Source organism: Salminus brasiliensis, chromosome 9, assembly GCF_030463535.1.
Source record: "Salminus brasiliensis chromosome 9, fSalBra1.hap2, whole genome shotgun sequence".
NCBI lineage: Eukaryota > Metazoa > Chordata > Actinopteri > Characiformes > Bryconidae > Salminus > Salminus brasiliensis.
In genome coordinates this window covers 4,955,561-5,099,739 of record NC_132886.1, presented here as the reverse complement: position 1 = coordinate 5,099,739, position 144,179 = coordinate 4,955,561, and the positions used below count along the sequence as shown (strand labels likewise).

General features: G+C 41.2%; 8 protein-coding genes and 1 pseudogene across 11 annotated transcripts; 7 read left to right on the top strand and 2 right to left on the bottom strand.

Moving 5' to 3' along the window:
- Positions 1-3,422: 3,422 nt before the first annotated feature.
- Positions 3,423-17,560, top strand: LOC140561949 (uncharacterized; annotated as a pseudogene).
- A 1,152-nt stretch (positions 17,561-18,712) lies between these two features.
- On the top strand, positions 18,713-20,313 carry LOC140562209 (THAP domain-containing protein 1-like). Its single transcript, XM_072687663.1, has 2 exons — positions 18,713-19,019; positions 20,131-20,313. The coding sequence occupies exons 1-2, from the start codon at positions 18,729-18,731 to the stop codon at positions 20,311-20,313; spliced, it is 474 nt and encodes a 157-aa protein (XP_072543764.1). The 5' UTR covers positions 18,713-18,728.
- Positions 20,314-24,751: 4,438 nt separating this feature from the next.
- LOC140562205 (SUN domain-containing ossification factor-like) lies at positions 24,752-53,573 on the top strand. Its single transcript, XM_072687656.1, has 25 exons — positions 24,752-25,719; positions 29,194-29,280; positions 32,675-32,798; positions 33,086-33,202; positions 33,748-33,971; positions 34,275-34,376; positions 35,842-35,941; positions 37,695-37,809; positions 37,939-38,060; positions 39,063-39,130; positions 39,659-39,766; positions 41,059-41,164; positions 41,390-41,410; positions 43,243-43,298; positions 45,664-45,746; positions 45,876-45,941; positions 46,699-46,776; positions 46,933-47,014; positions 47,199-48,560; positions 49,951-50,038; positions 50,190-50,294; positions 50,627-50,787; positions 50,922-51,010; positions 51,206-51,261; positions 52,636-53,573. The coding sequence occupies exons 1-25, from the start codon at positions 24,752-24,754 to the stop codon at positions 53,095-53,097; spliced, it is 4,950 nt and encodes a 1,649-aa protein (XP_072543757.1). The 3' UTR covers positions 53,098-53,573.
- Positions 53,574-62,963: 9,390 nt separating this feature from the next.
- Positions 62,964-66,899, top strand: LOC140562836 (uncharacterized). Its single transcript, XM_072688697.1, has 3 exons — positions 62,964-63,188; positions 64,429-64,487; positions 64,733-66,899. The coding sequence occupies exons 2-3, from the start codon at positions 64,477-64,479 to the stop codon at positions 66,420-66,422; spliced, it is 1,701 nt and encodes a 566-aa protein (XP_072544798.1). The 5' UTR covers positions 62,964-63,188; positions 64,429-64,476; the 3' UTR covers positions 66,423-66,899.
- A 3,775-nt stretch (positions 66,900-70,674) lies between these two features.
- LOC140562204 (uncharacterized) lies at positions 70,675-79,466 on the top strand. The gene is made up of 7 exons (XM_072687655.1): positions 70,675-70,743; positions 72,556-73,008; positions 74,119-74,268; positions 75,321-75,396; positions 75,664-75,706; positions 75,793-76,138; positions 77,685-79,466. The coding sequence occupies exons 1-7, from the start codon at positions 70,675-70,677 to the stop codon at positions 78,828-78,830; spliced, it is 2,283 nt and encodes a 760-aa protein (XP_072543756.1). The 3' UTR covers positions 78,831-79,466.
- Positions 79,467-80,643: 1,177 nt separating this feature from the next.
- On the top strand, positions 80,644-88,258 carry LOC140561944 (uncharacterized). Its single transcript, XM_072687224.1, has 6 exons — positions 80,644-81,088; positions 83,481-83,621; positions 83,795-83,870; positions 84,997-85,039; positions 85,962-86,283; positions 87,160-88,258. Exons 1-6 carry the CDS (start codon positions 80,783-80,785, stop codon positions 88,255-88,257), a joined length of 1,986 nt encoding a protein of 661 aa, XP_072543325.1. The 5' UTR covers positions 80,644-80,782; the 3' UTR covers position 88,258.
- Positions 88,259-88,352: 94 nt separating this feature from the next.
- On the top strand, positions 88,353-101,450 carry LOC140561943 (uncharacterized). 3 transcript variants are annotated; one of them, XR_011980111.1, is made up of 6 exons: positions 91,202-91,553; positions 93,438-93,513; positions 94,313-94,355; positions 94,513-94,822; positions 96,607-98,415; positions 101,334-101,450. XR_011980111.1 is itself a non-coding variant. In XM_072687223.1 (5 exons), the coding sequence occupies exons 3-5, from the start codon at positions 94,330-94,332 to the stop codon at positions 98,287-98,289; spliced, it is 2,019 nt and encodes a 672-aa protein (XP_072543324.1). In that variant the 5' UTR covers positions 88,353-88,436; positions 93,438-93,513; positions 94,313-94,329; the 3' UTR covers positions 98,290-100,950. The 3 variants fall into 3 exon arrangements, 2 of the variants coding, with proteins under 2 accessions (XP_072543324.1, XP_072543323.1); XM_072687223.1 differs by lacking the exons at positions 91,202-91,553; positions 101,334-101,450 and adding an exon at positions 88,353-88,436 and having other exon boundaries at positions 96,607-100,950; XM_072687222.1 differs by lacking the exon at positions 101,334-101,450 and having other exon boundaries at positions 96,607-100,950.
- A 1,613-nt stretch (positions 101,451-103,063) lies between these two features.
- Positions 103,064-113,966, bottom strand: LOC140561942 (uncharacterized). Its single transcript, XM_072687221.1, has 5 exons — positions 113,560-113,966; positions 108,009-108,078; positions 107,555-107,597; positions 106,171-106,492; positions 103,064-104,117 (listed from the first exon to the last, which is right to left on the bottom strand). Exons 1-5 carry the CDS (start codon positions 113,842-113,844, stop codon positions 103,716-103,718), a joined length of 1,122 nt encoding a protein of 373 aa, XP_072543322.1. The 5' UTR covers positions 113,845-113,966; the 3' UTR covers positions 103,064-103,715.
- A 3,514-nt stretch (positions 113,967-117,480) lies between these two features.
- Positions 117,481-119,144, bottom strand: LOC140561939 (macrophage mannose receptor 1-like). 2 transcript variants are annotated; one of them, XM_072687217.1, is made up of 4 exons: positions 119,109-119,144; positions 118,809-119,023; positions 118,133-118,289; positions 117,481-117,956 (listed from the first exon to the last, which is right to left on the bottom strand). In XM_072687217.1, the coding sequence occupies exons 2-4, from the start codon at positions 118,890-118,892 to the stop codon at positions 117,589-117,591; spliced, it is 609 nt and encodes a 202-aa protein (XP_072543318.1). In that variant the 5' UTR covers positions 118,893-119,023; positions 119,109-119,144; the 3' UTR covers positions 117,481-117,588. The 2 variants fall into 2 exon arrangements, with proteins under 2 accessions (XP_072543318.1, XP_072543317.1); XM_072687216.1 differs by lacking the exon at positions 119,109-119,144 and having other exon boundaries at positions 118,809-119,078.
- Between the last annotated feature and the right edge of the window lie 25,035 nt (positions 119,145-144,179).

The window sequence follows — 144,179 nt, the reverse complement described above, 5'->3', positions numbered from 1 at the left end:
AAAATCTGCTTAATGTTTGTAAATGTTTTCTCAGATGGAACAATTTGCTCAGCTTCATCAATTTACCCTGAGTCACAAGTCTATAGTTATAGGCACACTGCTAACATTTCAATGGTCACACCTCCTCAATGTTTGTTTTATGCATTAGGTTTATTAGGTTTAGGTGGACTTTAGTAAAAGTCCGGCTCATCCTCCACCCCACTCTCCTAATCCAGACGAAAGTGAATCTGAATGAATCTGGATGAAAGTGGATTTGGGCAACAATAAATCAGTACTTCAAACAAGCTCATACTAAAGTTAGGAGAGTCGTGTTTCTGACAGACAGGATTTTTTATGGTTTGGTCTCTGAACATTAAGAATAACAAGAGACATATACAAAGAATAACCAAGAATATGGAACTGATCCTTTTCATCATTATAAAATTATTAAATTGAGCAGATCGCCGGATGTAAGGAAGGAAAAAGAAATGCTTGGAAGAAAGTGGAGAATATTTAGATAAAGATGTTTTTTTACATCTCTGAAACAGCAGAACAGAAAACGTAGAGATGACTGAAAGATCTGAGAGCAAACACAAAGAACTGACCCAGATTCAGGGAGCTCTCAAAGAATACTAGGAAAAAATTCACAGCAATGAACACTTTTTACAGTCACCAGGAGACACAGAAAAATTGAAAAGCTTTATAGTGGGATAAAAGGCCATCTGTTGGTGTGTGTTTTGTACCTCATTGTGTGAAGTCAGGACGGATGGGTTCTGCACTGTGTCTACAGTAAAATGCCTCTACAGAGAGTGGAGAGGTTAAAATGTTGTATGATGACCTGATCAAACAAAACAAGAGCAATGACGAGTCTGAAACAGGAATCAGTCTAGACACAAGCAGATTGAGAGACAGAGATTAACCAGCTTAACATTTCTTGAGTGAATGATTTAAAAGTGTGCACGGTGTACACCCTGCAGGCAAACTGGACTTTGTATTAGATTGTTTTTCATTTTTAAAATAATGCAGGTAGAGACTGTATGGAGGCCACATAAGCATAAAACTCTCTGTGCTACTTGCACAGTTTACGCTACTTCTCACCCATGGTATACGTTACTACGGTGGTAGCTTGGATGGTATGAAAAAAGGATATTGGATATTGTTTAGAATTGAGATATTAAGCCATGAAAGTTTGAAAATGCATATGACTGCAGTATGATAATAAGAACAGTATGTCCAATGACAACATGATACAGTACTTAATACTACAATACAGGAAAGACCAAAGAACTGGTGGTGGATTTCCGCAGGTGCAGACACCTCCCTCCATCAGTGAACATCCAGGGTATGAACATCGAGAGTGTGGACTCTTATAAATACCTGGGTGTTCATCTGAACAACAAACTGGACTGGTCAGTCAACACTGCTGCACTCTTCAAGAAAGGCCAGAGCAGACTCTAGGAGTCTGAGGAGATTGAGGTCCTTTGGGGTGCAGGGAGCACTCCTGAGGACTTTCTTCGACACAGTGGTGGCATCTGCCATCTTTTATGGAGTGGTCTGCTGGGGCAGTAGCATCTCAACGGCAGATAAGAAGAGACTGGACAAACTCATAAAGAGGGCCGGCTCTGTCCTGGGGCACTTAGACCCAGTGCAGGTGGTAGAAGACAGGATGGCATCCATGCATGAGACCCCAAAGCATGAAGGAAGGACCTGCTATATCGCTCCTTCACACACTTGGGGTGAAGCAGCCTATCACTAAGGGAGGTGCCCAGAGCTGCCAGCACTGGGCAGGACCTGCGATATCGCTCCTTCACACACTTGGGGTGAAGCAGCCTATCACTAAGGGAGGTGCCCAGAGCTGCCAGCACTGGGCAGGACCTGCGATATCGCTCCTTCACACACTTGGGGTGAAGCAGCCTATCACTAAAGGAGGACTGGGAGTGGGAGTATTTAAGGAGCTCCACTACGGCCATTCGAGGCCATGAATTGAATCTCCAGGAATCTCCTTGACGCTCCGTGATTCCTCACGTGTTTGTGTCGTGTTCAGGTTGGCAAGAGTTCTGTTTGTAGTATTCTCAGTGTTATTCTAGAGGCAAGCTAGGTACGTTCGCTTCCTACTCATGTTCCTAGGCGACCCCAATTCTAGGCAGTCTCTGCTAGACCAGGTTAGGTTGGCCTCGTTTTCTAGTCAGGCAGCTGGCTCCCCAGCTACCTCCATTGGTACACAGAGCTTGGCTCTGCCCTGAGTTTATATCTGCCCTTTATGCCCAAACTCGGCTTGAGGCTTTATGTTTAGTCCCCCTTTTAGTTCACCCCCTCGTTATTCACCCGTTCAGCTCCGAAGCTTTTTCCAGTCCCAGGTTTGTTGTGTTCGCCCTTTTGGTTGCCATGTTTGTTTTGTGTTCACTATTTTGCCACCCCTGGCTGCATTTAGCTTTTCGGTTCCTGTTGTTTTTTGGCTTTGTAAATGTTCTTGCTTCGATTCCATCTCTGCAAGTGTTCATCGATTCTTGTCTGGCTGTACACACCATGACATCTAGGACATCACACCAAATTAATAACCCTATAGCCCTTTAGCCTCAGTCATTCACTTTGAGATTATAAGGCCTGATTACTTGCCAAAATGGACACTGCTTCTTCAACAAAACTAAAAGTAATTTTATCTTTCAGTTTTGTGGATTGAAGTAAATATGCTTAGATTTATAATAAAACTGCCTGTGCCTTAGTTAAACTGTCTGCCCATACAAAAACATGACATATAGCCATGCACATATATTTTGTAAGATTTGCTGTTAAGGATTTGCTAGATTTGATTCTACATGAAAAAGCCCACAGTGACAATGTGAAAGCAGGCTTTTAGACATTTGTGATAACTGACTTAAAATGTAAATTTATATCTGCACTGTAACACTTAACAATACGGTTTCTTAATTAATCCTTATGTGCCTCTAAGTAAAAGAGTGTTACCATCATAGTTCTTCATTAATTACTCCTCACTACAATAACCTTCTATGTTGACTATGTCTTCAGTTATTGTAGTAACAATACATTTAGAGCTTATTTAACTAATAGCTTACTAACTTAATAGTATTTAATCAAGCATTAACATGTCAGTTATTCAATAATTCAATTAATTACACCATATAATGATAATTATAAGTAACTAATTGTGGATCATCATACAAAGTTGAAGTTATGATATCCATACAACTTTTGCATATTTAACAGTATATTACTGTCCACAAAATTACTGCAACAGCCTGTAATTTCTGTACAGAATAAAGGTAACACTTGATGTTGCGACTTTTTGATGTCTGGAAAAGCGAGTAATTTAATCATGCATTTCTCCTGACCATGGAATAAATTTATTAAGTGTTATTATTATGGCAGAATAAAAAAAAAGAAGAAAAATACACTACATTATATTTCCATTCCATTTATATACCTTTCCATTACTGTTGGTTGATAAGTTGTTGAGTGATTGAGGCAGTAAAGAAGAGGCTGTGCATGTGTCAACGTTTAGGTGGGGGTGTCCTGACTTTGTGGGTGTGGGCATGTATCTAAAAAATTCTTCTAGGATTAATAAAGCTTTCTTCGAGGAAAAACATCAAGGACAGACTGACATTTTGCAAGACGTACAGGAACTGGACTGCAGTAGTAAAGTTATTTTCCTCAAACTGTTTGGGACATCTGGAAAAATAAAAAAGTGAGTGCTACCATGAAAATATAAAGCATAAGAAATATAATATCAACTTTAACTTTTAACTTTTACAACTGCTTTTGTACCCAAGAGTAAATAAATATAATATGCATAATAATACTTTTTACATTAAACAGATTCTAAGGGCGTGAGACTGACAGGAGCTCTAATAAATGTGGTAATTACATATTTTGTTAAGAGTTGTGGGGTCATATAATATATTTTATTATTAAAGCTGGACTGTAATGCATGGGAGCGCTATGTGCATGCTTTATATTGCACATTTATAGTGCACATTTTATATTTTTCACTAAAATGTCAATAAAACATTAAATATCAAATCTATGATCAACCATATTCCTCTGTGTACAGGACAGTGAGTTCTGATAAACCATGTGATGTTTTTCTAACAAGACTAAAGGAAGTGGTTTATTAGGCTTTTGCTTTTTCAACGTCTTGCAGTTGGTGCCATCAGGGCCACAATAAAGTGTGCTGCCCATACTGCAACAATCTGCTTACTATTTTAGTGACATAGTAAATACCCTAACTGACCTTTCAGGTCCACCTCCTGCAGGTTTCACTTTCATTCTGAATCACCTCAGCTAATGAAGTACTTCTGATGACAGTAATTAAAGGATCAGGTGGAGTTGATTAAGGGTATATTTAAAGTATGCAGAACGGTAACGATTGGTGTTGGTAACCACTGCTCTAAATCCATGTGATGTTTTTGTGTGTCCACTATCTATAATCTAATGAAAGCAGAAATTCATGCACAAAACATTTTGCATAACCTTATATGGGTTCATTCTTAGCTCCAGGTTATACAGCAGATTTCATTGGCTGGATCACCACTTCCCTTTAATGCTCATGCTGCTATCGCATGTGTTATTCTCAAGCTTCCTTTCAGTGAACAAAGATGTCCCTCTGAGTAGGAATATTTGACAACACAGGTATGTTAAATTCATTTATATGCTCAATGATAATCTAGCTGAGTTTGATTAATGAACATATTACTGCAGATCTAATAACATTTGATTATTATTATTATTATTAGTAGTAGTTGTAGCAATTGTAGTAGTACTAGTAGTAGTAGCAGTAGTGTTATTACGTAATAATAAAGTATTATAGTGAATAAAGTTAAACTTAATTATTAGAAAAATTAGAATATAGGAGAAATATTTTATGGAATAAAAATAAAATTGTTAATTTCTCTCAAACACAAACCTAGAAATACTAAAACCAGAGAAACTGATCTCCCAAGTTTGTTGTGTTTGCCACTTGATTTGTCACCTTCTGTTTACATTCAAGTTTTGACCAGTAGATTGCTGCATCCTGTTTTGTACACCCTTAACCCAAATAAACACCTTGCTTAGTTCCATCTCTGCAAGTGTTCATTCCATCTTGTCTGGCCGTACACGCCATGACACGCAGTGGCAGCATGTATAATGTGAATAAAATGGCAAGTAAGTAAATGAGAAAGAGGATAAACTAATATATTCAGGTCAGAACAGGAAGCTTGCCATACTCTAGATGTGAATTGTTGACCCCAATCTGATGCAGTATTTTCTGGAAAACAATAGAACTCTTACTAATCTTACTATCACCTTACTGAACAATGCTTCTGCAGTTTACAAAGCTGTAGGTGACTTACTGTAGGTGCAACCTGGGGTGCTGGGTAATGGAAAAATCCACCACCAGGTTTCACATTGTCTGCAGTATGTATTTACATCCCTCTGTACTGAAGACCAGTATGCAAAGTCCAGTATAAGAACTGCTTGTCAAGATCTGGTTGGGTTAGGAAGTTATTGCTTGCTTAAGATCCTCAATTGTCCTCTGGCAATCTTCATTCCACACCCTGCTTTTTTAATGAATTAAAAACTACAGCAAACCATGGTATTAACATATGATATCAGCCTGCCACACCCAGAAACTTCTGGACTTCCTTGACTGAAGTTGGTCTGGGGACATTCTGAATGATTTACACTTTGCTGGGCTCTGTTTAATAACTTCAGTAGATACTATATGGCCTATGAAAGTAAGAGTGATGTAGAAGATATAAAGTTAAACAAGAATCATGCAGGCATCTAAACAATTCTAGGTGACTGAAATGCTGATTTACAGATGGGGAAAAAAACAACAATGTCATCAATGAAGATAAAACAACAGCAACCAATCAGTTGGGTGAGAACTGCTTCCTAAATGTTGGAAGAGTACAGCAGTGTTTTTAGACCAAATGGCATCACTGTAAACTCGAACAGCCCACAGCAGGTAACAAATGCTGTTTTCTCAATGCTGTCTGGCTCTATCCCAGTTGCCTATAGCCACTCATCAAGTCCAGTGTGCTGAAAACACAAGCTCCATTCAGGGACTCAAGGATGTCTTGGTTTGTGGCACTGGATGCCCATTCAGATGTGTGTTCGCATTGAGCTTTCTATAGTCAATACATAATCAGGTGCCACTGCCCTTTTTGGCAGAAGGACCACTGATAAAGCCCACAGAGAGACTGAGGGATGGACAATACCTTGTGCTAACATGTGGTCAACTTCCTTCTTTATGATTTGTTGTTTTCCAGAGAAGGGCACTGTCTTACAGGCACATCATTAATAGTGGAAATTTGATGTGCTAACACAGTGGTGTGATCAAGTCAAGTGGTGCAGACTTGAGGAATGATCTGCAGTCCTTGATTTTTTGGACAGAGTGCAGGATTTCAAACTTGAATAAAAAATGAATATGGTCGGGTTGCATGTTGGACTGTTGCGCTTCGACTTTCATGGCCTCTTAAGAAGAATCTGCTTCCTGCACTTGAACTACACATGTGGACAAAATTTTTGGTACCCCTCGGTTAATGAAAGAAAAACCCACATGTTCACAGAAATAACTTGAATCTGACAAAAGTAAAGATAAACAGAAACTCTATGAAAATATACAAATGAAAGTCAGACATTGCTTTTTAACCATGCTTCAACAGAATTATTAAAATAAAATAAACTTATAAAACAGGCCTAGACAAAAATGATGGTACCCTTAACTTTATATTTTGTTGCACAATCTTTTGAGGCAATTACTGCAATCAAATGATTCCTGTAACTGTCAAAGAGACTTCTGCACCTCTCAGTCGGTATTTTGGCTCACTTCTCATGAGCAAACTGCTCCAGTTGTCTCAGGTTTGAAGGGTGCCTTTTTCAGACGGCATGTTTCAGCTCCTTCCAAATATGCACATTAGGATTTAGGTCAGGGCTCATAGAAGGCCACTTCAGAATAGTCCAATGTTTTACTCTTAGCCATTCGTGGGTGTTTTTAGCTGTGTTCTAACACTGGGCAGCACATTTCTCTCTAGAATTCCTTGATAGTCTTGAGATTTCATTGTACCCTGCACAGCTTCACCCTGTGCCAGATGCAGCAAAGCAGCCCCAGAACATAACAGAGCCTCCTCCATGTTTCACAGTAGGGACAGTGCTTTTCTTGATATGCTTCATGCTCTTTATTTACCATTCATATTAACTGTCTCTTTATCACCAATTTTCCTCCTGCAGCCACATCAAGGGAGGTTGGCTACAGTCTCATGGATCTTAAATTTCTGAATAATATGTGCAACTGTAGTCACAGGAACATCAAACTGCTTGGGGACGGTTTTATAACCTTTACCTTTAACATGCTTGTCTATAATTTTCTTTCTAATCTCTTGAGACAACTCTTTCCTTCACTTCCTCTGGTTCATGTTGAGTGTGGTACACACCATGTCACTAAACAGCACAGTGACTACCTGTAGCCCTATATATAGCCCTATATATAGGCCCACTGACTGATTACTAGATTGTAGACACCTGTGATGCTAATTACTGAACACACTTTGATTTAACATATCCCTTTGGTCACATTATTTTCAGGGGTACCATCATTTTTGTCTGGGCCTGTTTAATGAGTTTACTTTTAAAAATTGTGGGTTTTTCTTTCATTTACAGAGGGGTACCAACAATTTTGTCCACGTGTGTATATCTGACCACTCTATGGGCAAAGGTGGTGGTGTAGCTTAAAACACCATCCTAAAGGTCTAAAAGGGCTTGCAAGAAAGTATCAGAGTCTATGTTACTTTTTCCTTTTCAGAAGCAAACAGTGAAGTCACAACCTTCTTTACTGACATACTGATAACTGATTATGATTCTTGTATTTCTCTGTGTAAGTCAGTGGTATCTTTATATTCTTTATGTTTTAGAACAACATAATAATTGTAGGATCAACAGTCACTCCTGTCAGAGGGGGCATTCCTGGAACACAGGTATTTGTTGGTATAAACTTATTTCAAGAGTAAGTCCTGCTTGAGGTGTCTGAAAAAAGATACGTTTTTCCGAACTTGTAGCAAATAATTACATCTACTTAAGTGATTTTTTTTAAATCTCAGACGAATCAAAAGCAAAACAAACATTTCCTCCTTACTAGCAAAAGCATTATAAGAGTTATAAGAATTCATCTAATACTCTTATGTAAAAATTTAAAATTCCCCTGGAGCTAATGAGAATCTTAATGTATAATAACAAAAAATAAGAAGAAGAATAGTTCTATGTAGAATTCTGTTCTGTTTATAATTATTATTATGTAGCAGCTCTTTCACTGCTACTTAGGGCTAAGAATATTGCCAGTTGTACTACAGTGGGAAAAAAAAGTATTTAGTCAGTCACCAAAAGTTCTCCCACTTAAAAAGATGAGAGAGGACTGTAATTGACATCATAGGTAGACTCCAACTATGAGAGACAAAATGAGAAAAAAAATTCAGAAAATCACATTGTCTGATTTTTAAAGAATTTATTTGCAAATAATGGTGGAAAATAAGTATTTGGTCACCTACAAACAAGCAAGATTTCTGGCTGTCACAGACCTGTAACTTCTTCTTTAAGAGGCTTCTCTGTCCTCCCCTCATTACCTGTATTAATGGCACCTGTTTGAACAGTTAACAGTATAAAAGACACCTGCCCACAACCTCAAACAGTCACACTCCAAACTCCACTATGGTAAAGACCAAAGAGCTGTCGAAGGACACCAGAAACAAAATTGTAGACCTGCACCAGGCTGGGAAGACTGAATCTGCAATAGGCAAGCAGCTTGGTGTGAAGAAATCTACTGTGGGAGCAATAATCAGAAAATGGGAGACCTACAAGACCACTGCTAATCTCCCTCGATCAGGGGCTCCACGCAAGATCTCAGCCCGTGGGGTCAAAATGATCACAAGAACGGTGAGCAAAAATCCCAGAACCACATGGGGGGACCTAGTGAATGACCTGCAGAAAGCTGGGACCAACGTTACAAAGGCTACCGTCAGTAACACACTACGCCGCCAGGGACTCAGATCTTGCAGTGCCAGACATGTTCCCCTGCTTAAGCCAGTACATATCCGGGTGCGTCTGAAGTTTGCATGAGAGCATTTGGATGTTCCAGAAGAGTATTAGGAGAATGTCTTATGGTCAGGTGAAACCAAAGTAGAACTGTTTGGTACAAACAGCGTTGTGTTTGGAGGAGAGTGAATGCTGAGCTGCATCCAAAGAACACCATACCAACTGTGAAGCATGGGGGTGGCAACATCATGCTTTGGGGCTGTTTCTCTACTACCTAGGGACTAGGACGACTGGTCCGTGTACATGAAAGAATGAATGGGGCCATGTATTGTGAGATTTTGAGTGCAAACCTCCTTCCATCAGCAAGGGCATTGAAGATGAAATGTGGCTGGGTCTTTCAGCATGACAATGATCCCAAGCACACTGCCAGGGCAACAAAGGAGTGGCTTCGTAAGAAGCATTTCAAGGTCCTGGAGTGGCCTAGCCAGTCTCCAGATCTCAACCCCATAGAAAACCTTTGAAGGGTGTTGAAAGTCCGTGTTGCCGCCGACAGCCCTAAAACATCACTGTTCTAGAGGAGATCTGCATGGAGGAATGGGCCAACATACCAGCAACTGTGTGTGCCAACCTTGTGAAGACTTACAGAAAACGTTTGTCATTGCCAACAAAGGATATATAACAAAGTAATGAGATGAACTTTTGTTTTTGACCAAATACTTATTTTCCACCATTATTTGCAAATAAATTCTTTAAAAATCAGACAATGTGATTTTCTGAATTTTTTTTTTCTCATTTTGTCTCTTTTGTCTACCTATGATGTCAATTACAGGCCTCTCTCATCTTTTAAGTGGGAGAACTTGCACAATTGGTGACTGACTAAATACTTTTTTCCCCCACTGTATGTACTGTAGGTGATGTGGGCAGGAGAACACTTTTGAGAACGGTATAATGCTGTGTAACCCAAATCATATCAGTGGTAAAATCCTATAGCATTACACCACCACTTCAGTCCCCATGCTTCTTTTCCTTCTAGTATGATGCTGCTTTAATATGTCTGAGCCTATTGGATAATATACAATTTTTTCACAGGACACTGACCATCGAGACATTTGTGTCAACTTTTAACACATCAACATTATGGATCAGAGGTGAGTATACAAAGAAAAAAGATATTTAAAATGTGTGCTCTAGCAGTTAAACAAAGTGATTTTTCAGTGCATTTCAGCTCACCTTTCCTATTAAGAACTGTCTTATTTGGGGCACATTAGATTTTTGCACTTCTAAATAAAACAAGACAGCAGTTGTAGCTCAGGACAGATAGAGGATAAATATTCTAGTGAATGCTTAAAAGTTCACTCTAAAATACCATTTTTGAAACAATGTAAGCACAGTTTTAATTCACATTGATTGTATTGTATTGAATTTGGCAGATCACAAGAGAAGTCTTGGACAGTAGATGATTTAACACGGAAGAGTGAGTTAATCAGTGAAGGCAAACCAGCTCTGTATAGTCTGCTCACCACCAAAAGTAATCTAGATGAAAGTGGCAAGATCAGGAAATGGACATTTGGTCAGCGAGAAATCAGTTCTCAAAACAAGATCATACTGATGGTGGGAGAAACTGGAACAGGCAAGACCACTCTGATCAACGCCATCGTGAACTACATACTGGGAGTGAAGTTTGAGGATCATGTGTGGTTTAAGATCACAGCTCAACCTCAAACAGAAAATCAGTCACAATCTCAAACAACTGAAATCACAGTCTATGAGGTCTTTGTCCAGGACAATTCGATCTCTGTTACCATCATCGACACTCCAGGATATGGAGACACCAGGGGATTAGAGCATGACAAGGAGATCGCTGAAAACCTGTGGAAGCTGTTTAAGAGTGAGACTGGAGTGAAAGAAATAGATGCAGTGTGTTTGGTAGTGAAGGCATCTGAGAATCGTCTCTCGGACAGACAGCTGTACATTTTTGATGCAGTTCTGTCTCTGTTTGGTAAAGACATAGAGGAGAACATTGTGATTTGTGCAACACACTCAGATGGAGGACCCCCCACTGACGCCATTAATGCCATCAAGAAAGCCAACATTCCCTGTAGGAAAGAAAATGGAGCTGATCCAGTTCATTTCTTATTCAATAATCGTCAGACTGAGCAGAGGACCACAAAATATGAAACAGTGTTTCGAAACGCCTGGGAGCTCACAGAGGATAGTCTGAAGGAGTTCTTTATATCTCTGGAAAATCAGAACAGAAAAAGCTTAGAGACGACTGAAAGAGTTCTGACAGAACAAATTCAGCTCAGATCCTGTGTTTCTAATCTGTGTGAACGTATTGAGTTAAAGGAGAGTAAACATGAGGAACTGGTTCAGATTCAGAAAGTCCTCAAAGAAAACCAGAAAAAAAATTCAAAGGAATGAAAACTTCTCTTTTAAAGTCACCAGAAAACACAAGGAAAAAGTTCCCATTGAAAACTCTTCATGGAGAAACAGAATGGCAAGCTGCTGCTCTGTCTGTGAAGAGAACTGTCATGAGTACAACTGCTGGTGTGCCATCAATTCTGGGTGGTGTGAGGTCATGAAAGATGGGTTCTGCACTGTGTGTTCAGGGAAGTGTCACCACAGTAAACATGTCAGAGAAAACAAGAAATACATTATCAGGAGTGAAGAATTTAAAATGAAGTTCACTGATCTGATAAAACAGTACGGGAGCACAGATGAGTCTGCAGCAGGAATCAGTCTAGACTCAGACAAGTTTGAGAACGTCAGAAAGGAGCTTGAAAACGACATGAAGCAGACAGAGGAGAAGATCAGCATTGAGTCCAGACTGACAGCAGAGCTGAAGAAGATTGAAGAAGAAAAGGCCAGACTGGTGGAGGAGACCTACACCACCATCATGAAACTGTCTGAGATCGCCTTAAAACCAGACTCTGCCTTCATTATTGAGTCTCTGGACTTCCTGATCCCTCGAGCTGAGGAAGCTGGACATCCTGACTGGGTTCAGAAACTGAAAGAGCTGAGAGAAATCGAACCTGAAGTACAGGAACGAGCTTATTCTGTACAGAGATACTTCAGAGCTGGATGTAACAAAGTGACCAGTTTTTTTTCCAGTAAGTAATAATAGTAAGCATCAAGCAATGATACAAATTTTTCACCCATCCAAAACAGCTGAATAACAATTAGTACAATGCTTTACTGTTCTTACTGTATATTGATATAAAACATATTAATCATATTAACTTTTGAATTAGAGTTTAATTAAATGTAAATGAGTTAATTAATGAATTAAGTGAAATGTCTAGTGAACAACAATGAATACATATTGAGTTTTCTGCATTAACAAGATTACGGAGTTATTTGTGGCTTGAATTTAGAGGACTGTCAGTTACTGTGCTTTAGCTTATGATGATTTCTTTTGAAATAAAAATACAACTGAAAAACTATTACTGGGAAGAGCCATTCAAGCCCTTTAATGAGTCTATATATGAACTATGCAAGGGTACAGATGGCTGAGTACAGTATAAAAACAGATGTATGATGTCTATATTTTATACTTTAAGTCTCTGGAGAGCTCTTCTGCCTGTAAAATAAACTAATCACAAACTAATAACACATTATGTTGTAATTTCTTTGATGTCTATTATATCTATAATGTATTTACAGTTTGGATGTTGACATCGTTTTCAAAGTGCACACTTGTAACACAAGTATTTAAAGCATGCTGCTTTCAGAATCTTTTCAACAGTGATGTAAAGGTTTAAGTAGGTAAATGAAGTAGGTAAATGATGCATACAAAAATTTTATTTGTTATTATTATGTCTTGGTAAATAATCAAATGCCTGTAAACAACAATAATTGGTTTTCATGTGTTCTTAGGTTGTTGATTTCTTGTCTTCTTACTAATTACTGATTGTGTAAAGCTGCTTTGTGACAACACCAGTTGTAAAGCGTGCTATACTGTCATGATCCACTCGGTCTGACAATGACGGGAGAACACTCGCAGGGGATGGACCGAAGCGAGGAGTTTATTGATAACAATAAACCGAAAACAAAACAGAAATGCAGCAATGATTACAAGGGATAAGAAGTAACAAAACCGTGACAAACAATACTGGGCAAAACAAAAGAACACACCTGGGGTGTGAACACAGACTTGAGAGCGTCAGGAGTCAGACACCAAACCTAGACAACTGATCCAGTCCGACAATGAGGAGAGCTAACTGCTGAAACAAGCTGAGCTCCAACTCCTGGAGCTCCTGGACCCCAGCTTGCTGAACCTAAGAAGCCTGGCGAGAGATCGCCGCAGACCTGCAGTAGCTCCCTAATGGACCCTGAGACGAGAGCAGCCTAGCTAGTTAGCTTTCCCTGCTAAGCTAGCTAGGTTCAAAGAGTCCTCTGTACAAGGATGGACTCTACAGACCAGACCGGTGAATACTGAGTCTATACCATTAACTGAACAACCTGGGTGCATGTGGTGCACTAAGGGTAATCCTCGGCAACCAGCAGCTGGCCCTAGCCCTACTTAAATACACCAGCCCACAGGTGTAACACATTAACCAAACAAAGAATAGTCACATGACAAACATAATCAGAAACCAAAATGGCGACGAGGGGTGTCAACCCAAAAGTCCCTATCAACTTAAAAGTCCTTCATTTGACTAAATATGAAGTGATGGCACGGCGGCGCGGGCGTGACAGTACAACCCCCCCTCCCCCGAGGCGGCCAGATGGGTCTCCCGACGGGGACGCCCTAGGCGCCGAACCAAAACCAGTGTCCCTGAACTTCCCGCGGAGGGTCTTATCTGGTCCGACGAGGCTGTCGGACCCCTCTCCGGACGCGAGGATCTCCCACGAATGGGGGTTTGTGACTTCCTGGGATGTCCGCGAGGCCTGGGAGCCGGCTTACTCGGGAACCTTTTGTGGAATTCCCGGACCAAAGTAGGGTCCAGGACATGATCGGCCGATTCCCAGGAGCGTTCCTCTGGACCGAACCCCTCCCAGTCGAGCAGGTATTGCAATCGAGATCACGCCTTCGAGAATCCAGCACTCATCGAACCATGTAGGTGGGGGTCCCCTCGATCTATACTGGTTCCAGAGGCATGTCCTACGGGGTGGCCTCATCCAGGGGTCCAGGTACCACAGGCTTGAGCTGAGACACATGGAAAACTGGGTGAATATGTGACTGTGGGGGCAGTCTGATTCGATATGCAACTTCGTTGATTCTTTTTTCTATTACATAAGGACCAGAGTACTTAACTTTTAGTTTGTGTGAAGGCAGACTCGTTCGGAGGTCCTTCGTGGCCAACCAGACCCGGTCACCTGGTTGGTATGTCGGAATCTCCCCTCTCTTCCGGTCCGCTTGGGCCTTGTAGCGTCGCAGGAGGCTCACCTGGATGACCCGATGCCGGAGAAGCATGAGCCCAACTGATGAGCTTCTCCCGGAAAGCCCCCGGGAGAGAGAACCGCCCCCACTCCGGCGTTGGAGGCATCCACTTCGACCACAAATGGCTTACGGGATCGGGGTGGCACAACAGCGGGGCCAACATGAATGCGCATTTGAGCGCCTGGAAGGAGTCCTCTGTGGCCGAGCTACCAAATGCAGAACATACAGTAGACACATACTACTGGGTACATACCACAGACTGTGTGTACAGTGTATTGCTTTAGTAAGCTATACGTGGTTGGTGTGGCGCAACAGATAACACCACTACCTGCCAGTGAGCTACCACACCATGTGGGAGACTGGGGTTCAATTCCCAGTCTGGGTGACTATGCTGCGCTACACCAATAAGAGTCCGTGGTCAAGACTCTCAACACTACATTGGCCCACCTGTGTAATACGAGTAACTTTGTAAGTCGCTCTGGATAAGAGCGTCAGTTAAATGCCATAAAAATGTAATTCATAACTTTCTACTTGAGGCCACTGAGGCAGCAAAGTCGCTGCAAATTAATAAAAAATGTCAAATACTGTGATGTTTTAGTACATTTTTAACTGACCGAACAAAACACACCGAAAAAGTGACTAAACATTAGCGCCAGCTCAATAACACAAATAATCTGACTCAAAAGACTAACTTTAAAGTCACAAATGTTGATAAACTGCTTCATAAGAACATGGCTAGTTTGCAAATACCCAGCGGATTACTTTTTCCCAAGTTCATGGGTAACAAGACCTATACTAGATGTGTACCTTTTACTTTTTGCATTTATAATTAACTAGCTAGCTACCTTTCTACAGACCGTCTGGATCAGGGCTGCTCAATCCTGGTCCTGGAGATCTACCACCTTGAAGAGTTCAGACCCAACACAGTCAAATCAAGTCAAGTCAGATTTATTTGTATAGCTTTTTATAACTGTTGTCACAAAGCAGCTTTACATAATTAGTAATTAATAAAAGACAGAGACAAAAAGAAGAAATAACGTAAAAAGACATGAAGGATTTAAGACCCCCAGTGAGCAGCCAACGTGAATGTGTATGTAAATGTAAATGCATATTAAGATTATTCAGATCTGGGTAGTTACTGAAAGCATGGCTGTTTATGAGCCTTACTTGTCCTCCTCATGCTCTTAGAGAGCTTTTGCTGTTTTGGGCTTGGACTAGTACTAGTACTAGTATACACTGGCAAGTCAGCCATAAATTAAACAGAACTAGTTGTGCACTGAAAGTTTGTGATTACCAGTCAACAACTCTGATCTCTTCTTGTACTTCTGCTTCTTCCCTTTTCTTGAATTTCTCAACTCGCCTCGCCTGACCGGTGTTTGTAGGCTACATGTTCCTGCAAGCAGGAGCGATTTATTCCTAAAGTTAAGCAGCTAATATTTTAATGAGCACTGATTGATATTCCTGATTTACAGCCGGATAACACCACTAAAGCAAGCCATGCCCGATACATGGCTATACACACTACACAACTACAATAAGGAGCACTAGCAGAGGTTTGTGATTGTCCAGCCCTGCTTGTACAGTCAAGTCAAGTCAAGCCAGATTTATTAGTATAGCGCTTTTTACAACTGTTGTCGTCACAAAGCAGCTTTAAATAATTAGTAATTAATAAAAGACAGAGACAAAAAGAAGAAATAACGTAAAAAGACACAGGATTTAAGACCCCCAGTGAGCAGCCAATGGCGACAGTGGCAAGGAGAACCTCCCTCAGAGCTGGAGGAAGAAACCTTGAGAGGAACCAAGACTCACAAGAGGGACCCGACCCGTCCTCCTCTGATCAGAACTATTTATTAATTATTGATAAAAATTACCAAACCAGATGCAGCAGATAGTTAATAGTGGTGATATTAATAGTGGCAGCAGCAGTGACAGCTGACTGTAATGTTCAGTTGAAGGCCTTCATCACCTGGATCAGGTGTTAGTGTTAGATTCAGGGTGGAGCTAAACTCTGCAGAGTGATAGATCTCCAGGAGCAGGATTGAGCAGCCCTGATCTAAATAGATAATAATTACTTAATGAACACAGATGTAATCTTACACTGAAATGGTAACAATACAGGTAGCAGTATCCTGTCACATTAGGGAAAAGTGGGGTGATTTGTGCTGGCCCCTGTTTGTAAGTAACCACAGAAAAACACATTTTTGAAGAGTCAGACAATTTACTAGTCCTGCAAAGAAGAGAGCCTCACTGCACGAGAGGTAAGCACATTTAATAAGATAAGATCAGATAAGATAATCCTTTATTAGTCCTATCTTATCTTATCTAATTAAATGTGCTTACCTCTCGTGCAGTGAGGCTCTCTTCTTTGCAGGACGAGTAAATTGTCTGACTCTTCAAAAATGTGTGGTCACATGACCATTTTTTCTCTTAATGTCAAAAAACATTACATTTATGTCTTTTAAAGTAACATTTCTATGATCAAGGGTTTTAATTGTTATGTCCGAACAGTTTCACACATGGTATAACGGTGCATGTATTTGTCACTGTACAGCAAAATGTGTCCTCTGCCTTTGACCCATCTGTGGTAGTGAACACACACACACACACACACACACACACACACACACTAGTGAACTAGGGGCAGTGAGTACACACACACACCCAGAGCGGTGGACAGAGAGGGTAAAGGGCCTTGGTCAAGGGCCCAACAGTGGCAGCTGGCCGAGCCCGGGAATCGAACCCAACACCCTGTTATCAATAGCCCGGTACTCCAAGCGCTGAGCCACCACTGCCCCCAGTGCTTTGGTAAACTACAATGAGTCTGTACAGCTAGCATGATGTTAGTGCAAAACTGCTGGATGATGCATTGTTTCCTAAATGGTGAGGTTGGGGTGATTTGTGCCACAGGGCCTGGGTTAAGTTGTGCCACTTATGATATTATTTTTTTGCAATTGTACAAACTGTGTCATTCTTAATTTTAGACCAAAAGAAATAGACCATCATGCCACAGAGTTAGAAGAGACATGGACAGAGCAGTGGAAGAGGTGGAGAAGGGGACGTCGATCAACGTTCAGGTGGCGAGGCAGATGAACGTATGCAGCATGTAGTAGGATCTGTGAAGAGTATTGTGGTCAATCTGGTCTTTATTTGAATTTTTCATTTTGTTCTGAACATGTGTTCATGTGGAGCTAGGCCTTGTTTAAGAAAATCGACCTTCAATGTGCTCATGTGGCACAATGTACTTTTGGCCTTTAAAATTGGCCTTTGATGTTGTCAAATAATGTTAAATAAATACATTGCACCACATCCTAAAGTATAGTCAAGTCAAGTGGGTTTTATTGTCATTTCAGCTACATACAGAGTTCACAGTGAAACGAAACAACGTTCCTCCAGGACCATGGTGCAACACAGACACAGTGCATACAGAACACAAGTGCAACACTATACAAGTGCAGACAGACAACACAAGACAGTACATACAAAGAGTAATAATAAACAAAGAATAATAAATATATGTACATATTTTAGTTGGAAGCATTACTGTCATTGCCTCACTTTAAGTAAAATCTGGCAAAACTAACCCCACTCTGTATATATATATATAGTGCAGTAATTACATTAATATAATGTAGTGATGTATATATATATATATTACTCTACAGTGTATATATGTATCAATATCAATTATGATTAATTAATGTATTTGTAATGTAGTTTTGTAAAAATTTTTTACAGTTAATATAGTTGTATATATATTGTACATATATTATTTTAGGGTGATTAGTGTAATAAATCCATGTAGCTACCTAATAATGTTACACTTCAGTGTATATATATATATATATATATATATATATATATATATATATATATATATATATATCAATTATGATCAATTAATGTATTTGTAATGTAGTTTTTTTTTTTACAGTTAATATAGATGTAAAGCTAAGCAGAATGTCTCAGTCACTTTTTACAGTTAAATGATCTTTTCACTTTTTAAATTTTAAATAAAATTAATAAATAAAATTAATTAATGTGGATGTATTGTCACACTAAGATACACTGAGGTAAAAAACAATTATTATAAAAACGTATTAAACTTGTCCATACACACACACACACACACACACACACAGCAATATATACACAATCGTATTTTTTATATATTAAAAATATATTACAATTATAAATGTATATATAAATTAAAATTTATATATTTTTAAGAAATCATCGTTGTGACTATCCTCACACACACACACACACACACACACACACACTGTGTGCAGGTGGTGGAGGTCAAAGCCCTGCAAACCCCCCGCTTCTCACCCTGTTTCTGAAGATGGTGAACCAGTGCTGCGTCCCCAGATGCGAGAGCAAAGCGAAGCGCAGCACCAAGCGCTTCCACAGGTTCCCTCGAGACGTGGAGATGTGCAGGCTGTGGCTGCTGCTCATGAACCATCGACTCTCCTCCACAGCAGCCGTGACCAGAGACAGCGTGAAGCACCTGCGAGTGTGCAGTGACCACTTCTCTCCGGAGGATTACAGAAGACTGTCCCTCAACAACGCCCTCAAGTCTTCTGCAGTGCCCTCAGTCTTCCCGTGGAGTCCACCCAGCAGCAGCCGAGCACAGGTGAACAAGCCTGAGTGTCAGGGGTCATCTTCTCCTGGTAAACATCTGCCACGTGTCCTGCTGCTGCTCCTGCTGCTGCTGCTGCTGGTGTCAGATGGTCTAAGCTGGTCTTGATGGTCAAGGTGGTTGACAAGATGTTGGCATGCCTGTGATCAGCATAGGATGGTGGTCAAGCTGGCTGGGTAGTCAGGCTGGTCAACCAGCATGGTCATGATAGTCAGGCTGAGACTAACATTGGGTCAGTGTCATTGGGAATTGACCACTAGAAATTCTCCTTTGGAGGTGCCCTTGGCTTTCTTCTCGAGCTCATCATGCTCAGGCTTTGGCAGGGGTGGGCCGTTCTGGTCCAGGTGGGACAGATTTCTGACTGATTTGTGCTTTTGCAGACCAACTGACCTGTTAATGGCTAGGTTTAAATGGTCAGTTAGAGCAGAGAAATCATTGATCATCATCAAACCGTGCCAGACTCTGGCCCCCGTTGACCACCCTTGGGCTTGGGAACACACCTCTAAGTGAATATTGCATTATTAGTATGGTATTTACCTCTTTGTCCAGAGACCTGGGAACAGATTCCCATTAATTCCCATTATTACCTGTTAATTCCCATAAAAAAATTTCCCAACTTCCCAGAATATCACAACCCTAATAGGGAATTAATGGGAATAAAATGAGAATATTCAAAGCTAAAGATGAGAAACTTGCATATAATTGGTAAAATATACCCATAATTATAATGTATTCCCATGGTACTCTGCTGTTGACAAAAGAAAAGGTATATTGATGATAGTGTATGATATAGTAACTTTAAATTGTCCAATATTTCCTATTAATTCCAATAAATTCCCACAATTTCCATGAAAACTTTACATTTTGGAATATTTCCCGAGCTAAAGTTCCCATGGAAAGATACTGATGTGATTGGAATAAATAGATAAGCTATGAAATATCACAGTCCCTCAGTTCATCAGTTCATCAGTTCCTGTAGAGCTTCTCAAAAACTGTGAAGATTCGATGTACACACAGCTAACCTCACTTAGACAGAATCTCCTTAGGCTATCGTAACTAACCAGGCTTCTTCTGCTTCACAGTGTTCTTCTATTTTCTCTCACAGGACCAGAACCTCAGCCTGAAAGATGAGCCAAGTCCAGCTCTTGGAGGATCTCAGCCAGATCACAAATTCTCAATCGATCTGCAGCGCTCAGCGCCGTCTTGCCCCGCCTTGGCTCGGAGGATGATGAGGAGTGAAGGAAGACGGCAGAAGGTGGTTACAGTTTTGATGATGATGATGATTTAGGAGGCTGGCAAAATAAGTTTAAGTGTAAAAACGTTCAGATTAAATTTTGAGTTTATCAATATCCAAACAACTGAAAACACCGACGCAGCAGTTCTATAGAAATTAAGCCAAAACTGTCCGCCATGGTGTCAAATTTGCACCCAGAGACTGCAAGAGGCGGAGCCAGACTCGCCTACTTATTTCGTAGACCTGCCCCTTTTCTCCTGTTTATTCGTAGTTAGTGTTTTACTGTAGCGTTCCCAGCTAACAAAGGGAAGGCCTGATCCTGGGGGGACAGTGGACGCAGTGGGCAGTGGATATTCACCATTGTAAAATTGGGCTGGGCGATATGCCCAAAGTATTGTAGTACAAAATTGAGGCAGATTGTCGGTTATCATGAGAATGAGGTCCTAATCATACCTGAATTCACCATACACAATGTTTTGAAGACTCAATAAAGAAAAATATTAATATTAATAAAAAATATATTAATATATTATATTAATATTTAGAGAGAGTCATACACCTTCTAATACAGCTAGTGGCTATATTATACATCTATATTGTAGACCTTAATCTGCCACTACCACTACTGCCACTACTACTGCCACTACCACTACTACTGCCACTACCACTACCACTACTGCCACTACTACTGCCACTACCACTACTGCCACTACTACTACTACTACTGCCACTACCACTACTACTGCCACTACTACTGCTACCACTACTACTGCTACCACCACCACTACTACTGCCACTACTACTATCACTACTACTGCTACTACTACTACTACTGCCACTACCACTACTGCTACCACCACCACTACCACTACTGCTACCACCACCACTACTATTGCTACTACTACTGTAGTATATTCATTGGCTTTGCAGATGTAGAAAAGAAAGGGGGCCCCGTTTCTTGACCAAATCTACACAAATTGAACAGACATAAGATGCTGTTTAGATTTGGACATCCCGTTGGGCAGACGTGTCAGTGATTTAAACGCTGTCCAGATGTGGCCATGGACCACTTAGGTAATGGGGGAGCTAATGGCTGTTCCCTATGGATGAAATGTAAACATTCCATATATGGCAACATTCCAACAGAATGTGGCGTGAAATAAGGTATAAAAACTCAAGGTATTCCTAAGTCGGGGAGAGAGAGACCGAAGGGCACCCAGAATTGGCAGACTCTCTCCACACTGTTCTTTCGATTGCAATAAAATATATTATTGTTACAACTAAAGACGGTGGCTACAGACTCTCCTTTTTGAATAACAAGTCCATCTCCAGAGGAAGACGAACCGAGACGACAAATTTTGGCGCCCGAACAAGGACCCAGCTGTGACTTCCGGCGGCACCAGACGGTACCACGTGGAAAACTTTTGCTCGTGAGCCAACAATACACGGTGAGCACTTTTCTCACTATTCGAGCTTGGGTTTCAGCGTTGTGCTGGGATGTGTGCTGTGAGGCTGCACTGGCGTGTTAATTGTAAAATTTGAGGTTGTGACATTATTTGGGAGGAGACTCTGTTCTAAATTTGGGTCGTTTGTGGGTTGTGCCACCACAATACGGGGGTGTAAGGAATGAGAAAATACGTAGGAACAAGAGTAATGACAAGGTATAAGGAAAATGAGGAACACAAAAGGGGTGTTGTTGAAAAAGCAGTGAGTAACATTGATAAGGCCATGTTAATTTGCGCCACGCAGGCTTTGAGAGCTAGGGCCCTTGTCTCTCTTAGGATTGTAAGACGTGAGCAGGTTCAGGTTGCAGTGTGAAAGTTAGCTTAACAGGGTGATATAAGAGAAATAGGGGGGTTTTTAAGAGAAGAAACATGGGGTGTTATAGAAGAAGACAAGTACTATGGGATGTTACGGAAAAACGAAGAGAAATATGGGGTGTTATAGAAGAAAAAGAGAAATATGGGAAGTTTAAGAGAAGAAAAGAAGGGGTGTTACAAGAGAAAAGAAGGGGTTTTTAGAGTAAAAAGGGTAATACAAGAGAAAAAAGAAAAGAGGGGTGAGTACTTATCTAAGTGTCAGAAGTAAAGAGAAAAGGGTATAGTGCACAGAAGAGAAGACTTAAGGGTTAGCTTAAAACAGTCGACTTGGGGTATGTATGTGTGTGTGTGTGTGTGTGTGCGTGCCCAGGGATTTATGTGTGTGTGTCAGTCTGTGTGTGGAGGCTGAGGGGCTGGTACCCTCCTCCCTTTCTTTGTCATGTTTTGTCTGGGTTAAAAAGGGGTATGTTTGGTAAGAGGAGAGTAATTCACAAACTCTCCATAATGTTGGCTTTTATTGAAAAAAAAAAAAAAAAAAAAAAAAAAAAAACATGCATATGGTCAAATACCCGATCTCGTTGGCTTTCTGAGATCCTATGCCTTGCAGGAGGTCTCTTCTGACAAAAGTATGGGGCCTGAGAGTCACTCCTTACGGGGAGGAGGAGCTGTATTTGAGTCTGTGCACCAGAAGCAATAAAAGCCAGATTAATTGAGGTTATGAAAAGATTTAAAGGGGACATGCAATTTAAATTAATTCTGATATTGTTTCAGACCATGTGTACCTTTGTGGGAGGTTGTAAATTTAAAGGAAAATATGGGGGCCCATAGAGAGAGGAAAAAAAAAAAAAAAAAAGGAGTGAATGGTATGTGTTGTATGTCTAGTTTGTTATGTGTTGTATGTCTAGTTTGTGTTATTGTTTAATGGCAAATAATAGATAAAGGGATCCCATAAACATAGTTAAGTGATAATGATTATAGAACAGTAGTGTTAAATAAATAGGTTTCTCAGATGTGTGGGTTGGAATGAGGTATAGGAAAATTAATGAGCCCTGTCTGGATAACAGAGAGGGAGATAGGTAGGGGTAAAATTTCATAAACCACCAAAACAGCCCATATTGGCACCAGGTCATGTACAGTACAAGAATACTGTTAATAAGTCCTGTGATTGTCGTGTGGATCCTGGAATGTGGGTTTTTTTTTTTTTTTAAAGTGTAATTTCAACCTACCATCTGAGAGACAAATTTAAATCAATTCAAAGTTACTTATATATATATATGTGTATATATGTGCATGTAGAAGAGGTGATATTAGTAGTATGTCTAATTTGAAGGAAAGTTTATATATGGTTGAGATGAGTAGTATGGGTCAGCAATGTAGGAGAATAGTCTCTGGTATGTTACTGTTGAGAAGGAATAAATGAAATTAATACTGATTGTAGAATGTTGATATAATATGATAGCCATAATGTAAGATAAGTAGAGGAGTGTATTAAATATACACTTTGTGTTTGCATATAACTATATAAAGGCGAGTGGTTACTAAAGGAATTTAGTAATAGGTTTGTGATTCTGTGTTTTGCAATGGCTAAGGCGTGGCTGAGCGCCAGATGTGTAATGCAGTGTTAATGACAAGATATGCAGGAGCACAGGGGCCTGGCAGAGTGAGATTTTTCCTATGAGGAGAAATGATGGTTCATGGTTAAGAGTTTGGTTGTGGTGTCATATGAGATAATATATTACAATAATAATATTAGTCTTGTTAAATATGTGTTCATAAGAAGTATGACTAGAGAATAGTAATGGCAGAATGGTTGGTTTGTATGGGGGAAAAGATGTCTAAGGTTGTTGTTTTTCCTGTGTTGAAATGGGTCCAGTGATGTTCTTGGTATGGCGTGTGTTGAAGAATAGACTATTATAGTGCTTCTAGCCAACTGTCGTTGGGATTATTATAATGGAGGTGGTGATTTTCTTGATGTTCTGTGGCAGTGAGTACAGTGAGTGTGTGGCTTGGAGTGCTGGTTATGCTTTGAGAATGCATTAAACCTAAGTGATTATTAGACCCAGTATGAACTGTTATGCAAATTGTTCAGGGTGCAGACCATTATGATGATAATGTTGTTTTACTAGTATCACTCATGTTGGTAGTTACCTTACACAGGGTTACTTTATGAGAGGAACTAGTGAGCCTCGAAGGGTTAAATTAGTTTTTCTGTTTTGCTGGTATTTCTCTCCCTTTCTGCACAGCGGGAGAAAGGGGACTATCCACCATACATACTAGTGTGAAGATAGGCTTTGCACACATATGTTTCTGGTTGACCTATGACCCCTGGCTAAGGGAGAGTCAGGCATGTCAACATACATATACACTTGGGCTTAAGAAGGTGAAGAGTGTTAAATTGGTTTAAGCGGAATAGTCTATTTTATGATGATAGTTGAGAAACTATGTTGGCAGTAGACCAAGAGTCCCTTGGGGATATGAAGAATGGTTCAAGATGGTATTTTAGTATGTAGGAACAGAAGGAAGATGTATTGAAAGTGGATGGAAATAGGATGGAAAATGTATGTTTACAGTGAATTGTTATGGACCTTGAGAGTTTATGACAATATTAACTCTGGCGTGATTCTCCTTTTCTCTGATATGGGATGTGAGAGGAGGCAGAAAAAGAAAAGCAGATGGCAGAAATTAGTGCACCATTTTCACATGTCAACCCAGTAAAAAATCCCCCACCATATGAGAAGGAGGTGACGTCTAAGGAGATCTATCCCCAGCTTCCAGTGATCACTCAAGAGGGAGACTATCGTATCAGAGATGAGGACGACCGAATAGTGGAAGCAGGCAAAGCAGAAACAATTATAAAGATGTATCCAACTTCCAAAAGTAAGAAGAAAACAACATGTTTGCAAATCGAAGGTGCAGTGAAGACCAGGAGGACAAAAGTTGGAGATGATGTGGATCAGAGTGCTTGGGAAGAAGCCAGAGGAGGATATGATCCAGCAGTCAGACGGATCCTGGTGAGGGCAGAAAGGAGAGGAGGCAAGACTAGACGGTATGAGGACTCCACTGATGAGAGTTCTGATGAAAGTGAAAATGAAGACGACGACCAAGACAAGGGACCCACAAGTCTTTGTACTTCAAGAGGATTCTTCCCGACCACAGCCAGTTCAAGAATGGAAGAAGACATCGACAGGGCTATGAGAAGTGTAGAGAGGCGTATAGACCAATGCCTTTCTCATGTGGACACTGCTATGAGTTTAGAGAAGCAGAACAGACTGGAAAAACAACTGAAGGAGCTACAGATGCAGAAGAAGGAATTGAGGACGGAAGGCTCTCAGAAAGTGGACAAGGGATATGCATTGCGCCCAAGAAAAGGAACATCATGTGACAAGATGTGTCCAGTGATCATCCGAGGACAGACATTGGAATACAAGCCTTGGCAGAATACAGACATGTCTGATGTTTTGGAAAAATTGCCAACTCTACAAGACGGAGCACATCCTTGGATTGCAAAGTTGGAAGAGATCATGGTGGGAACACAACCTGCTGTAGGAGATATTAAAAGACTTCTTGCTAATCTCCTGGGAGTGCCGGGCATGGAAAAAATTCTGCAAAAAGCTGGATTCAATCGTTATGTGGGAACATTGTTGGCTCAGTTGTTTGGTGCTGCGCTTTTGTCGCTATGTGTAATGTTCTGTTGTTGCACACTGATATTGACTTTTGCTAAGGCAATGATTTTAAGATGGGTTGGAATTGTAATGCCGGGGGAACAAATGCAACTGCCATTATTACCTAGGACAGATTCAGAAGAAGATGAGGGATTAGTATTAGAAGGTGATTTGGTGGATAAATATCCATTCTGAGTATCTACTTGGATTATGACTTTAATTTAGTGAATCAAGTCTTTTATCATAAGTTATAACACCTATGTTATATTACCACAGCTTATGAAAAAGGGGATTTAAGTATATGATAGTATGGCTGAAAAGGGTGGCTGGAAAGATGATCTACTGAGTAGTGTAATACTGTTGTTGTGAAATCTGCATTTGATGTTTTGAAGAAAAGATATTGGCTGTTGTTTCTATCTTTCCCTTCAGACTAGCGTGGGGAGTACCACTGTGGGGGACTGGTATTCAGAGATCCCAAGAGGCAGAAAAGGGGTCAGATGTTGATGGACATTACTAATCGAGAGATCTGAAGATCTTTTGAACAAGGACATTGTAAATTCATCTATCCCGACTCACCATCAAGGAACACTCACCATCAAGGAACACCGTTGTTGATGAACTCCAATGTGCCACATTTAAACTTGTCAATTATTACTGTCTGTACTCTAAATACACTACATGTATAAATAGTAGTTTTGATATGTATAATCTATTGATATTATTTTGTAAATGAGTTGTAAGATGATGTATTTTATTGTGAGTAAGCACAGCGTGACCCCAGGGGTTTTGATTTTTTCTCGATACTAGGGTCAGTAATGGTAGGCAGGGACAGGTGTATTGGAAGGTCCGATGGGTCGACCAGCCTGAAAGTACACATTATTTTTGGTTTAATGGGGTTCCAAATGTATTTACTCACACTAGCAGATGTCCATATTCAATATATATATCAATGAGACATTCCTTCTTTGTACATTGGCCTGGAGTACAGCATGTGGTCGCCTGGGGCAGAGGGACCGTGAGAGAGTTTTTTTCCTGTCTTGGATGATTGAGGGATATTAAAAGTGAGATAGCTGCCTGGCAGGTTTTCGCTCTCACATTCTGTGAAATAAGTGTTAAAAAAGGCAAACATAGAAGGAATAGGTCTTTAGAAGCACATGTAACCATGTGTGTGATGCTCTTTTATTTTATTGAGCCTCTGATTAGGCTCAAAGGGGGCAAATGTAGTATATTCATTGGCTTTGCAGATGTAGAAAAGAAAGGGGGCCCCGTTTCTTGACCAAATCTACACAAATTGAACAGACATAAGATGCTGTTTAGATTTGGACATCCCGTTGGGCAGACGTGTCAGTGATTTAAACGCTGTCCAGATGTGGCCATGGACCACTTAGGTAATGGGGGAGCTAATGGCTGTTCCCTATGGATGAAATGTAAACATTCCATATATGGCAACATTCCAACAGAATGTGGCGTGAAATAAGGTATAAAAACTCAAGGTATTCCTAAGTCGGGGAGAGAGAGACCGAAGGGCACCCAGAATTGGCAGACTCTCTCCACACTGTTCTTTCGATTGCAATAAAATATATTATTGTTACAACTAAAGACGGTGGCTACAGACTCTCCTTTTTGAATAACAAGTCCATCTCCAGAGGAAGACGAACCGAGACGACACTACTACTACTACTTCCACCACTGCTGCTACCACCACCGCTACTACTTCCACTACCACTACTGCTACCACCACTACCACTACCACTACCACTACTACTGCTACCATTCTACTACCACCACCACTACTACTACCGCTACTATCCTTCTGTAGTATAAATTGGCCCATGAGAGGAGGATCAAGCCCATGGAAAAACTTAAAAATGAGACCAGCATCCTTGAAACATTTAAAAGTGCACCTCCACGCTACACCAGTAAGGGTCCTCGGGCAAGGTTCCCAACTCTGCCTTCTCCTACGTGTATAATATATATATATATATATATATATATATATATATATATATATATATATATATATATAATGTAATGTAATGTGCATAATATCTGGAAAAGAGAATGAGGGTTTCGACAGAAAGTTTTAATAAGTTTTATTGATTGATTGATTTACCAGAGACAGTTCACATTAGTCAGCATTTTAGTTTCCATATCAGTGTGAATGTGCCAGGTTTTTCATCTGTAGTCCCTGGACAGTTTATATATAGAATAATGGCCTAATGTCATCAGCTCAGTAAGCAGCACTAAATAAATAAATAAATCCCTCATATGAAAGCAGTACCACAGAGGAAAATAGTGTAATTACACATGATTGCAGGTTTGGTTTGTCTTAGGTTTATATTTAAAGGGTTGGTAATTGGTGCTCTGTCTCAGTTTGGCTGGTGGACTGCTGCAGTAGTGGGTGGCTCTGACTGAGAAAAGAGCATCAGATAAAAAGCTGTTATTTCTTCTTCACATTCTTGGTCTAAAGGCAGCTGATAAAACTTACCGGGTTTTAATACCATGATATTAAAAAGGTCTGTTAGGTTCTGGGTTGTGTATAAATAAATACGCTGTCTAGAACCGTGAAGGAGAGGACAAGAACCTGCTTTTCTTGTCTTTCCCCCACTTGCACTGAGGAGTAGTGTTCATAACTAATCTATCCATCCATCCATCCATCTATCCATCTACCCATCCATCCATCTATCCATCTACCCATCCATCCATCCATCCATCTACCCATCCATCATCCATCCATCCATCTACCCATCCATCATCCATCCATCTATCCATCTATCGATCTATCCATCATCCATCCATCCATCTACCCATCCATCCATCCATCTACCCATCCATCATCCATCCATCCATCTATCATCTATCTATCTATCCATCATCCATCCATCTACCATCCATCCATCCATCTACCCATCCATCATCCATCCATCCATCTATCATCTATCTATCTATCCATCATCCATCCATCTATCCATCCATCCATCCATCCATCCATCCATCTACCCATCTATCATCCATCTACCCATCTATCATCCATCCATCCATCCATCTATCATCCATCCATCCATCTATCATCCATCCATCTATCATCCATCTACCCATCCATCCGTCCGTCCATCCATGACGCGGTAGTTTCAGAGATGCCACACTTGTTTGTGAGCAGCTTGTTAGACAAGTAGCTTCAGGAAGGTGATTTTATTGGTCCATTCATTCAGACTGATTTACACAGCGTACAGAAGCAGCTACAGGGTTCAGACCATGGCTAAAAAGAAAAGAAAATACGGGCAAAACTGGAGATATGTGGTTTTGGTTGGACAGCAGTGATTATATACAGTAGCCTCTGTTGTTAAGTAGTTGGTTTTGATTGGACGGGTGTGTTCTGTTTTATTCAGCTGCACCAAAGCGAACCTTTCGCAGTGCTGCGTATTCTTACCTGTGGTTTTCATGTGTTTCAGTCTGAAGCACCCAGCGAACACCGCTCTAACAGCCTGGTACTGTGAATACATACCAGTGTGTTGCCCAGGCCAGCACTGCATAGACAGGTTAGCTTGACTTCTGATCTTCTGTCAGTCCGATCCAGAAATCCATCATTAGTATTGAGCAATACTGAGCAAGTAAACACTTACTACCCAGAAAAGCAGCTTTTTTATTTATATTTATTTATTTGTTTTTGGACAGTACTGTATTTGTATACTCACCCAGAGCTGCTGTATAGCCAACACACTTAATTACTGTCCACTTACATTTACTACAAGTGCGTGTGTGTGTATATATACTCCTATCTTTTTAATGTGTGTATGCTCCAGATTAAAAACTGCCTGAAAGCCTTACACAGATATGAGCTTCTGATGTGTAACTGATGAGGTGGAGAGTGGCCGTCACACCCACGCAAAGTGCAGCCGAGGCTGAACCCTAATCTAATCTGTGCTTACTCATGCCCTGCTGGTCAGAAACGCCACAACTGCCAACTACAGTTACGCTGCCCAGTATAGTCGTTTCTCCCTCGGCTGTTTCCCATGTCCCGAGGTGTCTTACCCTACATACTGACTTCCTAAATTTAGTAGCTTCCTACATTCTGCAGAGTGAATTCCAGCGATGTGTTGGACTGCTGAAGCCGCTGCTCATACATAGCGACCGCTGGGTTTCAGATAACTGTCTTGTCTATTATTGGACATAACCTGCGAGGCTAATGGGCTGTAGTGGTTGTCGCTGTAGTTTACTGGACATTGCCTTTGCCATTGACAGAATTTTGGATATCTGACTTTATCTGCAGCTTTAGTTTAGAATGCGGGATGCTAGGCTAGCATTGCTAACAAACGCTGGACTTCAGTTGTCTCCAGTCTTATCCTTGTAAATATGGGACCAAAATCTTAAATATCTTTAATAATTAAAAAAAAATTGTTTGAAAAGCTCTATAACCTACAGGAGTGTAAGATTTCACTGGTGGACCTTATTGAACAATGTAATGTAATGTTTAATGTCTAAGTGTTTTGAGTCTTTGTTTTTTGGCATATACAGGTGCTGGTCTTAAAATGAGAATATCATGAAAAGGTTTATTTATTTTAGTAAAAAGTGTATATATATTATATTCATTCATTACACACAGACTGATGTATTTCAAGTGTTTTATTTCTTTTAATTGTGATGGTTATAACTGACAGCTAATGAAAACCTCAAATTCAGTATCTCAGAAAATTAGAATATTGTGAAAAGGTTCAATATTGAAGACACCTGGTACCACACTCTAATCAGCTAATTAACTCCTGCAACACCTGCAAATGCCTTTAAATGGTCTCTCAGTCTAGTTCTGTTGGCTACACAATCATGGGGAAGACTGCTGACTTGACAGTTGTCCAAAAGACAACCATTGACACCTTGCACAAGGAGGGCAAGACACAAAAGGTCATTGCTAAAGAGGCTGGAGCTCTGTGTCCAAGCACATTAATAGAGTGGCGAAGGGAAGGAAAAGATGTGGTAGAAAAAAGTGTACAAGCAATAGGGATAACTGCACCCTGTGAGAACAGAGAGCATCAGTGATGATCAGTTCTGGAGCCAAATGAATTGGATGGACTTCCATCCCTCTAGAAAACACTGTTCCAATGCTCTACAGCCGTCCACTACTGGCTTAACTCCCCTCTAGCCCACACTTGACATTGGGCTTGTGAGCTTAGGCTGTTGTGTAGCGGCTCCAGAGTTTCCCACTGTGCATAATCTTCTTAGAAACTCACTGTTTACAAACCGTGTGATTAAGCTGCTGAATTCAGTGTCTGAATACTTTTGTCAAGTCCAGACATTGAGTTTTGTTGGCCTGACGTGGATCAGGGTGTAGGCCTATGTGACAAAGGTTAACTAATAGCACACGTGTGTTGGTGACGCCATGGTGGTGTTGCATTGTGTTCAGAAGGTGGACTTTACCCGATATTGAGTCATAGCATCGAGACGATCCTTCGCTGAAAGGCAGCTGATGTTTGGGTGGAGGCGGAGGAGCTTAGAGGATCACGGTGTGCAGTTAGCCTCTGTGAAGCAGCCTGAGTTTAGCTCAGACAGCTCAGGCTGTTGATGGGAGGAGTGATAAGGCAGAAGAAGAAGCAGTAAATAAGCCTGAGCTGCTGTGAGTGTGACTGAAATACCTCGAATGAGTCTGCACTGCATCACTGAAGGTCTCCGTCCTTCAAGTCAGGGACGTTTTTTTTGAATTTTCAATGAAAGTCAATGCAAAAAATACATATTTTAAAGTAATTTTGGAGCATTTCTATTGGCCCATGATAAAATTCTGATGGAATTTAAAAACCAACCCAGGTTAAAATAGTCAGAAAGTGAGAAACACCAAAAATTTAGATGATGTCACAAAAATGAACCCTGTTACATATCTGATCATTAAGCTTAAAGCAATACTGCCCCGCCCATTCATGCTCAAGCTTTGTGAAAGTGTGTTGCAGGTCAGCAAATCAGGACAGAGGATATTTACATATACTGGTCTTAAAGGCACCAAACCAAACAGCCTGTTTACTTGTGAAGAGAGTAAAGTTGGATGATGATGTTTCTTTTTTATTTATTATTATTTATTTATTTATTTATATATTTTTTTTACTTATCACAGTATTTAAAGATGTTTTTACGATATGCAATATTTATCGCAATATTTTGTCATGTAGACAAAATGCACCAACAGCGTAATAACAAAAAAAATGCTGTCCAAATACTCTCCTATACAAAGTACCGTGGTTTTTACTCAAAATATGCTGCACTCCATTCAATTAAATAAGACTGATTACACTCTTTAAGCACTGATGATATCCACGATACACTGGCGATCGATATCACAATACGATAAAATATTGTCATATTGCCAAGTTCATAAAGAGATAAACAAATGATCATTTTTGCTACATGAACACACACACACACACACACATTATAGGTAGACTCTGATGGTCCTTTTAATGAGTAACATTTGTTTTTATCTTCAAAATTGAGCTACAATATGCAGAATGACTGCATAGATAAGAATAGTATAACCAGTTATCACCCATATACATATAGCATGGTCTTGGTGGATCCCCTGCCTCCACCCCCATGCCACAAATGATGATGATGATGATAATTTGATATTTATAAATAATTGCACAGAAGATAATAAAAGTGGTAGTAATGTTTTGTTAATATGCTGAATTCTCTCTCGCCCAACCTCACTTTACAGAAACACTATGTATAATAGCTACCTAACTTAGAGCTGCTGCCTAATAACCTACCAGCAAATGCGTTCGACACAATCAGCTTTGGCAGAAGTCAGAAGACAGAGAATGGGGGTGGAGAAACAGTTATTATAAGGATCCTAAACTCCTACATAATAAATAAATAAATCTACATAGCTGTCATGGATCGGACTTGGTTGTGCTGCTGATGAACACTGTAAAATACTGTCTTCTCTTTCAGGAATCCTCTTCAGCATGGTCATTGCTCAGAAAACACCAAGCCTGACCCCCAGAGTCAGCCCCAGACCGCACAGGACATCGCAGAGCAGCCGGACGAGCCTGTAGAGGACAAGAGAAATGAGGAGGTACTTGTGCGTATCAGATTTCTGAACACAAGGTCCCCTTTTAGATCCATGCTTTCACCATATGCACAAAATGTTTAGTGCATACTAACATTAGCCATAATCCATAATTCATGTCTGGAAAACAAGCCTTGGTTTGCTGAACAGGCACTGAAGTGCTGTTCTTAGCACTATATACATTAGTGTGGAGCAGCAGACGAGCAGGTTTGAGGTATAATAAGCTTTTAAATATGATTAAATGTGCAGCAGTGGCTGCTTTGTGTTAACACACCTTTGTGAATGACGAACAGGTGGTCTCTGTGGATGCACCGGCCCGTCACACTCCAGAACACAGAACCCAGACAGATGAAGCTCTAGTAGATGAGCTGCAGACACCGGAAAATGGGCAGAAGGAGAAAAAAGAACAGGTAGTGGCATACTGGGTAATCCCTTTTAACCCTTTTCTCCTAATTCTCAGATTTCCCAGAACCATGAGTGCATTTAACTACTTTAAGTTGCACATATTGCTCATGCATATGTGCAAATGCACACACACACAGCTTGTCTACTCCCTGTAAGACTCTCTGGAGCAGACAAACACAAACATAATAATTGGCACCATGCTGCCTAATGTCAGGCGTGGGCTAGAGGGGTAGAAAGCCCCCCAGCATTGAGCTGTGAAGCAGCGAAAGAACTGTGCTCTCTGGAATGATGGAAGTTGCACCATCCAATGCTTTTGGGAACATCCTGACCTCACTAACGCTCTTGTTGCTGAATGCAATCAAATCCACACAGCAATTCTCATCGTCTTCTTCCCCGGACAGTAAAGACAAATACTTCAACAAAAGCAGGATAAATGTTCCTTTTTAATAGAAATATTTTATTTCAAAAGAAACAATGAATGAGCAGGTGTCCCAATACTTTTGTCAATGTAATGTCTATCCTCTAATGTTGATGAATCTGCTGCTTCCAGGGTTTGCAGGTGGATGGGACCACAACCGAGTCTGGGTTGACTTCAGAGGCTTCACCTGAACCTGAGCATGATTCAGACCACACTGGACCACAATCTTCCACAATTCCTCAAAGGCAGGTCATAGACTTCTCCCCCCTCCCTGCTTCAACTTCTAGTCAGCCACCAGCTGTCTCTGAGGGCCTTACCTCCAGCACCACGGCCTTACCTGGACCAGCTTCATGCAGGTGAGGGTCTACTGATGGCACTTTTTTGGTTTAGTATATTTTAGAAAAGACAGAGTGTTGAGCAGATCTGTCAGTTTGGACCAAGGGTTGAGTTTCCTTATATACATTATTTATATATATATATATATATATATATATATATATATATATATATATATATATATATATATAACCATAGATCTTATATAATATGTGTGTGTATGGAATGTATATTTATATATTATATTTATATGTATATTTAAAGAAGATGTCCTGTGGGTTTTGTTTATTCAGTTGTTTTTCTTGGGATTTCTTTCTCCTCAGTCTTGCCGATGGTTCCTGCTCCTCTGCTTCCATGACTGCTATCTCCGCCACAGCGGCCTGTGAGGCAGGAGATGGCCTTCCTTATGACGTGGACCTTACAAGGTGTGACCTCTAGTTAATTCTAGTTAATCGTATTCTTCTACTTATCACCCAGTTAAGTTCTTCAGAAGATAAATGAGACATTGGAAGGGTCTGCTCTAGTAGACCTGGTATTTAACCAGTGTTTGGTCATGTCTTCTCCCTGTCCCTTGAAGGTTGTGGTAGGTTGTTTGAGTGGATTGTGGCTACATTTTAGTGTTTAATCCAGTAAAAAAAATGCAAAACATGGCAAACCAGTAGCCAAAGTATGACACCTTAATATTAGGAAGGATCCCTTCCAAGCCATGATATGTATACAAGTCCAAATATCTGATTTTTTTATTATATATATTTTTTACATTTAAACAAACACATTTTTTGGGGACAAAAAGAGCTGATCTACTCATTAGAGACTTTGACACAATGAATTTTGAGTACATACGATCATTAAAGCAAAAGGGGACAAAACACCAAATACTGAGAGATGTTTACATTTATTAAAAATTCTGAAGATTTTACTTTTTCCCTCAAATGATGTTTTATGATTTCATTTGGGAATAAAAAACTCATTAATAACTAATTCATTACATTAAAATGGGATGCAAAACTAGAGATGGGCCACATGTTTAATCATTGTTGTTTGTTCTTGCCATCAGAAATACACTTTTCTGAGCATATCGTCAGTATGTAAAGATCACTGATCAAGAATGCAGAATGGATTAGAACAATTATTCCTGTTTAATTTGACAAAGTTTTGCGAATTCTAAATAAAAATCAAGTTTTAAATGTGGCACTAGCTGTGCATTGTGTGTGCATGTATATTTATTAATATACTGTATAAATGTGAATATAATATAACCTCGTAAATAGTATAATATGTGCTCATCCCTAATGCAAATGTCTTTGTATTTTCAGACCCAAACTCAAACTAGACAATAGACAATGCAACACACCTGAGGAGAGTTTCACAAAGCAGGATTTTATGCCAGATATCTCAAACTCAAAGTCAAGCCAGTCCAATAGGAAATGCCCAATAGAGGGTAATGGCTAAAGCCAGGCGTGGACTATAGGAGTGTATTTGAGCTGTGGAGCAGTGGAACTATGTTCTCTGGAATGATTGTGCTCCATCCAGTACTTACAGAGGTTGGCTGGTGATCCTCCCACCATCCTACCCTCACTAATGCTCTTGTCGCTAAGTGCAATCAGATCCTCACAGCAATGCCCCTCCAAAATCTAGTAGACAGCCTTCTTCCCTGGAAAGTAGAGACTCCACTCCAGCAAAAGCAGGATCAACTCTTTTTAATAGTCTTGATTTCAGAAAAAAACGATGAACGACAAGGTTATTAGCGTTTATTAAGATGTCACTGTATTTTGTTTAATACTCATGGCTGGTGTTACCTTTGGCTCATTTGAGAGATGCTGCTGCTTGAACTCATTCATTTAACCAGGTTCCTTTTTTTCCCCCTCTGCTTTTCATGTACTGCGGTAGTCTTCCTGTGGTATTGGAGAACGGCAGCACCCCTGGAACAGGGAAGGCTAGTTTAGACCCGGCGACTAAAGGAACGAACGCCTCCAGCATGCCGAAAGAGGTGAGCTATCAGGGGCCTGAAGGGACCTAATATTGTCCAGAAATTCTAACATGACTAATATTTAATAGAAGGCACCATGAAAGTCACACCAGCATTGTAAAGTCATGCTAATACAGTTACACTGTCAGGAATAAGGTACGTTTTGGTCCTCTTGGTCCTCTTGTTCTCTCAAAGGTACCTCGTGGTCATTAGGTACACTGCACCACAGTCTCTGCAGACAGGAGGGTGTTTACAGCTTTTCATGATGTAACTGTTAAATACTATAAAGGCCTGGAGTCAGACAGAGCCTGAGGAGATAATGCAGCTAAAAAAAAACAACTACAGAGGATTATGGTATGGAGATGCTTCCTAACTAAAGGTACGGAAGTACCAAAGTGACCTTTTTTTAAAATTTATAATATCAAATTTTCATGATATTTAATATTAAATATTAAAAGCAATGCACAGGTAAAAAGCTTTTATTAGGATTAAATTAAGGGTTTCTGACTGCATGTGCAACAAGTATATACTATTTATTATACATAGAATACTTCTTTATTTTGTTTTGTTTTTTTTTATTGATTTTACTATATAATTAAAGGGAAATCTGGCTAGCATCTATACATTTGCCCTAAGCCTTATTTATTGTTACATAAAGTGCAAAATGTAAATAATGGAAAATGAATTAACATGGTCATGTTTTTACACTGCAAGGCACTGTACACCTTCTCTCCCTATCGTATGCAATGCTGCCGACACTGGGAGGGTGAAGGCCGACACCTGCACAGCCAGCCAGGGTCTATATATATATATATATATATATATATATATTTTTTTTTTTTTTTTTTTTTTTTTTTTTTTTCGGAACGGCCACTGATTCAATATCACAGGCAACCAACGCACTGTGTACCCGGCTCTGATGCATCCTCCAGCAGACACCAGTGCCGGCCGCATTGCACTGGAGTGATCCAGGGAGAAAGTGCCATCTACCCACCCTGGAGAAAGAAGGGCCAGTTGTGCTTTTTTGCGGGCCCCGGCTGCCGATGGCTAGCAGCATAAGCGGGATTCGGACTAGCGATGTTCTTTCTGGTCATAGTGACAGTGTCTTATTGTGCTGGACCACTATAGGCTGGAAAAACAGTCTATACACATACACACAGTGTTTGTTTTTTTTTGTTGTTGTTGTTGTTTTTTTTGTTTTTTGTTTTTATTTACAAAACTTATATAAAAGGTTTAATGCAAATGTTCTGGCACCCTTGTTGATTTTCTAGGTGGATGTGAGTCACATCTTTTGTAGAGAGACACTTCTGTATGTTGTAAAGCATCATTTAATATGCTGGGTTTTTTTTGTTTTCATTTTTTAAATGTTAAATTCATTAAAAAAAAAAAAAATTAAAAAGATTTTTTTTTTTAAATAGTTAAATTATATAATTATTATAAATTATTGTATGTGTGTGTATATATATGTATGTATATATATATATATATATAATTTTAACACGTTTGTTTCCTCACTTATTTACACTTATTGACACTCCCAGGGCTTTTGCAAGTGTCTCTGTGGCCTCCCAGGTTCAGACCCTCCCCTGGGAAGCTGCTCTAATAGCAGTAATTGGATCCATTCTGTCGATATAGACCTTAACAATGTTCCTTACAGTCTGTAGCTGTTAACACAAGCAAGTCTCCAGTGTTGTTAGTGATGTTAGTCTAATTAGCATATTGTTGTCCTTGTGCTCGCTGTGAGTTGCCTGAACCTCTCCGCTTTAACATTCAGCAGGGCCTTCACATCACCACAGAAACGGATCCATCAGTATCCGGCAAAGACCCCGAAGACATTCCTACTTTTGATGAGTGGAAGAAGAAAATGATGGAGGAGGAAAATGAAAAAAGTACGATTTAACAGCGACTGCAGTGCTTTTTATTATCCTCTTAAACTTGACCAGTGTGGATTCAGTGGTGTGAACATCAGCCATGTTCCTTTTGAGTGTAATGCATTTCTCCCCTCTCAACCCCGTCAGGTCAGACCACACACACGTCCTGTAACGGGGGCTCCAGCACTGTTAAGAAAGTGCAGAAAACCACAAACTACGCCTCGGTGGAGTGCGGGGCTAAGATTCTGTCCTCTAATCCAGAGGCAAAGGTACGCAAACCAGCTGGCCATACTGCTAAAGTGCTGCAGGTATTCCCATACTGAAGGACTCCCATAAAGCCTTAGAGTGACCGTACTGCATCCATATAGGACTGTAGGAACCTTTGATCATTTCAGAGACCTGTAGGTATCTGTATTATAATGTTGATATGATACAACATATATAGATTTAAATTAGCTAAGACTTGACTGTGGAAGTTATTATTGGGTTGTTCTGATCAGTTAACGAGATGCTAACTGTGATGTCTGTGTTTGTTTATCTGGAGCTCCTCAGCCGTAAGTGTTAAAGCGTTGAAGGCATTTAAAATAGAACTGCTGAAAGCCTCACAGTGCCCATGCTGCATTAATGACTGTGGACACCTCCACCCTGTATACTTTTGCTGTATTATTAATGGACTTTTGCTATCTATTTATTTATTTATTTCATTATTTATCATTATTTATTTACTTACTTTAGTTTGATTGTATTAACAAATTATTGTTGATATATTTATTTACTTTAGTTTGAATTATTTAAGTTTAATTTTTATGTGCTAATACATGTATATGTGCAAATAAATAATATCTCACTTAAAAATAAACATAAATAATACATGGTTTTAATATAATCAAAATAATTTGGTTGCAGAAAAATATAATCAAAATTAATATATTTTATAACTTCATTACTCAAGTAAAAAGAATAATAAGTAGGAAACTACACAGATGAGAAATGAAAAGGAAAATGAAAGGTTTTAGAATAATAAACAAAGTAATAATAGCAATAACAAATAATAGTAAACAAATAATAAACCACGTGAACAAATAATTGCAGTTAGTTGTTTTTTTTTTTTGTTGTTATATATATATATATATATTTATATTTTTATATATATATATATATATATATATATATATTATTAATTTTTTTTTTTATTATTATTATATATATATTTTTTTTTTTGTGGTTTCCAAAAAAAATCTCAGTGGTAATGTCTGTATTTGTTTATCTAGAGCACTTCAGCTATCCTGATGGAGAACATGGACATGTATATGCTGAATCCTTGCAGCAACAAGATATGGTGAGCCAAACAAACAAACTACACTAAATATATTCTAAAAATCTATTATTTATAATTATTTTGACCCTTATAGTCACAAGTGCCACACCGTCGGGTCAGATTCCTCCCTGTTGTGTCATTCTTTGTTTCTGATCCAGATCTGATCTGGTCATCTGATACGATTGATCGTCAGCATCCCTGTAAAATCAATTCCTTGCCTTGAAAGTTGAATCATGCCTCCTTTCCTCCTCCTTTACTCGTATCTTCCCTGCAGGATAGATCGTATTTGTTATAATGTCCTGTATTAGCGGGTGGTTCTGCACCTCCCAACAAGGTCAGGAGCTGTAGTGTAGAATCGAGTCCGGACCTCCAGTCTTGTTCTCGTTCCTTTAACCCTACTTACTTCATACTCCACTCTTCCAGTCACTCTGATCTCTGTTCCTGTTTTCTTCTTCCCTCATCTTTCCATCATCTCTCCTCCTCTTCCCAACCATAGCATCCACCTTTTCTCCAAGTTCAACCATTCTGTTCCTCTCTGTGCACCTCCAGGTTTATCATTGAGTTGTGTCAGCCCATTCAGGTGAAGCAGCTGGACATTGCCAATTTTGAGCTCTTCTCTTCAACCCCCAAAGACTTCCTGGTGTCAATCAGTGACAGGTCAGAGCATTTGGTTTTTCACTGAATGAACTGGGCTGTTTTGCAGCCTGCTGAGAGCTTTCCTGCTTTTTAAAATCTCTTTCAATTTGGGATTCTGTTTTTCCACTCGGCCAGTTACACAAACGAGGGATTTCTCTTGGTGAGTGCAGGTCTGTTTAACATGTACTAAACAGACTAAGCATCCATGCTAAAATATTAACCATTTTCAGTTAGGAGCTCTGGATTTTATGAAGACTCCTTGCAAGACGATATTTAACAAAGTAGGCACACTATGTGGACAAAAGTATCGGGACACCTATACATTGCACCTACAAGACGTGCCATTTCTATGGCATCCCATTTTAAACCCACAGGCACTATTATGGGGTTGGTCCCCCTTTACAGCTCTGACAGCTTTCACTATTCTAGGAGGGTTTTCTACAAGATTTGTGGGATGTGGGACATTTTGCCCATTCATCCGGAAGGGCATTTGTGAAGTCTGTATTAAATATTGGACAAGAAGGTCTGGCTCGTAATCTCCGTTCTAGTTCATCCCATAAGCTCAAGCCCATAAGATTGATTTGGTTGAGGTCAGGGGTCTGTGCCGGCCAGTCACGTTCTTCCACACCAAACTCGCCCAAGTATGCCTTTATGGAGCTTGCTTTGTGCACTGGGGCACAGTCAGTCAAGCTGGAACAGAAAAGGGACGTCCCCTAAACTGTTCCCACAAAGTTGGAAGCTACAATCGCCAAGAATGCCTTGGTCTGCTGAAGCATTAGGACCTCCCTTCACTGGAAATAAGGGGCCTATAGGCCAACCCCATAGCTTTATCCCTCCTCCACCAAACTTTACTGTTGGCACGGTACAATCAGGCAGGTAACGTTCTCCCGGCATTTGACAAATCCATCAAACTGCCAGATGGAGAGAAGCTTGATTCGTCACACCACTGCTCCAGAGTCCCGTGCCTAGCTGCATGGGTAGGTGCTTGATTTTATACACCTGTGGCAATGGGACTGAATGAAACACCTGAATTCAGTGATTAAAAGGTCTGTCCCAATACTTTTGTCCATACAGTGTTGTTTTGGTCATGCCTTCTTGTTGGTGTTGGTGTAATTATCATTTTCCTTTATTATTATTATTATTATTAGTCATTATATAATTGTACATGATCATCGAGTTCCATAAACCTTAAACAGGTCTAATATTAAATTCTTCATTAAATAAAATGAGAAATTCTGGGTATTTAGTATTTTGTGATTTGTCTCTAATGCGTGTGTGAATAGTTGGAAATGAACTTGCTGGTTTGTCCACAGATACCCAACCAACAAATGGGCCAAACTTGGGACGTTTCATGCTCGTGATGAACGAACGGTTCAGAGTTTTCCACTGGACGAGCATTTATACGCTAAATATGTGAAGGTATGTGAGGACCGGTTCTGGTTTCTTGTACAGGTGTTTTTTAACCTCCTAGATACAACGACTTTACGTAGGAGTGTTTGTTTAAGCGTTAAAATCTCATGTTTTATCTGTTTTAGAATGAATGAACTACAAGCTTTGAACTGCATCAGTTTTCTCAGCCATGCTTTTCCTTTCTCAAATGTTTCCCTGTTGTGTTTTTTCCCCCTCTTCTCTCCTCTGCTTCAGATGTTCACCAAGTACATTAAGGTTAGCCCCCCAGCCTCTCTCTTAGAAGTGCTTGGATAAGTGGGTGAAGCAGTTGGGGGTGGATAGTTAGAAGGGGCTAGAAACACACTAGAAAGTCACTGTGGATCTTCAGGTTATATTAGATCTTGGGCAGTGTGGAAATGTCTAGAAGGATTGAGGAGAAAGGTGTAGAAAGTGTGCAGCTTGTGCTCGAGTTACTTTCTTCATGAGGGGCCTTAAACTGAGCGTTCCCATTTTTGGGATAATTATCCCTGTATAAATGACCTTAAAGGATTCCTCCATACATAATTCAGCTACCTAAATGTAAACGTGTGTTACCGTGTAGTAAATGCACACTGATTGGCTATAAAAGGACCTCACATTGCTCACTATCTCCAGCTGCTGGAGGCTTTGTTTAGGAGCCCCTCAGTAGAAAGGACTTCACAGTGTGTGGTGCTGACGAAATCCTATGTGTGGTAATGCATATCTGTGGTAATCCTGATAATTCCTTCATGTGCCAGGCAACTGGTGGGTGTGTGTTGCGTGACTGCACTTACTAAGTGTTACACTAACTGCTCTTGAACTAACATTGTGTTATGTGTTGGACTGGAGTGGACTGGACTGAGGGCATTAATGTGTTGCTCTGTGGTGGAAATGGGTTTGAGTGGGAGGACATCTTTAAAAAAAAAAAAAAAAAAAAAAATTTGCTGGAAATGGGATTTAGAGCTGCTTTTAGAAATAATAAGCATTTTTGTAAACTACTACTACTTAGTTAGTACAGTCTTAGTTTTAAATAAAAAAAAAGTGTCCACAAACTTTAATTTTTTTATTAAAAGGTGCCCATATCTGTCACTGTACAGCAAAATTTGTCCTCCGCATTTTACCCATCTGTGTACACACACACACACGCACAAACACCCAGAGCGGTGGGCAGCCAACTCCAGCAGCCAGGGAGCAGAGAGGGTAAAGGGCCATGCTTGGGGGCCCCGACATGGCCACAAGTATCGAACCCACTACCCTGTCATCAATAGCCCGGAGCTCTAACCGCTGAGCCACCACTGCTCCTACTAATTTATAAGTAAATTAAGCTGAATTTAGATGCACCCTTCTGGCACTAGTATTCAAATACTGCCCCCCCCCCCCCCCACACACACACACACACCTTGTATAATTCAATATAAAATATTGACCAATAGAATTGGGAATTCTGGAAGGGCCTCAAAACACCATGCCCAAAGCCAAGCGTGGGCTAGAGGGGTATAAAGCTCCTCCGCTTCATGATCTGGAGTGATGGAGCTCCATCCAGTAACTTTGGATGGTTTGGAGTGGCAGAAGTAATCGTCTAGCTTCATGACCTGACCTCACTGATGCTCTGTAATGACGTTGAATACAGTCAGATCCTATCAGCACTGTTAAAGGAAAAGTGGTTACTGCAGCAAAGAGAGGGAAACTCCACTGATAAATAATTGTCCACAAACTTTTGGCCACATAGTGTATTTTCCAGAACTACAGCTGCTTTTGCTGAGGTTTACTGTCCAGGACTCCATCTTGATTACAAAGCTGCAGGATGTTAGTTAGTCTTTAAAGAGGGCAGACACTTGAAAGCTTTCAGATCTAAAGGACAGTCAGTCTGACCGCCTCCTCCATTCCACTTCCTCCGTCCCATCCCTGGCCCTCACAGTTCTGTCAGATCAGTGCCTCAACGGACCTGGATGCTCCTCATTATTATCATGTTTCCGAAACACTGAACATTTTACAAAATATTTGACCCTGTAGTTTTCTCATACAGCTTATGAGAAAGGGCTTAGTGACGTGAATATAACTGTGCTCCTTTTATTTGCATGTGTCTGTAGGTGGAGCTGCTGTCACACTTTGGCTCTGAGCACTTCTGTCCCCTCAGTCTGATCAGGTGAGCTTATGGGAGCTTTCCTCACAAATTCCACAATATACTACTACATGCAATCTGCCGTTAAAATATGAGAATCATTTTTCACACACATTTTATATATATATATATATACATACAGTCATGCCCGAAAGTATTCATACCCCTGGCAAAGTTTGACTTAAATTTACTTTTATTTAACCAGAAGTTATATTTTTGCCTGGAAATGACACAGGCATCTCCCAGGAGATAACACGATGATGTACAAGAGGCATCATTGTGGGGAAAAAATATTTCTCAGCTTCTATACACATTTGAACAAAAAGTGGCATGTCCAAAATTATTCATACCCTTCTCAATAATTAATAGAAAAGCCTTTATTGGCTATTACAGCAATCAAACGCTTCCTGTAATTGCTGACCAGCTTTTTGCATGTCTCCACTGGTATTTTTGCCCATTCATCTTTAGTGATGAGCTCCAACTCTTTGAGGTTCGAGGGTCTCCTTGCCATCACCCTGATCTTTAGCTCCCTCCACAGATTCTCAATTGGATTCAAGTCAGGACTCTGGCTGGGCCACTGCAAAACATTAATGTTTTTGTCTGCTAACCATTTCTTCACCACTTTGGCTGTGTGTTTTGGGTCGTTGTCGTGCTGAAATGTCCACCGGTTCCCAAGGCCAAGTTTCTCTGCAGACTGCCTGATGTTGTTGTTGAGAATCTTGATGTATTGCTCTTTTTTCATGGTGCCATTTACTGCAATCAAGTTCCCTGGTCCATTGGCTGAAAAACACCCCCAAAACATTAGGTTCCCACCACCATGTTTGACAGTGGGGATGGTGTTCTTAGGGTTGAAGGCTTCTCCTTTTTTACGCCAAATGGTGCACACATCATTGTGGCCAAACAATTCAATTTTTGTTTCATCTGACCATAAAACAGAACACCAGAAGTCTTCTTCTTTGTCCAGATGAGCATTTGCAAAGGTCAAGCGGGCTTTTGTGTGCCTTTTCTGGAGAAGTGGTGTCCTCCTTGGCCTGCGTCCGTGGAACCCAGCAGTGTGCAGTGTCCGTTGAACTGTCTGCCTTGAGATGTCGCCACCAGCAGAGTCCAGATTCACCAGGATGGCCTTGGTGGTGATCCTTGGATTTTTCTTCACCTCTCTCACTATTCTCCTGGCCAGCACAGGTGTCACTTTTGGCTTCCGACCACATCTTCTGAGATTTTCCACAGTGCGGAACTTCTTGTATTTTTTAATAATACTTTGCACTGTAGCCACTGGAACTTGAAAACATTTTGATATGGCTTTATAGCCCTTTCCTGACTTGTGAGCGGCCACAATGCACAGCCGCAGGTCCTTAGTGAGCTCCTTTGTCTTAGCCATGACTGTCCACAAACCAACTGCAGAGAGCTGCTGTTTTTCTCCTGTTGAGTTGATTAAAACAGCTGTTCCCAATGAATCAGGGTAATTAGGATGCTTTAAAACAGCTTGGACTATTTGGAATGGTATAGAACTTTGGATTTTCCCATATACTGTGACAGTTTTCAAAGGGTATGAATAATTTTGGACATGCCACTTTTTTTACTTTTTCCCACAATGATTCCTCTTGTACATCATCGTGTTATCTCCTGGGAGATGCCTGTGTCGTTTCAAGGCAAAAATATAACTTCTGGTTAAATAAAAGTAAATTTAAGTCAAACTTTGCCAGGGGTATGAATACTTTCGGGCATGACTATATATATATATATATATATATATATATATATATATATATATATATATATATATGTGTGTGTGTATGTATGTATTTATTTATTTTTTTATGTACAGTAATAACACAAATAAATAAAAAAATCCTCATTTCCATATCTCCGTTAATCACTTTGATATAATGTGAATCTGGCTGTTGTTTTTTATATTGTAGTAGAATTGACTGTAAAGTTGACATTTTGGAGACCCAGTGTTTTTGCATGATGATAAAATATGGTGTACCCTAATTTAAGTACTCTAAACTAGACATTAAATGGTACTTATTTTTTTTTTATTAAATATTTCAAGAGTTCTGATTCCCAAAACCAGTCCTCATAGTGTATTTCTGCACTGAACCATTCTGAAAACTGATCAAAGGTGTACTGGAAGCTGGGTCAGTCTGGAAACCTCAGGGTCAGATACCTGGATTCCTACTTCTGTAAAATCATGAAGGGGAAGACACAGCTTTCAATCTGCGCATTAATAATAATAATAATAATAAAAAAAAGGTACATAATTTTATTATAGGTTGCTGACAGCACAACTGCACTCAGTGACAGACTGACGTTCTCCAAATCATCCTTTATTTAAAAATTAGTTTTGTAAGCAGACATTTTTCCTTATAGTGTCTTCTTTTAATTGAAGGGTTTTCGGGACGAGTATGATGGAAGAGTATGAACTGAATTCAGAGCCTTCTGAAAGACTCAACTTTGAAGATGATGACTATGGTGAGACCTGGCTTTTAGCTTTCTGCAGTTCAGTAATGGCAGCATCTATATGTATGATATAAAGCTATCTGTAGTTGCTCGTTGGAAACTCTTGTCATTGCAAGTTTTATTTGATCTCCTATCTTCTAGATTACCCTCCTGGATATTTACCATCAGATGACAAATCTTCGAAGAATTTGATTGGGTCTGCCAAGGGTAAGGACTTCATGGCTTAACATGGCCTGAGGACTCAATGGATTCTGTCAGCGATATTAATATATTGTACCTGACTCATTCAATAAACTATTGTACAGTTAAACCTACGTATGTCCAAATGTTTGTGGACACCCCTTATAATGAATTCATTCAGATACAGCTTTAAGTTGCATCCATCACTTACACAGATGTGCAAATTCGTACCCACACAGCTTGTCTAGTCCCTGTAGAGCCTTTAGAGAATCATGCCCAAGGTCAGGTGTGGGCTAGAGGGGTATAAAGTCCCCATCATTGAGCTGTTGAGCAGTGGAGCTGTGTTCTCTGGAATGATGGGTCTCCATCCAATACTTGTCTTGGAGATTTGATAGGTCTCCATTCAACTGTGATGAGTTGAGGAAGCAGTGGCATGGTAATCATCCAACATCCTGACCTCACTAACGCTGTGGTCGCTGGATGCAATGAAATCCTCACAGCAATGCTCCTATAAAATAATTTAGTGGAAAGCCTTCTGTCATGGACAGTAGAGACAGTTACTCCAACAAAAATAGACAGAATAGACTTTTTTTTTTTTTTTTTTTTTTTTTTAAATACCCTTTCATTTTAAAAGAAACAATGAACAAGCAGGTGTCCCAATACTTTTGTCTGTATAGTGTATGTAATACCAAAAGGTAATAACTGCATCAAAATGGGTATTTATTTATTTATTTATTTATTTAAACAAACATGAGTGTCTTAACTGTTTTGTATGTATTTACAGACGTTATCATTAATATGGTGAACAACATTGCTGCCAATGTCTTGGGTGGAAATCCAGAAGATGCAGCTAGGAGTGGAGGTACACCTATGTATAAATGCACATACATGTACCAAGCTTTAAGTGCTTGACCATTGAGGCACTGTTCTCACATACAGCGAGGCAAAAAAGGTCTGAGACATGAATTTATTTATTTATTTATATTGTTATTAATTTTTTTTAACATGTGTTTGGTAGGTAATTACTCCTCCCAGAATGTAAATCTGACAGAATCATCAGGAACTCCTCAAACAGTTCCCCCGACCACCTCCTACATCATGTGAGTATTTCTGTATTTGATACATTTAAATAATAATCAATAATTGACACCAAGTTACTAGAAAAAGAAGGAATGTCCTGTCATGTCCTAAGGGCTGTGATCCTGATGGGGACAGTGAGTAATCATTATCCCATGAATCTTCTGGGTCACTATTCCACTATTGTGTTTATCTCCTGTTATTCAGATCTGAGACCTTTGAGGAGGACCTGCTGGAGTCGCATGCAATCACAAAGACAACGTCCATCACGCAAGACACAACGGCCGTAGACCAAACAGTACCTTTACCCACAACACCTCTAACAGAGGCTCCCTCAGCAACTCTGCCTGCTCCAGAGTCCCTGGCCCCAACGCCCCCTGATGAAGAACAGATCGTCACTCTGCTGCCCAAAGAGGAGGAGGAGGAGGAGGATAAGCTGGACCAATCGAAAATCCCAAGCACCATACCACAGGAGGAAGAGCAGAGTGTGAAGGCAGACCAGCACCAGCAGTACTCACAGGTGCGAGAGAGGACGTACGGTCACGAACAGTCTTCTGATTCCTGCTCTTGCGTCGGTTCTCTTGAAGAGTACCTCCTGCAGAGCTGCTTTCTACTGCCATCTATACAGAAGACGAAAACCATGAGGACGTCAACGACAAGTAAGATGCTGCAAGAGTCACAGACTCCGCTCAGAACTTCCCAGGAAACACAAGCTACAGTTGCAGTTCCAGTGATTCCTTCATCGTCGTCATTATCATCATCATCTCTGACACTGGAGCTCCACACCCAGACAGTGGAGACCTCCTCTGTTCTGGAGGATTCCACCACAGACGTGTTGGTTCCTCCTTCACCAGAGACTGAAAAGAAGCCTGAAGCTGGATCTCTGGAACTTGAGCCGAGTCTTACCTCAGCCCTGCCAAAACCCACTTCCACAGATGCCCTTGCCTCTAGAGCCACACATGCTGTAGACTTCCTGGACCTCTCAGTCATACAGCCACCTCAGCTCACACTCCCTCAACATGAGAAAACTAGAGAGAAACCACTGGAGGTCAAGAAGACTCCTGTCCTTACCTCCCACTTAGAATCAGCGTCTACTCCAGTTTTAAAGACCAAAAGTGAGGAGGTAGGTCTTGACCAGAAACCTGCAGCTGCAGTAGAGAAATCCACCACAGCGAGCACGTCCAGCACTGTGGACCAGGCACCAGTTACCCTGCTGTCCACCCCAACGGATCAGGCTGTTCCCCAACCAAGCAAAACCAGGACTTCAGCCCCTGCTGGGACGTTGACGGCTCCCCCGATCACAGAACCCTTGGAGGGAACGGCGGGTGCTGCAGAACCTAAAGCTGAGGAGCTGCTTGAGGAGGCTGTTCTAGGTGGCCACGGCAGTAACGGGCAGTCAGGGCAGCCATCTGCCTCAGACTTTTATGCAGAACTGCCCAGTTCTACAGATGCACCGATTCACGGCTCTAACCAGAAGGAATCGGTCTTCATGAGGCTCAACAACCGGATCAAGGCTCTGGAGGTGAACATGTCTCTCAGTGGGCGATACCTGGAGCAGCTCAGTCAGAGGTACACAGTGCTTACAGAACATTAATACAGGTCATATGGACAGCCTGTCCAAAGATGATTGGAGACTTTAGAACGTATTAAGACTATTCAAGTTTAGAATTGGGAGAACAAGATCACACACTAATGTTTGTGACATGATCTCAGCACTCAATAGTTTGGCAAAGGAAATCTGTCAAAACATTATTTAAACTTGTTCCTCATACCAGGAAAACACTTCGAAGCTTTAAATATGAAGCTGACTATTGCACAGTATACAAAGATTTTGACATATTGTACCTAGTTTTATATTAAGTCTGTTCCTAATTGGACTTTTTTCTTACTGAAAGAAAAAGAAATTACTGTATAAATCAGGGCTTAAAAGGCAAGATTTGTCTTTTTGCTGGAAATCATTTAAGCCTAAATTTAAAACTGGATCCTTTGCATTGCAAACTTACTGCAGTTAATTAAATTTACGGTCTTGTGCAAAATTGGAAGAAAAAAAGTGTTGTTGAGTATAAATAAGTCACGTTGCTACAGAGGCTACTTCACGTTTTAAACATAATTACCGTTTATTTGCTTAATTGAACATATTGTTTGCAAAAAATAAATAAATGTGGCATGTGCAAACATAATGGCACACAAAATGATTGTTTATTGGTTTAGTTAGTTTTTCGCACCCGGTGTTCAATTCGGAAAATAAATATCAACTGTACTAAAATTGTTTTCTGTAGAGGGTTTGTTGTCAACAAATTTTATAATTTAAACCTGAGTGTCCAAACTTTTGCATCATTGCTGTCATGCAAAATCCTAGCTGTGGGCAATCTGACAAAATTATTGTTGAAATAATAATGGTCAATCTGATGTGAAATAAGCGAGTGTATCTGAGATAGATATCTGAGATATTGTCAGCACTCAAAGAACACTGATCAACTGCACCCAAATTTCCCAAATTTACAGAGAGTGTAATTAGTGCTGTTAATTAGATGAAGGGCAGCAGATTTTAATATAAGTGACTGGGCTCAGTACGGTATTTGATTATTTGAGTATTTGAAAAGCAGTTTTTTGAATCAGTCGCTGCTGATGAGGTTTGTGTGCATGCTAAAGTATCGCAATAAAATGTGTGTATCGTGAAATTGTCTTTAAATATTGTGATAGAATATTTTTCCCATATCTCCCAGCCCTATTGTCACTGTGACAAGAAGAGCATTTCTGTTGGGCCAGTAATCAGGAAATGTTTACGCGATATAAGATTAATTAGCGAGTGTAATGCCGGTTATGTGTAGCTGTAGGTTTTTGTCTATAAATGAATAAATATGAGCCTTTTATATTAAAAAGTAGTTTCAGAATTCTGTAGATACTAGTCTTTATCTTTCTTCTAGCTTCATTCCTTTCTACTTTACCTTCTCCACAGGTATCGGAAGCAAATGGAGGAGATGCAGAAGGCTTTCAACAAAACCATCATTAAACTCCAAAACACTTCAAGAATTGCTGAAGAGCAGGTCAGCACATGTCTAAACCGGGTTTAATTTGTTTGTGATGTTCTCTGTGCTTTTGGGAAAAGCTGTCCGGTCTCAGCAGCAAAGCCATTAATCAGAGCTGCATTAAGGTACATTTAGATTTGGAGTCTTATGTTTTCCTTGTTCGTTGTAGGACCAGAAGCAGACGGAGTCTATTCAGGTTTTGCAGGGGCAGCTGGAGAACATGACTCAGCTCGTCCTCAACCTGTCTCTGAGAGTGAGTCAGCTACAGAGTGAGGTAGGGACTCCTAGAATTATTAAATTTATTGTTGGTGACTGGAGAGATTAGGTCATGGAATGACCCTTAAACAAGCGTACCATCTGACCCACCGCATTAGTGCATGCATCATTTCATTAAAGAGAGAAGGATGGATGGGTCTTTGTTTATCATTTTTAATCCATTCTATTGATACTAAAAAGAAAATAAATATGTAGTGTTAATCTGTATATTTTGATGACAATCCCTATACCCAGTTTTTATTAGAATTATTTAAGAGTAAATAATAATAATAAATAATAATCCTGTTTAGTTTTTTAACAAAGATGTTTCAGCACTGTCATGTTTCACAGGTCTCAGACAGGTACAGCTACCTGCTGTTGTGTCTGGTCCTCTGCTTCCTCCTCGGTCTGGCCGTCTGCATCAATTTCTGTCGCATGCCGGCCGAGACTCCCTCGGCAGAACCTGACGACGCATCCATACCCAAGACCTACAGCTACTGCTGCCCTGAGAGGTGAGGCTGTGTGCACTCAGATTTACAATGATTATGTATACACTCATAGGTACACACACACACACACACACACTCTTGTGGCTGTATGGTATTTGCAAAGATCGATCTTACCACAGACTAACTGCTCGTTTCAGCGCTTCATTGGGTTATGAGGACGTGAGTCTTAAGCGGAGAGCATCGTACCCCTTCTCACAGTCGTCCCTGCAGATTCCAACTACTGAAGGTACGCACTAGAACTGTTCACAAACAGGCCTCAACACAGGAGACGGGATTACTGCTTTTTAACTGTACTTTAAATTCTGTTTACATTCTGATTAGAACTGTAACTAAAAGTACATCAAATATCAAAATATATCTGCATTTTTCTCACCAGCTTTTTCAATGTGATTTAATGAGATGCTGTCTAATACATTTTTAGGTATAAACGAGGCATACAATGTGGAAACTCAAAGGAATACAGCTGGGAATAAAAAGGTATGGCGGTCAGGTCTTTGTTCATTCTGTAGTACTCAAAGCTGACATTTTCATCTATTAAGTTGAGAGAATTCCCTTGAATAAGATCTTTAATAATTATAGTGACTTACAGGCATACATCTATTTATCTAAAATAAATCAAAAACGAACCTCTAAAAGCTTTTAATAAGGTCATCACTATAGCAGACCAGTTACAGTGCAGCCAATCACAGTGTATTAAAAAAAGCAGTGTACTGTACAAGGCATATTAATGTAGTACCACCACATGGCCACTGGGTGTCCCTTATGTCGCACACAGTGACCAACTCTACATGTACATAAATTAATTAGTATTATTGGTATGGGGACACCTGCTCATTCATTGCTTCTTCTTAAATCGAGGGGCGTGTTTCCTGCTTTTGGTGGAGTAACTGTCTCTAATGTCTAGAGAAGAATCTAGCTTTCTACTAGATTTTATAGAGGAGCATTGCTGTGAGGATTTAAAAGGATAAAAAGGTAAAAGGATAAAGGTGCACGTATTCGTCACTGTACAGTGTGGACTGTACAGCGAAATGTGTCCTCCGCATTTAACCCATCTGGTAGTGAACACACACTCACACACACACACGTGTTAGGGGCAGTGAGTACACACACACACCCAGAGCGGTGGGCAGCCAACTCCAGCGCCCGGGGGGCAGAGAGGGTAAAGGGCCTTGCTCAAGGGCCCAACAGTGGCAGCTTGCCGAGCCCGGGAATCGAACCCACAACCTTGTTATCGACATCCCGGAGCTCTAACCGCTGAGCCACCACTGCCCCTTTGATTGCATTTAGCAACAAAACTGTTACTTAGTGAGGTCCGGATATTGGATGATCACCACCCCACCTTGTCCCTAAATCCCAAACTCATTGCAAAAGTACTGGATGGAGCACCACCATCCATCATTCCAGAGAACACAGTTCTTCCACTGCTCCACAGCTCAGTGCTGGGGGGCTTTTTATGCCCCTCTAAAGCCCATGCCTGGCATGAGGCAGCATGGTGCCAATAGCTTCATGTTCATCTGCTCCTGCAGAGAGTCCTTTTCTAGACAAGCTGTGTGTGTGTGTGTGTGTGTGTGTGTGTGTGTGTGTGTGTGCGTGTGCGCGCACATCTGTTTCAGCAATGGGTGCAACCTAAAGTAGCTGAACGCATTCATTAGACCAGGGTGTCCATAAATATTTGGACATATAGTGTATAGAACATGCGCTTTATGGTTAGGCCACACACTTCTGGTTCAAATCTGAAGACAGACACACATTTTGAACAGTAGTGGCATTGTGTTACTACCATACTAAAAATCATGCTTAAACAGTACCCAGTAATATCTCTCTCTCTCTCTCTCTCTCTCTCTGCAGCAGAAGAAGAGATGTAAAATGAAATCCAGCTCAAAACCAGAGACGTTAACCCCGGCTGTGCTCACTGTCTCTTCAATTCCCAACGGGAGGCCACAGTATAATAGCCTCCCTCTCCAGGGTTTGATGTCGTCTGGTGGGCCTGGCCCCTCTCCCTTCACCTTCAGGGACCCTCCATCTGAAGGCAGCTCTGAGGCCTCTTCCCATTCAGACGAGCCGTCGTTCTGCGGCATCTCCACCTGCCGCAGCCTCTGCGAGGGTCTGCCTCCTCCAAAGAGCCGCTCAGAAAAGAGAGCCTTCAAGCGGCGGCGTTCCAGGCCTAACTGCACCGTGGTCCAGCAGCTCCTTCAGCCTGTAGAGAGCGGCAGCCCACCGGTGCGGCCTGGACCCATGCAGGGTCTTATCAAGACCACCACAGAACTCAGTGCAGGCAGAGTTGGGGTCACCACCATCTCTGGACTGACTTGAAAGGACACAGTTGTGACTGAAACGCGCTAATGCTGCTGACACCCGTAGATGCTGCTGACCGGTGGCTACCAGCTTTCTGCCATTAGCAATGTTAGCACTCGTTTTGGTCAGCTTATTCCTTTAACTCTCATCGTGTCATATGAATCCTGTGGATGTATGAAAACTGCCCGCGATTGTGGGAACCCAGAACAGGGTCACGGACTCCGAGACAATCGTCCACTCTTGTGCAAAGCACGGAGGGTCAGTCAAAGCTGAAAGCATGACTCCAACATGATCAAAATGTCCCGCTGCACTGCTGCTTTGAAAGAATGATAATTTGCACAGTTTTAATCAGGTAAAGACCAGATAACACTTAGGCTTTACTCAGTGATTTTTAGACTTTTGTCTTTGAATTTCAATGAAAGGCTTTTGAAGCAGTCAGGAAAGCTGGTTAATGATGGACTGAAATTTATTTTTGATAAAATGAATGAAAAGCTTTCAAACTCTGAGCCATTTTCTTCTGTTCTTAGTCCTTTTTTAACTTCATTAGATCGACTACTTTTATAGTCTGACACTTCTTAGAAACCCTCATCATGTTGAGGTTTAAAACGCTGAGCTACTGCTAAATGGTTTGGGGGGGTCGATCACTTCAGTTGTGGGTTTGGAGGTCAGAATCCAGCATGGACTGATTATTTCCCTGCTCAAAATTTAACCCTGTTGACACGTATCCAGATATTTTAAAAATGGAGATTTCTCTCTTTTAGTTTTTGAAAGTAAGTCCTATATAGGGCAATAGTACCTCATAAACAGAAAAAACACAGAGGTTTAATCCCAAATTATACTCCCCATGTAGTGTACTATGCAAATCAGGAAATGATGGACTAAGTAAATCTTATATACAGCATTATATATGTAAAAGAACAGTATTTTCATGTATCCATGTGTGTAATTCTGCTTATAGACGCTGTTGTTTTATGACTTATGAAGGTATATAAGGAGGGATTTGAGGTAGAGCCAGAGACATGCATGCTTTGTGACCTCAGCGCTTTTAAAAAGCTGTTTTCCCTGTCCACACGAAAACACTGAAAACAGAGCTATCAGAAATCTCCACCTTGGAGACCGTTTTCAATGGCCAAAAACAGCAGTTTCATGTGGACAATATCTGGACACGTGGACGGGGTCAAACTCCTCTGTTAACTGCTAGTTTTAGTTGGGATGTCTGAGCAGGAAAATCACTGAACTGTGTTGGACCAGAGGAGACCTGTGTCCTCCAGGACCAGACTGTAGAAACCCTGTTATAGTGGGTTGTATCCAGCAGAGCACTGAAGGTTTGGACCAGCAGTCACTCATGATCAAAGCAAAGCAAAGTACTTTCCCACTGAATGTAGGAAAGGAAATACTGAATGTCCATAATCACACAGATACACTAAACTCATTACCTCATGTTCTTCATGATGCAAAGCTCTAAAACTATGAGCTGCTGCTGGAGGTTGCAGCACATTTTTCTCTCGTTTCCACGTAAAAACGTAGAAATCAGTGACTGCTGTTTAAAAATGGGCATCATTTCCTTGCTGTTAGTACCAGCAGATTGCTCTTAATCAAATGGAACAGGAGTTTATTCGTTAGCTGTTGTGTTTGAAGCTAAAGTAGCACTGAAGATTCAATACAAGCTGACACATCACACTTGCTCTACAGTTTGACCGAACTAACACAGGGTTCACACCAAAGTTCCAACACTCCTGTTCAACTGGGATGTTTTTTCATATGACTGTAACATGGCATTTTCAGCAGCTTTACCAGAAGAGACACATTTTACAGAAGGCAGAACAGAACTGTAGGCAATAAATGTCAGTTAGTCTAAGTAGACGAAGCAGAACATCTGGATGTTTATCTCTGAACTGAGCAGCTGCTAAGAGGTAGGTATTTCCTCAGCACTCAACCAATCACCAGACTCTGTATTTTGATGGGTGAAAGTCTAATCAAATTTATCTGTATAGCACATTTTACAACTGGTGTTGTCACAAATCAACTTTACAGAATGAGTAAGAGGACGAGATCAACAAGACATACAAATATAAGACCCCCAGGGAGCAGCCAAAGACTTACAAGGGGGGACCCGTCTTCCTTTGGTCAGAAATATGATTAAATTATTGATGAACATCACCGAACCTAACAATCATAATATGGGATGACTAATATAATCATAGTAGTGATGGTAAGTTGTGGTTATAATAATACAGTTTTCCTCAATTTCCTCTCAAATTCTTCCCTCCATTTCTCTAAATTGTAAACCCAAACTAAATTCACAAAACCTCCGAATCTTCCTGCAAAACCAAACTATTGCCTGGAAACCGTTCAAGCAGTGCTCAAAAGCAAACAATGTTGTCAGATCAGACCCTGTTTAGCAGTAGTAGTATAAAGTATTTCTCATTCTGATGCGATTTAGGACACGATCAGTAGTGGAAAGGCTGAATTTAGAAGCCTGTTGATGCCTTCAAAATTCACATGGTCTCCATAGATTTTCTGCTGCAGTTCATGCAGTTTCATTGCGTTGTTCTGATGGACCATATCAACAATGATGTGACAGTCATGCAATTCTACAAAATATGTACAGTACTAGGCCTACATAGGCCTTATAAAAAAATAAAACACCTTTTTACAGAACTGTACTGAGTTATACTGTAAACATGTAGATAATGGAAAAAACAAGACCTGTTCTCCTCTCTGAATCTCCGGACTACAGCTGACAAAGTCAGTCTACTTAGGATGGTCTGAAGTCCCACTTCCCTCATTGTCAAACTGTGGACAAGAACATGGTCTATGACAGTTGCCTGTATTTGATCTGGGAATAATCTACAGGGTGGGCCGTTTATATGGATACACCTAAATAAAATGGGAATGGTTGGTGATATTAACTTCCTGTTTGTGGCACATTAGAAGCTTGTAAATAACTCATGAAAGTTACGTTAAAACCAAGCACACCATTGGTTTTCTTGTGAAATTTACAATAAGTTTGATGTGTCACATGACCCTCTTCCCATTGAAAAAACTAAAGTTGGATCCAAAATGGCTGCCATGGTCACCACCCATCTTGAAAAGTTTTCCCCCTCCCATATACTAATGTTCCACAAACAGGAAGTTAATATCACCAACCATTCACATTTTATTTAGGTGTATCCATATAAATGGCCCACCCTGTATCCATAGTGAACTTCAACCACTTGTACTGCTCCTTGTACTGGCTTATACTGGCCTGTTTACATCGTTTCCCACATATGTGATCAAATCTGGAGACAACTGTGCTTTAATTGAGTTTCACTTTGCTGCCTGTGCTTACCAGTATGCAACCCCTGTGTATCACAGTGCACTATGTGTTTAGTGGGTGAAAAGATGTTTGCAAGTTCTAGTATCTAACTAGGTAAGAAGTGCTTAGGGACCATTTCAATAAATGGGTTTAGGGAGCTGAACATTTGGTTCAGACAACAGAGTTTAGTGATTTAGCATTTGAGGAATAACTGTAATAGTGGCAGATAGTTTAGAGTCCACCCAGTCATTAGGCAGGTAGCACTGAAAATTCTAATAGCCACACACAGATACAGTAAACTCAATACATGCTCACCTCACCTGTGCTTTCCTTGCAGTACTGAAAACTGCAGCCAAGAAAAATGTTCCTTTAATTCCGACTCTTTAATCCAAAACTTAATATCAAACATCTGCCTCCACCTGTTGTTGTTATGCAGCTCTGAATCAGAGAATTTGCATTTTTGGCTTTCACCCTGCCCCTTTCACTGCAGTACAAGACAAATTGCACTAGGAGTTCCTCCTTTTTATAAGCTGACCACTCAGACCACAACATCTGTGGTTTATCAGATCTGGTTACGTTTTTCCAGTTCTTTTAGCCGTCCAGTGTTGGCAAGTCTGGACTGAGCCACTGCAGCCTCAGCTGTCTGGTCTTGGCTGACAGAAGTGGAACCCAACATGATCTTCTGATGCCTTCACAAATCTTCACGAAGAGACTGTGTTTAAAATCGTTTGAACAAATTGCTGCCGTTTGTCTGCAGCAGTCTGAAGTGACTTAAGTAACATTAAGCAGGTGATTAATCCTGCCCGTATGATGGCCGTTGCTGTAATTTGCTCTGGTTCCATACCAGTGAGGCGCAGCGCTGAGGCTTACGGCAGACCAACAGCGTAGAACCACGGTATGTCCAAGTGCTGTTAAGAAAGTCAAGTGAGATGGTTTGAGGGCAAGCCAGGTCTAATAGGTGGAGATGGTGTCCACCCCTTATTTTCCTGCAGCACAGCCCATAGTTAGTCAGCAGAGAATGGCTATAAGCTGCTGGCAATCCAGAGCTGGGACCAGGCCGCAAAACGACCGTCTGCAAGCTGCTTTGAGGGGTCACCTAGGTTCAAGAGTAAGAAAACGCTTGTGCCCTGACTTAAATACAGTCATTGTGAAATTATAAGTGATCCGAAATTCAATGTTTTTTGTCTTACTGAAACTTGTATTAGACCTGATCATCATTTGTAATTAACATGAAGCCTTTAGAATGGCCTCCCCAAAATCCTGATCTAAACCCTATCGAAAATATGTGGACTGTGGTAAACTACCAACTCTGCCAAGAAGAGTGGTTGAATACACTGTGTTAAAGCATCTGGTCAAAGTGTGACATGATAAGGGACATGTAACCAACCATGTTCTTTTATTTAAATTGTGTTTTTGGCTCCTTATAAAGGTGTATAGTGTAACCGTCACTAAAAACAATTTGCGAATGCAGACCACGCTAGCTGAGGCAAGGAGGAGAACTTGAGAAATTTGGGCTTCTGGGTTCTGGGGGGCTTCGAGCTGATGGGACCCAAAGCCAGACCCCCCTTGCCAGGTAGAGGTTGAGTATGATTGGATCATCAGGAGGAGCAGGGGCGGTGGTGGGGTGCAATTGTTCGTCACAAGAACTAGAAGGGAGAGGAACGGTTTAATAATGTGTAGTAATGGAGGGGAGGAGTTTGGGCGTAGTAACTTTCAGGAGTTATATAATAACTTTCAGTTATTACATAACTCCATTTCAAAGCAATTGAAAGAGAAAGCCCGCTACTGCCTTGACATTCACATCCATTATAAGTCTATGTAAACTTCTGACCACAGCTCTATTTCATAAAGAGCAAAATCTGCTTAATGTTTGTAAATGTTTTCTCAGATGGAACAATTTGCTCAATCAGCTTCATCAATTTACCCTGAGTCACAAGTCTATAGTTATAGGCACACTGCTAACATTTCAATGGTCACACCTCCTCAATGTTTGTTTTATGCATTAGGTTTATTAGGTTTAGGTGGACTTTAGTAAAAGTCCGGCTCATCCTCCACCCCACTCTCCTAATCCAGCTGAAAGTGAATCTGAATGAATCTGGGTGAAAGTGGATTTGGGCAACAATAAATCAGTACTTCAAACAAGCTCATACTAAAGTTAGGAGAGTCGTGTTTCTGACAGACAGGATTTTTTTATGGTTTGGTCTCTGAACATTAAGAATAACAAGAGACATATACAAAGAATAACCAAGAATATGGAACTGATCCTTTTCATCATTATAAAATTATTAAATTGAGCAGATCGCCGGATGTAAGGAAGGAAAAAGAAATGCTTGGAAGAAAGTGGAGAATATTTAGATAAAGATGTTTTTTTACATCTCTGAAACAGCAGAACAGAAAACGTAGAGATGACTGAAAGATCTGAGAGCAAACATGAAGAACTGACCCAGATTCAGGAAGCTCTTAAAGAATACCAGGAAAAGATTCACAGCAGTGGACACTTTTTACAGTCACCAGGAGACACAGAAAATTTAAAACACTTAATAGTGGGATAAAAGGCCACCTGTTGGTGTGTGTTTTGTACCTCATTGTGTGAAGTCAGGAAGGATGGGTTCTGCACTGTGTCAGCAGGTAACTGCCACTACAGTAATCACTTCAGAGAGAATAAGGGATATGTTAAAATACGTGGAGAGGTTGAAATGTTATATGATGACCTGATCAAACAAAACAAGAGCAATGACGAGTCTGAAACAGGAATCAGTCTAGACACAAGCAGATTGAGAAAGTCATGAGAAGAACAATGAAAGTAACAGGAGGTAGACAGAGATCAGCAAAAACTAGTCTAGACTCAGGCTTTTGAGGACATCAAAAAGGACCTTGAAAGCACAAAAAAGAAGAAAAGTAGAAGAAAAGCATCGAGACCAGACTTGAAAGCAGATCTGACCGAGACTAAGCTGGTGAATGAGGTTTACCTCACCATCATGAATCTGCCTGAGACTTTAACTTAGCTTTAACGTACTAACTGGGTTAAGATGTATTGAAAAAAAAGACATGCCTGGAATTCTGCGTAATGTGGACTGTATCTGGAATCTGGAACATTTATAGGGGTAAACCGGGATTGTGAAAAGAGCTATATGGGTATTCACAACATTTTAATTAGTGTTAAAATGGCATGTGTGTTGCAATGTGATGTAGAATGTGAAGTGGTGGTGTTCACTTATTTGGAATTCTTCACATTCACTGTAATGGTGAATGGACCCTGCAATTACAAATAATTTGAACCATCATGTTAAAGAGGACTGATTGTGCTGTTCTTTGATTAGTCTGCCCCCCCCCCCCCAAAAAATGAAAATAGTAGTTGGAAGTGTATCTACGGGGTGAGTTTGAATGAAAAGGTAGGCTTACAAATGAACCTGAGACTATTCACTCCATTCTGTGCTCTCAAACATGAAGGCCTTATCCTCTAAACTGGTGTGATTTGAGCCTCAGTTAGCTGGTCTGTGCTGATGTGGTGTTTAGCCTGCTAGCTAACTTATCTCCAAGTCCAAACGCAACAGAACCGGCCTGTCATTTGTTCTTTTTGTTCATCCCAACACCAGTTGCTCAGACAAAGGTTTAATTGTCAATGCTTGTGTTGGGGCTCAGCGGTTAGTCAGCAGAGTGAATGATTTAAAAGTGTGTCTGGAATTAGACGCTGGAGATGAAAAATGGTCTGTTTAGTCATTGAAATGTATGAGACTAAGCAGAGTTACACATCATACTGCCAGCAAAGGCAATAAACCTGTGGTTGCTTCACTTTTGAGAGATGTTGCTTGGCCCATGCTTGTCCTCTCTCTCTCTCTCTCTCTCTCTCTCTCTCTCTCTCTCTCTCTCACTAAAATGGTAAAAATGACTACATGAGGCTTGAAAATAAAAAGCATGAGAAATATAATATCAACTTTTCAAATTTTACAACTGCTCTTGTACCCAAGAGTAAATAAAAATGATATACATAATAATACATTTTACCTTAAAGAGATTCTAAGGGCATGAGAATTGTTAAGAGTTGTGGGGTCATATAATATATTTTATTATTAAAGCTGGACTGTAATGCATGTAAACAATGCGCAGCAATTTAAGACTTCACGAAGTACTTGGGAGTGCTATGTGCATGCTTTATAGTGCACATTTTATATATTTCACTAAAATGTCAATGAAACATTAACTATCAAATCTACGATCAACCATCTTCCTCTGTGTACAGGACAGTGTATGAGTTCTGATAAACCATGTGATGTTTTTCTAACAAGACTAAAGGAAGTGGTTTGTTTGGCTTTTGCTTCTTCAACGTCTAGCAGTTGGTGCCATCAGGGCCACAATAAAGTGTGCTGCTCTTACTGCAACAATCTGCTTACTTTTTTAGTGACATAGTAAATACCCTAACTGACCTCTCTAAATCAATGCTCTCTGGTCCACCTCCTGCAGGTTTCACTTCCATCCTGAATCACCTCAGCTAATCAAACACTTCTGAAGATGTAAGTAAGTCATCTGAAGTAATTAAATGATCATGGGGTTTTAAAGTATGCAGAAAGGTAACAGTTGGTGTTGGTAACCACTGCTCTAAATCCATGTGATGTTTTGTGTGTTTACAATCTAATGCAAGCAGAAATTCATGCACAAAACATTTTGCATAACCTTATATGGGTTCATTCTTAGCTCCAAGTTATACATCAGATTTCATTGGCTGGGTTACCACTTCCCTTTAATGCTCATGCTGCTATCACATGTGTTATTCTCAAGCTTTCTTTTAGTGAACAAAGATGTCCCTCTGAGTAGGAATATTTGACAACACAGGTATGCAGATCTAATAACAGTCGATTATTATTATTATTATTATTATTATTATTAGTAGTAGTAGTAGTAGTAGTAGCAATAGTAGTAGTACTAGTAGAAGTAGTGGTAGTGGTATTATGTATTAATAAAGTATAATAGTGAATAAAGTAAAACTTAATTATTAGTAGTAATAGTGGTAGTAGTATTTCCAAGCCTGTAATCCATTGTGGTGGTAACTCATTTGATTACACTGAAAGCATTTATTTTACTCGAAACAGGGATATATTGTGAAATAGTATCCAGGTATTTATTTTTATGTACAAGATTATGTACATGTCCTTCACCAAATAGGGATTTCTGAATTCTCTCAAAGTTAAAACATTTGTATTGTGTGTATATGTATGACACTTATTAACTTGATTTTTGTGTATTATTTGATGTCTTAAAAAGAGCAGTTCTACAACTAAATTCTGCAAATAAATGCTCTAAAAATAGAAAGGTTTTCATTTGGAATATAGGAGAAATATTTTATAGAATAAAAATAAAATTGTTAATTTCACTCAAACACAAACCTAGAAATACTAAAACCAGAGAAACTGATCTCCCAGTACCAGGCTTGCTGTGTTTGCCAATTCACCCTGTGCCAGATGCAGCAAAACAGCCCCAGAACATAACAGAGCCTCCTCCATGTTTCACAGTAGGGACGGTGTTCTTTTCTTGATATGATTCATTTTTCTGTCTGTGAACATAGAGCTGATGTGCCTTGGCAAAAAGTTCCATCTGTCCATAGGACATTCTCTTAGAAGCTTTGGGGCTTGTCAACATGTAGTTTGGCAAATTTTAGTCTGGGTTTTTTATGATTTTATGTTTGGTGTGGCGCAACATATAACACCACTGTCTGCCAGTGAGCTACCACACCACATGGGAGACTAGGGTTCAATTCCCAGTCTGAGTGACTGCGCTACATTAATGAGAGTCCTTGAGTCCTAACACTACGTTGGCCCACCTCTGTAATACGAGTAACCTTGTAAGTCGCTCTGGATAAGAGCGTCAGCTAAATGCTGTAAATGTAATTTGTTTTCAACAATGGTGTCCACCTTGGTCGCCTCCCATGAAGTCCACTTTGGCTCAAACAATGACGGATGGTGCGAGCTGACACCGATGTTCCTTGAGCTTGAAGTTAACCTTTAATCTCTTTAGAAGTTTTTCTGGGCTCTTTTGTTACCATTTGTATTATCTGTCTCTTTGATTTGTCATAATTTTTTCTCCTGCAGCCACATCCAGGGAGGTTTGCTACAGTCCTATAAATCTTAAATTTCTGAATTATATGTACAACTGTAGTCACAGGAATATCAAGCTGCTTGAGGATGGTCTTCTAAGCTTTACCTTTAACATGCTACTCTATAATTTTCTTTCTAATCTCTTGAGACAACTCTTTCCTTCGCTTCCTCTGGTCCATGTTGAGTGTGGTACACACCATGTCACCAAACAGCACAGTGACTACCTGTAGCCCTATATATAGGCCCACTGACTGATTACAAGATTGTAGACACCTGTGATGCTAATTAGTGGATACACCTTGATTTAACATGTCCCATTGGTCACATTATTTTCAGGGGTACCATCATTTTTGTCCATGCCATTACTTTTGTCAGATATAAGTTATTTCTGTGACCATTGTGTTTTTTTGTGTGTGTGTGTATATCTGACCACTCTATGGGCAAAGGTGGTGGTGTAGCTTGGTAAATAAATAAAACACCATCCTAAAGGTCTAAAAGTGCTTGCAAGAAAGTATTAAAGTCTATGTTCTTTTTTTCTTCTCAGAAGCAAACAGTGAAGTTAAAACCTTCTTTACTGACATACTGATAACTGATTATGATGCTTGTATTTCTCTGTGTAAGTCAGTGGTATCTTTAAATTCTTTGTTTTAGAACAACAGAATAATTGTAGGATCGACAGTCACTCATACTCCTGTCAGAGGGGCGTTCCTGGAACACAGGTATGTTAAAGGATTTTCATTATTATTATTATTATTATTATTATTATTATTATTACCATTTTAGTTTACTATAAAAAGTGCATTGGTACATTACATTTATAAATAGTAAATATATCTTTCCAAAACATATATATTGTCATGACTGGTTAGGCCAGACACAGAGGGATGAACACTCGCAGAGATGAGTCCAATGCAAGTAATTTATTAAACAAAACGAGACTCACAAAAGGGGGCAAGTGATACAAAAGATGCTGCAGCTAAAGGGCATAAACATAAATACAGTGATCAACAAAACCAGAACATGGCAAACAAGAAGGCGAAGACAAACAGACCTGAGACTGGGGGTATAGCTGGGGAACCAGCTACTTGGCAAGAGCGACTAGGCCGACCCAACCTGGAACTGTTGCGTGGCAGAGGGCGCGATACCAAGGGGCTGACATGATATCTCTATATATAAATACACACACACACACACAAGGCTGGCATATTTAAGGAGGGCTAGTGTCAGCTGCCGGTTGCCGAGAATTGCGCACAGTGCAACGAAAGCACTCATGGTACTCAGCGACTCAGGATCCTTTGGGGGCTACAGCTTCACTCACGAAGCGTACTCAGGGTCAAGAGCTCAGGTAGCGAGCTACATATACTCGGATACTCATGGTAGCAAGCCCCACCACCGGATCGATTCAGTCTTTTGGGTTTGGCGGCTGATCACTCACACTCTAGTCACGTAAGTTCAGAGCGCCTGACGAGCGCAGTCATTTACTTTATCTGGAGGTTTCCCCAGGCACGGCCTGTAGGTTTTGGTTCACATCTCAATTCTCAGCCTATCCCGTGTGTCTCGCCTGCCTCAGGTGTGTTCTTTTGCTTTGCCCACATTTGATTGTCACTGTTGTGTTTCTATTCACCCCTTTTTTCCCCAGTAACATTTGCTGCTTTGTCTTTTGGTTTTGCTGTTCATTGTTTTCAATAAACCTCTCGCTTTGGTCCATCCCCTACAAGTGTTCTCCCTCATTGTCAGACTGTGTGGATCATGACAACATATATATATATACACAAATAAATATAAGAATATAGAAATATATAGTTCCATGTAGAATATAGAATGTGTAACCCAAATCATATCAGTGGTAAACTCCTGTAGTATTACACTACCACTTCAGTCCACATGCTTCTTTTCCTTCTAGTATGATGCTGCTTTAATATATCTGAACCTATTGGATGATATAAAATCATTTCACAGGACACTGACCATCGAGACATTTGTGTCAACTTTTAACACATCAACATTATGGATCACAGGTGAGTAAACAAAGAAAAAAGAGATTTAAAATGTGTGCTCTAGCAAGTTAAACCAAAGTGATTTCAGTGCATTTCAGCTCACCTTTCCTATTAAGAACAAGACAGCAGCTGTAGCACAGGACAGATGGAGGAAAAGCTTACCTTTGAGAATATATTCTAGTGAATGCTTAAGTTCAAATACCATTTTGGAAACAATGTAAGCACGGTTTTAATTCACATTGATTGTATTGTATTGAATTTGGCAGATCACAAGAGAAGTCTTGGACAGTAGATGATTTAACACAGAAGAGTAAGTTAATCAGAGAAGGCCAACCAGCTCTGTATCATCTGTTGACAACCAGAAGTAATCTAGAGGAAAGTGGCAAGATCAGAAAATTGACTTTTGGGCAGCAAGAAATCAACACTCAGAACAAGATCATACTGATGGTGGGAGAAACTGGAACAGGCAAGACCGCTCTGATCAACACCATCGTGAACTACATACTGGGAGTGAAGTTTGAGGATCATGTGTGGTTTGAGATCACAGCTCAACCTCAAACAGAAAATCAGTCACAATCTCAAACAGCTGAAATCACAGTCTATGAGGTCTTTGTTCAGAACAACTCAATCTCTGTTACCATCATCGACACTCCAGGTTATGGAGACACCAGGGGACTAGAGCATGACAAGGAGATCGCTGTAAACCTGTGGAAGCTGTTTAAGAATGAAACTGGAGTGAAAGAAATAGATGCAGTGTGTTTGGTATTGAAGGCATCTGAGAATCGTCTCTCTGACAGACAGCTGTACATTTTTGATGCAGTTCTGTCTCTGTTTGGTAAAGACATAGAGGAGAACATTGTGATTTGTGTAACACACTCAGATGGAGGACCCCCCACTGACGCCATTAATGCCATCAAGAATGCCAACATTCCCTGTAGGAAAGAAAATGGAGCTGATCCAGTTCATTTCTTATTCAATAATCGTCAGAGTGAGCAGAGGACCACAAAATATGAAAGAGTGTTTCGAAATGCCTGGGAGCTTACAGAGGATAGTCTGAAGGAGTTCTTTACATCTCTGGAAAATCAGAACAGAAAAAGCTTAGAGACGACTAAAAGAGTTCTGACAGAACAAATTCAGCTGAGATCCTGTGTTTCTAATCTGCGTGAACGTATTGAGTTAAAGGAGTGTAAACATGAGGAACTGGTTCAGATTCAGAAAGTCCTCAAAGAAAACCAGAAAAAAATTCAAAGGAATGAAAACTTCTCTTTTAAAGTGATCAGAAAACACAAGGAAAAAGTTCCCATTGAAAACTCTTCATGGAGAAACAGAATGGCAACCTGCTGCTCTGTCTGTAAAGAGAACTGTCATGAGTACGACTGCTGGTGTGCCATTAATCCTGGGTGGTGTGAGGTCATGAAAGATGAGTTCTGCACTGTGTGTTCAGGGAAGTGTCACCACAGTAAACATGTCAGAGAAAACAAGGAATACGTTATAAAGAGTGAAGAGGTCGAAATTAAGTTCACTGATCTGATAAAACAGTACGGGAGCACTGATGAGTCTGCAGCAGGAATCAGTCTAGACTCAGACAAGTTTGAGAACGTCAGAAAGGAGCTTGACAGCAACAAGAAGCAGACAGAGGAGAAGATCAGCATTGAGTCCAGACTGACAGCAGAGCTGAAGAAGATTGAAGAGGAAAAGGTCAGACTGGTGGAGGAGACCTACACCACCATCATGAAACTGTCTGAGATCGCCTTAAAACCAGACTCTGCCTTCATTGTTGAGTCTCTGGACTTCCTGATCCCTCGAGCTGAGGAAGCTGGACATCCCGACTGGGTTCAGAAACTGAAGGAGCTGAGAGAAATCGAACCTGAAGCACAGGAACGAGTTTATTCTGTACAGAGATACTTCAGAGCAGGTTATAACAAAGTGACCAGTTTTCTTTCTGGTAAGAAATAAATGTAAGCATCAAGTAACGTCACGCAACAATGATATGAATGTTTCTCCCGTCCAAAACAGCTGAATAACAATTAGTACAATGCTTTACTTTTCTTCCTGAACACTGATATAAAACATATTAATCATATTAACCTTTGATTTATAGTTTAATTAAATGTAATCTATTGAAATGTCTTGTGAATAAAAAGGAATACATAAAGAGTTATCTGTATTAACAAGATTACTGAGTTCTTTGTGGCTTGAATTTAGAGGACGGTCAGTTACTGTGCTTTACTTTATGATGATTTCTTTTGAAATAAAAATACAACTGAAAAACTATTACTGGGAAGAGCCATTCAAGCCCTGGAATGAGTCTATATATGAACTACACAAGGGTAAAAATGGCTGAGTACAGTATAAAAACAGATGATGTCTATATTATATACTTTAAGTCTCTGGAGAGCTCTTCTGACCTTAAAATAAACTAATCACAAACTACACATTATGTTGTCATTTCTTTGATGTCTATTATATCTATAATGTATTTACAGTTTGGGTGTTGACATCGTTTTCAAAGTGCACACTTGTAACACAAGTATTTAAAGCATGCTGCTCTCAGAATCTTTTCAACAGTGATGTAAAAGTAGGTAAATTAAGTAGGTAAATGATAGAAAATTTTTTTTTGTTATTATTATGTCTTGGTAAATAATCAAATGCCTGTAAACAACAACAATAATTGGTTTTCATGTGTTCTTAGGTTGTTGATTTCTTGTCTTTTTACTAATTACTGATTGTGTAAAGCTGCTTTGTGACAACACCAGTTGTAAAGCGTGCTATACAAATAAATTTGAATTGATTTGTGTTATATAATCCTGTAATTCCTGTTAATTAACTCAACTAAACATCTTCTCTATACTCATATAATCCTTCTTTCATCTGTCCAGCAAGTCCTGCTCCAGAACTGACCAGGCTTTATTACGTGTCCTCTATCAGTCAAATCTGACCTCATGGTTCTTGAGTGTTATTAAATTTGCATCATAAAGAAAACCCATCCATCCATCCTTTCATTCATCTCTCCATCCATCTTCTTATTCACTTCATCCTGGTCAGGGTCGTGGTGAGTCTGGAGCCTACCCAGAATCATTGGGCGCAAGGCAGGAATACCCTTCAACAGGGCACCAGTCTCTTGCAGGGTAGCATTCATTCACACACTCACACCTAGAGTCATTTTAGCCTGGACTGTTCACTTACAAGTAGATCATCTACTTTAGTTGTCCTACAGGTTTTGGTGTTGCTGAGCTCGCCTGTGCTTGTTGTCCTTTTTAATAAAGAAGAACTTTCCAAATTGTTGATTTGACCATTTCTATTCTCTTATATTATATGTTATAGAATTGTGCACTGACCACATACTGGACCACATATTTGAAAGTTCCTCTAAACAGCTACCAAATGCAGAACATACAGTAGACACATACTACTGGGTACATACCACAGACTGTGTGTACAGTGTACTGCAATTAGTAAGCAATACGTGGTTGGTGTGGCGCAACAGATAACACCACTACCTGCCAGTGAGCTACCACACCATGTGGGAGACTGGGGTTCGATTCTCGGTCTGGGTGACTGTGCTGCGCTACACCAATAAGAGTCCTTGGTCAAGACTCTTAACACTACATTGGCCCACCTGTGTAATACGAGTAACTTTGTAAGTCGCTCTGGATAAGAGCGTCTGCTAAATACCATAAAAATGTTAAAAAACAAAAAAATGTAATTCATCACTGTCTACTTGAGGCCACTGAGGAAGCAAAGTCACTGCAAATTAATAAAAAATGTCAAATACTGTGATGTGTTAGTACATTTTTAACTGACCGAACAAAACACACCGAAAAAGTGACTAAACATTAGCGCCAGCTCAATAACACAAATAATCTGATTCAAAAGACTAACTTGAAAGTCACAAATGTTGATAAACTGCTTCATAAGAACATGGCTAGTTTGCAAATACCCAGCGGATTACTTTTTCCCAAGTTCATGGGTAACAAGACCTATACTATACTACTTTTTACATTTTACATTTATAATTAACTAGCTAGCTACCTTTCTACAGACCGTCTGAATCAGGGCTGCTCAATCCTGGTCCTGGAGATCTACCACCTTGAAGAGTTCAGACCCAACACAGTCAAGTCAAGTCAAGTCAGATTTATTTGTATAGCTTTTTATAACTGTTGTCACAAAGCAGCTTTACATAATTAGTAATTAATAAAAGACAGAGACAAAAAGAAGAAATAACGTAAAAAGACATGAAGGATTTAAGACCCCCAGTGAGCAGCCAACGTGAATGTGTATGTAAATGTAAATGGATATTAGGATTATTCAGATCTGGGTAGTTACTGAAAGCATGGCTGTTTATGAGCCTTACTTGTCCTCCTCATGCTCTTAGAGAGCTTTTGCTGTTTTGGGCTTGGACTAGTACTACTACTAGTATACACTGGTAAGTCAGCCATAAATTAAACAGAACTAGTTGTGCACTGAAAGTTTGTGATTACCAGTCAACAACTCTGATCTCTTCTTGTACTTCTGCTTCTTCCCTTTTCTTGAATTTCTCAACTCGCCTCGCCTGACCGGTGTTTGTAGGCTACATGTTCCTGCAAGCAGGAGCGATTTATTCCTAAAGTTAAGCAGCTAATATTTTAATGAGCACTGATTGATATTCCTGATTTACAGCCGGATAACACCACTAAAGCAAGCCATGCCCGATACATGGGTATACACACTACACAACTACAATAAGGAGCACTAGCAGAGGTTTGTGATTGTCCAGCCCTGCTTGTACAGTCAAGTCAAGTCAAGCCAGATTTATTAGTATAGCGCTTTTTACAACTGTTGTCGTCACAAAGCAGCTTTACATAATTAGTAATTAATAAAAGACAGAGACAAAAAGAAGAAATAACGTAAAAAGACACAGGATTTAAGACCCCCAGTGAGCAGCCAATGGCGACAGTGGCAAGGAGAACCTCCCTCAGAGCTGGAGGAAGAAACCTTGAGAGGAACCAAGACTCACAAGGGGGACCCGACCCGTCCTCCTCTGATCAGAACTATTTATTAATTATTGATAAAAATTACCAAACCAGATACAGCAGATAGTTAATAGTGGTGATATTAATAGTGGCAGCAGCAGTGACAGCTGACTGTAATGTTCAGTTGAAGGCCTTCATCACCTGGATCAGGTGTTAGTGTTAGATTCAGGGTGGAGCTAAACTCTGCAGAGTGATAGATCTCCAGGAGCAGGATTGAGCAGCCCTGATCTAAATAGATAATAATTACTTAACGAACACAGATGTATTCTTACACTGAAATGGTAACAATACAGGTAGCAGTATCCTGTCACATTAGGGAAAAGTGGGGTGATTTGTGCCGGCCCCTGTTTGTAAGTAACCACAGAAAAACACATTTTTGAAGAGTCAGACAATTTACTCGTCCTGCAAAGAAGAGAGCCTCACTGCACGAGAGGTAAGCACATTTAATAAGATAAGATCAGATAAGATAATCCTTTATTAGTCCTATCTTATCTTATCTAATTAAATGTGCTTACCTCTCGTGCAGTGAGGCTCTCTTCTTTGCAGGACGAGTAAATTGTCGGACTCTTCACAAATGTGTGGTCACATGACCATTTTTTCTCAAAAAAACACTTTTTTTGTCAAAAAACATTACATTTATGTCTTTTAAAGTAACATTTCTATGATCAAGGGTTTTAATTGTTATGTCTGAACAGTTTCACACATGGTATAACGGTGCATGTATTTGTCACTGTACAGCGAAATGTGTCCTCTGCCTTTGACCCATCTGTGGTAGTGAACACACACACACACACACACACACACACACACACACACACACCCACTAGTGAACTAGGGGCAGTGAGTACACACACACACCCAGAGCGGTGGACAGAGAGGGTAAAGGGCCTTGGTCAAGGGCCCAACAGTGGCAGCTGGCCGAGCCCGGGAATCGAACCCAACACCCTGTTATCAATAGCCCGGTACTCCAAGCGCTGAGCCACCACTGCCCCCAGTGCTTTGGTAAACTACAATGAGTCTGTACAGCTAGCATGATGTTAGTGCAAAACTGCTGGATGATGCATTGTTTCCTAAATGGTGAGGTTGGGGTGATTTGTGCCACTTATGATATTATTTTTTTGCAATTGTACAAACTGTGTCATTCTTAATTTTAGACCAAAAGAAATAGACCATCATGCCACAGAGTTAGAAGAGACATGGACAGAGCAGTGGAAGAGGTGGAGAAGGGGACGTCGATCAACGTTCAGGTGGCGAGGCAGATGAACGTATGCAGCATGTAGTAGGATCTGTGAAGAGTATTGTGGTCAATCTGGTCTTTATTTGAATTTTTCATTTTGTTCTGAACATGTGTTCATGTGGAGCTAGGCCTTGTTTAAGAAAATCGACCTTCAATGTGCTCATGTGGCGCAATGTACTTTTGGCCTTTAAAATTGGCCTTTGATGTTGTCAAATAATGTTAAATAAATACATTGCACCACATCCTAAAGTATAGTCAAGTCAAGTGGGTTTTATTGTCATTTCAGCTACATACAGAGTTCACAGTGAAACGAAACAACGTTCCTCCAGGACCATGGTGCAACATAGACACAGTGCATACAGAACACAAGTGCAACACTATACAAGTGCAGACAGACAACACAAGACAGTACAAACAAAGAGTAATAATAAACAAAGAATAATAAATATAAATAAAGCAGCCTCTATCATGCTGCTCTCTTGTTTGATTTTGCTGCTGTAAAAACTGACTTTCCCTGTGGGATAAATAAAGTGATCTATCTATCTATCTATCTATCTATCTATCTATCTAAATATATGTACATATTTTAGTTGGAAGCATTACTGTCATTGCCTCACTTTAAGTAAAAACTGGCAAAACTAACCCCACTCTGTATATATAAATAGTGCAGTAATTACATTAATATAATGTAGTGATGTAAGGCATTATTTTAGGATGATTAGTGTAATAAATCCTTGTAGCTACTTAATAATGTTACACTTATATATATATATATATATATAAGTGTAACATTATTAAGTAGCTACAAGGATTTAAGTTTTTACTTAAAGTGAGGCAATGACAGTATATATATATATATATATATATATATATATATATATATATATATATATATATATTACTCTACAGTGTATATATGTATCAATATCAATTATGATCAATTAATGTATTTGTAATGTAGTTTTGTAAAATGTTTTTACAGTTAATATAGTTGTATATATTGTATATATATTATTTTAGGATGATTAGTGTAATAAATCCATGTAGCTACCTAATAATGTTACACTTCAGTGTATATATCAATTATGATCAATTAATGTATTTGTAATGTATGCTATGCAGAATGTCTCAGTCACTTTTTACAGTTAAACAATCTTTTCACTTTTTAAATTTTAAATAAAATTAATAAGTAAAATTAATTAATGTGGATGTATTGTCACACTAAGATACACTGAGGTAAAAAAAACAATTATTATAAAAACGTATTAAACTTGTCCATACACACACACACACACACACACACACACACACACTCACACACAGCAATATATACACAAACGTATTTTTATATATAAAAAATATATTACAACTATAAATGTATATATAAATTAAAATTTATATATTTTTAAGAAATCATCGTTGTGACTATCCTCATACACACACATGTACACACACACACACACACACACACTGCAATATATACACAAACATATTTTTTTATATATTAAAAATATATTACATTTATAAATGTATATATAAAATAAAATTTATATATTTTTAAGAAATCATCGTTGTGACTATCCTCACACACACACACACACACACACACACACACACACACACTGCAATATATACACAAACATATTTTTTTATATATTAAAAATATATTACATTTATAAATGTATATATAAAATAAAATTTATATATTTTTAAGAAATCATCGTTGTGACTATCCTCATACACACACACACACACACACACACACACACACACACACACACACACTGCACGTCCACCTCCTTCAGCACAGTGTGCTTGCTATGTCACGCTGGCTCGGTAGGTGGCGGTAGTGCACCCCAGGCCGACCTGCCAGACGCGGAAAGGAGAGGAGAGTAAAGTGGGGAGCCGGACTCATGCCGGCGCTGTAAACAAGCCCGGGGCTCAGTGTGCAGGTGGAGGTAACAGCCCTGCCAACCCCCCGCTTCTCACCCTGTTTCTGAAGATGGTGAACCAGTGCTGCGTCCCCAGATGCGAGAGCAAAGCGAAGCGCAGCACCAAGCGCTTCCACAGGTTCCCTCGAGACGTGGAGATGTGCAGGCTGTGGCTGCTGCTCATGAACCATCGACTCTCCTCCACAGCAGCCGTGACCAGAGACAGCGTGAAGCACCTGCGAGTGTGCAGTGACCACTTCTCTCCGGAGGATTACAGAAGACTGTCCCTCAACAACGCCCTCAAGTCTTCTGCAGTGCCCTCAGTCTTCCCGTGGAGTCCACCCAGCAGCAGCCGAGCACAGGTGAACAAGCCTGAGGGTCAGGGGTCATCTTCTCCTGGAAAACATCTGCCACGTGTCCTGCTGCTGCTCCTGCTGCTGCTGCTGCTGGTGTCAGATGGTCTAAGCTGGTCTTGATGGTCAAGGTGGTTGACAAGATGTTGGCATGCCTGTGATCAGCATAGGATGGTGGTCAAGCTGGCTGGGTAGTCAGGCTGGTCAACCAGCATGGTCATGATAGTGAGGCTGAGACTAACATTGGGTCAGTGTCATTGGGAATTGACCACTAGAAATGCTCCTTTGGAGGTGCCCTTGGCTTTCTTCTCGAGCTCATCATGCTCAGGCTTTGGCAGGGGTGGGCCGTTCTGGTCCAGGTGGGACAGATTTCTGACTGATTTGTGCTTTTGCAGACCAACTGACCTGTTAATGGCTAGGTTTAAATGGTCAGTTAGAGCAGAGAAATCATTGATCATCATCAAACCGTGCCAGACTCTGGCCCCCGTTGACCACCCTTGGGCTTGGGAACACACCTCTAAGTGAATATTGCATTATTAGTATGGTATTTACCTCTTTGTCCAGAGACCTGGGAACAGATTCCCATTAATTCCCATTATTACCTGTTAATTCCCATAGAAAATTTCCCAACTTCCCAGAATATCACAACCCTAATAGGGAATTAATGGGAATAAAATGGGAATATTCAAAGCTAAAGATGAGAAACTTGCATATAATTGGTAAAATATACCCATAATTATAATGTATTCCCATGGTACTCTGCTGTTGACAAAAGAAAAGGTATATTGATGATAGTGTATGATATAGTAACTTTAAATTGTCCAATATTTCCTATTAATTCCAATAAATTCCCACAATTTCCATGAAAACTTTACATTTTGGAATATTTCCCGAGCTAAAGTTCCCATGGAAAGATACTGATGTGATTGGAATAAATAGATAAGCTATGAAATATCACAGTCCCTCAGTTCATCAGTTCATCAGTTCCTGTAGAGCTTCTCAAAAACTGTGAAGATTCGATGTACACACAGCTAACCTCACTTAGACAGAATCTCCTTAGGCTATCGTAACTAACCAGGCTTCTTCTGCTTCACAGTGTTCTTCTATTTTCTCTCACAGGACCAGAACCTCAGCCTGAAAGATGAGCCAAGTCCAGCTCTTGGAGGATCTCAGCCAGATCACAAATTCTCAATCGATCTGCAGCGCTCAGCGCCGTCTTGCCCCGCCTTGGCTCGGAGGATGATGAGGAGTGAAGGAAGACGGCAGAAGGTGGTTACAGTTTTGATGATGATGATTTAGGAGGCTGGCAAAATAAGTTTCAGGGTAAAAACGTTCAGATTAAATTTTGAGTTTATCAATATCCAGACAACTGACTGTAGAAAACACAGACGCAGCAGTTCTATAGAAATTAAGCCAAAACTGTCCGCCATGGTGTCAAATTTGCACCCAGAGACTGCAAGAGGCGGAGCCAGACTCGCCTACTTATTTCGTAGACCCGCCCCTTTTCTCCCGTTTATTCGTAGTTAGTGTTTTACTGTAGCGTTCCCAGCTAACTCCTGTGGACGGTGGGCGGTGTGGTCTCACTGTTGTGATGTATTTCCCGGCAGGGGGGGCGGTGACGCAGTTGATGGGTGTGGCTTTGCTCTCTGGGAAGCTTGTAGTTTACACTACAAGAATAATGTGGTCGCATGCGTCTCTGATCATCGAGTGATCGGATTAAAATGCTTCCTCAAGACACGTTGTGCCCTGTTCAGACCTGTAGTTTCTATTGGCCACTTATGATTGGGTCACCAAGGTGCGAACAGGGCCATAGAGTGCCTTTACCGAGGATTTCGGTAAGTGGACGCTCCAACAGTAAAAATGCAGCTCCTGTAAGATCCACTACAACTCCGCTCAACTCCATGTACTGAACAGAAAGGACGCCATGCAGGTCCTGCTGCAGACCACCGGCCTCTTCCAGCCAAGGCTGTCTGTCAGTCACTTCATTCCTAAGTGTATTTCTGGGGGAAATAAAAATGGGCCAATATCAGCACAGGGAGAACTAACTGCAGGTATTTGGAGACCCTGGGGATGGAAAGACAGTAAAGAGGAGGACAAAGAGATGGAAATGGGTGGAGTTTTGTCATTGAAACATATGGGGATGGGCAGAGCCACACACAATACTGCAACCAGCCAGCAGAGGCGCTAGACCTGTGGATCTGTGGTTGCTTCACTTTTTGGAGACTGTGGGCTGTCCATGTTCTCTACAGTCATTGATTCAGACAGTTAGTGTGTTTTACCTAATATAATATGTGTTTAATACAAAAATATGAATTTTTAAGGTGTTTTCCAAAAGCAAAACAGCAGCTACTCTACTCTCAACGTGTTCTGAGGTGGAAGAGACATCGTGGTGTAAAGGTAGGGAGAAATACACCTGGTTATTATTGACTTATCGACAGCAGAGCAGGTAGAGGTGACTGTAGTTCTGGGGGATGAATGGAGGCCTCAGAATTCTACTACAGATAACTTCTATGGGAAATCGTCCCTAAATTCTGCAACATTTCATATCTCATTTAGTCAGAACAGTTCAGATAGAGGAGCATGGAAAGGGAAAGGTCTATATGTGCCTTAGGTGAATGGTTAGTGTTATGCTTGGCTTGATGCTGCTTATTTCTTCTTCTTCAGCCATCAAGAGCCTTCAGACGAATCAAGGAACGAGTATCTTTAAGTAAGATCTCTCATCTCTCTTAGCTGTAGCTTGATGGGAAACTATGTGTATGTGTATGAATGTGGCCGTTTCTCTCTTTCCTCCAGGGGTAGTGAGGTGTTGGTCAACACACAGTGTTTGCTGGAGCTCTTCCAGTACTGCTGGCTCTGTCAGATAGAGTGCTGTCTTACCATTGAGGGACATGAGAGGCTGTTTTCAGTGACCCAGGACTGCCAGAGCTGTGGCTTTCATAGACAGTGGAGGAGTCACCCCACTCCTGCTGTTGAGCTTGAGGAGGCTTCTCATACAGAACACCAAGACCATGAGAAGCTCTTCCATACAGAGCACAAAGACAGTGAAGAGAGCCTCCAGGAAGGAGATAATGATCCGGATGCAACTTCATACCTAAAGGTAGAACACACACCAGGCCCTGGGGACAGGCAAGCAAGTGAGGTATGTATGTAGCTGAGCCAGACATTTGAGTCTTTGCAGGGGAGCAGTATGTTCTGTGGAGTGGGGATGCCATCATTAATGGACAATGAACATTAGGGAGTATAAGGAGCATATTTTCACATACAGTACCAAAGTGTAGAAACTACAAGATAAGAAATATTATTATTATCTTTAATTTACATAATTGCAATTACAACAGCAAATGCAACAGCATGGAAAAAAACCCAACACAGTGAGTGAGACTAGATTACAAATATTACAGGATATTACAAATAGACCCTTAAAAAAAAAGTCACTAATACAAGCAAACAAGCCGTGGAAAAGTCAAAATTCATCAAAATAGCTGTCTCACATTTGTCCGAAAAATAATCTGATCTGTGATTAAACAATCGTGGTTTGATTGAGTTTTGTTGTTACATAACTAATAATGATGCTATCCCCAGTCTCCATTCATTTTCTTGGGGAGGGGTGTATTGTAATCTAATGTAATACTGTAGGCAAAGCGATGTGTATATATATGTTTATATATTTTTTATATTTATATATATTTTTGATCATTTTTATTTTTAGGAAAACTACTATAGTATAAAAACACATCATCATGTGCATAAAATCTAAGTAAAACCAAAAGTTGCCTTTATATCCAGTCAGAACAGTGAGATCTGAAGACAAAGTACAACGCGTCCATCTAGCAGTCACAAATAAATAAACCTAAATAAACCACTGTCTGATAACAATCTTTACACCAAAACGTTTAATTAATAATCAATACTGTGTTTTTGAGTAAAATATAAAATGGGCCAATATAAATTGTTTTTTTTGAATTTGGAGACACTGGAGATGGAAAGATGGCTTAGAGGAGAAAGATGAGCTAGAGAATGGGCTGTTCTCCCATTGAAACATATGAGGGTGGGCGGAGCTACACATCATACTGCAACCAGCCAGCAAGGGCACTATATCTGTCACTGGATTTACATTTGAAAGATGTGTGCGCTGCCCATGTTTTCTACAGTCATTGATTCAGACAATCATTGCATTGCACCTAATATAATATCTTTACATCGATCATGATAAATTTTTACATCTAAACTATTAATTAATAATCAATACTGCGTTTTTTAATAAAATATAAAATGGGCCAATATTAGCACAGGGGAATTCTAACTGTTTTTTGTTTTTTTTTGGGACACTGAAGATGGAAAGACAGCTTAGAAGAGGAAGATGAGATAGAGAATGGGCTGTTCTCTCATTGAAACATATGAGGATGGGCGGAGCTACACATCATACTGCATTGGATTTACATTTGAAAGATGTGTGCGCTGCCCATGTTTTCTACAGTCATTGATTCAAACGTTTATTGCGTTGTACTTAATATAATATCTTAACATCAATCATGATCAATCTTTACATGTAAATTATTAATTAATAACCAGCATTAATAATTAATTATACTATCATAATTAATAATACAGCATTGCAAAGCATAATATCGCAATACCTTGATATATTGATGGTTTTGTACACCCATGTAATCTATATCCTGCAGGTGGAGGTTCAGATTGTGTCTTCAGATGATGATGATGATGATGATGATGATGATGAGGGCACTGAACAGAACTTCATTGAGACAGACGGATCATGTTCATCGAGTACTGATGAGGAAAGCGAGCAGGAAGAGGAGGAGAAAAGGACGAAAGGAAAGGAGTCTCCGAAGCAGAACAGCTTGGATGAGTGGGAACCACGTCTGGATGAAGGGGCCTCAGACTCTGATGTGTCGTTGGATGAAGATGAAGGCGCTTCAGCAGAAGACAGTCCGGGTAAGGTTGTGATGTGGTGCACGGTCTGCAAGACCGACGCCACGCTCTCCTGTTCCCTCCACCGCCACAGTAAAGCGTTCGGCTGTGTCCAGTGTGGAGCCGGGGACAACGTCGAGAGCCATAGTTTTGAAAAACTCCTCGTTCAGTTTGACGACTTCCCCAGCTTTCAGGAACACGCTGAAAAGGAGCACGGAGCCAAACCCTTCCGGACGCTCTGCCAGGAATGTGGCAAGCTCCTCATCACAGAGCCCAAATCCAGTGGAGGTAAGGATCATATATGTGAGCACAAGCTCAAACGTATCGTCTGTCCAGAGTGTGGGAAAAGGTTCCTCACTGAGGTCGGCCTGAAGGGACATTACAGCAGGCTCCACCAGGATGCGGACCACCCGTGCAAGTACTGCTTGAAGCTCTTCAAGAACAGGCCTTCAAAGCTGGAGCATGAGCAGACCCACCCTAAAGAGAAAGAGCCCTACAGCTGTCCAGACTGTCCAGAGAGGTTCGACAACATTCACAGACGCAACAGCCACCTGAAGCTCCACAGAGGCCCATGCAAGTACGCCTGCGACAGCTGCGGGAAGCGCTTTAGGGACATTATTATGCTGAAGAGGCATAAGCTCATTCACTCTGGAGAAAAGCCCTTCAGGTGCCACGTGTGCGACCGCTCCTTCAACCAGATCGGGAATCTCAGCTCTCACATGCGTCTCCACACAGGAGAGAAGCCCTTCATGTGTGAGCAGTGTGGAGAGTGTTTCAACCACAACGTCAGCCTGAAGAACCACCTGCTGCGGTACCACCAGTCGAGTTTGTCTCAGGTGGAGACGCTGAATTGGCAAGGTGATCCAGACAATAGTGCACTGGGTGGAGGTGGATGTTAAACTGTAGTAACTTTTAACTAGTAAACAAAGAGGCTATGATATGGTTTCAGTTCTCTGTAAAGCTCATACAGAGAGGGAACCCACACCTACTGAATGGGACACTACAGAGCCAAACACTCTGAGAGACTGAGTAATACTAATTACAGTGAAGTACGGGGCCATACAGAATCCCTGGTAAGCTAAGAATATGAAGCAAGTAATTTATAAACGTTTATTTTTGGTCTTAGGTTGTTTTCCTCAAATTATTTGGTCTATTTGGACCTTGAAATCGCTGGTGTGTTGTGTGGATTGCTGACGTACAGTGTACGTAGGTAGGTTTTCTGCTTGATGGTTCAGCCAGGTTATCATTTACCTTGCATACCAACCTTGCATGCAGCTGTATTTGTGCCTGGACCAGTCATTCATTACCTGTCTGTAAAAAAGATAATTACACAAGAAATGCTTGTGTAGGCTTATTCCCACTCCTGTACGTTTAGAGAGGTTCTTGTGGTGAAACTTCAGTCTTAATATACTAGAGTTTTCAGAAGACGTGAAGGACTGACGTCAGTTTATATAAAACAGCTGCAGTGTTTTTGTGCTCATTTGCAGAAAATGGTCATTGTTACTTAAAATGACATAAAATGAAATAAAAATAAACAACTACATTTATTTCCAACTCTTGAAAGAATGTATAGAGTTGCTGCTCTCTTATCAAAAACATGTATCTTTGTCTTTTTGTTTGTTTGTTGTTTTTTTACGTTTTCTACATGGTTTATACCCAGTAGCTGCTTCTCTACACTGCATAATTCTGGGTAAATTGACCAATATCATTTATTTCTTTATTTATTTTATTATTTTTTTTTTTTTTTACAATTATTTAGAATTAACTCTTATTTTACATTGACTTCCAAACCAATACTTTACAAATCAATTTTGGAATTTTTCATTGGACCACAGCACTATGTCTCTCTCTCTCTCTCTCTCTCTCTCTCTCTCTTTTTTTTTATAATGATCTATATATATATATATATCGTGTGTGTGTGTGTGTGTGTGTGTGTATATATATATATATATATATATATATATATATATATATATATATATATATATATATATATATATAATGTTTATATTAAATTATATATATATATTTCTAAAATTTTTACATTGTTTTTTGCTGTTTATATATATATATATATATATATATATAATCAATGTAAAAATATATATATATAAAATTAAATTATAATAAATAATTATATATATATAAATATTTTATTATAATTTAAATATATAATTTATTATAATTTAATTATATATAAATAATATTTTTACATTGTTTATATATATATATTATTTTATTATTATTTTTTTTTTAACAGTGTAACTTTTTTTATTATTAACAAATAAATGACTGACTGGTAGTGTTTATAAAATATTAAATAATCTAAACATGTGAGATAAGCTAACCATTGGCTGTTATTCCAGGTAAGAGGTTGGATTTAGCACTTTTAATGTGTCTTATGTTAGAAATGTGGTAAAATAGATGATAGGTTTGATTTTTTGGACAGAAATAAATGACACACTTATTCTGTCAGCTGCTTCAAACGTCCCTTAAATCTATTAAATGATACAAAGGCAGTTTATTTTAATGTGGCTCATTTGAGCATGCATGCTTTAATACTTTCAAAAATCACATCAGTCTACTGCAGAATTACTGACCCATCAGGGCTCATGGCGTAGAGATGATTGACTGGGGTGTTATCCAATCAAACGCTGCTTAGAAGAGCCCGCCCCCCAAAACATGGCGAGGCTCTATGGTCTGATAAGAGCAGAATAGTAAACTTCCCAGCTGCTACATTAAAGGCAGAGCATCAGATGCATGCCCTGTCACGCCCCAGCAGCTGGACTGGAGAGCATCAGCAGGTGTACAGTCTGTGGCTCAGTAGGAGCCTGTCTGGAGCAGGTCCATCATGGTCCGGGAGTGCTTTGTCCAGACGTGCAATAATAAACAAAAGACCTGGTCAGCGACAATGTTTCACCGCCTGCCCCTCAGAGACGAGAGCAGGCTGAGGCTGTGGCTCCAAGCCCTCGGGGTGGACCCCGACACTCCGGCGGACCGGCTCAGGGGCAAGGTGGTCTGCGAGGAGCATTTCCAGCCCTGTGACTACTACGAGAAGATGGAGCTGGCCACCAGGACTATGAGGCGCTTTCTGAGGGACACTGCGGTCCCCTCAGTTGGGGTTGTCCATCCTCCAGAGCGAGCTGCGGGACCAGGGGTAGGTTGTGGGACGCTTGGAGGTCTACTCTCCTGAAGACCTAGTAGACCCCCATGTGATCCATCCACCATTCATTAGAGCCAGGGTTAGAGGTTGAGGGAGGTTGAGAGGGGTGTCAGATTTGGGTGGGCTTGAACCTGCATAGAGGTGGATCTCCAGGATGAGGAGGACTGCCCAAACACACCCAGCCCGTCCAACCATCCAATGCATTTTTTTTGTGAGATGATCTTCTTACCTGGTGGAGGGTTTGGTATGATGCTCACCTGACCATTTAAGAAGATCCCTACAAAGGGTTCTTTGAGCATTGCCATCCATAGAAGAACCACTGTTGGTACCTAATTCTAAACCAAGTCAGGAACCTTTTTAGATGTTTGAAGAACCTTCACTTGCTGGACAGGTTCTTCACAGGTATGGTCCTTCTTCAAATGTGGTTCTTTCATGGCATTGCTTAAAGAACCATTTGTAGCACTTTTATTTTTAAGATGTTCTTATGAAATCCTGGTAATTTTCAAGGCCTTCATGCACATTATAAGGTGTTTTTTGGAGACTATCTGAGAATACCTGTAACCAGTACCTCACATACTGTGAATCTAATGGGAAAGAATCAGTGCAGTTGATGTAAAAGCCCAAATACCTGAAATTTGGCCACCAAGGGCATCACAGACGAGGGTCTGAAAAGCAGTCCTAATCAATGATCCCAGATGCATCCTCCTCTCCAGCAGATGTCGCTCCTGTACTGTGTGAACTACATGATCCCAAACTCTGTTCACCTGCCATAGTCATCCTCAGTTACCCTCACTGGTGTTCCCCTCTAAAGCCTCTAGATTTGAGATTTCACCAATAAGCCAGCCACGTAAAGCACAGTCCTCATGACCGCCCGACATCAGGGCTTGTTTAGATGTTCCTTTGCAGATGTCTGATGCTGAATGTTGTGAGGAGGACACAGGAAAGGTATTCTTATGACTTGAAGGTCATACTTGTGAAGGAGTCGCTGCACAGTAGAACAGTTCACCTCCACTCCGGTGTCTGGTCAATCTTCCCGAAGATTTTTAGCATTTAAACCAGGGTTCTGAGCAGATCTATCAAAGTGTTCTTGGTCGTCCAGACCTCCTCTTCACCTCTACAGATCTGTTAGCTGCTGTTTGTCATAATTACATTATAAACTGAATTGTGTCCTTCATTCCTGAATTTTCTTTCAGACATTGGTGGTCTAATGTTTTCATGCCACTGGATATATTTAAATATAGCAAACTAGACACCAAAATGTTTAAGTTTTTGGAAGTTTTAGATGTTCTGCTCATCATTTTTTGTATTTAAGGGACACATATTAATATTGAAAATTAATTTTTACTGTTATTTTTGTTCAGACTCCTTTTGAATTAAAATGAATATTAAATATATAATAAATTATTTTTTTATAAATGTAGAAAAAGGAGAATTTGCTTTGAAATAGATGAACGTACTTAATCTCACACTGATTTCAAATCGGTCTAGTTAAGTTAAAAGTGGTTAAGAGGTGATCTTAGAATAATCACTTTAGCAAGGGGACTGATCAGGGTTCGTGAATAACCTGAATAACATTACAACAGTAAAAAAATACAAAAATAAACTGGACATCAGAAGGGGAAACAGGCTTATTTTGTACCAGTAAGAGAGAAGGCCCAATTCAGGGAAGCCAGCGGGTTCCAACTTTGCTAGAATCTCTTTAGCTAGCTATAGTAGCTGGCTACTGTAAGCCGTTCGTTGAGGTGCCGTCAACCAGCCAATAGAAGCAAAGCTTTTGCAAAACCTCCATACAAGGAAAATCAGCTTGTTTCATTGTGGGGTAAAATAACAGGGTGGTAAATTGGCTTGTAAAACTGCATCAGAGCATTTTCCACCCCAGCCAAAGTCACATACAATGCATTCTATGGCACCTATAAGGCTTTAGTACATATAGTTCTTCAGAATAGTTGGACAGACTGGTTCTGATTGGTCCACACTTATATTTAGGACTGCTGGAGCTAATATGTGCTAACTGGGGCGAGGCCCTGAGTCTGTAATAGTGAAGTACTGCAAACACTGATAACCTGATATTAAGATATTAGACAGGTATGGCTGTTGTGCGGACCACAGTATAATGTGAGCTACATTTAATTTTCTATTAATCATAATAGCATTTTGGTTAAGCTGGTTGAATTCCACCATAGATTTTCCCCACTGTGGGACTAATAAAGGATTATCTTATTTTATCTTATTAGTTTCTTGTGAATCGATGCATTCAGGTTAATGGTTGTTAATGGTTGGTGTTGGTCATGACCTGTGAAAGGAGCTTGCCTATATAACTGTCTTGCCTCTCTTAGAGGCTGCATACAATTCTGACACTGTACCTTACTAGTATCATCTCTCACAGGACCAGGACTGCAACCCAAAAGATGAGCCAAGTCCAGCTCCTCGAGTGCCTCAACCCGATCACAAATTTCCACTCGTCAGCCAGCAGCGTTCAGCGCCGTCTTGCACTGCCTTGGCTCAGAGAACAAGACGACGCCAGAAGGTGCTTCATGTTCTGATATTTTGGAAGCTGTAGTGGGTTCAGTGACTTTGACATTGTTTAGACCAGTTTCAGGGAATAGATTAGTGGATGAATGCAGATTTAGCTGAATGAGAATTCAGATACAGCACAGCCAATGAGAGTGCATTACTTTAATAACATTCTTGATTTTAAAGGTGTTTTCCGAAAAAGAAAATACACCTACTCCACTCTCTACGTGTTCCGAGGTGGGAGAGAAATCGTGGCGTAAAGGTAGGGAGAAATACATTTGGTTGTCGGCGTCTTACCAGCAGCAGCAGAACAGGGAGGCCTGTACGGGCTGTTGTATTGGAGGTTAAGAATAGGAATTTTCATTAAAGCTGCCCTAGAAACTGTAGTTTTCTTGAAACACTTGAACAATGAGAGTTCAGTACATGCCACTGTACGACGAACCATAAACCTTTAACATGGTTGTTCCTTCTTCAGAAGAAAATCCAGCAGAACCAAAGCTGTAGAACCACAAAACTGTTACATAACAGTCTTGACTCGTTACAATTTATGCCCCCAAAATATACACAAACCTCAAAGCTGCGATGGTTCTTCAGGAGAGCAGTGCTGGAGAGCAGCTCATCCCCTCCAGACTCTGCTAGTTATGTAAATACAGGGACCAGGCCTCGTGCCAGTGTCCACAAAAGGAGAGATCAGTATGTGATGAAGCGAGTGGGTATCCACGTTAGGTTGAAAGCTAATGCTAGCAGACAGCCTCTTACCATCCTCTTCCTCGAACATAAACTGGACATCAGAAGGGGAAACACAGGCTTATTTTGTACCAGTAAGAGAGAAGGCCCAATTCAGGGAAGCCAGCAGGTTCTAACTCTGCTACAATCTCTTTAGCCAGCTATAGTAGCTGGCTACTGTGAGCCGTCTGTTGAGGTGCCGTCAACCAGCTTATAGAAGCAAGTCCAAGGAAAATCAGCTTGTTTCATTGTGGGGTGAAATAACTTGAAATTAAATTGGCTTGTAAAACTGCATCAGAGCATTTCCCACCCCAGCCAAAGTCACATACAATGTATTCTATGGCACCTATAAGGCTTTAGTACATATAGTTCTTCAGAATAGTGGGACAGACTGGTTCTGATTGGTCCACACTTATATTTAGGACTGCTGGAGCTAACGTGTGCTAACTGGGACAAGGTCCTGAGTCTGTAATAGTGAAGTACTGCAAACACTGATAACCTGATATTAAGATATTAGACAGGTATGGCTGTTGTGCGGACCACAGTATAATGTGATCTATATGGCGAAGCTGCATTTCATTTTCAAATTAATCATAATATCATTTTGATTCCACCACAGATTTGTGTGCTTGGACTAAACATGGTTACCTTTTCTTCCACAGCCGTCAAGAGCCTTCAAACATATCAAGGAACTAGCATTTTTAAGTAAGACATAAACATCACTGTTTCCGTTTTCTTACTTTACCATTAAACTCTGCTTGGTATTGTGAAGTTCCTTCAAGTTTTGTCAAGAACCTACAAGCTCCTCCAAGAACTCAAACATCCCTTAATGTTGTTTAAAGTTAAAAGTGTGAGATCTTTGAAGAATGTCTTTGAAGGTTCTTCAATTAAGGTGCTTTGAGGTACCTTCAAGAAACCTTTTATATATATATATATATTTTTTTTTTCTAGAAGACTACTCAAAGCATCTTACAGGGATCCTTCACAGTCTCACCTTGTAGAACCTCCAAAGGTTCCTCAAGGATTTTATAGTTCAGTGTACTGTACAATGATTTCTCAGTGTGGCATCTATTTGAGCCTATTTGAATTAAAGTTCCTATAGGATCTTTAGGCTTCTATGTTTGGATATCCAACAATGGGTTGCTTTGCTATTTTTAAAGGCTTTCATCCCTAAGATTGGGTTCCTCCAAGAACCTTTACTCGAATGTTCCTCAAAGCACCATAAGACAGTTTCACATTAAGAACCTCCAAAACTTCCTCAAGGATAGTTTTAACCGTGAAGAGGTACCTGTCAGAACTTTTGGAATTCTGCAGTATGAAAGCTGGTTCAATAAATTGGATCTTTTGGACTAAATTGGACTATGTTTGGAAATCCAACAGTGAGGAACTAAACTAGCTCTTTGCAAAGGCTGTCGTCCTTGGGAATGGGGTCCTCCATGATGCTTTTCTCAACGTTCCTTAAAGCACCTTAAGATGTTCCTCCCCAGTTTTACATCGAGAACCTTCAAAAGTTCCTCAAGGATCTCGTTCCTTTTAACATTGTACTTGTAGATCAGTGTACTTTTAGATGTTGGTGTGTGTATACAGGATTTAAATACATATTTCATATACATATTCTTAATTTCAGGACCAATGAGGTGTTGGTGAACACCCAGTGTTTGCTGGAGCTCTTCCAGTACTGCTGGCTCTGTCAGATAGAGTGCTGCATTACTATTGAAGGCCATGAGAGACTGTTTTCAATAACCCAGGACTGCCAGAGCTGTGGTCACCACAGACAGTGGAGGAGTCACCCCACTTCTGCTGGTGAATCTGTGGAGGCCTCCCATACAGAACACAAAGACCACAAGAAGCACTTTCTTGAAGAGCACAAAGTCCATGAGGATGATGCTGCAGCTTCAGATACAGAGGAGGAACATACCCTGCAGCCTAGGGTCGAGGATAGCAAGGAGGTGTGTATTCATGCACTGAACATGCTGCCATGACCATAAACAATTCAACTTAGTGTAGCGTAAGGAAGGTGTTTGATGGAGACACCTGGGATACACAGTACTCGTTTCTTAACCTGTTCAGGATGGCTTTTGTCTGGATGTTTTTGGTTGGTGGTGGTGGAATATAGTCAACCCAGAAATTCCAGCAATGCCTGATATTTGAAGACTAGTGGTCCCTTTCCAGAGATGGTCACGGTAGACAAAGGCAACCCTGCCTGCATGTAACCCGGGAGCTTTATTTTAGGCTCATTCTGACTAGGTACACTATATGTCCAAATGTTTGTGGACACCCCTTCTAAATAAATGCATCCAACTACTTTACATTGCACCCATTTCTAAAACAGAGTAAATTGGACACACAGCTTGCCTGTGGACTCTCTGGAGCAGATAAACAGGAGCCTACTGGCACCATGTCTAATGCCAGGCTTGGGTTAGAGGGGTATATCCCTCACCCCTCACTGAATCCAATACTTTTGGGATGAGTTAAGGAGTTGGGGATAAGGTGGGTTGGTGATCATCCAACATCCTGACCTTTCTAAAGCTGCTTTTGTCACTGTATGCAATCAAATATTCACAGCAATGCTCCAAAATCTAGTGGAAAGCCTTCTTGCCTGGACAGTAGAGACAGTTACTCCAACAAAAGCAGGATGACCTTTTTTATACCCTTGATTTTAGAAGAAACAATGAATGAGGTGTCCCAATACTTTTGTCCATATAGAGTACCATTGGATGGCATTCTGGCCCTCATACAGTTGAGCTATTAACCCTAACAACCCTCGCTGCCAGAGGTATGTACTTGTTTGTATCTCCTTACAGCTGCTTTTTTGTATCCTGCAGGTTGTGGTTCAGATTGTGTCTTCAGATAACGAGGACACGGACCAGAAATCCGAGGACATTTGCGCTGACAAGGACGGATCATGTTCATCGAATACTGACGAGGAAAGCGGGCGGGAAAAGGAGGGGAAGAAGAAAAAAGGAAAGAGGAAGTCTAATACACAGGACAGCTCGGATGAGTGGGAACCACGTCTGGATGAAGGGGCCTCAGACTCTGATGTGTCGTTGGATGAAGATGAAGGCGCTTCAGCAGAAGACAGTCCGGGTAAGGTTGTGATGTGGTGCACGGTCTGCAAGACCGACGCCACGCTCTCCTGTTCCCTCCACCGCCACAGTAAAGCGTTCGGCTGTGTCCAGTGTGGAGCCGGGGACAACGTCGAGAGCCATAGTTTTGAAAAACTCCTCGTTCAGTTTGACGACTTCCCCAGCTTTCAGGAACACGCTGAAAAGGAGCACGGAGCCAAACCCTTCCGGACGCTCTGCCAGGAATGTGGAAAGCTCCTCATCACAGAGCCCAAATCCAGTGGAGGTAAGGATCATATATGTGAGCACAAGCTCAAACGTATCGTCTGTCCAGAGTGTGGGAAAAGGTTCCTCACTGAGGTCGGCCTGAAGAGGCACTTCAGCAAACTCCATAAAGATGCAGACCACCCGTGCAAGTACTGCTTGAAGCTCTTCAAGAACAGGCCTTCAAAGCTGGAGCATGAGCAGACCCACCCTAAAGAGAAAGAGCCCTACAGCTGTCCAGACTGTCCAGAGAGGTTCGACAACATTCACAGACGCAACAGCCACCTGAAGCTCCACAGAGGTCCTTATAAGTACGCCTGCGACAGCTGCGGGAAGCGCTTTAGGGACATCATCAAGCTGAAGAGGCATAAGCTCATTCACTCTGGAGAAAAGCCCTTCAAGTGCCACGTGTGCGACCGCTCCTTCAACCAGATCGGGAATCTCAGCTCTCACATGCGTCTCCACACAGGAGAGAAGCCCTTCATGTGTGAGCAGTGTGGAGAGTGTTTCAACCACAACGTCAGCCTGAAGAACCATCTGCTGCGGTACCACCAGTCGAGTTTGTCTCAGGTGGAGACGCAAGTGTCAAGGTGATCCAGACAATAGTGCACTGGGTGGAGGTGGATGTTCAGCTCAGATCAGTGGACCACAGTGGATTAGGAACCAGTGTAGTTCTCTGTTCTTGACTGGAATGACCGTTGGAGAGCTGCACACCCTAAAGAGACCGGATCCGCCATACAGTGGAGCCCTTAGAGCCAAACGCTCAATGATTGGTAAGACAGTGATGAATCACAGTGCCCTCCAGTTACTGATGAGTTACTGATGCACCAATTCTGGTGATTCTCAGAAAATCATTTTAACACTACTTAGTTTTGGAATAGTAGCTGCTGTAGGATCTTCAACACCACAGGTTGCACTAATCATGCATTTAAAAAGGCATCTGTGCTTGAAAAGTAGGTACTTATGTGAAAAAATTTAGCTGACATGGCTTAACCCAAACCTGTGTCCTGAGTTGTCAAATTAACTGCAGTTTTAAATTTCTGCTTTGGAATTTCTTCCCCCAAACAAATCTTAACCCTCTTGATGTGCTGTGGGTCAAATGGACCCGTTTTAAAGTGTAAAAATACAAGAAAAATATTTTTCATTTTTGGAGCTTAAATAAGCTTAATTCATTTAATGAATATATACATTTAAGATGACCAATTTACTGTGTTTATATTGTACACATGCTGTTCCAGTCATTTGACCCAGTAATGACAAAGAGGACAAAAGGTAATAAAAAAACCATATATATAGATATTCTCCAAAACAGCAACTTCACTGGAAAATGAAAAAAAAACCTTCTTAACTTCCATAAAAGTCAATGTAAAAATATTTTTTATTTTATTTTTTTAAGTCAATTTGGAGCATTTCTACTGGTCAGTTCATCCAGAATTATTTACACAAGGCAGGGGTCAGCTACATGGTTCAAAGTAAAAAAAAAAAAAACATTCATTGGGGAGCAGCTATAAAGAGCTCCGGAAAGAACGGAGAGACCACCCTAGATTTTACTATTTATAGGCAAGACATTGACAACATTTCCCCTAAATCCCAAATAAAAATCTTTACTATTTAGAGCATTTATTTATTATTATTATTTATTTATTTATTTGCAGAAATGACAACTGCTCAAAAACAGCTGCTCAAATTATGTAAATAAATGATTATTATAATAATTATAAAGTAAAGAAGTTATTATTCAGATTTAAACACAGTACTAATATCTGAACTCTGAGAGCATTCAGAATCACTATGGTGAAATAATAACCTCGACTGACCAATCACAGCTCTCATGTCTCTGCCGGCTCTCCACTAGTCTTTCACATTGCTGTTGGGACTTTATGCCATTTATAGTCTGCAGATTCAGCAAACTCAGCTCTGTTTAATGAAATACCTGGAAGAAAACATCTGCCAAACATAGAGAACATAGAAAATAAATTAAGTGGTCTCTCTAATTTCTGTTATATCATCTCAGTGTAATTACACTAAACAATGCTTCTATTTATATTAATTGAGCTAAAGATGATTTTTTAAATAAATAAAACATTTTAAATAACAACTTTTCGATTGTTAAACAGTGTTGCTGTTTCTTACAGTTGAAAATAGCTTAAGGGTTCACCTCTTTCATATCCCGCCTACATGGAAGCAGTTGTTCCCAAACCTGTAACACCTGTGAAAAATCTGGAGTGTTCTGAGGAATATTGTAAAAATCTGTTGGGGCTTTTTAAATTGATCGATAGCACTTATAGATTTCATATTCATTTAATAAACAAAAACTTCCATTCAGAAAGATAAAGAACCACACGTGGTTGAAATTTCACATCAAGCCTAGACTGGCTGTCAGTTTAGATGGCTCCAGGAGATTGAGAGGAACTCCGGCTGTACAGTGGTGTTTTTAAGGCCTTCAGTCAAGAGTTTTTGTACCCATATGCACAAATGAACCACCTATAGTATAATTTCTAACCATTATTATTAAAATGACTAAAACTCATCATTAACATGCCCCTTTATTTACCACGAAGCTTTTAATTGTGCCTGTATTTTATAAATATGGGAAATGTGAGAAAAGTGTGTAGGCTGACCCTCAGCCTGCACCCAGACAAGCCCATTACATCACTGCCTGACCAGATGATAATAATAATTTAAAACAAATAGTAGTTATAATATCATATTTAATATAATCAAATCTGCCCAAATTTGATTATGGGGATATCTGATTTACATTCACAGTGAGCACAAGAGTACACCTGATTAGTAAATCTCAGTTCGTTCATTATTTTAAAGAATATCATGGCTGAATTTACACGGACAAAAGTATTGGGACACCGGCTCTTCCAAAATGAAGGGTATTAAAAAGAGCTGATCCTGCTTTTGTTGGAGTAACTCTCTCTACTGTCCAGGGAAGAAGGCTTTCTGTTCAATTTTAGAGGAGCACTGCTGTGAGGATTTGATTGCATTCTAGGAAGGTCAGGATGTTGGATGATGATCACCACACCACCTAATAACCCCCCCCCCCCCCCCCCCCCCCCTCCAGCTCATCCCAAAAGTACTGGAAGGAGCTCCATCATCACCATCCATCATTCTAGAGAACTATTCCAGATAGTTGATCAATGCTGGGGGGCTTTATTACCCCTCTAGCCCACGCCTGACATTAGGGGTGGTGTCTTTTAGGTTCTGTATGTTTAGATGTTGTTCTGGAGAGTCCTATTCTTTTGGCAGTACTTCTTTACAGGGCTTGGACAAGCTGTGTGTGTGTGTATTGTAGCTTAGAAGGGGTGTCTACAAACATTTTGACATAGCATGTACATAATACATGTGTACATAATAATAATTATTATAATAATAATAATTATTATTATTATTATTTAGCATATTAATTGATGTTTGCTGTCCTGTTGCTGGTCTGTTTTTATTTATTTATTTATTTATTACCTGTGTGGATACTCTTCCGGTCCTAATGAACCGACTCATTAAAGATTCGGACAGCTGGAGGGAACGAAGCCCAGCTGGGCAGCGCTCCGAGCAGCAGCCGCAGCCGCAGCCGCAGCCGCAGCCCTCTGAAGATGGTCAATCACTGCTGTGTCCCGGGCTGCAGGAGCGAAGCGAAGCGCACAACCAAGCGCTTCCACAGGTTTCCTAAAGATCTAAACGTCTGCAGACTGTGGCTGGTGGTCATGAACCACCGGCTCGCCCCGGAGATCATAACCCGAGACAGTGTGAAACATCTCCGGGTGTGCAGTGACCACTTCTCTCCAGAGGATTACCGGGAGCGCTCCCTGAACAACGCTCTGAACGCTGCGGCGGTTCCCTCCGTGTTCTCGTGGACTCTACCTCCGAGCGGCGGAACCGAGGTAGCTAAATACGGACTGGTCGGGTGTGTTTACAAGCTCCTCGTCCCTCTTGTTGCTTGCTGAAAGTAAAAATCCGCTCCGGGATTTTGTTCCGGCTGCGTGGACGGCTCTGCTGCAGCTGCGGCGGTCCTCGCAGTCGGCACAAAATCCCGGAGCGGATTTGGAGTTCCTGGACCTGGAGTTGCCGCTATTGGCTACTATGGTCCTTTCTGACCATCTGGCGACCATCCACAGTCGCGAAGGTCTTCTTAAGATGTCATACAGTGCGAAAACCAACATAAGCGAGTCTTTTTCAGCATATTTGACACGTTTTAAGGATTATTTGTAATAATATATGCATAAAGTTAGCGCCAGGCTAATTAGTGCCCATACACTTCCATTAGTTGTTAGCTATAGCTGCATTAGCCTCGTAACTCAACCTCAATAAAATAGTAAATTAGACATTTAAGCTTTTAATTGTGTCGATATTTTATAAATATGGGAAATGTGAGCTGAGTGTGTGTGTAGACTGACCCTCGGCCTGCACCCAGACAAGCCCCTTAATCCCTGCCTGTCCAGAAAAGTTAATGATCAGATACTAAACACATTAAATAAAAATACTTTTACTATAATAAACAATAATATCATTTAATATCAGCAAATCAATGCATAGGTTGGAGTTATCCATCGGATAGTTATTATTTTAGTGTTAAGACTTAAAAAAGTAAAGAAAAAAAGTATTACTACTAATAATAAAACAATTAATAAATAAATTCAGCTACTTTAAGTTGCACCCCTTTGCACATACAGTGCCAGTAGAATAGGACTCCCTGGAGCAAATTACCATGCTGCTGCCTAATGCCAGGCGTGGGCTAGAGGGGTATAAAGCCCCCCAGCATTGAGCTGTGGAGCAGTGGAAGAGCTGTGCTCTCTGGAAGGATGATGGTGGTGGTCCATCCAGTACTTTCGGGATGAGTTGGGAAGTATGGGTGTTTTTGGTACCCTGTGATTGACTACTGCACTAACATGTCTGCATTGTATTCATTTCACTGCAAAAATCATAATGTAAATCTGCCCGTTGTTTTCTTTTTTGTGTTGTGTGAAGATGGAGCTGAATAGATGGTGCAAAATGACTTTGACTATCAGTTTTCTACCATTTTGGAGATACCAGGTTTTGGTGTGACCTCGGTGTAGTGTTTTATGTATCTGTAGTGATGTTTCAGATGTATCTTTTATTAACTGTTCATGTATCGACATTGGTAGATAGATATGTCAGTGAAAAATATTTGATATTGGTATTGAGCCTGAATTCCCAATAATCCTGTGTAACCATACACAAATGGGCTGAAAGCCTCAAAATTGCAGCAAGATTTAGTTTTAAGTTTTACATTTTATAAACATTTATGTCAGGATTGACCTGCAGTTCTGTATTTAGTACATAAGTAAGTAAGTACTAATGTGAATGAATCAATGTACTGTTTTGTCCAAAGGTATAAGCCAGGACTACTACAGTACATTGTTGGAAAGGCACCAAAAAAGATCATTCAACATCTAATATAATAATATAACATGCATACATACACACATTATTTATATATAATATATAAATAATGTGTGTAATATATGTGTATATATATATATATGTGTATATGTAATTGTATGTGTGTGTGTGTGTGTGTGTATGTATGTATGTATGTGTGTATGTATATATATATATATATATATATATATATATATATATATATATATATATATATATATATATACACATACACATATATATATATATATGTACACATATGCACACACATATACATAATATATATGTGTATGTATGTACGTGTGTGTGTGGGTTTGTGTGTGTATGCACAATGCCTAATATGCTCCTTTTTCCTACATTTAAAGGCATTTTCTGACAAAGAAGGTACGCCTGCTCCACTCTTAACATGTTCAGAGGTGGAGGAGAAACCGTGGCGTAAAGGTAAGGAGATATTGTGAGTCTTACCAACAGTAGAATAAGTATGAATAAATGAATGCGCTTGTTTAAACTTGCCTAAAACAAACATCAGTGCAGCTGTCTCTCTTTTATTTGGTCTGAGAAGGTCAAGTGAGGGAGTATAGATGGAGGACACGTTAAGGAGAGTTGTTCTGGACTACACCCTTCCAAACTAATTTACATCTGAAGGCGTTCTTCTCCAGAGCGTCTTACTCAGCTTGTTTATAAAGACTAGAATTCAGAAGATCCTATAATCTTAGACTCCACTAAATACAGACGTCAGTCTGGAGACACAGTACTCCCAGAGGAGGAGGGTCTTCAGTCTGGGTTTGAGGACAGCGAGCGTTGGACTATTCAGACATCCAGGGGAAGTTCGTTCCACCACTTCGTTGCAGGACAGAAAAAAGTCTGGGCGCTCGTCGTCTTCGTCATCTTAAAGGATGGTGGGTCGAGCCGAGCCGAGCCGTACTTGAAGCTGGAAGGGCTCTTGGTGCAGATCGGCTTTTGACCACTGAGATCAAGTACGGAGGGGCTGGCTGGTCCAGTCTTGGCTTTGTAGGCCAGTGCCAGAGTTCTGAATCTTATGAGGGCAGCAGCTACAGGAAGCCAGTGAATGGCTTAACAAATTAATTTATGAGCTATGCAGTTGTGCAACCTGCTTATTCACATGCACAGAACATTGTATTAGCCTAATTTGTATTATACAGATTACAATGTGATAATAAGAGTTTCTTATTATTTCTCATAAAGTCTCCTAATACTGTTTAACCATCATCTCCCACAGCTGTCAAGAGTCTTCAGATGAATCAAGGATCCAGCGTTTTTAAGTAAGACCTTCACACCACTGTCCTCTCTTTCTTATTTGACATTATAACAGATGCACATGTCTTACTCAGTCATTCACGGGCATCTTAAATATATAACTGCCATATTGAAGTATGTACTGGATCCTGACCAACATCTGCTATTTCTTCTCATTTCCAGGAGTAACGAGGTGTCTGTGAACACCCAGTGTTTGCTGGAGCTCTTCCAGTACTGCTGGCTCTGTCAGATAGAGTGCTGCATTAACATTGAGGGCAATGAGAGGCGGTTTTCAATAACCCAGGACTGCCAGAGCTGTGGTCACCACCGGCAGTGGAGGAGTCACCCCGCTTTAAAAATGGAACATAAAGAGCAGGGGGAAATCATTCGTGAAGACATTGAGGATGAGGATGCAGCTTTGTACCCAGAGGGAGAACATTCCCCAGAGGCTGGGGATGAGGATGAAGAAGAGGAGGAGGAGGAGGAAGAGGAGGTGTGTGGTAATGCACTCACCTGTTGCAACATGTCCAGAATGAGCGTCAGAACCTACAAAGCAAGCAAATGTGAAGATGGGTAGTACAGCCCACAGTTTTTACAATTGGGGAGAACATAGAGGAACTCCAGGAACTCTTATTGGTGTAGAGTGGTGTTCTTGCCAGGCTAGGGAATCAAGCATTCAAACATTCAGTCTTCTATATCATCCATAAAGGTTAATTACACAGTTATCAGGAACCCCATGAGCTATGTAGGTTCTAAGCTACGATGTGTTCCCTCCAAATCTCCAATGCCCAACAATCTTGTATACATCCAGAGAAGAGAAAGATGGCGGTCACCAGCCTTCTCTACTTACCTTTCTGATACTGATTTTCGGCACCACATTGGTGGATTCATACCATTGTCCAGAGAAGAGGGAGCTCATTGGGTGCTCATAGGGAAGTCAGTTAGTGTGTGTGATTGTTGCAATGGCCAAAAGTGCCAAAAGTATGCCAAAGGTATCCTATAGACCGCCTAATTTGTGGGTTTGGACATTTTAACCACACCCATTTCTAAGTGCATGCAGGTAAAAACACTGCAATGCAATCTCACTAGACAAGCCTTAATATTAAAGTGGATCTTGAAGAGCTCAGTCAAGTCAGTTAGTCAGATTTCTGCTTTGGTAGAGCTGCCCCAGTCAACTGTAAGTGGTGTTTATTGTAAAAAAAATAAATAAAAAAAAAAGTCATCCGCTCTCAGTAGCGCTCACTATCAAGTTTCAGACAGCCTCTGGAAGCAACGTCAGTACAAGAACTAGCCCTGAAAGATTGGGTTTCCATAAACACCATACATAAGTTGATTTCCCTGGAGCAGATCTGACTTTGATGGCTGCCAGGGCAATGCTACACCTGCCTGAATGCATAGTGCCAAGTCTGAAGAGTAATAATGGTCTAGGGCTCAGCGGTTAGAGCACCGGGTTATTGATAACAGGGTTGTGGGTTCGATTCCTGGGCTCGGCAAGCTGCCACTGTTGGGCCCTTCAGCAAGGCCCTTTACCCTCTCTGCTCCCCGGGCGCTGGAGTTGGCTGCCCACCGCTCTGGGTGTGTGTGTACTCACTGCCCCTAACGTGTGTGTGTGTGTGTGTGTGTGTGTGTGTGTGTGTGTGTGTGTGTGTGTGTGTGTGTGTGTGTGTGTGTGTTCACTACCAGATGGGTTAAATGCGGAGGACACATTTCGCTGTACAGTGACAAAAACATGCACCTTTACCTTTAATAGTTTGGGCTGCTTAGTTCCAGTGCAGTCTCCGCCACAGCATACGGTTACATTCAGTGGGCTTCAGACTTTTTGGCAGTAGGTCATGGTGTAGTTTTGGCTCAGTGGTCCGAGTGCTAGGTTATTAAATACAGTGTTGTGGGTCCACTAGGCAGCCACTGTTAGGCCCTGAGCATGGCTGATCCTACGCTGGGATATTTGAACTGTAGAAGTAGAAGTACAACTATGAAGTCATTCAAAGTACTTTCTACTAGTTTATCAAGTGTGTTAATGCCCACATGCACAAAGTTAGGTCCATAAATTTGGTTTGCCATGTTTGGAATATCTTGACCTGGCTGCCCATCAGTGTCTGTATGCTCTTGTAGCTAAAGGGAAGCAAATGCCCAAAGCCATCTTCCAAAATCTAGTGGAAAGCCTTTACAGAAAAGACTTTATATTAATGTCCACGTACTTTTGACACTGTGTAGTATGCATTCTGTGTCTTTACACTGGACCAAGTGGACTAACTGCATGCTTTCCGTGTCTTGCAGGTCATGATTCAGATTGTGTCGTCGGATAATGAAGGCACTGAGCAGAACTGTGACCAAGTGTTCATCGAAAAGGATGGGTCATATCTACCAAAGGATGAAGAGGGAACGGGTGAACTGGAAGAACAGAGAAACGGAAAGAGAGCGTCTCAAAGACAGGGTTGTTCGGATGAAGTGGCCGCAGGCTCCGATATACCCAAGGATGAAGGTGTCTTTATTTTGGAAGAGGTGGAGAAAAGGAAGCTGGGGAAGAGAGTGTCTAGGAGGCAGGGCGGTTTAGACGAAGGAGCTGCAGACTCGGATATATCCAAGGATGAAGGTGTCTTCATAATGAAAGAAGTAGAGAAAATAAACATGGGGAAGAGGGAGTCTCATAGACAGGACAGTTTGGACGAAGGAGCTGCAGACTCTGACCTATCCAAGGATGAAGGTGTCTTCATTGTGAAAGAGGTGGAGAAAAGGAACATGGGAAAGCGGGAGTCTAAGAGGCAGGGCACGTTGGATGGCATGCCTACACACTCTGATCTGTCCAAGGATGAAGGTGTCTTCATTGTGGGCGAGGCAGAGAAAAGGAACACCAGGATGAGGAGGTCTACAAGGCGGGACGGTTTTTATGAAGTGGCTGTGGATTCTGACTGTTCCATGGATGAAGATCTCTTTGGTCTGGAAGAGGAGGAGAAAAAGGAGGCTGGGAAGAGAAAGTCTAGGAAGCAGGACAGTTCAGATGAGTGGGAGCCACGTTTGGATGAGGTTGCTGCAGACACGGACATATCCATGGACGAAGATCTCTTCAACTTTTTGACAGAAGACAGTAAGGGCAAAGTCGTGGTGTGGTGTGCGGTCTGTAGGACTGATGCTACACTGCCCTGTTCCCTCAGTCACCACAAAAAGGTGTTCGCCTGTGCCCAGTGCGGGGCTGGTGACCACATTGAGATGCGCAGTTTTGAAAACCTTGTCGTTCACTTCAGTGACTTCCCCAGCTTCCAGAAACATGCCGAAAAGGAGCACGGAGCCAGACCCTTTCACAAGCTCTGCCAGGAATGCGGGAAGCTCGTCATAGCAAAACCTACATCTAGTGGTAGGAAGGATCACCAGTGTGAAAAGCTCAAACTCATCGTCTGTCCAGAGTGTGGGAAAAGGTTCCTCACTGAGGTCGGCCTGAAGAGGCACTTCAGCAAACTCCATAAAGATGCAGACCACCCGTGCAAGTACTGCTTGAAGCTCTTCAAGAACAGGCCTTCAAAGCTGGAGCATGAGCAGACCCACCCTAAAGAGAAAGAGCCCTACAGCTGTCCAGACTGTCCAGAGAGGTTCGACAACATTCACAGACGCAACAACCACCTGAAGCTCCACAGAGGTCCTTATAAGTACGCCTGCGACAGCTGCGGGAAGCGCTTTAGGGACATTATAATGCTGAAGAGGCATAAGCTCATTCACTCTGGAGAAAAGCCCTTCAGGTGCCACGTGTGCGACCGCTCCTTCAACCAGATCGGGAATCTCAGCTCTCACATGCGTCTCCACACAGGAGAGAAGCCCTTCATGTGTGAGCAGTGTGGAGAGTGTTTCAACCACAACGTCAGCCTGAAGAACCACCTGCTGCGGTACCATTATTCAGGTTTGCCTCAGACAGAGACAAAGTGGCAGGGTAATCCAGACAATAGTGCACTGAGTGGAGGAGGATATTAAATCATTTTGGCTCTCAGTGGTTTTGTATATTTTCCCTTTTCTGTGATTTTGATTCTTGCTCTTAACTAGAAGAACCTGGGGAGCCGTTCATCACAGCAACTGCTAAACATTTCCTCATATTTGCCAGTGAGTCCAGTGTTTGACACTACTTAGAACCATTAGCTAAATTTGCCAGGCCCTATGAACAACATCAGGCCACATTATCAAAACTGCCTTGGGTAAATCATGCACTATATTGACAAAAGTATTGGGACACCTGCTCTTTCGTTGTTTCTTTTGAAAAAAAAAAAAGAGTTGATCCTGCTCTGTTGGAGTAACTGTCTCTACTGTCCAGGGAAGAAGACTTTCTACTAGATGTTAGAAGGTGAGGATTTAATTGCATTAGACAACAGTACCATTAGTGAAGTCAGGATGTTGGATGGACACCACCCCACCTCATCCACAACTCCCCAACTCAGCCCATAAGTACTAGATGGAGCTCCACCATCCATCATTCCAGAGAACACAGTTCTTCCACTGCTCCACAGCTCAATGCTGGGGGGCATTATACCCTTCTAGTCCACACCTGGCATTGGGCAGCATAGTGCCAATAGGTTTTCCTATTCTATTGGCAGTCCTTCTCTACAGGGACTAGATGAGCTGTGTGTGTGCTGAATGCATTCATTTAAGGGGGTGTCCACAAACATTTGGACATGTAGTGCACTTGCAGTGAGTTTCCAGTTTATTAGGTGTATTTCTCATGTACATCCAGTTACTGGTCATCTTGCCAGAAATCATAGAGGTGCACTATGTAGGTTTACTGTTACAGGTTGAAGGCCATTTGCTGCTTCAGAGCTTAAGCCCCCTCCCCAAGTGAAAGTCCCAGCAACACTGAAAAATCACCTACAAACCACAATCACTGAGTAACATGCCATAGCCTCGTTGCGGTCTGGTCTGCTGTGGTTTTATGGTGGTCACTTTCCCTACTCTATAGTCCACCCCAATTGATTGTTGCTATCAATGGAGTGTCTGTAGAGTAAGGGTGTAATGGTCCACAACTATTGATTTAATGAGATACTGGAGTTTCTTGTATCTCAGCCAAAAGATAATATGCAATACAATCAGCCATAACATTAATATTGTTTAGATCCCCAATCAGCTCTGACCCATTAAGCCATGGACTCCACAAGACCTCTGAAGGTGTCTGGCGCCTGTGGTATCTGGCACAACAACATTAGCAGCAGGTTCTTTAAGGCCTGTAAGGTGTGAGGTGGGACCTCCACGTACCACATGTCGATAGTCAACTTGTGGTCTTTGTTAGGTACTGACCACTGCATACCAGAAAATGTTCGTTTGATGTTTTGGACGTGCACTGACCCAGTCGTCTAGCCATCACAGTTTGATTTCTGTCAGAATCAGTCTTGTGCTCAGAGTCTTATGTTTGGCCATTTTTGCTGCCTCAACACATCACTTTCAAGAAGTGACCGTTCACTTGCTGCCTAACATATCCGCCCCTTGACGGGTGCTGTTGAAACCAGACAATCAGTGATCCTCACTTCACCGGTCAGTGGTGCTAATGTTATGGCTGTTGAGTGTATAATGTTGTCTGTTATATTTCTAGGACATGGGGGAAGTACGTGGATGTACGGATGCTTGAAAACACAGTCCTGTATAGGGTACTGAATACCTGGCACCTACTAAACTGGCAACTCTGTCTATGCAGCAGTTCCCAGATCTGTGACAGTGTTGTAAAATTCTGTTGTTTTCTGTGGAGTGATGTAAAATACCGTAGGTGTAGTTGTTTGATTGCAAACAGGGATAGTGAGAATATCAAACCAGTTTTAGAAGAACAGCTTGAGAGGGATTATGCATTTGTGGAATCTAGAAATAGTGGTCATAGTGGTTTTGTGAATATGTGCACAAGTGAAGCATCTGAACATTGTAATTAATGATTTATTATTATTATTATTATTATTATTATTATTATTATAACAACCCTTTTGTTGGGGGGCTCAGAGTGCCTCAGCAGTAGAAGACATTGACACTGGCTTGAGGATCTTGAGTGCACTCTTGTGGTCTCTCAGGCTCCAGCTGCTGATGGCGAGGCAGCATGACCCATGATGGGAACTGGTGATGAGCCTGAGAGAGCACGGTTGGGGGGTAGATGATGCTTTCTACCCTCATACCCTCAGCACTGGCGTCGGCACAGGCAATCACTACTCCCTCTGAATAGTGATGCTGCATTGATGGCAGTTGGAAAACAGGGTGTGATAGACTTCACATGTATCAGAGGAGGCATATGTGTGTCCTCACCCTCCTACCATTAGGAGTATTGCAAGTAATGGGGAGGGCCCTAGTAAGTGGGTGAGTTAATTGGCTCAGCTAAGGGGAGGAAAACCCTTTAATCGTTAACGTTGTTGGTAGATAATCATCCCCCCAAAGACCCCCTGGGTATGATGAGCACCTTTGGCACTTTCAGGCACTTTTAGAAAACATTGGTTGAACTTGATTGGAAGCTCTTTCTGATGTCCATACAGGTCACTCTTCAGCCGTGATTCCAGATCATCAAGGACTGCATATTAGGCTATATTCACATTACCAGGCTGAAGTGACTCCAGTCAGTTTGTTTTGCCTTAATGTGACTGTGTGGACATGTCAAATCTGATCTTTTTCTAATCTGATTTCACATATCTATATCTATATATATATATATATATATATATATATATATATATATATATATATATATATATATATATATATATATATATAGGACCACATTTGAAATCGGATTGTAGTCATTGTCACATTAACAGTTAGTGTAACATTATCAGCACATCTCAAAACTGTCATTAATAACAACATAAAAGGCCTCTATATGAGTTTAATAAATGAATCCTCTTGGGCTCTTGGACAGTATTTTTTTCATCTGTTTGTAAAATTCCTACAAAACAGCCTGATAAGAAAAGATGTGCGTTGCTTTCAGCTCAGAGGATATGTTGAATTTTGATTAGATAGACTTACCGTCGACTTTAATCAACTGATTCTATCGTTCTTTTTTCCAGATGATCACTAATGTAGGTGTTTTTCCAGACCAGGTAAAAAGAAACCAGTTACAGAACTGTTCTTTATTGTCCTTTTTATTCTGTTCTATTTGGCATTAAATTTCATTTCGAAGAGTAGAGATTGTCCTGTGTTTTTTTTTTTTTGTTTTTTTTCTGAATTAAATGTATTATAATTCAGTGGCAAAAGATACTGCCGTTGCTGAAATCTAGCACCCCCAAGACATTCACGTCTACATAACAGACGCCATAATCAAAGGCTATGTTTAGATTACCAGCCAAAATCCGATTTTTGGCATTTGGCATAAAATCACATGAAATCCGTTTTTTGCAACTCTGATCCAAACCAGATCAGATTTGCTCAAATCGGATTTCAACAGACTACAAACGCGCTAAATCCAGAGCGACCGCCATCTCTTTTGCTTCTGCATGTTAAAGCAGCTTGTTGGCATGTACATCATTACCATAGCAATCCATGCAGATACGTCTGGGATGTCCAGACATGCAAATTCAATCTGATCACTTGCAAATAACAGTGCGGACAGTCCTCTCACTACTTCTTATTTGGAAAACTAGTCCGATTTGCCTGCAGTCTGAACACAGCAAAAAGCTCTCAATTTCTCCACCGTCTCTAAAATCTACTTGTTTAGAGAATTAGTTTAAGTTAGACATGCTAGGTCTTTACAGTCTGATCTTCAGGCATCTGCATATCAGGCTACGTTCAGATTAACAGGCTATGTCTCAATGTAACACAGATCAGATTTGTTTTTTGTTTTTTTCAGGGCTGTGTGGACATGTCAAGTCCGATCTATTCGAATCAGATTTAAGTCACTTGGGCTATACCCAGACTACAGGTAATTTGGATTTGTTTCTCAAATCAGATCTGGTATGAGATGACCATCTGCACTGTTATTTGCAAGTGATCAGACTGAATTTGTGAAAAGCTTATTTGCACGGGTTGCTGTGGTAACAGCGTAGTAGTCAGTAACCAACCTGTGGAGCTCCTCTTGGATCCCCGCTCTTCCGTCACTCTGGATTTGACGAGATTTGACACTTCGATAAGTGCGTCCAGAGCGTCCAGACTCGGATACATCTGTACAAATCCAATTTCAATTGCATTTCAAACCACCTTCAAATGTAAAAAAATTATTTCATGTGTTTTTTGGCCATCAAGACTAGCAAAAATCAGTATATGATAATAAAATCTAATATGCCAAAATGTGGGATTTGGGCTGGCAGTCTGAACATAGCCTTTTACAGGTTGTCCTAGATTGGATATGTATCCAATTCATCAGTCAGCATGCAACATGAACTGAATGCTCAGATCGGACCTCATGTGTCTTTCTGCCTGTGTGCATGTGCTTAGTGCGGTCATCACTGGCAGCTCGGCTAAACTACTTTGAAGCAGTGGAAGGACGAAGACGTTTGCTAGATATTTGGGCCTAAAATTTTTATTTAAAAAAAATTTTTTTTTTTAAAAATTTTATCATTGTCTTTCTACTTTATTGTTGCACCGCTAAACATTTGATGGATCTGTGGGATAAAAGTAAAGACACCGTCCTTTTTTTTTTATTAATTAAATGTATTATAATACAGTGGCAAGACGGGCACAAAAGGTACTGCTGTTGCTGAAATCTAGCACCCCCAAGACATTCACATGCTAACAAGCATCTACGCACCCCCATAAAGAACATGCAACACTCAAACAGGCGTACAAACAGTCTGATCTCCTGTTGTTGTTGTGTTTTCTTTAAATCCTTTTATTGTGTGCAGCCGTTATGTTGGGGGATAGGAAGGATGGAAGGATACACAAGACTTTCAGCAGCTTGAGGTTTAGTGACATGTCTTTAAGTGCAGTATAACTAACTACTCATCTAGCATTAATGCTCCTCTAGTACCTCTAGTGGACCAACGTCCATGGCATCCCGCAGATCACACCAGGAACCCTCCAGCTGCAGCACATTCCCCCCCGACTCGTTCATACACCGCCTCCTGACAAGCAGCTAAAAGGCTAATGAAGAACCTGGGGAGGATAATGAGGTCTGTACTGTCCACAGATTCTTAATTTTATTGGGTCTTGTCACTTTCAGCAAGTAACGGCATCCCTTCACGCCCAAAAAGGCCTCGTAACATTAAACTCGTAGTGCTCATGTCCTCTAGAAAGCGATAAATAATCCTTTGTAAGCTTCATCAGCTAGAAACTAATTACAGGATGCTTCATCACCCTTTGTAGCTTGTTGAATTGCTTCCACTTCAGTCAATTGTCTGGCGGAAACCTGTCCCATGCGTTGAGACATTTGTTGGCAAAAGAAACCCAGGATTTTCTTTAACGTAACAGAACCGTAGTCACCATTCTTGAGTGCTTGATCGAGGGAGAGAGAACAGTTACTCCCCCATCGTCACCTTCTGAATGAAAGCACTTTCAATGGTGTGGTTGAGCAAATGCAGTTTTCTGCGGATGGTCGTCATAGACACTTCCCTGCCTACCTCCTTGAGAGTGTTCCTGATCTGTTGGACTGGGGTTCGAGGATTTTTCGTCATGATAGAAAGGATTATTTGGTCGTCCTCTTCGGTCGTCTTCTTCGGCCTTCCGGAGCGTTTCTTGTTACTCACGTCCCCGGTGCTCGCATTCTTCCTCAGGATGTACGCAACCGTTGACTTGGACAAGCCCATTATCTGGCCTATTTCTCTGATGGACTTCTTCTGGTTTCTCAGATCCACGATGGTCTGTTTTCTATCCATTGACACCTCTTTAGACTTTGGGCGATGAGGTACCAGCACCACCGTCTGAAGGTAAAGAAAAGCATACTTTTGAATTTGTTATATCTGGGCAGTGACGAGTTAGCGGTCATTCATTTTCTTAGCAGATCAAGTCAAGATTCTTCAGCTAGTCAGATTTAAGACAAAAGGTGAGGACTGGAATATGAATGTACCTCAACTCTTGTCCTACTGGACAGACTAGACTCTGGGCTCTAGGTTTCTGGCTAAACTGAGATATCAGGTCTCTAACAAAGGACCTCTGGGTTGCTGCACAATTTCTAAATAAAATTCAGAGCCTTTTATTACATTTTTAATAAAAAAAAAAACTTACTACACACAATCTACAAAGGGACTACTTATTAGATAACTCTGGCACTTTTACATTGACTGAGAAACTGAAAAAATAAATAATTAAAATAAATGAACACATAAATAAAAAATGGCACATAAAGTCCAAATGTATGCTTTAAGACATCTGCATTATATACAGTAGAGTCAAAAATTCTATTCTCAGTTTTCCCCACCGTCTCTAAATTACTAGTGTAGTGAATTGGTTTAATAGACAGTGAGTTTAGACGCCTGGAGTTAGGCTGGTAAAGACTCAGCATTTTTTTTTTTATGTCTTTAATGGTTTTAAATATTTTATTTATTTTATTGTCTCTATAAAACATTTAAGCCATTAACAGCCATTCTTCTTATGGTTACTAAATGAAAGTTTACTGTACACTCTTTTGGTTTCATTAAGGAGGTGTGAGAATGAATGACCTTTTAAAAGTATCAAGATCCAACACTGGATGTATAGGTTTTTCCATGTTCATACACTTCTATTACCAACCTGCTTCTTCATGAAGGCATCTGAAGGACCTTTATTTTAAAGAGTCAACAAATGTAATCATTTCATTAATAAGCTGTTGCAATGACTAATTCAAGACTCACTGATACAGGAATTGGGTGTCAATATCCTATATTTATATTTTCCAGGTGGATACATAACTCCTTAAAAATGCAAACGGAAATATTGATTTATAAATGCAATAAAATAAATAAAGTAAGGATTTTTTGTCCGGTGTCACCTAAACAGTCTTCGGCCCTTTTATTGGAGATCAATTAATACATCAGTATAGCTTGAAATCCAATCTAAACACCTGTTTTTTATTTATTTTTTTAAACAGAAAATAAGCAATTATTTTCCACAGTAAACATGAACCAATCAGCTGCTACCTATCAGTGATCATTAATTCCATATTAACCCGTCCAGGAAAATTTGCTAATGCATCATTATCAGGCACCTGCGCTGTGGAGCTCAGGGTCACTAATGGTGCTGGTTAGCTCTGCTATTCTGATACTCATTGTACTGAGCTGAGTGATGCACTCTCGAGAGGGGTAGATGGTTAGTAGTGTTAAAAGTCTATACTGTGCTTCCCTTACAAGACATTTTTTTACACATTCTGCAGTAAAATAAACAAACTACCACAGTAGTGCCATTCTACCCCCGAACACATGGCGTTAATAGATTTCTGCAGCTGTGCGTTGAGTTTGTATCTAGCGGCTTAATGAGGACTTGCATCGCAAAATTTGGATCATATGATCTGACCAACTGGCTGACTGCATATTTGGGCTGAAAATCATCCAATACATAGATGAACAGCTCTTCCATTGCGTTATTTTATCCCCCGAGCACATGGAGCGAAGTTGTACGCTGTCGTTAACGGATTTCTGCAGCTGTGGTCCGTACTGCCATCTAGCGGCTGAATGAGGAACTGCAGCATCACTGCGGTACATAGCAAAACATGGACGGGACAGGTCAGGACAAGACACCATCAGTGTTGGACACAGATAGAATTTGGCCTCTGCCTTTAACCCATCCGTGCAGTGAACACACATGTCCGGAGTGGTGGGCAGCCATTGCTGCGGCACCCAGGGAGAAGAGAGGGTGAAGGGCCTTGCTCAAGGGCCCAAAAGTGGCAGCTTGCCGAACCCGGGTATCGAACCTACAACCCTGTCATAATAGCCCGGTGCTCTAACTGCTGATTGAATGTTTCTATGTAATGCAAACCATTAGCTGACAATAACTACACACCTTGATATCCTCCTCAGGCTCTGGCGTGTGTTCTATTAATGGGTATGCAGCTGTACACACATCCCTGTGTTCATCCAAGGCATCCTTGTGGTCTCGCTCATCTTCAGGGTCTTCGTGCTCTATGCTGAAGGTCTCCATAGGTTCTTCAGCAAGGGTAGGACGGCTTCTCCACTCTCTGTGATGGCCGCAGCTCTGGCAGTCCTGGATGACTGCAAAAAGTTTCTCAGTGCCCTCAATGGTGACACAGCACTCAACCAGACAAACAGAGCAACACTTGAAGAGCTCCAGCAAACACTGGGTGTTCACGGTCACCTCACTGCTCCTGAAACAGGGAGAATTCGCTTATTTTTATTATCTAAAAAAAGAAAGACATCATGGCTCATATCTACACATACAGTCATGTGAAAATATTAGGACACCCCATGAGAATCTTTGTCTTTTTGAACATTTTTAAACATCTGGAGGTCTGATCTTCATGTGAGCAACACTGAGAGATGGAGGTAATCTTACTAAACTCACAAAACTGAAGAAACATCTTTAATTATCATTTCTAAAATGGAATTAATAGAAATATAATTTTCCTGTGAGGAAAAAGTTCAACAGAACTTGCAGAATTAGAGTCAGCTGCAGAACATCAGCTGCAGATGATCAGAACATAGAGGAGTCTGGAGTCTTATTTAAACCTCAGATGTTTAGTCTGGTCTGCTCTTGATTGAAGTTGAAGTGAGGGGTGAAGATGATCACCAGAGCAGAAGCAGAGCAGAACCTCGAGGTGAGTGAAGAAGCCTCCAAAAATCCTAAAAGGTCATTGGAGGTCAAGTAAACCCTTGCTGTCAACAGAAACGTTTCACATGACTGTATATACACATATGTCATAACAAATGACATAACTGCACTGAACATACATACATATATACACTATGTGGACAAAAGTATTGGGACACCTGCTCATTCGCTGTTTCTTCTGAAATCAAGGATATTAAAAAAAGCTTCTCCTGCTACTGCTGACCTCTAAAGACTAAAAATACTGTTTCTAAGGAGGCAGTTTGTTAGTCAGTTTCTAGTCAATTACACTGGAAAAATAATATATAGTATAATATATAAATAAATGAAATCACAGTGATCACAATCTTTCAAAAAAATACTGTGATACACATCTGGTCATACTGGTCATACTGCCCAGCCCTATGATGAGGTTGTGGCAACGTTGTTGAGAAATACAGTGCAACTTTTGGCTAACTTTGTAGCAATGCTTAAGAAATTAGCCGAAGTTGTGTGTTAGCTGGGAAACCCGGGCCGAGTTCATTCCAAACCAGGAGTGATCATAATATTCTGATATATACTAAAATACTGCAATCGTATCTGAGAACCAAAGCAGACTTACTTAAATATGCTGGCTTCTTCTGCTGCTTCAGAGATCTTGACAGCTGTGGAAGACAAGCTGAATTTCAGTCCAACCACAGAATTAACCACCACACTGAATCCACTGTGGTACACGATAAGATCACTTCACTTGGGCCCTGCCTAAGGCACCTGAATCCATTTCTGGAAGCCCTGGATGATTTGTTTTACCTTCTTAGCTACAAGACAATTAACCCTGTTCAGGTCTGCAAGGGTTTGGTAATTAGATGACCGGATTAGTCTGATGGTACAGGACTAAAAATGTAAAACCATGCACAGTGTTGCTCCCCGGGTCTAGAATGGAGATGCTCTGAAGAGGGTTTGTGACCAGGGCATCACCACAACACACTATTCCACACCACACCACAATACTCAATAACCTTAAGGCAGAACTTCAGAACTTCAGGATCCATGGACTCCATGGACATTTAACCCACCGTGATGAGCTGGATCCTCCTTTATTTGAGAGCAGGTTGGGATCGGACTGTCTTCTTTGTCAGACGTCTCCTTAAAATAAAGAATTACATCAGAAATTAGAAACATCTTTAATTACAAATCAGACCAGCACAGAAGAACCACAAGATGAGTAAAGTAGCCTCATGTAGGTCATCACAGGACCTGCAGGATGCTCTGGCCACAGTTGATGGTCATGGGAGGTCAAGGAAACCCTTGCTGTCAACAGAAACGTTTCACATGACTGTATATACACATATGTCATAACATGTCATAACTGCACTGAACATACATACATATATACACTATGTGGACAAAAGTATTGGGACACCTGCTCATTCATTGTTTCTTCTGAAATCAAGGGCATTGAAAAGAGCTTCTCCTGCTGACCTCTAAAGACAGGCGTACTGTTTCTAAGGAGGCAGGTCAATTTGTAGTCAATTGCAATGGACAAATAATAGTATAAAATATAAATATATATATATATATATATATATTATAAGAAACATCTTTAATTACAAATCAGACCAGCACATCGCTGCTTTATCCATTTAGAGAACATACAGACTTTCTAAATGTCACTTAAATACACTGTCGAAATATTTGTGGACACCACTTCTAAAAAACGTATTCAGCTTCTTTAAGTTGCATACAGCTTGTCTAATCCCTGTAGAGAAGTACAATAGCCAATAGAATAGGACTCTCTGGAGCAGATAAACATTGATGAACCTAATGGTTCCATGCTGCCTAATGCCAAGAGTGGGCTAAAGGGGTATGAAGCCCCCCAGCATTGAGCTGTGGAGCAGTGGGAGAACTGTGTTCTCTGGAATGATGAATAGTGGTGCTCCATCCAGTACTTTTGGGATTGGGTGGGGTGGTGATCATTCAACATTCTGACCTCACCAATGCTCCTAAATGCAATCAAATCCTTACAGCAATTGTCCTCCAAAGTATAGTAGGATGCCTTTTCTGGACAGTAGAGACAGTTACTCAAACAAAAGCAGGAGAAACAATTAATGAGGTGTCCCAATACTTTTGTCCACATAGCGTTTGTCACAAGTGCTCAATTAATGTGCATCTGATGTCAAGCCACATTCACAATTTTTATTTAATCAAATATTTAAATTAATACTTTATTAATAATTAATCAAATATATTTTATTTGCTATAATAAACAAAGTCTTAACTGATTACAGTGTCAAATACTTCACTTATTCAACTACTTGTCTAATATTATTAATATTATTAGTAGTTTTACTACTCTGTATGGACAAAAGTATTAGGACACTGCTCGTTCATTGTTTCTTCTGAAACCAAGGTTATTTAAAAAAAAAAAAAAAGAGTATTCTGCTTTTGTTGGAGTAACTGTCTTCACTGAAAAAGGCTTTCTACTAGATTCTGGAGGAGAACTGCAGTGAGGATTTGATTGCATTCAATGATCAGAGCATTAGTGAGGTCAGGATGTTGGATGATCACCACCCCACCTCATTCACAACTCCCCCACTCATCCCATAAGTACTGGATGAAGCTCCACCATCATCATTCCAGAGAACACAGTTCTTCCACTGCTCCACAGCTCAATGCTGGGGGGCTTTATACCCCTCTAGCCCACGCCTGGCATTAGGCAGCATGGTACCAATAGGTTCATGATGTTGATCTGCTCCAGAGAGTCCTATTCTATTGGCAGTATTTCACTACAGGGACCAGACAAGCTGTGCGTGTTTATTTGCACAGCAAAGTAGCTAAATGCATTCAGTAGAAGGGGTATCCACACATATTTGGACATGTAGTGTATACATAAGTGTATTATTACTATTACTATTATTAACTACTATTATTAATACTTGTATCTCCACCACCATTAATAAGACCTAAACAATACTTTTAGGGAATAGTGGAGAGTTATTATATGTTCCTCCTGTTCCAAGGGTTATTTAAGTTCAGCACCTTTACAGCGAGGGATTCAGAGCCATCTCAGCAGTTTTCCTCTGAGATAGATGGGTTTGGTGTTTGTGGTTTTTTAGGTAGAGCTGAAATATGATCTTACTGATTAGTATTAATTTGCCTGCTGATGCATGGTGACCTTTTATGACCAATAAAAAAACAGACGCTAAACTGGTCAACCAGCTTAACTAGTCCGGGTATGTCTTCACCTGGATGACCATCATTTCAACCACCTTCACCATTAAAGACCAGAATGGAGCATCAGACGCTGGTCCTGAACTGGATCTTTTTAGAAGGGCTAAATTGCTAGGCTTAATCAAATGGACCATTAATAAATAAGTAAATTATTAATACTTCTGAAAGAAAAGGAAGTTGCTATAGTAATACATGCTATACTACGGAGCTCCTAAAGTATACTTAGAGACATTTAGAGAGTTCCCTTCCTTTTCCCTTCATTCCCTTAAGTTAATGAAAGTGTCCCCTCTGTCCCCTCTGGTTGACCAGCATGACCAGCATCACCAGCAAGACCATGCTGGTTGACCATTGCTTAATCAAATGGACTATAAATAAATTAGCAAATTATCAATACTTCTGAAAGAGTTGCTATAGTAATAAATTCTATACTACAGAGCCCCTAAAGTATCAATGATGAAAAATGATATTTAGAGAGATTTACAGTTTCGTTCCCTTCCTTTTCCTTTCGCTCCCTAAATTTAATGAAAGTGTTTCCTCTGAACAGATGGATGACTTTGCGACTTTGAGAATGGATGTCTAAATCAAGGGAATGAAGCCTGTTCAAAAGCTAGTCAACCATCATGACCAGCATCACCAAGCTGACCGACCAGCATAATCAGAATGACTTCATTGGTCAAACAGCATGACCAGCATCACCAAGCTGACCGACCAGCATGATCAGCATGACTTCACTGGTCAAACAGCATGACCAGCATCACCAAGCTGACCGACCAGCATGACCAGCATCACCAAGCTGACCGACCAACATAACCAGCATCACCAAGCTGACCGACCAGCATGATCAGAATGACTTCACTGGTCAAACAGCATGACCAGCATCACCAAGCTGACCGACCAGCATGACCAGCATCACCAAGCTGACCGACCAGCATGATCAGCATGACTTCACTGGTCAAACAGCATGACCAGCATCACCCAGCTGACCGACCAGCATGACCAGCATCACCAAGCTGACCGACCAGCATGATCAGCATGACTTCACTGGTCAAACAGCATGACCAGCATCACCAAGCTGACCGACCAGCATGACCAGCATCACCAAGCTGACCGACCAACATAACCAGCATCACCAAGCTGACTGACCAGCATGATGAGCATGACTTCACTGGTCAAACAGCATGACCAGCATCACCAAGCTGACTGACCAGCATGACCAGCATCACCAAGCTGACCGATCAACATAACCAGCATCACCAAGCTGACCGACCAGCATGACTTCACTGGTCAAACAGCATGACCAGCATCACCAAGCTGACCGACCAGCATGACCAGCATCACCAAGCTGACCGACCAGCATGATCAGCATGACTTCACTGGTCAAACAGCATGACCAGCATGATCAGCATGACTTCACTGGTCAAACAGCATGACCAGCATCACCAAGCTGACTGACCAGCATGACCAGCATCACCAAGCTGACCGATCAACATAACCAGCATCACCAAGCTGACCGACTAACATAACCAGCATCACCAAGCTGACCGATGACGTGTCTTCGAGGACACGTAACACCGACCAGCATGACTCCACTGGTCGAACAGCATGACCAGCATCACCAAGCTGGTTGACCATCAAGAACAAGCTAGTTGATCAGCCTAACCAGCATCATCAAACTAGTTGACCAACTTGACCAAAATCAGATGCAACACACACTATGCTGGTCAAGAGCTGGGTTTTTTTTTTTTTTTTGCCTGGATTACCAAACTTTTCACCACACTGATCATCAAAGACCAGCTTAGGTCAACGCAAACCCAGCTACCTGCAAAAGCTGCTCTTAAACTGGATTTTTCAGCAGAGAACGGATCGTTAAATGAAGGGAATTGTTACATTAAGAATCAATGTATTAAATTGAGGGGTACGACGGTTTAATAAGGGGAACAAATTGTACAATTACCGGGATGATTAATTAAATCAGGACCTTGTTAAATTAGGTTTTTACATTTGAGTATCTAATTATTAAATTGAGGAATTAATTAATAAAGGAAATTACTTAAATTACAGGAAGCAGCTTCACCAAGCATGACCAGCATCACCAGCATGACCAGCAAGACTATAGTGGTCGACCAGCATGACCAGCATCACCAATCTGGTTGACCAGCATGGCCAGCATGACAAGTCTGGTTAACCAGCATCACCAGTTGGTTGACCAGCATGGTTAGCATCACCAATCTGGTTGACCAGCATCATCAATTGGTTGACCAGCATCATCAGTTGGTTGACCAGCATGGTTAGCATCACCAATCTGGTTGACCAGCATCATCAATTGGTTGATCAGCATCACCAGTAAGACCATGCTGATTGACAAGCATGATCAGCATCACCATTCTGGTTGACCAGCATCACCAGCAAGACCATGCTGGCTAACCAGCATCACCAATCTGGTTGACCAGCATTACCAGCATGACCAGTATCACCAATCTGGTTGACCAGTATCACCAGCAAGACCAGCATCACCAATCTGGTTGACCAGCATTACCAGCATGACCAGTATCACCAATCTGGTTGACCAGTATCACCAGCAAGACCAGCATCACCAATCTGGTTGACCAGCATGACCAGCACGACCAGCATCACCAATCTGGTTAACCAGTATCACCAGCAAGACCATGCTGGTTGACCAGCATCACCAGCATCACCAATCTGGTTGACCAGCATCACCAGCAAGACCATGCTGGCTAACCAGCATCACCAATCTGGTTGACCGGCATCACCAGCATCACCAATCTGGTTGACCAGCATCACCAGCATCACCAATCTGGTTGACCAGCATCACCAGCAAGACCATGCTGGCTAACCAGCATCACCAATCTGGTTGACTGGCATCACCAGCATCACCAATCTGGTTGACTGGCATCACCAATCTGGTTGACTGGCATCACCAGCATCACCAATCTGGTTGACTGGCATCACCAGCATCACCAGCATCACCAATCTGGTTGACCAGCAAAACTAAGATTCTGGTTAAATGAAGGGAATAATTAATTCATCCATGAACAAATTGCTCAAGGGAACAACTTATTAAATTTAGGAAAGGAATAATTAAATTAAGGGGATTATTAATCAAATCCAGGCCAAGTGGTTAAATTGTGGTATATGATTTTATTTTTAGGGATTTCATTATGAAATAGAGGTTAACTAACTTACATTAGATATTAGATATATATATATATAGAACAATTACAGAAGGAGTAATGCAGCACTGCACATCATCCTAAAGCAGCTACAGGACCACAGAGTACTGTAAGCCTGTGTCCTGTGTGCAGCTGAATGAGAGTAACAGGCCTTCTGCAGCAGTAGAAGTCTACAGCTTCCAGCGCGCCCACCCTGCAAACCCACCTCCACGGACTGGCACAGCATCTCCACCCGTATCCCAGTCCACGGGAACACGGTGGGCACCGCGTCGTCCTTCAGGTAGCTGCCGTTGTAGTCGGCGGCCACGAAGTGATCACTGCACACCTTCAGCCGCTGCTGTCCAACAACTTTCAGGTCAGTGTCGACCCCAAACACGGGGTGCTGGACGGAGCGCAGCCAAGTGCGACACAAAGCGCCATTGCTCAGAGGGAACGAGTGGAAGCGCGCAGACATGCAGGAGTTGTTGCAGCCGGGCACGATGCACCTCATTGTTCCTTCGGGACAACGTGTCTGTTCACTGTCAGGGGGTCTGAGGTGTTTGGGGGGGGGGGACTAGATATCCATTAGAATTACCCAGGCGACTCCAGCTTTTCCCCCTCTGTAGAAGTGGGCGTTTTTCTATGGATATGACCCGGATACTCTTTCTTAATACCAGTACAGTACAGAGGAAAAGTGCACATCCGCGCCCCCTGCTGGTCATGTCTAAAACATAGGTGACCTGAGAGACATTAGGGGATCCTGAGATAGGATAAGATAGTCCTTTATTAGTCCCAGAGTGGGGGGATTCACAAAGTCACAGCAGCAAAGGGATAGCATCACCAAGCTGACCGACCAGCATAACCAGCATCACCAAGCTGACCGACCAGCATAACCAGCATCACCAAGCTGACCGACCAGCATAACCAGCATTACCAAGCTGACCGACCAGCATAACCAGCATCACCAAGCTGACCGACCAGCATAACCAGCATCACCAAGCTGACCGACCAGCATGACCTGAGAGACATTAGGGGATCCTGAGATAGGATAAGATAGTCCTTTATTAGTCCCAGAGTGGGGGGATTCACAGAGTCACAGCAGCAAAGGGATAGCATCACCAAGCTGACCGACCAGCATAACCAGCATCACCAAGCTGGCCAACCAGCATAACCAGCATCACCAAGCTGACCGACCAGCATAACCAGCATCACCAAGCTGACCGACCAGCATAACCAGCATCACCAAGCTGGCCAACCAGCATGACCTGAGAGACATTAGGGGATCCTGAGATAGGATAAGATAGTCCTTTATTAGTCCCACAGTGGGGGAATTCACAGAGTCACAGCAGAAAAGGAAAATCTATGCAAAACATAGATAAATTACCAATATATACACAATAAAAATAATACAAGTGAAAGGCTGGCTTGACCCTTAATTGCACATGCAGGTGACTGTATTATAAATATTATTTTACCCTGATACTTGAAAATGAGGTCACTTTGAAAGTGAAGTGCTAGATTAATATTAGAGAGGGAGACAGTATTGCACATTATCCTAAAGCTGGTACAGGACCACAGAGCCCCTCTCTCTGTCATTACTGTAAGCCTGTGAGCAGTTGAATGAGTGTAACAGGCCTTCTGCAGTAGTAGAAGTCTGAATTTCAAGACATTCAGATGCAAATATCGATAAATTACCAGTATATACACAATAGAAATAATAGAAGTGAAAGGCTGGCTTGACCCTTAATTGCACATTATAAATATTATTTTACACTGATACTTCAGGTGCACTATAGTCACAAAAACAAATGAGGTCACTTTGAAACAGTGTTAGATTAATATTACAGAAGGAGACAGTATTGCACATTATCCTAAAGCTGGTACAAGATCAGCACAGAGCCCCTGTCTGTCATTACTGTAAGCCTGTGTGCAGTTGAATGAGTGTAACAGGCCTTCTGCAGTAGTAGAAGTCTGAATTTCAAGACATTCAGATGCAAACATAGGTAAATTACCAGTTTATATACAAGAATACAACAATAATACAAGTGAAAGGATGGCTTGACCCTTAATTGCACATGTGGGTGACCATATTATAAATATTATTTTAAACTGATACAGGTGCTGTATACTCACCAGATTTTTTTAAACAGTGCTAGATTAATATTACAGAAGAAGACAGTATTGCACATTATCCTAAAGCTGGTACAGGATCAGCACAGAGCCCCTGTCTGTCATTACTGTAAGCCTGTGTGCAGTTGAATGAGTGTAGCAGGCCTTCTGCAGTAGTAGAAGTCTACAATTTCAAGACATTCAGATGCAAACATAGGTAAATTACCAATATATACACAATAGAAATAATAGAAGTGAAAAAACTCTGAGGAAAAACAATATAATGTACAGATTATTTACAGATAATTGCAAATTGACCCTTAATTTGACCCTCAGACAAATATTGCACTTTGCACATTGTATTGTTACAATTAGACTGTATTAACAGTTAGACTGTATATTGACTAAACTGTATTTCCCTTGATATACTCTACAAGGACAAAAGTAATGGGACACCTGCTCATTTATCATTGTTTCTGCTGAAATCACGGATATTAATAAGAGTGTATCCTGAGTTTGTTGGAGTAACTGTCTAGAAAAGAAGAAGGCTTTCCACTAGATTTTGGAAGAGGATTGCTGTGTGGATATAACTGCATTCAGAGGTGTTAATGAGGTCAGGATGTTGGATGATGATCAACACCCAACCTCATTATCCCCGACAGGCCTTCTGCAGTAGTAGAAGTCTACTATTTCAAGACATTCAGATGCAAAGCGTAGATAAATTACCAATATATACACAATAGAAATAATAGAAATAAAAAAAACTCAACAAATTCCAAATTATTTACAGATAATTGCAAATTGACCCTTAATTGCACACGTGGGAGGTAGGGCGGCTGTATTTACAATTAGACTGTATTTTGACTAAACTTTTCCTTAATATATTCAACACGGACAAAAGTATTGGGACACCTGCTCAAGGGCATTAAAAAGAGTTTCTCCTGCTACTGCTGACCTCTTAAGACAGGCTGTCTTCTGATTCTAAGGAGGCAGTTCATTAGTCAATTTCTAGTCAATTGCACTGGAAAAATAATAGTATAATATAGAAATAAATAGAATCACAGTGATGTACTGTTAATTTAATTCATCATCCCAAACCCCCCCAACTCATCCCAAAAGTACTGGATCATTTATCCTGAACATCACTTTTCAGTTCCATCTACTGAACTCTCATTATTCAACTTCACTATGTCCAAATGTTTGTGGACACACCTTCTATTGAATGCATTCAGCTACGTTAAGCTGCACCCATTGCTGCCACAGATGTGCCAATGCACTCACACACACACACACACACACACAGACACACACACATAGACAGCTTGTCTAGTCCCTGTAGAGAATGACTGCTAATAGAATAGGACTCTCTGGAGCAGATAAACATGAAGCTTTTGGAATCATGGTTCCTAATAATGCCAGGTGTGGGCTAGAGGGGTATAAAGCCCCCCAGAATTGAGCTCTGGAGCAGTGGAAGAACTGTGTTCTATGGAATGATGGATGATGAAGCTCCATCCAATACTTTGGGGGTGAATTGGGGAGTTGGGGATGAGGTGGGATGGTGATCATCCAAAATCCTAAACTCACTAACGCTCTTATTGCTGAATGCAATCAAATCCTCACAGCAGTGCTCCTCCAAAATCTAGAAGAAAACCATCTTCTCTGGGCAGTAGAGACAGTTACTCCAACAAAAGCAGGCTCAACTCTTTTAATAGCCTTGATTTTGGAAGTAACAATGGACAAGAGTCCAAATACTTTTGTCCCTTTATTAAGCTCATATACTGCACTCACACAAATGTGTAAAGTTACAAAGATTCGTGTGTGGAGTCAAGCAAAGCCAGACGGTTTTATTGTTCACTAGATATCTTTATTTTTTCTCAGAATGAGGCACATTACTACAGGTTATGAGCAGATTATGAACAGTTAAACTAAATAAATGACAATAGCTAACATCCGTATCACACACTGCCTACAACAACAACAGCTGACAGCTGCCTCCATGGTCTAACTATCCTACCCACTTAGAAAGAGCTTGGCCAGTTAGGATCTCCTGGATTCCAGGCCATGGATGACTGTGGTATCTCTGAAGATCAAACTTTTGAAGTACAGGACAGCTACCCTAGTAAAATAAGTGACCCTAGCCTCAAAACTAATTCTTCTTTGTGCTACAGATGAAGTTGAGGGTCTCGGTCTCCAACAGACTGACCCACTGCTTACTTCCAGACTGAACCGCTCCTGATCTTTCTCCTCCTCTGCAGACTTCCACTCCAGTCCCATTCCCTGGAGCCCAGTTCTGGTAGCAGGGGAACTCTCCACTTACCCAGAACCAGAAGCTCAGAGTGCAGGTGTGATGCAGACCCATCCACACATTAGCAGTGGAGGCACCTTTAGTAACAAACTCCACCTGGTGCTGAATGTCCTTATTGTAAACAGAGACCAGGTCCACATGCTTCTCTCTGCAGTATCTCAGAGCTTCTCTCCACGTCTTGTTCTGTTTAATCAGGATGAGCGGGATCTCTGCAGAAGGGGGAGAAGAACGATTTGTCCCAATGTAGTAGTTCAGTTATTCTAGTTGTTGCTGTTCGTGGTTAATAATTCACTATTCAGATGTTTTCCAAAATCCAAACGTAAATATTAAGTGAATGAACTGGAGCTGTAACAGATTTACTGCATTATCACCTCATATCACTCACCTTTATAGCAGACAAATGGATTAGACCAACAGCATGCTGCATCATTCCATCTGTATCCATATTTTAATGTCACACAGTTATCACCCACACCATTGTTCGGCTCTCCAGTGTACCAGTCACTGTATGAGAAGTTACTCCCATCTGACCAGATCCAGCTCTAGAGACACATTAACACCTGATCAGTGAACAGTTTAAATCACTGCACTCTGTTCAGTGTGTGCTCAGTATATAAGGCTGAAATGTAGCTCTGCAGGGAACACACACTATACATACACACCTAACAGAGCAACTGCAGTGATGCACACACACACATCTGCAGTGTCTGATTATTGTGGAGCAGAATTTAAGCTCCGTGCCCAGTTAAACACCTTCAATGGTTAAACAGTCTTATGGGGAGTCTTATGGGGGAGTGGTGGCTTGGTGGTTAGTGTACTGGGCTATGGATGACTGATGAGTTTGATGGGTTTGATACCCGTGCTCAGCAAGCTGCTACTGTTGGGCCCTTGAGCGAAACACCACTGATTGAGCAAGACCCTCAACTTTCTCTGCGGTCCCTGAGCACCATGATGGCTGCCCACCGATTGGGGCACGTCTGCTCACTTTGTTTGTTCACTAGTGTGTATGTCATGGTGTCAGGAGTACTACACATCTTCTCTAATTGTACAAAACTGCTTACTCTGTTGTTCTCTCCAGGTTTCTGTCTCAGTCCTATCCAGTAATTGCCTGTTGTCCCGTTAACAGCAGCTTGTACAGCATCCATTTCCTCCTGGTTCTCAATGGTGACCAGATCAGTGAAATTCTCTCTGCAGTATTTCTGAGCTTCAGTCCAGTTCTTTCCCTCTTTCTCCACATGAAACTGACGAGTCCCACACAAGGAGAGAGTCCACAGAGCTGTAGGGGTTAAAGCTCTCATCAGCATGGCAGTACAGTAATGAACCAGCAGAGAGTTTTACAGATGATCATGAACTTCACTGACCTGAGAAAAGCAGGAGACCATGCAGTGCTGAACTCATGACTGTGGAGAACTACAGAGAGAGAGAGAGAGAGAGAGACAGAGATCAGACATTTAGTCAAGTGATGTGAGAAACAGAGATGCTGCCGCAGGAATGAGGTGTTAATAATGACAAACAGTAATACAGTAATACTTTAGTGTACTGCTCAGATACAGGCAAATTGTAGCTAATGCAGATATCTAATCCAGCAGGCGTCAAATGTAGTGTGTTCTCCATCCACCCAGTTCATGCAGATTTTATGGGAAAACAGAAGGCCAATATTCAAAAACACCCAAATATCACATAAAGAGTGATGGAAAGCTGTAAGTCAGATGATTCTCTTATGTCTGGCACGGGTCATCACTGACAGCAGACAGGGTGGTCCAGTCATGACACACATCTTTTCATAGGCTGCTTTCCAAATTCTGAAATACTAAAACCAAAACTGCTCTAATCTCCCAACACTCTCTGGTGCATTTGAGCTCCCGGATGTATGGTGGACATTGTTGGGGTAGCATGTAGATTTCAGCCCTTATTAGATGGGCCACTGCTCGTCCTGCCCAGTGTCTCTAGACTGATACAATAAGATGAAAACAGCTAAAGAGATGATTCTGCTAAAAGCAAAGACTGAGTAAAATCTCTCCACTCTGCTGGTTTTGATGGTTCTCCAAACTTTCTTATTCTGCAAAGCACTGACCAAACGTGAGAAAACAAATGTGAGACAGATATTAAAACACAGGAATGGCAAACCACAGGAAACAGAATCCACAGGAGGAAGTGGGATGCTTTCCAGAGCCTGAGGGATGAATAAGACTTTATAGAGATGTAGAGATGAGCTCCTGTAAATAAACAGGAAACACTGATCTCTGAAAGGCTGTGCAGAGAGCTCCATCCAACAGCATGTGAGATATAAGATTATAGAAATGTAGAGCTAAGATTAAGGGTGTTCTGATCCAATCCAGGCCTATATTAATGGATCTGGTATTGGCTATTTTAATCCCAATCCAGTCCTGAGTCTTTGTTTTAACCACAGTGTTTACCAGAGCGCCTTCTGCTGTCCTCAAGGCTTAATTAACAGATATTATTGCTCAGCCAGCAGCAGCACACACACACACACACACACACACACACTATAGAAACCCAAATCCCAGCACATTCACCCACTATAAACCAGTTATTACACACCAGTAGACCAACAACCACAGATACCAGTCCAGAGTGTGTACCACTACACACACACACACACACAAACACAGAAACACACAGGAAGTGACTTGTTTCACAAACAGTTTCGGACAAGGCCGACAGGCTAGGCTGACCAGAGAAGGCCCGACCAGAGCAAGCACTGCTGCAGATGTCCGAGTGGAGAAGCTGAGGTGTGTTGCTCCAGGGAACCCGGGGGGACTAGCCAGGGGGACTAGCCATGGTAAAGGTAAAGGTGCACGTATTTGTCACTGTACAGTGAAATGGGTCCTCCGCATTTAACCCATCTGTGGTAGTGAACACACACTCACACACACACTAGTGAGCTAGGGGCGGTGAGTACACACATACACCCAGAGAATTGAACCCACAACCCTGTTATCGATAACCCAGCACTCTAACCGCTTAGCCACCACTGCCCCAGGACTGGACTAGGGGGCAGCAGCTGGGGTACTGGCTAAAAGGCTAATAGCTAATGCTACTCTATAACCAGGAGAAGGGAGGAGGGCTGACTAGGCTATAATAGACACACACTTTTTGGATATCTAACCACAGTCTGCAAAATAATTAGGTCTTGTAACAGTGCTTGGCTCTGCAAGCTCAGAGAGCAAATAAATATATATTTTTATTAAATCTCCAGAATTTTGTCGTTTCCGTAATGGATACATCTTTTATTTTTTAACTCAGACTCAGGTCATGACATTGACCGTGCCTGACCGTGACAGTTCATAAATGAAAAGACTGCATGCAGAAAGCAGCTGTAAATACACTCTATATGGCTGTTGTCAGGCACAATTCTCACATCTCCAAAATATCAACTTTACAGGAGGAGGAAAACCCTTCTGAACTTTCAATGTAAAATATTCATTAATTATTTAATTCATTTTGGAGCATTTCTATTGGTCGATTGATCATGAAAAAAAAAAACATTTCTACTGAGCCTGGTTTCCTGACATAGTGTGAATCTAGAAGTTGTTCTTTACATGGTATCTGAATTTGATGATGAACGGACCAATAGAAAAGCTGGATTTTGTTTTTTTTTACTTTTTACACTGACTACCATTAAAAGTTCAGAAGTCTGTTCCTCCTCCTGTAAACACAGAATTTTGAACACAGTCTCCAACATTGCCCATGTACTTATTTTGCATAAACTTATCATCATTGTCGTGCAAAAACCTGATATCTCAGTAAACAGCAACTTTACAGGAAAAGGAAAAAACTGCTTAACTTTCAATGGAAGTCAGAGTAAAATATTTGAATCTGAGTCATTTTGGAGCATTTCTATTGGTTAATTCATCAGGAACGTTTGACATGTCACAAATAGCTGCCAGATTCACATTATGGGTAAAAGTAAAAAACTAATTTATGCATCACAGTCACATACAATACACACATCACAGCCGGCCAAACTGTGCTGCATTTAATATTCATATTCAGTTGAAAAGTGCTCAGAGTTCAGGTCATAATTAAGAACAAACTATGAATGAATACATCTCGTATCTGTAATGAAAAACAACACTTCTTCCTGGTGCATTACCTCAGTGAATAATGCATTTGTAATGGATTTTCTAAGTATAATAACTATATATAAAAATTAAGCTTGAATATTAAGAGCAAACTTTGCAGAATTTCAGTTTAGAGTATCTTAAAGGTGTTTCTTACCTGTTAATGATTGAGAAGTTCGAGTGCGAGTGTCTCCTGCAGTCTTACTTCTGTGTAAGAACACAAGAAACAAAGGAACAGTGGAGCTCTGTGTTTGTTTTGTTTCTGATGCTCATTTGCATGATATTCCTGTGAACAAATGCAAATGAATAAAGACAGTTCATGAACCAGCTATGGTCATTTGTCTGTGGGCGAGTTCGGCCCTAAATAAAGACTTGAAGAACTGGGAGAGCAGGAGGGGTACAGCCATTTATTTTTAACCTGGCATCTACAGTACCATTTTCTTAAACAAGGGAGACTATTGGCACCATGCCTAATACCAGGCGTGGGTTAAAGGGGTATAAAGCCCCCCCCAGCATTGAGCTGTGGAGCAGTGGAAGACTAACTGTGTTCTCTGTAATGGATGGAGCTCCAGCTGATGCTTTTGGGATGAGGTGGGGAGTTTGGGATGGGGTGGAGGATCATCACTTTTGTCACTGAATGCTATCAATCTTCACAACAGTTTATGTCCTGTGAAACGTCCTGCGCTCACATTTGGATATAAAAGCTACAAAACTCCACTTCTATAACTGATTATGATTGTCTATAACCGATTGTTTAATGGCAGCAGAGTCACCATGGCAACAAAGAAAAAAATGGTGCGTATTTTGTCCAGATTTTGTCCAGAAGTCTGGACAGAATTACATTTATTGAAAACTCTGTATTTAGGTCTGTTTTTGCCATTATGCTTGAATCTTCGATTTAATCTATTCCTGGGCTGAAATGCTCTCAAAAGCATTTTAGGGTTGGTTTGCATTTTTGAACATATTGAGATAGACACTTCAGACTGCCGTCCAAGGAGCTGTTTTTGCATTACAGTTACAATATATTTCTATTTCCAAACAAGGCATTTAGCAGATGCTCTTCTCCAGAGCGACTTAAAAAAGTGCTTTGCTATTTACCCAAGAAAAACCTCAGCTAGTTTGGATAGACTAAAATTCAGAGACCTCTAATCTTAGACTTTATTAAACACAAGTCAATATGGTGTCTGAACGACAAGTCAAAAGTCTGGACGCTCGTCTTCTGTGGATTTTGAGGGATGGCGGGTCGAGCCGAGTCATACTTGAAGCTGGAAGGGCTCTTGGTGTGGATCAGCTTTTGACCATTGCCATCAAGTACAGAGGGGCTGGTCTGTTCTGAGCTTTGTAGGCCAGAGTCAAGGTTTTGAATCTGATGTGGGCAGCAGCTACAGGAAGCCAGTGAAGAGAGAACACAGCAGTGGAGTGACATGGCTGAATTTAGGGACATTGAAGACGACCCGTGCCGCTGCATTCTGGATAAGTTTGGGGGTCTGATGATGTGCAGAGGGAGACCAGCCAGAAGAGAGCTGCAGTAGTCAAGTCTTGAAATGACGAGAGACTGAACGAGCACCTGGGCGACTCTCTAGAGAGGAAGGGCTGAATTCTCTGGATGTTGTACAGGAGGAATCTGCATGACTGAGTTACATTTGCAACATGACTTCAGAATGATAACTGATCATCCATGACTCCACCAAGGCTTCCAGCTTCTGTAGACGGAGTGACCAGTGAGTTCTCAAAGGAGAACGTTTTTAAGTCCAGCAGTTCCCGGGATGTTCAGCAGCTCTGTCTTGCTGGGGTTAAGTTTGAGGTTGTGCATTTAATATTCATGTTTTAGTCAGTTGAATTGTGTGTTTTTTAGAGTTCACGTCATAATTAAGAACAAAATATGAGTTAATACATCTTAAATCTTTAATGAAAAATGACACTTCTTCTTGTAGCATTACTTCAGTGGATTATAATACAGATCATTTTAATGGATTTTACAAGTATAAGAAGTATATATAAATTATAGAATTTCAGTTTAGAGTATCTAAAAGGTGTTTCTTACCTGTTACCTGATTGAGAAGTTTGAGTGCGAGTGTCTCCTACAGTCTTACTTCTGTGTAAGAACACAAGAACCAAAGGAACAGTGGAGCTCTGTGTTTGTTTTGTTTCTGATGCTCGTTTGCATGATATTCCTGTGAACAGATTCAAATGAATAAAGGCTTCAGACTGCCGTCCAAGGTGCCGTAGAAGTTCTACTCCTGCAAAAGCATTCTGATGGAGAACATCACAGCCTGGTTTGGGAACAGCATCAAGCAGGACAGAAGGTCCTCCAGAAAGTGGTGTGTTCACCTGAGCGCATGATTTGGACCAAACTTCCTGACCTGCAGACCATCTACAACAAGCGGTGCTGGACCAAGATCAGGAAGATCGAGAAGGACCTCAAGAATCTCAACAATAGACTATTCTATCTGTTGCGGTCAGGGAAGTGCTTTCACTCCCTGAAGGCAAACACAGCTGCCTATTACTGCTGAATATTACATTGTTTAAAATGTGAAAATTGAGTATCTGATGGTGATTAGGTGTACCAGGAATGCAGACTTTCTGAAGAAGAACTTTTTCTTCTTCTCTGCATGAAAATACAAGTACATAACAAAGCACTTCACTGTTTCAGGATGAGTATTAAACAGCCAACAATTCTAGAAAATGCAGAACTGTTCAAGAAAGCCTTTTAGGAAATCTTGAGGAGCAACTTCCTGTCTTATATATATATATATAGTACAGGCTCGCCAGAACTGTACATTCGAAGACTGAAGAAATGTAGCCTGGTCTGATGAATCTGGATTTTTTTGCTGATGTAACAGAGCTGAAATTAATTGGGTAGGCTCACAGATGGTTGAATCAGAATTTGGCACCAACAGCATGAATCCATGAACCTACCCAGCCTTGTGTCGAAAGTCCAGGTAAATGGTGGTGGTGTAATGGTCTGGGCCACACTCTTTGGGCCACTAAAACCAATCAATCGTGGCTTGAATCTACCCACCTATTTGAGTATTATTGCTGACCACGTGCATTCCTTCATGACCAGAATTGACCATTTTCTAACGGCTATTTCCAGCATGATGAGGCATCATCTCACAAAGTAGATTCTCTCAAACTGGTTCCATGAAGATGAGAAGGACTTCAGTGGCCTTCCCAATCACCAGATCTAAATCCAGTAGAACATCTTTGGGATGTGGTAGAATGGGAGATCAGCATGAAAGTGCTCCAGAAAAATCAACCTACCCAGTATTAATATAGTGTATTATCCCAATAAAGTGCTTAGTGAGGGTATAGTACACCATATGGACAAAAGTATTGGGACAACTGCTTATTCATTGTTTCTTCTGAAATCAAGGGTATTAAGAGAGTTAATCATGTTGTTGGTGTAACTGTCTCTACTGTCTAGAGGAGCTGTCCGAGGAGCATCACTGTGAGAATTTGATTGCATTCTGCCACAAGAGTGTTAGTGAGCTCAGGATGTTGCATGATCACCACCCCAAATTATCCCCTATTCCCAACTCATCTCAAAAGTATTTGATGGAGCACCATCCATTATTCTAGAGAGCACAGTTAGTTCCACTGCTCCACAGCTCAATGCTGGGGGGCTTTATACCCCCATTAGGCTGCATGGTGCTAATAGGTTCATGCTCATCGGTCCCAGAGAGTCCTATTCTATTGGCAGTACCTCTCTCCAGGGATTAGAAACACTGTGTGTATGCATTTGCACATCTGTGTCTGGAAGTAGATGAATGCTTTCATTAGAATGGGTGTCTCTAGTGTCTCTTCCACAAGGCTCAGTCTATCTGCTTTGCATAGTGAGGTATCAGTTACTGTTTTGCATGTAATGAACCAGTGAGCATCCTTTCTCCAGAGATTTAAGCTGCCACCTGGTGGAATTTTGTGGAATTTTGGAGGGCCACATCCAGCAGGATGCTAAATCAGGTAGCGTTCAGACAGAACTGCACTGCAAAAAGAACCACTGTTCAGTAAAGGTCTGTCCGTCCTACACTATGGATGTAGGTTTCAATAAATGCACCAAGAAGCTTCATTATAGATCTAATAGATATGGTGGTGTTGTCTACCCCTAACTGTAAAGCAAACACAAAATCTGAATGCAAACACAAAGCTATAAACCAATCAACAGGCTATTGTTTTAATATCAAGAGGAAAAACAACATCCGTTCAGAGAAACTGAAGGTGCAATGAGTTTAGATTAAAAAATATATCCTGGAAGTTCCGGGAGTCTCCCTCGTATCTCTCCCTAATGCCCACGAATGATGCCCCCTGATACACTCGTAATAAAGGGTTCCGGTTATCAGTCCTAGTATAGTCATACATTTACTCTTTGTAAACATAGGTGCAGATTTAAGAAAGGCAAGAGAGGACGTGTCCTTTAAAATTTGAGAGAGAGAAATTGTCCCTCCCTAAATTGCTCTCAACACATCCAGACTTTTCCAGGTTTTTAACGAACTCCCTGTTCCTGTTAAAAGTATAAGTTCCTTCAAGAACCTTTAAGTGTTTCTTCATTTAAAAATTCTTTAAGGAAGCTTTTTCTTCTAAAACTCTTTTCTTAGAGGTTCCTCCACAGTTTTAAGTTCCTCAATGTACTAAGATGTTTTTAACAGTATAGATTCGCTTAAAGTTATTATTGAATAAAAATGAGTTGAGTAGATGTTAATAAACTATAAGCACATATTTTAATGTCACATTTTCTGCATATATCCAGCTAAGCATTATTAAATGAAAGTAAAAATGAAGACAGTATAGTAAGTATACAGCTTATGCTTTTATTTCTTTTAAGGACCACAAACATATACCAGAGATTAAACACAGGAAAGGAACTTATCATCGCTGTCATGCGAAAAACTCAAAATCTCCAAAATGGCAGCTTTAGAGGAGAAGAAAAACAACTGTTAGTCAAAAACAGACAACATGGAGATTTTGCATCATAGCGATGATATGTTAATTTTTAACCTTTATTATTTGACATGATGAAATACAGTAAAAAGCAGAAACATACAGACATACGTCGGCTCTCATTTAATCAGGATGAGCAGAATCAGTTCTGAAGGGGGAGGACAAAAATAGTCAAAATCAGAATCAGTTACTGTTGTTTTTGCTTTTCATGTTTGAGTTAGATTTTTAGTTTGAATTGGTGAATTTTGGTGTGTCTGATATTTTTGTCAGTGCATCAGTTGATCACCCTCTGTCTCTTTTGGGGTTTGTATGATATGAATGGTGAGAATTTGGACATTGGGTGCAAAGTCAACAGTACAGAGAATCATCTATCAGGTCCACAAATGAACAGGATAGGGAAATGTACTGTGGAAGCTTCAAGTGATTGTGAATCATTTGCAATTTACTTTAAAAATAAAAATAAAAAATGATTAATTTGAGAAAATGCAGAAGAAAGCAGTGACATTGTTTAAACAATGAAACTATCACATAATAAATACAATACAATCATATATCACCCTAGTTCTAGAATCAGTCTTTCCCAATCACAAAAAAACCAAAATGCACCATTATGAAAATGCTTTGAGACTGTTTCTATTAATAGACTAAATAAATACGTGTCACCTCTGTAACGTGAGAAAACCTTGTATCCCCATGTTTATTGTTCTTTACTTTTTGACATAATGTGAATGTCAGTTGTTCTTGACATTGTAACAGAATTTCCTGATGAATGGTCCAATCGAAATGCTCCAAGATAACATGGAAAAATATTTTTTTACATTGACTTCCATTGAAAATTCTGAAAAGATTTTCAAGCGTCTATATGAAAGAATATAAAAGAAAAGGTCATTTATAAATGACACATTTGAAATAATCATACATAGAAACTGTACATCAAACTTACTTTGATGACCAGTGTGACCCTCAACCATGAGTATCTTTAACGATTGGCATCCTCTATCAGAGCAGACAATAATAATCAATCTTCATTTCACCATCAGTTTATTTAGCTGTGGACAAATACATAAGACCTCAGACCTGCTCTAGGTGGTGCTGCAGATGAAGTTGAGTTTCTGGGTCTCTGACAGACTGACCCACTGCTTACTTCCAGACTGAACCGCTCCTGTTCTTTCTCCTCCACTGCAGTCTTCCTCCTCTGTCCCGTTCCCTGGAGCCCAGTTCTGGTAGCAGATGGACTCTCCACTTACCCAGAACCAGAAGCTCAGAGTGCAGGTGTGACGCAGACCCATCCACACATTAGCAGTGGAGGTACCTTTAGTAACAAACTCCACCCAGTGCTGAATGTCCTCAGTGTGAACAGAGACCAGGTCCACATGCTTCTCTCTGCAGTATCTCAGAGCTTCTCTCCACGTCTTGTTCTGTTTAATCAGGATGAGCGGGATCTCTGCAGAAGGGGGAGGAGAAAGGTTTGACCCAATGTAGTAGTTCAGATATTCTAGTTGTTGCTGTTCGTGGTAAATAATTCACTATTCAGATGTTTTCCAAAATCCAAACGCAAACATTAAGTGAATGAACTGGAGCTGTAACAGATGTATCACCTCATTACTCACCATAGCAGACAAATGGATTAGACCAACAGCATCCTGCATCATTCCATCTGTATCCATATTTACTACATAACTGCACACAGTTATCACCCACATCATTGTTCGGCTCTCCAGTGTACCAGTCACTGTATGAGAAGTTACTCCCATCTGACCAGATCCAGCTCTAGAGACACATTAACACCTGATCAGTGAACAGTTTAAATCACTGTACTCGGTTCAGTGTGTGCTCAGTATATAAGGCTGAAATGTATCTCTGCAGGGAACACACACTGTATATACACACCTAACAGAGCAACTGCAGTGATGCACACACACATCTGCAGTGTCTGATTATTGTGCAGCAGAATTTAAGCTCAGTGCCCAGTTAAAAACCTTCAATGGTTACACAGTCTTATGGGAAGTCTTATGGGGGAGTGGTGGCTTGGTGGTTAGTGTACTGGGCTATGGATGACTGATGAGTTGTGGGTTTGATACCCGGGCTCAGCAAGCTGCTACTGTTGGGACCTTGAGCCAAACACCCCTGATTGAGCAAGGCCCTCAACTTTCTCTGCGGCCCCTGGGCTGCCCACCGATTGGGCCACGTCTGCTCACTTTGTTTGCTTACTAGTGTGTATGTCATTGTGTCAGGAGTACTACACATCTTCTCTAATTGTACAAAACTGCTTACTCTGGTCTTCTCCCCAGGTTTCTGTCTCAGTCCTATCCAGTAATCGCCTGTTGCCTTTTTAAGATCAGCTTTTACAGCGTCCATTTCGTCCTGGTTCTCAAAGGTGGCCAGATCAGTGAAATTCTCTCTGCAGAATTTCTGAGCTTCAGTCCAGTTCTTTCCTTCTTTCACCACATGAAACTGACGAGTTCCACACAAGGAGAGAGTCCACAGAGCTGTAGGGGTTAAAGCTCTCATCAGCATGGCAGTACAGTAATGAACCAGCAGAGAGTTTTACAGATGATCATGAACTCCACTGACCTGAGAAAAGCAGGAGACCATGCAGTGCTGAACTCATGACTGTGGAGAGCTACAGAGAGAGAGTTCAGACATTCAGTCAAGTGAAAATCAAAACCAGGGACATGAGATAAACAGAGATGCTGCCGCAGGAATGAGGTGTAAATAATGACAAACAGTAATACAGTAATACTTTAGTGTACTGCTCAGATACAGGCAAATTGTAGCTAATGCAGATATCTAATCCAGCAGGCGTCAAATGTAGTGTGTTCTCCATCCACCCAGTTCATGCAAATTCTATGGGAAAACAGAAGGCCAATATTCAAAAACACCCAAATATCACATAAAGAGTGATGGAAAGCTGTAAGTCAGATGATTCTCTTATCAGCTGGCACGGGTCATCACTGACAGCAGACAGGATGGTCCGGTCATGACACACAGCTGCTTTCCAAATTCTGAAATGCTCTGAAAATTGTCTCTGCACTAATCTCCCAACACTCTCTGATGCATTTGAGCTCCCGGATGTATGGTGGACATTGTTGGGGTAGCATGTAGATTTCAGCCCTTATTAGATGGGCCACTGCTCGTCCTGCCCAGTGTCTCTAGACTGATACAATAAGATGAAAACAGCTAAAGAGATGATTCTGCTAAAAGCAAAGACTGAGTAAAATCTCTCCACTCTGCTGGTTTTGATGGTTCTCCAAACTTTCTTATTCTGCAAAGCACTGGCCAAACGTGAGATAACAAACGTGAGACAGTAAAGGCAGATATTAAAACACAGGAATGGCAAACCACAGGAAACAGAATCCACAGGAGGAAGTGGGATGCTTTCCAGAGCCTGAGGGATGAATAAGACTTTATAGAGATGTAGAGATGAGCTCCTGTAAATAAACAGGAAACACTGATCTCTGAAAGGCTGTGCAGAGAGCGCCGTCCAACAGCATGTGAGATATAAGATTATAGAAATGTAGAGCTAAGATTAAGGGTGTTCTGATCCAATCCAGGCCTATGTTAATGGATCTGATATTGGCTATTTTAATCCCAATCCAGTCCTGAGTCTTTGTTTTAACCACAGTGTTCACCAGAGCACCATCTGCTGTCCTCAAGGTGCAATTAACAAAAATTATTGCTCTGCCAGCAGCAGCACACACACACACACACACACACACACACACTATAGAAACCAAAATCCCAGCACATTTACCCACACTATAAACCAGTTATTACACACCAGTACACCAACAACCACAGATACCAGTCTAGAGTGTGTACCACTACACACACACACACACACACACACACACAAACAAACACAGGAAGTGACTTGTTTCACAAACAGTTTCGGACATGGCCGACAGGCTAGGCTGACCAGAGAAGGCCCGACCAGAGCAAGCACTGCTGCAGATGTCCGAGTGGAGAAGCTGAGGGGCTGTGTTGCTCCAGGGAACCCGGGGGGACAAGCCAGGGGGACTAGCCATGGTAAAGGTAAAGGTGCACGTATTTGTCACTGTACAGTGAAATGGGTCCTCCGCATTTAACCCATCTGTGGTAGTGAACACACACTCACACACACACTAGTGAGCTAGGGGCGGTGAGTACACACATACACCCAGAGAATTGAACCCACAACCCTGTTATCGATAACCCGGCACTCTAACCGCTGAGCCACCACTGCCCCAGGACTGGACTCGGGGGCAGCAGCTGGAGTACTGGCTAAAAGGCTAATAGCTAATGCTACTCTATAACCAGGAGAAGGGAGGAGGGCTGCAGAATAATTAGGTCTTGTAACAGTGCTAGGCTCTGAAAGAGAGCATATATATATATATATATATATATATATATATATATATATATATAAATCTCCAGAATTTTGTCGTTTCCGTAATGGATACATCTTTTATTTTTTAACTCAGACTCAGGTCATGACATTGACCGTGCCTGACAGTGACAGTTCATAAATGAAAAGACTGCATGCAGAAAGCAGCTGTAAATACACTCTGTTTGGCTGTTGTCAGGCAAAATTCTCACATCTCCAAAATATCAACTTTACACGAGGAGGAAAACTTTCTTTCTGAACTTTCAATGGAAATCAATGTAAAATATTAATTAATTATTTAATTCATTTTGGAGCATTTCTATTGGTTGATTTATCATGAAAAAAACCTTTTCTACTGAGCCTGGTTTCCTGACATAGTGTGAATCTAGAAGTTGTTCTTTACAGGGTATCTGAATTTTATGATGAACGGACCAATAGAAAAGCTGGATTTTGTTTTTTTTTACTTTTTACACTGACTACCATTAAAAGTTCAGAAGTCTGTTCCTCCTCCTGTAAACACAGAATTTTGAACACAGTCTCCAACATTGCCCATGTACTTATTTTGCATAAACCTATCATCATTGTCGTGCAAAAACCTCATATCTCAGAAACAGCAACTTTACAGGAGAAGGAAAAAACCTGCTTAACTTTCAATGGAAGTCAGAGTAAAATATTTGATTCTGAGTCATTTTGGAGCATTTCTATTGGTCAATTCATCAGGAAATTTAGACATGTCACAAATAGCTGCCAGATTCACATTATGGGTAAAAGTAAAAAACTAATTTATGCATTACAGTCACATACAATACACACATCACAGCCGGCCAAACTGTGCTGCATTTAATATTCATGTTCCAGTTAACTGAAAAGTGCTCAGAGTTCAGGTCATAATTAAGAACAAAATATGAATTAATACATCTTGAATCTTTAATGAAAAATGACACTTCTTCCTGGTGCATTACCTCAGTGAATTTTATGGATTTTCTTAAGTATAAGAACTATATATAAAATTATGCTTGTATAATAAGAGCAGAATTTCAGTTTAGAGTATCTTGAAGGTGTTTCTTACCTGTTAATGATTGAGAAGTTCGAGTGCGAGTGTCTCCTACAGTCTTACTTCTGTGTAAGAACACAAGAAACAAAGGAACAGTGGAGCTCTGTGTTTGTTTTGTTTCTGATGCTCATTTGCATGATATTCCTTTGAACAAATGCAAATGAATAAAGACAGTTCATGAACCAGCTATGGTCATTTGTCTGTGGGCGAGTTCGGCCCTAAATAAAGACTTGAAGAACTGGGAGAGCAGGAGGGGTGCAGCCATTTATTTTGTAAGCTAGTATCTGAAGTATTATTTTCTTAAACAAGGGAGACTCTATGTGCTCCTTGATCTGGACAGGAACAGAATTTGGTGGTCCACTATATGTCCAATTGTTTGTGGACATCCCTTCTAATGAATGCATTCAGCTACTTTAAGTTGCACCCATTGCTGACACAGATGTGCAAGTGCACACACGCATACAAACAGTTTGTCTAATGCCTGTAGAGAAGGACTGCCAAAAGAATAGGACTCTCTGGAGCAGATAAACATGAACATATTGGCCCCATGCCTAATACCAGGCGTGGGTTAGAGGGGTATAAAGCCCCCCCAGCATTGAGCTGTGGAGCAGTGGAATGGATGGAGCTCCAGCTGATGCTTTTGGGATGAGGTGGGGAGTTTGGGATGGGGTGGAGGATCATCACTTTTGTCACTGAATGCTATCAATCTTCACAACAGTTTATGTCCTGTGAAACGTCCTGCGCTCACATTTGGATATAAAAGCTACAAAACTCCACTTCTATAACTGATTAGGATTGTCTATAACCGATTGTTTAATGGCAGCAGAGTCACCATGGCAACAAAGAAAAAAATGGTGCGTATTTTGTCCAGATTTTGTCCAGAAGTCTGGACAGAATTACATTTATTGAAAACTCTGTATTTAGGTCTGTTTTTGACATTATGCTTGAATCTTCGATTAATTTGACATTAGCGCCCCTTCCTGGGCTGAAATGCTCTCAGAAGCGTTTTAGGGTTGGTTTGCATTTTTGAACATATTGAGATAAACACTTCAGACTGCCGTCCAAGGTGCTGTTTTTGCATTACAGTTACAATATATTTCTATTTCCAAACAAGGCATTTGTCGTGTCTTTAAAACACTCGCGTGAGCCCAACTGTAAAGTTAACGTGTCTTTTTATTAGCATCCATGTACTCGGCCATCCTGACCCTCTCGCACTCTAGTTCTTCCTCTCCCGAACGCCCCGCCCCCATACGGAGGTTCACTAAATATCCAGTTACACCACATCTCCTCTTTCTAGAATCAATGGGTAGACTACCATTGATTCAGCAGGACCTTAGGGGATTATTCTGCCCCTGTGGCCGGAAGGTCTGCTCCTATCCAAATCTGAACCATCCATACACACAGATTAACCTTAACCTGGAACAATGCATTACTGATACAATAAAAACAAACCTGTGCTATCTGCCCTCGCACTAAACCCCTGAGACCTGAACATTTGCATAACAAATAACAAACACAAATGGTTCAATCACAGTATCAAACCACAGTTTTTTTTCCACACTGAAATTGAACTTTTCAGTCTTTTTTTTTTCTCTTAATGTGTCTCTGAAAAGCCTCCAAAAAGGTCTGTGATAAGCAAAACTATAAGTCTAACCGGGCTGGTCTTACCACAGCTCTCCCAGACCTGGTTCTGAGAACAGGAGTAGATGGTGGTTCAGGAACGTTCTGCTGCGGTGGTGCTGCAGCAGGTTGTTCTGCTACAGGTTGGCCTGGAATGCCTTCCAGGATATGCTCAGCTGCTCCATCACCACTCTGCTCCGAAGAAGGTTGCATGGCGATGAGATGGCGGCGGTTTCGCCTGATGATCCCGTGGGGTCCCTCCACCAGATATGAGCGGGGCGTGGCGTGGCTTCCGATGACGGCCCCAGCTGCTTTTTGGTCTGTGACCCACACATCCTGCCCAGGAGCAAGTCTGTTAAGGTTCTGTGCACGATGTCGCAGATTATAGCGTTGTGCATCTTTCATCCTCCTCTCCCGTTCCTTCAGCATTACAGCGTCTCTATCGGGAAGAGCAGGATCCAACAGTGCAGGAAGAATAGGTACTGTGGTACGAAGCCTCCTTCTCATGAGAAGTTGAGCCGGACTGTACCCGTTGTGTAGTGGGGTAGCTCTGTATGCAAGCAGAGCAAGGTAGGGATCATCAGACTTTTTCAAGAGCCCCTTCACTGTCTGTACTGCACGTTCAGCCTCAGCATTTCCCTGGGGGTATTTTGGACCGCTGGTCACATGACGGAACCCATAGGATTCTGCAAACTCCCTAAAGGCCGCGCCTGAGAACTGTGGCCCGTTATCAGTGACCAACGTCTCGCAGATACCATGACGTGCAAAAATCGACTTTAGATGGTGGATCACATCATTAGACCTCGTGGGGTTAGCAGAGCGATCTCCACATACCTTGATGCATAGTCCACCACTAGCAAGTAGGTTTTGCTCCCTAGCATGAACAAATCCGCTCCACACTTCTGCCATGGTTGGCCCGGGTACGGCTCCCTGTGGTTCTGTCTCTCCTGGCAGCATGCTCGGCAGTTGAGAACCAACTCGTTCAGCTGCTGGCTCAACCCTGGCCACCATACTGACTGCCGCGCCCGCTCTCTGCACTTAACCACGCCTTGATGTCCTTCGTGCAGCTTGACGAGAACGTCATTTCTCATTGCTGAGGGTATGACAAGTCTTTGTCCCTTCAGCAAGAGACCATCCTGGACTGTAAGAAGGGCTCGTTCAGCCCAGTACAGCTTGAGTGCAGGTTCGTTGGTGCCATGTGCTGGCCAACCTTCTGCACACAACTGCATCACACGTGCGCATACACTGTCCCTCTGCAGCTGATCTCTCAACTCCTCTAGATAGGCAGTGCTCGCAGGCAGATTCTCCATTACCATGTCTATATAAATGTTAGTGTCTTCGAACAGCTCGTTGTCAGCCGGTGTTTCTCCTCTCTTGACTGGCGCACGTGACAGCGTATCAGCTGTACACAGACACTTCCCGGACACATGAGATATGGAATAGGAATAGCGCATTAGCCGCATTCTGAAGCGTTGGATCCGAGGAGGTAGAGCATCCAGCGCTTGAGACCCCAGGAGACTCAGGAGAGGCTTATGATCTGTCTCCAGCTGGAAGTGTTTCCCAATCAGGAAGTTGCGAAACCTCTCACAGGCCCAGGTCAGTCCCAATGCCTCCTTTTCTACCTGTGCATACCTCTGCTCTGTTGGTGTGAGAGACCGTGACATGTAGGCTATTGGCCTCCACTCCTCTGCATGTTTTTGGAGCAGCACTCCTCCCAGTCCGTACGACGATGCATCAGCTGAGACTCTGCATTCCCTATTGGGATCATACATGGCTAGCACCGGTGGTGACGTCAGTGCATCCTTCAGATCTTGAAAGGCTCTAGCCTGCTCGACGCCCCACATCCAGCAGTTTTTTTTCGACAAGAGATCACGCAGGGGTTTGTCTCTCTGAGCCAGCTGCGGGATAAACTTGCCCAGCTGGTTTACCATTCCGAGAAAGGATCTTACTTCACTCACTGTCGTTGGCTCCTGCATCCTCTTCACAGCCTCTGTCTTGCCTGGGTCTGGCCTTATGCCACTGTCAGAGACCACATGACCTAGGAAGCTCACCTCTGACTGTGACAGGTCACATTTATCAATGTTTAAGGTGATGCCGGCCTTCTGGATTTTCTCCAGTACAGCATGCAGGCGAGCATCATGCTCCTCTTGTGTACGTCCCCACACCAGCACATCATCTATATGGCAAACCACGCCCTCAAGCCCCTCTGTGACCTCGGTCACCATTCTGTTCTGAAAGTGTTCAGGGGCAGAGGCTATGCCAAAGGGTAGCCGCTTGAAAAAATAGCGCCCAAAAGGCGTTATGAAAGTTGTCAGTTTTGCTGAATCTTCAGTCAGGGGAATTTGCCAGAACCCCATATTTGCATCCAGCTTACTAAAAATTTTGGCTCCAGCCAGCATTCCCAGTGTTTCCTCAACTGATGGCAAGATGAACTTCTCTCGACACACTGACTCGTTCAGTTTGGTGAGATCAACGCATATGCGCACAGCACCAGTTTTCTTGGGCACCACCACGATGCCAGCGCACCAGTCTGTCGGCTCCTCAACTCTGCATATCACCCCGAGGCCTTCCATGCGGGACAGTTCTTGCTTGACTTTGTCCATCAGTGGCAATGGAATCCTCCTTGGTGTTTTGAGTGAGAACGGTTGGGCCCCTGGTTTCAGCTTTATGGCATATGGTTGGCGCAATTCTCCTAGTCCGCTGCATAGTTTTGGGTAGGTTTGCTTTAATGTCTCCACAGTGACACTGTCTAGTCGTGTAACGAGCCCCAGCCTACAACTCACAGATCTTCCCAACAAGGCAGTGTGCAGGTGACGAACTACATACATATCCTCCATCACCTCTTTCTCACCTCTCCTCAGCAGCAGCCTGGTGACGCCCACAACATCAAGTGGATTCCTTCCTGGTCCCAGGAGTGGCTTTGTTGCTTTGTGGAGCATTGGTGGATTGTCCTTGTACATTTTCTGGAACACAGCATGTGGCAAGACTGTGACGTCAGCACCCGTGTCGATCTTGAATTTTACACTACTGTCATGGATGTTGATGTTGACCATCCAAGGATCGCTATCTGTTGTGATGCTGCCGAGGAAGACAGCATCCTCCTCAACTTCATGCACAGATTTTGGCGCCCTGCACACACGACTATAATGTCCCTTTCTGCCGCATGCATGACATTTCCCATCTTTTGCAGGACAATCACGGTTTAGATGTGATGAATAACTATCACATTTGTGTCTTTTGCTGTTCTGGGCACTGCTTGGCTTGTTATCATGCTGAGGTTTGTTTGGAGCAGGCTTGCTATTCTTGAGCATTCTGACTCTATCCACAGATTTAGCATCACTTGCCTGTGCTCTGGTGTCACCACGCAGAGAAGCTTGCTGCTTTTTCACCTCCTCACTTTGACGTGCCATCCTAACAGCTTTATCCGAGGTAAGTCCTGCATCCAGCTGCATGCGTTCGGACAGCCCCTTGTCCAACAGTCCAACCACGAGTCTGTCTCTGATTAACTCGTCATGTAGCACCCCGTAACTGCAGTGCTCTGCTAGCGCATATAAAGCAGTGACAAACTAATCTACAGGCAATCCTTCTCTCTGTTTTCGCATGTTGAATTTAGCACGCTCATAAATTACGTTTTTCTTGACCACATAGAAATTTTGGAAGCCATCACGCACCCCCTTGTAAGTGCCTCTTTCAGCAGCCGTTAGAGTCAGCCCACGCAAGATATCATCCGCTTCGTCCCCCATGCAATATATCAGCGTGTTGACTTGATTCTCTTCAGAGCTTGCATTCAGGTCACTTGCCAGGCGAAATCTTTCAGATCTCCGGATCCATTTGTCCCACTCATGCGGCTTTGAAGAGTGGAAGGACTCCGGCGGCTGGATGTTAACCGTAGTGCGTGGCCCTGCCCCCGCAGCGATGCTCTGTGCAGGTGCTGCTGCAGCTCCTAGCTGCTCGCTCCCACCGCCAACATCTCCTTCACTCATCCTGTCCTCAACTCTCTCTCCTTCCGCAGGTGCACAACAATCCTTTACGACGGGCTCCTTCTCTACACGCTAACTACAGGACTTCTGAGCCCAACTGTAAAGTTAACGTGTCTTTTTATTAGCATCCATGTACTCCCCCCATCCTGACCCTCTCGCACTCTAGTTCTTCCTCTTCCACAGCATTTAGCAGATGCTCTTCTCCAGAGCGACTTACAAAAGTGCTTTGCTATTTACCCAAGAAAAACCTCAGCTAGTTTGGATAGACTAATAATTCAAAGATCCTCTAATCTTAGACTTTATTAAACACAAGTCAATATGGTGTCTGGACCACAAGTCAAAAGTCTGGACGCTCGTCTTCTGTGGATTTTGAGGGATGGCGGGTCGAGCCGAGTCATACTTGAAGCTGGAAGGGCTCTTGGTGTGGATCAGCTTTTGACCATTGCCATCAGGTATGGAGGGGCTGGCTGGTCCGTTCTTGGCTTTGTAGGCCAGAGTCAGGGTTTTGAATTTGATGCAGGGAGCAGCTACAGGAAGCCAGTGAAGAGAGAACGCAACAGTGGAGTTACATGGCTGAATTTAGGGACATTGAAGACGACCCGTGCCGCTGCATTCTGGATGAGTTGCAGGGGCCTGATGATGTGCAGAGGGAGACCAGCCAGAAGAGAGCTGCAGTGGTCAAGTCTTGAAGTAACAAGAGACTGAACGAGCACCTGGGTGGCCTCTCTAGAGAGGAAGGGTCGAATTCTCTGGATGTTGTACAGGAGAAATCTGCATGACCGAGTTACATTTGCAACATGACTTCAGAATGATGACTGATCATCCATCACTACACCAAGGCTTCCAGCTTCTGTAGACGGAGTGACCAGTGAGTTCTCAAAGGAGATCGTGTTTAAGTTCAGCAGTTCCCGGGATGTACAGCAGCTCTGTCTTGCTGGGGTTAAGTTTGAGGTTGTGCATTTAATATTCATGTTTCAGTCAGTTGAATTGTGTGTTTTTTAGAGTTCACGTCATAATTAAGAACAAAATATGAGTTAATACATCTTAAATGTTTAATGAAAAACGACACTTCTTCTTGTAGCATTACTTTAGTGGATTATAATACAGATCATTTTAATGGATTTTACAAGTATAAGAAGTATATATAAATTATAGAATTTCAGTTTAGAGTATCTTAAAGGTGTTTCTTACCTGTTACCTGATTGAGAAGTTTGAGTGCGAGTGTCTCCTACAGTCTTACTTCTGTGTAAGAACACAAGAACCAAAGGAACAGTGGAGCTCTGTGTTTGTTTTGTTTCTGATGCTCGTTTGCATGATATTCCTGTGAACAGATTCAAATGAATAAAGGCTTCAGACTGCCGTCCAAGGTGCCGTAGAAGTTCTACTCCTGCAAAAGCATTCTGATGGAGAACATCACAGCCTGGTTTGGGAACAGCATCAAGCAGGACAGAAGGTCCTCCAGAAAGTGGTGTGTTCACCTGAGCGCATGATTTGGACCAAACTTCCTGACCTGCAGACCATCTACAACAAGCGGTGCTGGACCAAGATCAGGAAGATCGAGAAGGACCTCAAGAATCTGTTGCAGTCAGGGAAGTGCTTTCACTCCCTGAAGGCAAACACGGTTGCCTATTACTGCTGAATATTACATTGGTTAAAATGTGAAAATTGAGTATCTGATGGTGACTAGGTGTACCAGGAATGCAGACTTTCTGAAGAAGAACTTTTTCTTCTTCTCTGCATGAAAATACAAGTACATAACAAAGCACTTCACTGTTTCAGGATGAGTATTAAACAGCCAACAATTCTAGAAAATGCAGAACTGTTCAAGAAAGCCTTTTAGGAAGTCTTGAGGAGCAATTTCCTGTCTTATATATATATTGGGTACAGGCTCTCCAGAACTGTACATTCGAAGACTGAAGAAATGTAGCCTGGTCTGATGAATCTGGGTTTTTTGCTGATGTAACAGAGCTGAAATTAATTGGGTAGGCTCACAGATGGTTGAATCAGAATTTGGCACCAACAGCATGAATCCATGAACCTACCCAGCCTTGTGTAAAAAGTCCAGGTAGATGGTGGTGGTGTAATGGTGTGGGCCACACTCTTTGGGGCACTAAAACCAATCAATCGTGGCTTGAATCCACCCACCTATTTGAGTATTATTGCTGACCACGTGCATTCCTTCATGACCAGAATTGACCATTTTCTAACGGCTTCTTCCAGCATGATGATGCACCATCTCAAACTGGTTCCATGAAGATGAGAAGGACTTCAGTGACCTTCCCAATCACCAGATCTAAATCCAGTAGAACATCTTTGGGATGTGGTAGAACGGGAGATCAGCATGAAAGTGCTCCAGAAATATCAACCTACCCAGTATTAATATAGTGTATTATCCCAATAAAGTGCTTAGTGAGTGTATAACACATCATATGGACAAAAGTATTGGGACAACTGCTTATTCATTGTTTCTTTTGAAATCAAGGGTATTAAGAAAGCTCATCATGTTTTTGGTGTAACTGTCTCTACTGTCTAGAGAAGAAGGCTGTCTGAGGAGCATCATTGTGAGGATTTGATTGCATTCTGCCACAAGAGTGTTAGTGAGCTCAGGATGTTGGATGATCACCACCCCAAATTATCCCCTATTCCCAACTCATCTCAAAAGTATTAGATGGAGCACCATCCATTATTCTAGAGAGCACAGTTAGTTCCACTGCTCCACAGCTCAATGCTGGGGGGCTTTATACCCCTCTAGCCCATGCCTGGCATTAGGCAGCATGGTGCCAATAGGTTCATGCTTATCTGCTCCAGAGAGTCCTAGTCAATTGGCAGTACTTTTTTACAGGGATTAGAAACACTGTGTATGTGCATTTGCACATCTGTGTCTGGAAGTAGATGAATGCTTTCATTAGAATGGGTGTCCACAAACATTTGGACATGTAGTGTCTCTTCCACAAGGCTCAGTCTGTCTGCTTTGCATGGTGAGATATTTGAGGAAACATTCACAGTTACTGTTTTGCATGTAATGAACCAGTGAGAGTCCCTTCTCCAGAGATTTAAGCTGCCACCTGGTGGAATTTTGTGGAATTTTGCAGGGCCACATCCTGCAGGATGCTAAATCAGGTAGCGTTCAGACAGACCTGCACTGCAAAAAGAACCACTATTCAGTAAAGTTCTGTCCGTCCTAAACTATGGATGTAGGTTTCAATAAATGCATCAAGAAGCTTCATTATAGATCTAATAGATATGGTGGTGTTGTCTACCCCTAACTGTAAAGCAAACACAAAATCTGAATGCAAATACAAAGCTATAAATCAATCAACAGGCTCTTGTTTTAATATCAAGAGAAAAGACAACATCCGTTCAGAGAAACTGAAGGTGCAATGAGTTTAGATTAAAAAAATCTATCCTGGAAGTTCCGGGAGTCTGGCTGGCTGGACTGGTAGGTGGCAGCTGGTTAGATGCAGGTAGAGGGGACCTCAGCGGGCAATCTTCCTGCAGATCGGGCTGGGTGGCCATTTACTCGGGGAAGGTAAAGAGAGAGAAGTTAGTTCTAAGAGGAATTTTATGGAGTGCAGAGAATGTTGATCATCAGCATCTGGGTATGTCTGATGACTCCGGCAGGTCTGATTATCACAGCATAATTAAAAGGAGAGAGCCAGAAGGTAACACGGACACGGGCGTACCCTGAGAACACCAGCATCTATCTGCTCCACCGTCAACAAACCTGAGTGATCGCGTGTAAGCAGCGAGACGACAGCTCCAGCATCTCAGAGTACTACAATTCCCTGGGTCCGCGAACCCCTGGACCTGCAGCCCTTATCTAAGAAACATTAATTACCAAAAGCTAAACTAAACATATAAGTTTTCAGTTTAGATTTAAAGATTGAGACTGTGTCTGAGTCCCGAACATTATCTGGAAGGTTATTCCAGAGCTGGGGGGCTTTATAGGAAAAGGCTCTTCCCCCTGCTGAGGTTTTCTGAATTTTGGGAACGCGTAAGAGGCCAGCACCCTGAGATCTAAGTAGTCTTGATGGTTCGTAATATACTATAAGATCCTGCAGGTACTCAGGAGCGAGGCCATGTAGGGCTTTATATGTTAATAAAAGAATTTTGTATTCAATACGGAATTTAACTGGGAGCCAACGAAGTGCTGATAGAACTGGACTGATATGGTCAAATTTTCTAGTTTTAGTAAGGACCCTGGCTGCAGCATTTTGCACCAGCTGAAGTTTATTGAGGTTCCTGCTGGAACAACCTGACAGTAATGCATTACAGTAATCTAGCCTTGAGGTAATAAAAGCATGTACTAGCTTTTCTGCGTCTTGTAGTGATAAGGAGTTTCTTAGTTTGGAGATGTTCCTAAGCTGCATAAAGGCTGTTCTACTAATATTAGCTATATGTTGCTCAAATGATAAATCTGAGTCGAATGCGACACCAAGATTTTTAGCTGCTAAACCAGGAATGATGGGAGAATCTGCCAAGTCTAACATTAAGTCTGATAGTTTATTTCTAGTGTCTTTTGGACCTAAAAGGAGAACATCGGTTTTGTCACTGTTAAGGAGAAGGAAGTTATGTGACATCCAGAGTTTTATATCCTTTACACAGTCCTCCATTTTCTGTAATCTAAATTTATCGTCAGGTTTGGCTGATATATAGAGCTGTGTGTCATCTGCATAGAAGTGGAAATTAACGCCATGTCTGCTTATAACTGAGCCCAGTGGTAACATGTATAATGTCAATAATAGTGGTCCTAAAATTGAGCCTTGAGGAACTCCATATCTTACTTCTGCGTAGTTTGAAGATAAATCATTTATCTTTACAAATTGGAAGCGTCCCGTTAGATATGATTGGAACCATGATAGGGCTGTCCCTGTGATTCCAACCATTTTCTCTAATCTTTCTAGTAATATACTATGATCTATTGTATCAAAGGCTGCACTAAGGTCTAGTAGGACTAATAAAGATACGTAGCCTTGATCAGAGGCAAGAAGGAGATCATTCGTAATCTTCACTAGGGCTGTCTCTGTGCTGTGATTGAGTCTAAATCCAGACTGGAATTTCTCATACATGTCATTTTTACTCAGGTATAAGCAGAGTTGTTGGGCCACAGCTTTTTCTAATATCTTAGATACGAATGTTAAGTTTGAGATGGGTCTATAATTAGATAATACGCTAGGATCAAGATTTGGTTTTTTGATTAAAGGTTTTATAACTGCTATTTTAAGGGTTTGGGGTACATGCCCAAGGCTAAGGGATGAATTTACAATTGTTAAAAGAGGTCCGATTATAATTGGGAGAATTTCTTTTAGCAATTTAGAGGGAATCGGGTCGAGTGTACATGTTGTACAATTTGCTGAGGAAATATTTTTTTCTAGTTCTGGCTGTGGAAGTGGGTAGAAGGCTTCCAGCCTTTGTTCTACAACTAAGTTTTGTTCTAAAGCAACTACATCGGGTGACGGCCATGTTTGATTTAATAAGCAGGGTTGGATTTGTTGTCTAATATTTTCTATTTTATTATTAAAATAGTCCATAAAAACATGACTAGTTAAAGATGTTGGGATCTGGGGTTGAGTATCTGCCTGGCTTTTAGTAAGTTTAGAGATCTCATTAAAAAGAACTCTGGGATTGTTTTTGTTTTTCTCGATCAGCGAGGCCAGATACACTGAGCGAGCTTTAATGAGTGCCTTTCTATATTGACTAAGGCTGTCCTTCCACGCAGAGTGGAACACCTCTAGTTTGGTCGTCCACCATTTACGCTCTAGTTTCCGCACTGTTTGTTTTAAGGTACGAGTCTGATCACTGTACCACGGTGCGAGCCTTTTTTGCCTCATCATTTTATTTTTGAACGGTGCTACTTTGTCTAAGGTTGATCGGAGGGTATTCTCTAGATCGTTTGTTAATTTGACAAGCTCCGTTTGGTCTGACGGAGTGTAAGCTAAGGTCGATAGGGGTGGGAGATTTTTAGTAAACTGTACAGTTGTCATTGGTGTTATTGTGCGCTTTAGACAGTGTTGGGGAGAAGAATTTACATTTTGCCTTAGATGTAGCTCAAAGGAGATTAGATAATGGTCTGATATTACTGAGCTTTGAGGTAGAATATTTAGCTGATCAATGCTAACACCCAGGGTCAGGACTAAATCTAGCGTATGATTACAGTAATGTGTGGGTCCAGTTACGTTTTGTATAATGCCAACAGAATCTAAAGTTGATACAAACGCCTTTGTTAATGGATCGTCTGCTTTTTCAAAGTGAATATTAAAATCTTCTACTATTATAACTTTGTCACTGCACACTGCCAAATCTGCAGAAAAATTACTGAATTCTTTTAAAAATTCAGAGTAGGGCCCTGGAGGCCTATAAATATTAATCAGTGAGAAAACATTTTTATT

What these genes read in the sequence shown, in the direction of transcription:
- LOC140562205 (XM_072687656.1), top strand. Translation starts at nt 24,752, where the DNA reads ATGGCAGAAATTAGTGCACCATTTTCACATGTCAACCCAGTAAAAAAT. An exon ending in CCTCTAATCCAGAGGCAAAG is followed by an intron (nt 38,061 to 39,062) that starts GTACGCAAACCA and finishes TTGTTTATCTAG; the next exon opens with AGCACTTCAGCTATCCTGAT. An exon ending in TGAGTCAGCTACAGAGTGAG is followed by an intron (nt 50,295 to 50,626) that starts GTAGGGACTCCT and finishes CATGTTTCACAG; the next exon opens with GTCTCAGACAGGTACAGCTA.
- LOC140562204 (XM_072687655.1), top strand. Translation starts at nt 70,675, where the DNA reads ATGGACAGAGCAGTGGAAGAGGTGGAGAAGGGGACGTCGATCAACGTT. An exon ending in AGAGACATCGTGGTGTAAAG is followed by an intron (nt 75,397 to 75,663) that starts GTAGGGAGAAAT and finishes CTTCTTCTTCAG; the next exon opens with CCATCAAGAGCCTTCAGACG. An exon ending in GGGACAGGCAAGCAAGTGAG is followed by an intron (nt 76,139 to 77,684) that starts GTATGTATGTAG and finishes TATATCCTGCAG; the next exon opens with GTGGAGGTTCAGATTGTGTC.
- LOC140561942 (XM_072687221.1), bottom strand. Translation starts at nt 113,844, where the DNA reads ATGAGGTGCATCGTGCCCGGCTGCAACAACTCCTGCATGTCTGCGCGC. An exon ending in GGAGGATCCAGCTCATCACG is followed by an intron (nt 107,598 to 108,008) that starts GTGGGTTAAATG and finishes TGTCTTCCACAG; the next exon opens with CTGTCAAGATCTCTGAAGCA. An exon ending in AGCCTGAGGAGGATATCAAG is followed by an intron (nt 104,118 to 106,170) that starts GTGTGTAGTTAT and finishes CTTTACCTTCAG; the next exon opens with ACGGTGGTGCTGGTACCTCA.
- LOC140562209 (XM_072687663.1), top strand. Translation starts at nt 18,729, where the DNA reads ATGGTGAACCAGTGCTGCGTCCCCAGATGCGAGAGCAAAGCGAAGCGC. An exon ending in CCAGCAGCAGCCGAGCACAG is followed by an intron (nt 19,020 to 20,130) that starts GTGAACAAGCCT and finishes TTTCTCTCACAG; the next exon opens with GACCAGAACCTCAGCCTGAA.
- LOC140561943 (XM_072687222.1), top strand. Translation starts at nt 91,266, where the DNA reads ATGGTCAATCACTGCTGTGTCCCGGGCTGCAGGAGCGAAGCGAAGCGC. An exon ending in CTCCGAGCGGCGGAACCGAG is followed by an intron (nt 91,554 to 93,437) that starts GTAGCTAAATAC and finishes CTACATTTAAAG; the next exon opens with GCATTTTCTGACAAAGAAGG. An exon ending in CAAGGATCCAGCGTTTTTAA is followed by an intron (nt 94,356 to 94,512) that starts GTAAGACCTTCA and finishes TCTCATTTCCAG; the next exon opens with GAGTAACGAGGTGTCTGTGA.
- LOC140561939 (XM_072687216.1), bottom strand. Translation starts at nt 119,051, where the DNA reads ATGCTGATGAGAGCTTTAACCCCTACAGCTCTGTGGACTCTCTCCTTG. An exon ending in AACCTGGAGAGAACAACAGA is followed by an intron (nt 118,290 to 118,808) that starts GTAAGCAGTTTT and finishes ATGTGTCTCTAG; the next exon opens with AGCTGGATCTGGTCAGATGG. An exon ending in TCCATTTGTCTGCTATAAAG is followed by an intron (nt 117,957 to 118,132) that starts GTGAGTGATATG and finishes CCCCTTCTGCAG; the next exon opens with AGATCCCGCTCATCCTGATT.
- LOC140561944 (XM_072687224.1), top strand. Translation starts at nt 80,783, where the DNA reads ATGGTCCGGGAGTGCTTTGTCCAGACGTGCAATAATAAACAAAAGACC. An exon ending in CAAGGAACTAGCATTTTTAA is followed by an intron (nt 85,040 to 85,961) that starts GTAAGACATAAA and finishes TCTTAATTTCAG; the next exon opens with GACCAATGAGGTGTTGGTGA. An exon ending in GGGTCGAGGATAGCAAGGAG is followed by an intron (nt 86,284 to 87,159) that starts GTGTGTATTCAT and finishes TGTATCCTGCAG; the next exon opens with GTTGTGGTTCAGATTGTGTC.